The following is a 119,966-nucleotide window of genomic DNA, read 5'->3' as shown; positions in this document are numbered from 1 at the left end:
TAAACTGAGGATTAAGAACAAACTAGATGATAAAATTAGGAGTCAAAGTGATATGAGTTGACTAACATAATAGTTTAATACAGACAGATGTGAAATCCCATTCTTTGGGACCAAAAACCCATAATAAAAATACAAGGTCAGGCAGATGTCTGTTAAAATGCGTGAACACAGTACAGGTTTGGTTGACAGTGACAGTTATGCTCTAGAGTCAGACAAACCACACCCTGAATCCTTGCTCTGAGAAAAATATGAGAAGTTTGGAAAAAATACAATGAGGAATGATCCTTCAAAGAGTAAGGGACAAATTAAAGGTCGGTTTGAGCATCAGTGAGGAAAACCAAGAGATGAGTGTGAGAGGGGTCACCAGCAAGATTGTGAACATACGGGGAAGCTGAAGGCGTTCAGGATTAGGCACCAAGGTACTGAAATGCCAAGGAGGCAAAGCCATGTTGCTTCTCAGTCAGTGACAGAGCAGGAGTGAGGTAGCCAACAGGAAAATTAGTAGGCTAGGAAAGGCTGGGGGATGAGGAAGGAATCAACAGAGCAGCAGTTACTCATGCTTAGTATAAAGAATAAACTTAGCAGGTAAAGAGTAAGAAAAAAAATAGTTTGGAGAAGGTGCAGTTACTACATTAGCAACTGAACAGCTGAAAAATGACCACCTTCTATCCGAGAACACATTGCCGAATAACCAAGTGAAAACGTAGTACAGTGATTCATGTGGGAAACTGCATACAGGCTCAAGCAAATAAGGAAAATATCTAGCTGTGAGTTGACTGTAAAAATGATGCCAGGCTTGTGTTATGTGGATAAAGCATAGAGGTAAAACACATAAAAGAAATAAGGGGTCCACAGGACTTTTTAGTAACCCGAAGCTTCTAAAAGAAAGCTTTGGGCTTACAAAAGTAGCAGAAAAAGCTAATCTGGAATGGGATGCATCTGAAAAAGGCAATTGCTTCCTAACTAGTTCCCTAACTTCCCATCTCTCGCTCCCTTCTGAACAGCTAATGATCTTCTCAAGGTCACATTATGTTGCTGCTCACTCAGAACCCTCCACTGGCTTCCCATCTCACTCAGTGTGAGAGCCAAAGTTCTTGCCAAGGCTTCTACCTGTAAGATGGGGCAGAGCCTCCCATCACGTCTCTCAGCCTGTCTCCTGCCACTCTCCCATGGGTTCACTCCACTCAGGCACCACTTGCTGCTCCTCAAACTCACCACCTACTGGAACCTCTCCTTGGAAAGTTCCCAGACAACCAAGAATTCACTTCCGTCGGGTCTCTGCTTAAATGTCACCTCATCTGAGATGGCTTCCCTGACCACACCATGTAATATAACATCGTCCCCACCACCTGACACAGGTCTGTCTCTCCCACTGACTTCAACATAAACTCCTTGAAACCAAAGGTCTTGCTTAGTTCTCCCGAGTCTAGAAGGGTATGAGTTTCCCATGATGGGTACCAACAGCTGCAGAATGAATGAATGGAGACCAGATGTAGATGAAGTGAATGAAAGGAGTTGGCAGTTGGACCATTTTGAAGAGCAGGGGACAGGGGACAGACACCAGGAAGTTCTTAAGAAGTTGTTCTGAAGTTCTTAAGTGTTCTTAAGAAGTTGAGTCCCAGACTCAGAAAACTTGGTGTGGCTTTACTGTTACAATTCACTCTCTCCCCCACCACGCTTCAGGTATTGAGACCTACTTCCTACCATAAATCTGTAACAGTGAGAATGTGAAAGATTTAAAACACTACAGGTGACCCTTCTTGGAGGATTTAAAGCCAACTGAAACAACAGTCTTATGGTTATAAAGATATAGAATCTCAGATATAGCAAAAGCATCCTAAATTGAAGTTTCTAACCTCAGATAACACAGGTCTCCCTGAGCTCACATTTTAATAGTTTTGCATTTGTTTTCTGTCCACTAAGGTATGCCTTAGACCAAATATTTATGATTTCAAAAGCAGCCTTATAAAAGGAAGAGTCTTAAAATAGTTTATCTTCATTAAGATAAATGTTACTTAACGATTATAAAAATCAGCAAGCATCTCATTTTTACAGACTGAGACTATTCACAACTTATAAACAACATTAATACAAAATGGTATCAAAACAGTAGTGAAATAATGGCTGCAATTTTCTTATTTTAAAAATTGTTGAAGTCTAATGTGCAATAGTCACTCCCTTAGGCTAAATATTAAAGCATTAGGAATTTTCACCAAGGGAAATACAGCTGGAGGACAAAGTAATTCTTCAAAAAATGTAAAATACCCTATTCCTCAGCTTCACAAATTTCAAGAAAAAAAATGCTTATTATCTCATTAATATGATAAATTTTATTTTCATTATAAACTGTTTAGGAAATAAACCAATGACCTGTTAAATTAATACTATGAAACGTAGAATACACATACCTATCTTAAAAGTACTAAACCGTGAAAACCTTTAACCAAAGTATACTATTAAAAACACCATTCTACTGAACTTATCTTTAACTCTTCAGCTAGAGGTTTGATTTTAAGGAAAGCGATTATACACTTTAATCAGTGATTCTTTGCCTCAGTCTCTTGAGTTATCCTCCAGGAAGGTTATGAATGTTCTTCAAGATCATCTCTGAAGCGTTTGCTATCAGAAAAGAACAAAGGAACACGTAAAAATTAAGCTTTTAGGCACCAGGTCCTGACTCAGGTTACCTAACAACATGCTAGTACCGCAGTAGAAACCAATGGCTGCCGGCTCGTGCTCTTGAGAAGGTCTGCCTGAAGTGTGAACTGCAGCTCACCATGTGACCCCAGAGAAAGTCACTTAAATGCTCTAAGCCTCAGTTTCTCCCCATGTAAAATGGCAGCAGCAGTACACATGGTTATTGTTTAAAAAATCCACCTAAAGTGCTTAGCATTTATCAGGTACTCCACATATATGAATATATGTTGTGACAAGATTCTTTTTAACAGGTAAGGAAAGTATCAGTGTTTATATTTAATTATCTGAAAAGTAATTTGGAAATTATGTGGTCCTTGTAACTTATTTAATTAAGTGAACCCTAGGGAACTTACTGCACTGAACCCCCCACACCCAGATTTGTGAGATACTGATCTGGAAACTAGTTTTCCTAGGATATGGTGCTGGCTAGGATAAAGTTATGCCAAAGACATACTGTCTAAGCACATACGTACGTTTCTTCCATTAATTCCTTAACTCTGGAACCATTAATATTATAGTGTTCTATAATGACACTTCGAGTTCAGAGAACACAGATAAAACGTGCCTATATTTAGTATAGTCACCTGTAAGTGAAGTATTATTCTAACAAATAGGGAAAATGTTAAAGAAGTGGTTCTTAAGACAAAAAGCGTATAAATATAAATTCTCAGTTGAGGGTTTAAAGGACAAAAGTAACCATCTGTTGAAAGGAACCTACATTATAAGGATCCTCTCTTTTTTGACATGTACAGATCAGACAAGTACAAGAACACAACCACGACTCCCCTCACAGCATGAAGCGTTCTTTATGGTATTTTTATAAAGCTGATTCTAAAAAAAAGAAGATAACTTTTCAAGGATCTTTCAAAGATTGTTCTTAGTTAGGTGGTGTAATTAACAAAAGTTTTTTTGTTTACTTACAAATGAATGTGACACTAAATTAAAAAGATAAAGGTGAAATGGGGTTTGGGCATCAGAAAGCAAGCAGGCAGTTGTAACATGACAATAGACACAGGGAAGGAAAAATGTCAACAAGACTTAGAGAAACTTCCCTTTCTTCTTCAATTAATTTTACAAAGGGACTTAATTCAAAATTCAATCCTAAATACATAACATATACAAAATCTAATTTGATAAAATGGAAAACATATCCTGTCATAAATATGGTACTTACATATATACTCATTAATTGAATAATTTTTACTAATTCCAAAATACGGTATTCATAATCACTTAAAGTTTACTCAGTATTTCTACAAAGCATGCTAATTTATGTTTATAATTTATTATAAAAATCAGCTAAGGGCAATTTGATTAATTTTGTTACCATAAAGTTCAGATAACTGCTATTGACAAGTTTGGATTATTTAATGAAAAAATAAACTCTTACAGTTAATGTGAAAAGACTGATCTTTTCTAAAACCAAAACATTCCTCTCCCATGGATTGCAGAACTATCTATTGTGCTGCGAAGACTGAAGACAGTGGGCAGGAGAGTAAGGACAACATAGCCACTCTCCTCCTAGGAGCAAGATCACGCACATTAGAACACTGATTCACTGTAACACAACCATAACACTAAGTACATCACAGAATTTTCATACATGAGACTTTAAAAATTTCAAGTAGAAAAAAGGAATTTCAAAATACGATGCTCAGATCAATTTAAATATTCAAAAAGTTCAGTCCCCATTCAGAAACAGATAAACAGTATATTTATTAAATGAGTTAAGACAAATAAACTTTACAAATAGACAAATAATAAAAGGCTCAGTGGCTAAAATAGATGGTAAGCATCATTGAAAGAAATCAACACCATCACGGTATCTCAGTTGGCTGACACGTGTAGAAAGAAATTTTCAAAGAGCAGTTTCACAGAAATGAAGCCAGTTTTTCTTATAAACAAATCACCATTTCTTGGTTCAAAACTGACATCTGTTATGAAAATTACCATATCATATATTTATAAGATGACAAGGAGTAACTCATCTTCAAAGTGCAAGTTAAGTCTATTTACAATCACAGAAAAGGCAATGATGAGGAGAAAAGGATTTTTAAAAATATACAAAGATTAAAAACATTTGGGATGCAAAATTAAACAATTTCTTGGTTAGAGGATAAAAGAGAGGAAGTGATTGAATTACAGATGCTGATTTCAGCTATACATACTATATAATGGGATCCAAGATCTTTAACAGCTTGTCTGCAGTTTTTTTCTACTTACATAACGCTCTGGAAATTTCTGGTAGAAATTACAGTGTCTCAAAGAGAGAATACATACTAAGCATGTCCTGCTACTACTTCATGGATGTCAGAAGACCCGTTTATGGATTAGAGTTGGTGTAAAAAGCCATTGCCTTGAGTTGAAAAATGAATACTGTAAAAGCTCAATACAAATCCTCCAAAGCACATGCACTTCTAAATCATTTGTTAATTATATTCATATTTAAGCACAACCAAAAAAAAAAAAAAACTGAAAACATTTCCCTTTTCTCTATTCCCTATGCCTTATAGGCTTTCCAGTTGATAGAGTAAATTTTTAGAGTTGAAAGGGTTCTTCAAGATAGTCTAGTCCACCACCCTCATTTAGGGTAAATGATTTTCCCAAGGTCATGCAGCACGTTAATGGCAAAACCGAGACGAGAAACCAGGTCTTGACTCCCAGCCTCGTTTGCTTTCCAGCATATCATGCTACCTCTTTTTACAGTATGATTTGCTATAAATACCTGATGAATAATGTACAATTACAAATGCTGACAGAGCCAATGTTTTCTAAGACTTGCAGAGGATTACTGCAAAGGACTGATGGAGAGAAAAAGATTTTCCCCCACCCACCAAAAATATCAAGCACCATCAACTAAATGTTTCTTCGCTGGGTCAGCACTCTCAGATGTAGTAGTCCTCGTAAACTTTATGTCAGCCTGAGGATTGTTTATCTGGTGAAATCTGGGCCCTAACACAATGCCAGTTCCTAAAATGTAAAGACAGAGGGATAAAAGGGGAGAAGGTAGACAAGAGAAATAAAGATTTAATGAATCCAACTGGCTTAGAGATGGGCATTCCAGCATATGGTTAATTACTACATATACATATGTATTTTTAGGACCTTTCCTACCTTTTCATATAATCACATTTTACCTAATTTATTTGGCCACTTAAGAATGAAAACAAATGTATCAGAGACAATGGTGGTCATTATTTTTTTTTTAAACTGTGAGACTACTTTAGGCAAACTAAACTCTACGAAGAATATGTCAAATGGTAAAATTGCAATGATTTCTTTAATCTGGTTCTATTAGATTACCACCAAGGAATTAAAGCAGGTACTTCATGGGGCTGTTACCATCTTGAAACTTATTCCAATTGTGGTTAAGGAGAACGGACTGATGCACCAGATATGCAGAACTGAGTAAAGAAGCTGAAATTTGTTTTTAAAAGAACATTGCCATGTATTTATTTAATAAAAGGGCATATTTATTTATGTTTACAAACAAGTTTCAAAAACAAAAGGAAAACATGTATGCTTCTACTTATTAACCTTTTTCAAAATGCCAACAGCCCTCATGCTGTATGAAGGTTTCTAAAGATTTATTAGAAAAATCAATACAGTTCACTCACAGTTCACCAAGACATCACTGAGCTAACATGTTTAGACAAAAACAAAAGGACTAAAGTTCTCTTGTAGTTTGATAGTTTGATTTAATTTGATTTGCCTGAAATAACAAAAGCATTTCAAGCGTCTTTCATTATGTAGTTGATGTCCTGCATTAAACAATCTACTAAATTCTGAACAAAGGTTATTAGCAAGTTTTCAAAAATTTTAAAAATTAAACAGTTGTTTCAAAACCATTAAGTAGTAAATGTATTTAAGAAACTAATTAGGACAGATGCCATAACTTCATTAGAACACCACTGCTCATGTTTTTTTGTTTTGTTTTGTGGTTTTTTTTTTTTTAAACAAAGCATTAGTGTTATCTATTTGGCTATCAGTATTAGCAATTTATCTACAGTATTTAACAAGGTAAGTTGTAGGCAAAAATTTAGTACAGTTTCAATAGAAACACCCCTTTTTTTTCCTGAAAATACAGCAGTATTTGAAGGACTAATTTTTCTCTGCATCAGTTATAAGGAAGCTTCCCATCTATGAACAGGAACAAAAAAAGTATCTACAAACCTTGTAAACAGATCTGTATCATTTATAAACATAAATAATCCAAATTATTAACAGCCAACAGCAGAAATTAAAGCATCAATTCAATGATCCAGGGCTCTTCGCTTGCTTGCCCAGCTTTACTCCTCCCTCTCTCCCCTCAAGGATTGAGATCAACTAAAGCTTCGCTAATCACTGTTCAGGACCATTCTTAGGTTCTACTGATGATCCACAGGTCAACTTACGCTGAGTTACTGTTTATCTGTCAGTTCATTTCTCCCACCCCCCAAAAAGCACCCTCAGTCTGGCAGAAAGCTTTGCTTTTTTTTTTTTAAAAAAATAAATCTACATTCGTACAAGTGTGTCTTCTGTTGAAGTCCAAAGACAAGAATACTATCTTGTCCATCACAATATGTGAAAAGACCCAGTTTCAATTTGTTTCTTTACAATGCAGCTAGTGTGTTAACATTCAGCTTACAATCAGAGTGATGTTTCCAAACTATGTAGTGGGCTTCCTGGGGATGAAGAGGTAGCAGACTTGTTCATTTCTATTGTAAGGTAAATTCCGCTGTCAACAGCATTGTTATTTTTGTTGGGAGAGGGTGGAGGACTGGAGTTTCGTTTTGTAGGAGCATCATCTTCAGCATCAGTGTCATCAATAAGGGGGATATGAGGCTCTGAATCTTCTATCCTAAACTCAGGATGTGTCATAAAGTTGTGAATTGAACTTCTTGATTCCGGTTTTTCTAACCCTTCATATAAAGAACTACGAAATGCATTCACCACTCGAATCTGTAAATATCAGAAAACACAGAAAGATATCAGTAGGTTGTTAGCTTAATTTAAAAATGGTTCACTTATGAGTCTGAATCCACAAACAGCTAGGTATGAGTGAATCATATTTGCATGTAATGCAGTGGAACTTGCAATACACTGTAAAAAAAAATGAATATTTTAGTAGGACACTACAGAACAACAAAACCACATACTCTAAGAATTAAGAGGTATAGAATTCAAAGTAATACTATGAAAATCTCATTGTCACTGGCTAAGAATTTAATAGCCATTTTATAGGATTTTTTTTCCCCTAAGAAAACAAAATCAAACAGAAAACAAACATAAAATTAACCATACACAAGCTTTAGCTGATTTTTTTAAATGAAAGAAAAAACGTAATTTTTGAAAACAACTCAAATAAATTAAATAAAGTCAAGCACAGAGGGTTACTATTAATCATGCTAGGAATTAGGGTGTCACCGAGTATGAAAAAGCCAAGCAAATATACGCTGAATGCCACAATGAACTCACATCTACCCCACTATGCCCTTCATTAAAAAATAAAAATAAAGACAAAACCCAAATAAATTTCTATAAAATGCCATTAAACAGCTATAAATATTTGAGTATATGCCATTTTTCTGTAAAGTGTTAGTGTTTTTCTCGATAATATTAAAACTTAAATAAATTTATATACTATAGTTCAATGGAAAGAACGGATTTAAAATAAAACAAAAACCCTCTGGGATTCTTCTGTGAAAAATTTCCCAAGAAGACACAGTTTTCCAGTATTTTCACCCTTAAACATGTAGCCCCACAATTCAGCTTCCTTCTTAGAAGTCTGCCATATGGATGAAAAGAGGTTAACGGGTAATTAACTCAAATACACCACAGCACACACTGACATTAGGTCTCATTAACCCCAGTGTCATAAGCACTTCAAAAAAAAGACAAAATCCAAATAATTGAGCATCTACTACGTATCAAGTCAAATACAGTGCTTGCTTTTGATTCTAATGAATCCTGTTTAGCAATGAAGATGTCATTATGTTAAAAGAACTGACAGTGATATTTCAGGAAAAAAATCACTAAAATCATAAGACAATGATACTGGAAAAAATAAACTCCTCACATGGACATTTGAATTTTCTTTTTAAAAAGGTAAGTTTATGCCCACCTTTTTCTTGTATATATTTGAGGCATACAAGTCTATCTGATATTGTCCACATTGCAAAATAATCACAGCAAACAAGCTAACGTATCCATCCCCTCACACAGCTATCATTTGGGCATGTGTGTGTGGTGAGAACACTTGGGACTGCACCCTTCTAGTAAATCTGAAGTGTACAGTGCTGTTACCTGTAGTCACCATGCGACACATTAGATCTCCAGAACTATTCATCTTGCATAACTGAAACTTTGTACGCCTTGACTAACATCTGCCAAATCCCCCTTCCCCCAGACCCTGGTAACCACCATTCTACACTCACTCTCTGCTTCTATGAGTCTGACTATGCCCGATTCCCACTCCTGGGAATTTACCCAAAGGAACTGAAGTCAAGATCTCAGAGCAGTTCTTTCTCTCCTATGTTCACTGGCATCAGTGGCCAGTAGGCATAGTGAACACAAATTTGAGGACCAGTCCGCAAATCTGGTGGGTGATGTGAGCTCAAGATGACCTTGAAGTCTTTGCTTATTTGATTTGGTTGCTGGTATTGCTAACAGACCTAGAGAAACAGTTAAGATTTCTGTTTTGTTTTGACCAGTCTGGGTGGAGAAGAGGAGTGAAGAATCAAGGGAAAAATAAGTCAATTTTTGGAACATGTTAAATTGGGGAGCTGCATAACAGCCAAGTGAAAACATCCAGAGCTCAGGAGAGAGGTATGGGTTTAAGTGAGAGATGTGGGAGTTAGTAAAGCTCTAGGAGGGGCAGAAGGCAGTGAGTGTGTATACACACAATTACACACACATCTGTGGTAGGTGAAATTAGATTAGATTATTTTTTTAACCAAAGCTTCTCAATTTCGCTAAGAATTTTTTTTCTATCTGATAATAGAGTATCAGAGTTTGAAACGATATTCAAGATATTTTATCCCAACCAGTTTACAAATGATGAAACCAAGCACCTGAGGAAGGGTGGTTGTCTTGCGAAGTCACTACTAATTAGTGCCAGAATGTCTGAGAACCAAGGTTCCTGGACTCTTAATTCCAGGTTCTCTCCAGTCAATAAAAGAACATATGGACACTGACCTTGTAACTAACTCCACTAGAATAAAATACTTCCTAAAATGACGGTCAGCAAAGTACAAGAACAGTTTAGAAATGCTCTGAAGCAGTACAACTTTCAAAAAACCGTTCTCACATTAGGAATACACAATACAACCTAGATTAACCAGGGGCCGCTGAATCCGATTTGTTTTACTTTCTACTCATAAATAAGAAAGCACTTCCCATCTAAGGCATGACACTGAGCTAGTCTACACTTGCTCTGATCGCTATTACCATTTACATGTAAAATTCTCACAGTACAGTAGTAATTCTGAGTAATTAAAAACACAGCTGTGTGCACAATACTTCAGGTAGATAGAAAACTACTTTAATACCACAAAGCATTTAGTCTAAGCAGAAATATAAGTAACCCTAATTCTCCATTTTTGACAATCCAACACTTACTGTTTATTTTGTCTTTTAAAATCTACTGAGACCTACTATGTACAACATAATTACTGGCTCCTAAAATTATTAGAATTAAGAAAAACTCTAAAATTTCTATGTCAAGAAAAAAAATTTAAAGAGTAAATTATTCAGAGGAAGAAACTAGAGGAAAATATTGTATGAGGCATATATGTTAAAGAAAAATCAAAGTGATTATCATAATCATAATTTTAGTAAACAAAATAATTATCAAGGTAAACATTAAGTTTAAGTAACAAATCAAAATAAGATTATGTATCCTGCTAAATCACCCATTAAAAAATATATAATCCTTTTTGATAGCAGGAAAGGATATTACTGCTTAAAATGCAGTACACAACACAACAGCTCTAAACTATGAGACTATTTAATCAGTAGCTCATATATCTTACCTTCTACAACAGAGTGCCCATTTCTAAAATTTGTATTCATTACTTTTACTATGTACACTACAAATTAAAGAGTTTCTGGTAAAGTAAAAGATATTTTGCAATAGGAAAAGAAAATTCTAGGTTGTTTTTCAAAGTTGGGTATTTGCAATGTTCTCAAAGTGAGACCCACCTGTGTAATGTGTAGAGTTTTAATTATCTGGAATAGGGGTTGGCAAACATTTTCTGAAAAGGGCCAGATAGTATGTATTTTAGGTTTAGTGAGCCATGCCATCTCTGATGCAACTACTCAAGCCTGTCTTTGTAGTGCAAAACGACCAAAGATATTAAATTAATGAGCATGGCTATGTTCCAATAAAAAGTTATTTTCAAACAGGCAGCAGGCCAGATTTGGTCCATAGGCTATGGTTTACTGACCTTCCATCTGGAAGATCAAATTTTCTCTCAATTTCTCCTTTCCAGGAAGGTGTAACTACTGATTCAACAAAATAATGTGCTAAAGGTAAAGACTGATATTAGAAAGATACACTTTATAAAGAGAAATTACAGGTTTCTTTCTTGAGAACTTTGAAAGATCTGACTGGTAAATGAGGGGGTAAAATGACCTTTCCAGAGAGGTTTCAAGCCTAGTATATGACAAAGTTGAAATGGATTATAATTTCTTCCATTTGGCAAAGCCAAAACTCCAAATAAGAGTCAAAGAAGTTTAATGAACACAGATATTTCTAAGATTATTCTGTATTACAGTGAAGAAATGAAACCTTCCATTAAATCTTTTAACACTATCCCCTGGCCACATGTGCCCAGAAACTCAGAGTTGTACATCAGAAAAGAGCCTGGAGCAGGTGTGGGTGCGTATGCCTTAAAACAAGAGTTTCTGATTGATTTGCTATTGAATATAAAGTCTGGAAAACAATTATACAGAGAAATACAGTAAATATGATATACCTAGGTCACATGAACCTCTCCAAGTGAAAAAAGTCACTTATTAAAAATTTTGCTGAAATAAAAACAAACAGAATATATACCACCCAGGAAACAAACCTGTCAAAAAAGTTTAACATGAAGCTAATTACGAGAAAACAATCAAATCCCGAATGTAGGACACTTTACAAAACAAACGGCCTGGATTTTTCAAAAAAGTCAATGTTTTGAAAATTGTAGGTAGAGAAAACAGATCCTAGTCAAAGGAGACTAAAGAGTCATAACACACACTACTGATGGTCCTTCCTGGATGCTGGATCAAAAAAAGCTATAAAGGACATTTTGGGGGCAACTGGAGAAATCTGAATATGGACTGTACATTAGACAAAATGGTATCAAAGTTAGATTTCTTGGATGTGATCAGACAGTATGATTATACAGGAGAGTACAAACTGAAGTATTCACAGATGGAATTTATGGTATCTACCACTTACTTTCAAATGGCTCAGAAAAAGTATATATTAATATTATAAAGGTAAAGCAGATGTCATAAAATATCAAGGAGTGGTAAATCTACATGAAGGGTATTCACCTTTCAACTTGTCTGTTGGTTTGGAATTTTTCAAATTTAAAGTTCTGAAGGGAGGGAGTCTATCAGGATTAAGTCTCAGTTTGGCTCCTTCTTGTGGGATATAAATAGGCACCAACCTTCCATTCCAGCCGCATCAACTCCTTACATTTTATTACATTTTTAGTACCAAACTACGTCAGTTGAGGCCTGCCTCCCTCAATCAGTGAATTCTATCAAGGGGTCAGCTTGGGAGTCAGTTCCGTCAGGTAGTTTTTCCTGACTTCCAAGGGAAGGTTAAGGACCCTGTTACACATTCTCTGCTTCATATCCATGTCACAGTCCCCAGCTCCTTGTCTGCTTCCCTTACTAGACTGCAAGGTCGGGTGGTTCGAGTACAGCCCTGGCAGGTGGCAGGCCTTCCACAGTGGTTATGGAGTACAATGAAAGAAACACTAGTAAAAGGCAGTGAAGGGATGAGTGATAAAATGCCCTAGAGAGCCAGGAATCATGTGAAACCCCCAGGCAGAGGAAGAAAGGGATGCAGCTGACTTTAGCTGTCCCAGGCATAAGGCCAGACAATTTGCATAAACCACTTCATTAGGTAGGTAGCACCAGGGTCATTTTCAAAAGAAAGATTCCTATCTGTCCATGTGTGCAAATTTAACATCCTGCCTAACGTTACAGGGTCAGTTTGTCTTTACAGCACTTGTCTGCTCTTTGCTCTGCATCATGTTGTTCTGCTTATTAGTCACAGACAAGTTATTTTTCCAAATCAGTTTTCACACCTGTAAGATGGGAATAGTTTCTGTGCTGCCTGTTTTGGAAAATCGTCAAAAATAACAAATGAAAATTACTTAAGCAAGTAGTGAACAGGCCAGCATTGCTTTCTCCCTCAATTCATCCTCTCCCCAGCTACCCAAGGTTCTTCTAGTCCTTCACTGGCTGAAGACCAAGTGGAAAAGATAGGTCTCTGCCTAAACAAAAGATTACACTTAGGTGTCTCAGCTGATTTCAAGGGCAGGGATGAGGGGTGGGTGGGCTTGTATCTTTAGTGCCTCCAGTATACCATGGAATCCAAACTCAAGTTCAGAGTAGGGATGACAGAGGTTATAAGGCTTCTGAGGAGTTTACTGAAAACCTTTCACTAAAAGCCATCTGCTAAAAACCTGAAAGGAAATTTGTTATTCTAGTCAATTAATGAAAATTATGACATGCAATGTTTCAATAATTAATACATAAAAACCACATGATCACCTCTCCATAGATGCAGAAAAAGCACCTAACAAAATTCAACACAAATTTATGATTAAAAACTCTTCACAAAACGGGTATAGAGGGAACATACCTGAACATAATAAAGGCCATATATGATCCACCAACAGCTAACTTCATACTCAATGGTTAAAAGCCAAAAGCTTTTCCTCTAAGATCAGGAACAAGCCCCTCTATCAGTGAGGGCAGAAGTGGCCAACTGTGTAACTGACAGATTTTTTTTGCTACTTTTATTCAACATAGTATTGGGAGTCCTAACCAGAGCAATTGGGCAAGGAAAAGAAATAAAAGGCATCTGAATTGGAAAGAAAGAAGTAAACCCATCACTACCTGCAGATGATATTATATATAGAAAACCCTAAACACTCCATCAAAAAACTGTTAGAATAAACAAATTTGGTAAAGTTGCAGGATACAAAATCAATATGCAAAAATCTGCAGCATTTCTTTACACTAATAACAACCTATTAAAAAAGGGAAATTAAGAGATCAATCCCATTCACAACTGTATCAAAAAGAATACTTAGGAATAAATTTATCTATGGAGGTGAAAGCCCTGTATATTGAAAACTACAAGACATTAATGAATGAGACTGAAGATGACACAAATAAATGAAAAGATATTATGTGCTCATAGATTGGAAGAATTACTATTGTTAAAATGTCCATGCTACTCATAGCAGTACAGATTCAATAAAATCCCTATCAAAATTCCAATGGCATTTTTTACAGAAATAAAAACAATCCTAAAATCTGTAAGGAACCACATAAGCCTCTGAATAGCCAAAGAAATCTTGAGAAAGAAGAACAAAGCTGGAGTCACCATGCTCCCTGATGTCAACTATATTACTAAGCTATAGTAATTAGAACAGTATGGTGTTGGCATAAGTTTGCATAAAAACAGACATATAGATCAATGGAACAGGACAGAGAGCCCAGAAATAAATCAATATTCATGACAAAGGAGTCAAGAACATACAGTGGGGAAAGGACAATCTCTTCAATAAGTGGTGTTGGAAAGATTGGATAGCTACACACAAAAGAATGAAACTGGACCACTATCTTACACCATACACAAAAATCAACTCAAAATTGATTAAAGACTTGACCATAAGACTTGAAACCATAAAACTCCTAGAATAAAACATGGTGGTAAAATCGTAAGGCACTACAGAATTTAAAGAATCTATCATTAAAAAAAAAAGTTTTTAAAAAACAAACCAAAAAGCTCACATAGGAGGTAACTTCCTTGATATAGGTCATGGTGATGATTCTTTTGAATCAGATACCAAAAGCGAAAAAAGCAAAAACAAACAAGTGGGATTATATCAAACTGAAAAGGTTCTACACAGCAAAGGAAGTCATGAACAAAATGAAAATACAACCTAAAGAGTGGGAAAAAAATTTGCAAGTTACATATCAAATAAGGAGACAATAGCTAAAATATACAAAGAACTTGTACAACTTGATAACAAAAAAAAAACTGACTAAAAAATGGTCAAAAGATCTGAAAGGACATTTTGTCAAAGAAGACATACAAATGGACAAGAGGCACATTAAAAGATGCTCAACAACACTAATCATCAGGGAAACGCAAGTCAAAACCACAATGAGATATCACCTCAGACCTGTTAGAATGGCTATTATCAAAAAGACAAGAAATAACAAGTGTGGCAAAGATGCAGAGAAAAGGGAACCCTTGTGCACTATTGGTAGGAATGTAAATTGGTATAATCACTATGGAAACACTATGGAGGTTCCTCAAAAAATTAAAAACAGAACTACCAAATGATTGAGCAACCCCAATTCTACTTCTGAATATCTGAGGAAAACAAAAACACTAATTTGAAAAGATATTATGTACCCCAATGTTCATTGCAGCATTATTTACAATAGCACATACAGAAACAATCTAATTATCCACTGATGAATGAATGGCTAAAGAAATTATGGTGTATATACACCTCCCCCTACACTAGAATATTATTCAACCATAAAAAAGGAAACCTTGCTATTTGTGAAGAGAGAGGGAACTTGAGGGCATTATTATGCTAAGTGAGATAAGTCAGACAAAGAAAGACAACACTGTATGATCTCTCTTATATGTGGAATCTAAAAAAACAAAAACCTCAAACCAAGCTCACAGATACAAAAAACAGACTGGCTGCTGCAAGAGGTGGAAGGTGGTCAGGTAGTGGGAGAAATGAGTGAAATTAAAACAAACAAACAAACAAACAAACAAAAAAAAACAAACACTGAACAAAAAAATACACTTTCCCTACTTCTTTGGAAAACTTAGAACATTTTATCTAGGAAGCAATTGTAAATTAAGTTGATTACATACATGAAAAAAATAGTATAAGCACCAAAGAACTTTGAAGCTATTATTCAGGGACTCCCTCCTTAAAGAAAAAAAAAAAGCCAAAGCAACCTGGCTATATGCTGAGAACTTTTCTACAGGGTATTAACTTACTTTCCAAACTGAACTAGACATGAGTCAAAATGTTAAGTTCATTTTTAGCTTTAAAAATGCAATTTCTTGGTTATGTTAGATCAGTTTCAAATCACATGCATCTGGGAACCATGCAGTATGAACATGTTTAAAGGCATATACTCAAAAATTTATAGTAGTTTCACAAATTCTAAGCTACAATTTTACTCCCCATATTAACTCTCAGAGTTAGCGTAGAGACAAGCTCATGGATTTCGTGTCTAATCTTTGGTTGCAATTGTTCCACCTGTTATCTAGCCCTCTAAGAAATAAAACAACAACGACAACACTTTGAAGTCTCAATCCACTTTACGAAAAGAAAGCTTTATGAAAAGCCTGAACAATGAATTTAAACATTAAGGAGAAAATGAGAAACGTTAGGTGTGTGAAGTAGGAAATGTTAATTTCATGCACTTAGGAACACACACTCACACCCCACAGTAGTAGAAGCAGTAGAAGAGGAAAACACTACATGTGTAGGGGTAGAAATATTTGTTACATCATGATGCTGGCTGGCGATGGAGGGTTGCCGCCTTAGAGCCCCCTGAATGGAACTTCCACTCTGGAAAGCATTCACTACATCCATCTGCAAGGAATCAGAGATTGTGACAGCTTGCTCAGCAAGAGAAAGAGAGAACAAGAGAAAGGACCATTCCATCTATCAACATATAAAAAGTAAAGAAAAAAGGCACTTTTTACAGCGCAGATAAATAGGCAAGAGTAGCATTTGGAGATGAAGGGGGGAAAAAAAAGCTAGGAAAAAAGGAGCTTGGGGGCATATAGACACATTCTTTCATGATCAGTTAAAACTTTCATTCATTCCAGGCACCAGTATTATTTTTCAAAAGAGTAAGTTTTGTGGGTTGGGGAGGCTAGAAAGGAAGTGAAGGAGCACATTTAAACCTCCTCCCAGGTCCAAAAGCCCTCTGCTCCCACTCCCACTGTCTCTCCTACCTCTCTACCAGGCCCATACCTGCGTCTGGATTCTGTTCAGACCTCTAAACCACAAGATCTGGCCACGCCGCAACTCCCTTTCAGCGTGATCAATCTCTTCCACGTCCTCTGCTAACTCCTCCTCAGGTATTTCTTCCTTTTGTGTTCCGTGACCAGCTTCTTTTAGGAATTTTAAACGGCTAGTTGGAATTGTTGAAATAAGCTACAACATAGGGGAAAGAACTTAGAAACAAATCGCATCAAGATACAATTAAACCGATCAACTTCAACACAAAAAAGGTATGAAAAGTTGCAAGCACAGCCAACTATCTTTACCCATGAAGCAATGAGATCCTGTCCATCAGAGGCTTTCTTTCTCAGAACAAAAAATATTCTCTTAGCTACATAAAAGATTTAAGTCTGAAGGGTAAAAAGGTTTCCTGAATGGAAATAACCTGATTATATTTTCATATTTTATTTAGGACATTCAAGACAGTAAATTAACAACCATGCTTTTATATATATATATATATATATTTAAACTCATATTTATTTCAAATAAAATGAAAATAGGTTGATCTTCTTGGATGCAAAAGAAGTTCATATTTCATCAGTGCTTTAAGAGTTCAATGAGAAAAAAATACCAAAATTCAAAAAATCTTCAAGGCTAAACTGAAAATAGCTTTTGTTTATTAAATATATTTATTTTTATAAAATGTAACTACTTAAAATTGGATTAACACTGATTGAGAATGACACCAAACAGGAACAGATGCCCAGAAAACATGAAAGATACAAAAATGCCAATAAATACGTATTAACTTTTAAGTGTTAACAGCTATTCCTTAAGGAACTTGGCCATTCCTTAAGGAAGCTGGGAGAAACAGGCACGCTGTCAGAATCAGAAGTGCTCAGAGAACTTCTACCCCGACCACCTCATTTCAGAGATGAGCTCAGAGACAAGAGATGTGACTCGTTCTCTGAGTGACTAAGACCCTAGGTCTCCTGACTAACAAAATCAGTGTTTTCTCCCATGGCACACTAAAAATCAATAGATGACGTCAAACAAACACAGCTACTGATGCCTGTTGGGCATATATGCTGCATTGAACTTCCTCTTCCTGAAATTAGAGTTTTTTGGAGGTTGTGGGGTTCAGTTTTGCCTGTAAGGGAACATTATAAAATAACTAGAAAGGTAATCAAAACAGAAGAGTGGCCCAAATATGGATCCTACTTAAAAGAGGATCTCAATTAAAGAGATCTGCATAATGAGTAAGAAGAGAAAACTCAGAACCTAGAAACACAATTAAGAAAAAGGTAAGATAAAGGCAAATAAAGACTGAGTTAAGGTTAGGTAGAAGCTGGATTTCGGTTTGACTAACTTGTAGAATGATAAGAGTTATTAGCTCACACCAGTCACACACTGCTAAGTTTCACTTATGAAAATGTTAGTACAGATTCCTTATCAGTTCGTTTTACAGTGATGGTAACGGACTTGAAATGAACAACACATACACCGTTACCACTTATCTTTAAAAAAATAATGACATACACTTGCAAGTAAGCTACTTATAGTATAGATGAAAGATATCTCATTTTACAGGCATTGTAATTTTATACACACTGTTAAAGCCATTTGATCCAAATACTCTAAAATGTCATTTTGTGGCCATTTTCTCAGATACTACTATTTTCATGGAAACATTCCTCACATCAACTGAAACTCAAGATTTTTCTTAAGCTACATTTTTATTATACTACATAACAAAATGATGAAAAGTCAAATGTATATAATATTTTTATATTTTTGTTAAAATATTAATTCTGAAAATGCAAAAATAAGTCATAGAGCAAAAGATACAGATATTAGCATTCTAACCAGTTACAAATGAAACTTAGTGTCGTAAAACTTGTTAGAAAAAAAAAGTTAAAAAACCAAGAAATTAAAGTTGTGTTTTATTGTACAGCCATAATCACAGTAAACAGCAAGTGACATATTAGAACAAGTGTTATATAAAAAAAAAATCTCTGAATGCCCTTTCTTGACCCAGAGTAAGAACTGCTTAGAATTAAGTTATAGAACTGATTAAAGAACATACACATCCTGAAAGAAATTTTAAAAAATCACTTTAGATACCAAAAAAAAAAAAAAAAAAAAAAAAAAAAAAAAAAGAGAGAGAGAGAGAGAGAGATATTACCTGGCCCCAGAGTAACGTTCCCATCCCTAGGAATATTGACCATAGCCACTGTTCTATTGAAAGTTCTGAACAACTGAAAGGTTTTCCACCAAACTGCACAATTATTATCTGGAGGAATAATCAAGAGTACATTTATTTAGTGAAGTTGTTGACTTACATTCTGGCTTATGTTCCTTATCTCACTGTGGACTTGTAACAAACAGATCAGGGGCTGATCTGCTGGTCACACTTCAAGTATATTTATAAGTTATTGAAGAGTAACACCTCACTTCAACTGTTCTGGGTATATCAACCTATGTTGGGAACTAAATTTTATCACATTTATTTACAGAGAAATAAGCCGTTACAATTTTGCAATCCCCATATATTAAACGGATAAACCTAATTTTATAGTAAGTAAAAGCTAAAATTTTAGCATGTCATGAACAATGATTTTTTTTTATGAAATCTGTAAAATACTTCCAGAAACTACAGAACAAGAAAATAACATTTCTCCCAAAGTTAATTGAAACTGAAAGCTAAGACAGAAACAATTTTCACAGAAATAATTAAGTCTAGGATTTTGGATTCTGATATCACAGTACACAAGGTATAGACTATTTGAGTAAACTTCTCAAAATTTTTAGATCTTCATTTTGAAATAAGCACCATCACTATCTGACTCTATTTTGAAAGGCTCACTTTTTAATTTAATTTGAAATCTTATTGTGTTTAATGACTTCCGGGTGTAATCATGCACCATTCACTTACCTGTTTTGATTCCAGATTCTACTGTTAACAATCATTTGCATAGAAGAGTACCACAGAATCCAAGAGGATATAAAAACACAGGTATAATATATAGTTACATAAAAACCACCATATGTGAAGTGTATAGTTCTGTCCTCAGACTGACCTTTATTCAAATGGGAAAATTCAGTCCCTCACATTTCATCTCAACCCCATTCCTCACACTCCATTCTCCATTCCATTTCCTGCCTTGTTTTGACAATATCACAAAATGAAAAATGTGGCTCATACCACCTCAGGATGCAGACATTCAAAATTTTAAAACATTCATTTCAAAACATTTTATTATTTCACAATGAACTCAACTGTAGAAATAATTAACTGCTATTAATTGCTAGAAGCAATTAAGCGGCCACTCCAGCTATATTAAAAAGTGGTACACTGTAAGACTGGTCTTAAATAACATAAAAATTACAATAGTTTAAATAATAACAATGTAGAATGAATAATCAGAATATCCGAGTGTGAAGGATCACAGCCACAGAACCTGTAGTGCAGTTAAAGCAGTATGAGCTTAATACACTCATGCACATGTAGAATTTCAGGACAGGGCAAATTTTCACTTGAGTTATGATACTTAAAACTTTTTTTTTGATGTCTTCAAGGCAATACACAGAAAGCCCACACACTGCAGTCAAGTAATTTCTGGAACAAGCCACCTGTTTACCTAAGATCTCCACATAATAATCAAATTTGAAACTATCTTTTACAATTACCCACCTGTACCACAAAAGTGCCTAAAACAATTGTGCAGAAGATGGCATTATTAAAGATTCCTTCAAATACATTTCTTTCACCATGAATTTTCCGGGCATTTATTTCGTTGAAAAGTTGCATCAGTACAAAGGTATTAAAAACAATAGTATAATGTTCCGACGGAGGAGAGTGCAAAGGAGCATTTCTTCCACTATCAATATCAAAAAACTTTTCTCCTGAAAGAATAAAAAATTACTATTCTGTAATTGTCATACAAAATAATTTAACATTTCAAGGAAGTATGCAATAAGAAAATCTAGACAGACCTTTCTTTGCTCTCAAATGGCAGCAGAGAAAGAGTTGGAAGAGACGTGGGATTCTCTAGTGTGACTTTCTTATTCTGTAGAGGAGCAAATGGAAGCCCCCCAAACTATGGTGACATGTTCAAGATCTAATGTCTAAGTTAGTGGTAGAGCCAGGACAAGAAATTAGGACCCTCTTTACTTTTCTCCCCAGTATCTGTCACGCTGCCTCTCAAAATGTACTACGCATTCACTGATAAAGAGGAGAAATTAAAGACAAATGGGTTGCAGGGGTGGTCAGAAAAAGAGTAACAACTTATGTTCTTGAAAAATCTGTAGCATTAAGATATCTGGGATATGAGCTTGGAACAGAAACAACTGAAGCTTTACCAGGCATCAAATTCTTACCAGCAAATAAGAGTGTAAAGACTACTACAAGTTGGTAGAATGCATGACCCAAAATATTCTTCATCATTGTACGTGAGATGAGGGGCTTATTTCTACCATAAGGTTTCCGAAGCAGGAGAGACTCAGTGGGGGGTTCAGTCGCCAGAGCCAGGGAAGCGAGCGTATCCATTATGAGGTTTACCCACAGCATCTGTACAGCTTTAAGTGGAGAATCCTGGGAAAGACAGGTTTCTTAATAGACATTTACAGCTATTCAGGGACTCAGTAATTCTCAAGATGCCGTTTACATTCAAAAACTTAAAGAACGTAACATTTTTGCTCTAAAATAAACAAGTATTAATAAACAAACTGTCAACCTACTTGAGTAATACAGGCGCCTGTGAAGGCAACAATCACAGCTACTACGTTGACAGTGAGCTGGAACTGAAGAAACTTTGAGATGCTGTCATAGACATTGCGTCCCCACATAACTGCTTTAACAATGCTTGTAAAGTTGTCATCTGTGAGAATAATATCAGATGCTTCTTTAGCTACGTCAGTTCCAGCGATACCCTATTAAAAAAAAGTTCTGTGAATTAGACTAAATGTTTAAAACATAACTTTTAACTATTTGAAAGGCTAATATATATTTAATTAATAGAAATTTACCATTATATTTAATAGTTATTGACTAAAACTTATTGTGAAAGATGGTAGAAATTGAATATAATAAACGAGGCATTGAAAATAAAGTTTAAATTGGGTTTAAAAAAAAATAGGAATGGATACAGGCACTACCCAAAATTCCTTCCAATAGTCACATTATAAAAGATACATTGAAAAAAATAGAAACTCACAAAGACAAAAAGTTAGTGGGAAAGGAGATAGTTCAAAAAAACCGCAGGAGGCTGGAAAGCAGATGACCAGACAGTAAGAAACTCAGCAGACCCCAGAGAGCCAAACCCTAAGCTGACAGCAGGGAGAGCGGGGGAGCCTCTGTTGTACTGCGGGGCTCTGCTGCATAAGGCTCGGGACTTGGTAGCATCAGGTAGCACTGGAGGTGGGGGTGACGAAGGAAGTCTTCAAAGTCTTCCGAAGATGCTGAAGAAGTACTTAGAAGGTCCAAACTAAGAGCAACAATGTCCCTCAACAGTGGAATGGGATGCATTACATTAGCAGGCTGTAGATTAATAAAAATGAATGAACTAAACTATATACAACAATGCACATGAATCTCACAAAGACAACGATGAACAAAGGAAAATGGACTAAAAATAATACATAATATACGATTCTTATGTACAAAGTTCAAAAACAGTCAAAAGAAATCTTCGGAATACTGGCTGTCTCTGAAGAGAGACAGCAGTAACTATAAGGGAGTGTGACTCAGGCTTCCTAGGGTATAGGTTGTACTGCATTTCTTGCCTTGCATTATCTATTATCTACTCACTTGTGATAATCCATTCAGTGTGTACTTTTCTGTAGGTGTGTTACATATTCATAAAAAAACGAAAAGAAAAGGCAGCTAGAGCCTAAGAGCCCCCTCCCAAGTCCATGCAACCAGGCAGTTCGCCACTCCCTCTGACCTGGCAGAAGAGTGCCTGCTAATTTACTAAGAGGATACAACAGAATATTTAAACTGAAGGGTGGCACCAAGTACTGCTGGGTATGGGGTGCTATATTGAATATAAGCAAGCAGTTAAGAGTAACTCTGATGAATGCTAAGACGACCATCCTTCTTCTTTTACTTGTCTCCCAGAATACCAGGATTCAAGACTGCCCTCCAGTCAGCAGATTTGAAAATTCTTTTCTGGAAATCTGATCATCTGAAGTGAAGAGACCTAAAAATACTGAAAATTCAAAGTACCCTAAGAAGTGAAATGGCCAAGCCAGACCACTTTATTGAGTAGCTCTGGTCGACAAATCACACCTATAGGCTTAAGGCTTTCCAGCTTTTCAACTTCCTACTTGTAAATAAGGAGAGACAACTAAGAATCACTTGACATCTAAAGAAAGCACTAACTGGAAAGATAGAGACGACACCAAAAGGTATACAGAGATACAAAGAGACAAAAGCAGCTTGTTTTTAAAAAAATGAACTCCTTAGAAAAGCAAAAGGCACAGCAATGAAACAAGAACAAGATGTTAAAACAAAAACAAAAATTCAGAGATTAAAAAACAACTCTTGGAAATTAAATATATGATCACAGAAATGAAAGAACAACAGAGTCGAGGAAATATTCCTGTAAGATGACAAAGGTACGGTAAACAGAAGAAAGAGACAAGTTATCAGTATAAGAGTTCCAAAAATCAGGGGGACTATGCCATAAAGAAAAACAGTGGAGAAAAAACAAGGAGAGTATAAGAAAATGCCACAAAATTAAAGAAAACGAGTTTTCATAGTAAAAAGTTGCCCTAAGACAAACCATCATGACATTCAGAGGACTTGAGAACAAACGAAAGACTTAAATATCTCCAGAAAAGAAAAAAAGAAAGAAAGAAAAAGAGTTTCAAAATTCAAAATGGTATGTAATAACATTGGAGGTACAAATTCAAAATTCTGAGTGAAAATTACTTTCAACCTTGATTTTTAAAAACCAAGTCAGACTAAGAATCCAAGAAGAATTCTTTGAGGTGAGTATAGAGATTTCAGTCATAAAAGCTATGAAAAAGTTTAACTCTCATGAACCCTTTTTCTCAGGAATCTGTTGGAGATGGCTTTACTTAACTGAGAGAGTAAACCAAAAAAGATGATGACATCAAATCCAGGAAATTCAAAATCTTACGTCAGCGAATGGTTAAGGAAATTCTCAGATGGAGAAAGAAAAGTCAGCTGAGCAGCAGGCCTAGCAAACAGTCCAGATTATATAGCATGTCATACGGTCTGGGAGGTGTCTCTAAGCAGATAAAATCAGTGAAGCCATGTGATGCCTCTGACATAATCAAAGAAGAATTTGGTGATGAATTAATATTCAGTACATTAAAAAACAAAATAAGAAAATAATTAAATAGATAAATAAATCAATAATTTAAAGATTAAGAGAGTGAACTGAAAAAGACAATTTGTAGGGAATACAAAAAGTTGTGCAAGGAAGTAAAAGTCATTACAGTAGACCACATGGCTCAGCCTGGAACAGCATTTCCATCACAGTAAGTATGGTCTCTGGACGATCTTTAACTCTGATGGAAGAGTGACAGGACAGGTAGTGAGTATGAATGCACATAGGGGTAACTGTGTGTGTGTGCCTGTGAGAGTGCTAAATCCTTATCCTCCTTAATGAAAAGTCATTAACACATACTTTATATTAAAAAAATTAAAAACTCTTGTCATGTCATTTAGATATATGAAGGCAAATAACTAAGGAAAACAAACAGCTAAAATAGTTGGTTTCCTTCAGTCAAAAAATGAGCTGGAAGAAATGATAGTTGGTAGGGGACCTAGGTATCAAGTCTTACAGAACTGTTTGACTTTTCAAATGCTATGCAATATTGTTTTGATAAACACAAAAAACAAAGTCCAAGTCAAGCTTTTCTCAAAATATTCAATAAAGGAACAATCTTAATTTAAAATTTTAGCCTCTAACTCCTAACCTGAATATTTTAATGTGAAACATATCTAACACAACTAAACCAAACAGGTTTCCCTGCCTCTAATCATTGTCTTTTGCAAATGCAAATCTCATCACTCCCTTGTTCAAAATCCTTCAAAATTTAAAAAGTTACTGTAGATGTTAATTGGTATCCAAATAAAAACTAGTTTTACAGGTAAATAAGTGTGGGAAACTTTACACCAAAAAAAAATTAAACAGCTTTTTTTATGAGCTTCTCAGAGATGCATGCTAATGTCTCCAGATTTTTTTGCCTGCATCAGAAGACTGCTTGGGAAATGCTCCTCTGTCAGATAAAAGAACAAATCCCTCATCTCAGCCTTTAAGGCCCTCCTCAGGTAGCAAATCCTCCTTCTTCACATCCAGGACCCACCAAAACACCTTCTTCTAGTCTTGTTAAACTACTTGTCATTCTCTGACATCTCCTGGCAGGAGTTTTCTCCATCCCTCAGCTCAAATGGCACCTCTTTCAAATGCCTCTATGGCAGAGTCCCCGTGCTGTGTTTAGACCTTCACTGGCTGCCACTGTGCTTTGATGATTTATTTCCTTGTGTGCTGAACCTTTAGGAGGTAGCAACTACTCACCTCTAATGTTTCTGGACCAGAGTATTGAAAACAGATTCTTAATGTTTGAAGAAGAAACAAATTATTATTGATCCAAAATCTAAAAAGACTTTAAATTATGGTATTCACATTATCTTAGGGAAGTTTTTTCCTACCAGGGATGTATACTTGGTTACAGAAATACATCATAGTATTTAGTCTTTGATAACAGAAATATCTGTTCTTGTGTGGCTGACAGAAATTTGAATTTTGGTGGTAGAATAATAAAATATAATCTAAAATAATGTAATCATATTTTAAGCACGCTACGGAGGCTTGCTATCTAAAGGAATTCTAAAAGGAGCGGCTAAATAGGGCAAAATGCCAGACCCCTCCATAAGCTAATAACGTACTCACACTAGTTCCTTTATTTTATTGGTGTACATTTTATTTTAATGTTTAATTTGCTAAATATATAGTGTGTGTACATATACAGAGAGTGCACGAGAGAAAGGGAGTTTTAAAATGCTATTTCTGCTCGAAAAATAAGAAACAGGTTTTAGAAAGAACTAATCAATAGCAATTTCTTGTAGGTATCTAATAAAAGCCCCAAACAAATAATTTCACCTTTCAGTTTTAAAATATGAAACTGAAGAACTGAACAAAAACACAAAGTAAATTCAAGCTTGAGTCAGAATGCTTTCAAGTCCAAACCACTAAGTACTTATTCTTTCCCTGTATATTTAAAATAATTCAGATTTTTTTTGATGTGTTACCTTAAAAAAAGTGGTAAAATGGGCCTAAAACCTTCAAAAGGCTGAAAAATCAAACAGAGCAGCTGCTGCACTGTGTTTCTGTTTGCATTACTACATTTAACTGCATTTATTTAAAGCCTTTAGTATCTGCCTGAAATACTTAAGTTTTGGGAAGAAAGCTGTTTTATTTTAAAATGCATTGTACATAAATGCCTTCCTGGTGAGCAGTCCAGATGAAAGTAGCAGTAAGAATCCTGCTAAATGATCAAGAGCAGCAGTGAGTGACCCTGTTTCTAAAGTGAATGACCCTGTTTTGTCTACAAAGGAACAGCCCTTACATATTCTTTATCCCTTCAGCTACTTTTCACAAGTCTTCAGAAGTTCACACCAGTGTGCTGCTTACCACAATAAATTTGGAATAGGATGAGGTAGGAATCTTTGGGTGCACAGTTATTGGTCGAGGGGACTGGAACTATGTAATTTCCTTCTTCCATTTGCCTCACTCCTGTTGAAAGGCTGCCACTATGGTGGTGGCTCTGCTAAATCCCAAATACTTGAGCAGCAAAATATTAGGTGACAAATTATGCAAAAAAAGCCCACCACTGGTACACATAAATATTCTCTTATCTGAAACATTTGGAGCCAGATTGTGTCTCAGAATTCAAAGTCTCTCATTCTTTAGAAAGATAATGAGGTACATGCCTTCTATTACAAATTCTCCCAGAGGGTTAGCACCCCATAAAAACATATTAGTATCTCTACAAAGACTATGGATGTTCAAATTAAGTGGGACAAATAACATCCTCACATAAATTCAGAGTAAGTTGTGCAATCAAACAGTCTGTTGCAAATTTAGGAGAAAAATTAGTTTTTAGATTTTTGGATTTCAGAATTATGATTATGAACATATATTTTCCAAAATAAAATAAATCAAATTAAAATTAAATACTTAAATTTTCTATGGCACTGAAGGAACAAAGATTCATCCCAACACTGAAAAACTGGAAGGAATGGATTCAAAGATATAACAAGCTTTTTCACTCATTAAACGTTTATGTAGCATATGTATTTCGTGGTATCTATTCTACACTACTGGCTATACTATAAAAAAATAATAATGAAATGCTGAACTTGCCTACTACTTTTAATAATCAAATATGAACTGAGAATTTAGGTGGGGAAGCAGACTTTTTTAATTAAAAAAGATTACATCTATTATACATGAAATGACTACTCTTAAAAGACATTTTCAGTTGAGTGGAAGATTTTTAATTATATTCTTAATTTAAATACACATAACTGTTCTAAGCCTGTCTTTTACTTAAGAGGACTGTTGTAAGGGTCAGATGAGATGATAGACGTTTAAATATTTTAAAGTACAAGGTAAATGTATGATCTTACTATAACTGTTCAAAAGAAGTCATCTTCTAGCATCAAATAAAGGTGTATTATAAACTAATTTGGCTTATAAGCCATTTTAAGGCTTATAAATTATCCCTCAAACTATTCTCGAGGGATAGTGTATAAAAGCAATAGCAGTTTAGTAACAAACAAATGAAACAAACAAAAAACCCAGCAGGTAAATTACATCTGAATACTCGAATAGGTAAATTCCTACCATTGCAAATCCAACATCAGCTTTCTTTAATGCCGGGCCATCATTTGTACCATCACCCGTCACGGCTACAACCTGGCGTTGTTCTGAGACGGTGCTGTCAATTATACCTGAAATAAAAGTAAATATTTGTGCTGTAAAAACAATCCCTTTAATTAGTAAGGTGACTCTGCAGAATATTTTGGCTAGCTGGTTTTACAGATTCACGGTTAAAAATAAATAATCAAATGTAGAGAAATGAAACTGCTGAGATGCTGGGCAAGGACCAACTTCAGAAACTGTTTTATTAGGAGTGATATCCTGTTTTAATCCCTGAAGATAAACACAAGTCCCCCAAGGGAGCAGAAGAAATGTATGTAGATAGAGTTCATTAGAAAAGATGATATCCAGGATTCAATCCTATATTCAGTATCTATTACTATTTTAGGATGTAAAACTCATTTCTGTTATAAGAAATTGTGGAGTAATTTTAATATATACTCACCTTTAACCAGTGTATGTTTGTCAGTAGGAGATGATCTTGCAAGTACTCGAAGCTTTGGCCATATCTTGTCTATCCGCTCTTGCTCAATCTAGAAATTGTTGGCAAAGTTAAAATGTGCCCAAATCCTAGTTTCCTAATTCCAAAATCTAGCATATGAATCAGTGGTTCTCAAAGTGTGGTTAACAGACCAGCAGTATCAGCAATGCCTGGGAACTTGTTAGAAATGCAAATTGTTGAGCAATGCCCCAAGGCCTATCTTATCAAATACTCTGGGGTGGGGCCTAGTAATCAAAGTTTTAAAAAGCTCTCCAGGTCACTCTGATGCATACTCAAGTTTGAGAACCACTGCTATGTTTATAATTACAAGATCAAATTAAAAAAATCTCCCCACTGCCTATGAAAATGAAAACTTCTTAGCCTAAGAAGCCCAGAGAGTTTGAGGTCCCCCCTAAAATATGCTCCGTATCAACCTTTTCAAACTCATCTCCGGCTACTCGCTCACACCTTTGGTACTTCTTGGGCAGAGACTGAAAAGAAGCACTCACTCCCTTTAGGGTAAATTTCTTTATCGCCTGTTCTCTTTATCTTCTGAAGGGCTGCACTGATTCATGTGTGATTCCTAACACGTAGTACATATTCAAGATATATTTGTCGAGTGAAATTTCTAATACACTAAAAACGTATCAACTTAAAAAATAAGAAACGCTTACCTCTCCCTTTTCATTTCGTATTCTTCTGTTGAAATCTTTACCTTCCAGGCATAGGAAATCTTCCCCTGGATGTAAAATACCACATTTGGTAGCAATAGCTCGAGCAGTATTAATATTATCACCAGTGACCATCCGAACAGTAATTCCAGCCCTCTGACATTTCTTTATTGCGTCTGGTACCTGGTTTGGTGGGGGAAAATTCACATTACAAAGGTGGGTAAATCCCACTGAACAAATATCCATTGCCTCAAAGTCCCACAAGTGACAACTTTAATTTCATCTCAAGATACTGAATAGTTCTTGAAGTATTTCCCAACAAATTCTTCCTTCCTATTTCAGCGCCACAGTCCTAGCTCAGGCTTCATTTTCAGTCTGTTTGCATTATTTACTTGCCAGACTTTTTAAAGCAGCTTTTCCCCCTGGCAACCATTAGGCAATTCTTTCTGGTTTGGCATTCTACCTCTCTGGTTTACAGCCCAGACCACACTAGGGTAAATGTTGGTGTCCTTTGGGCTTATGGGTGGCTCACTTGTTTTGTTCCCCTTCCTTATCTTTTAAGGGTTATCTTACCTACTCTGGTGCTTCCAACTACCATCTATGTGCTAGTAACTTTCAAACCTATACATATTTTTCCCAGCTCACTGTGAGAGCTGGATTACTAGTTCCATCAGAAAAGTGGACATCAGGATTTGGGTGTCTGGGGGAGGGCAGAGCACATGCTTAGCATGCACAAGGTCCTGGGTTCAATCCGCAGTACCTCCTCTAAAAATAAATAAACCTAATTACCCCCAACACAAAAAAAGAATTTAGGTATCCAAAAGGGAAACCATGTTTTCTATCTAACAGAAACCCAAGGATTAGCTGACTTCTTCCATCACCCTTACCCTATACATCCTTAAAGGCCAATGAATCCTGCGGATTCTACCTCAAACTTCCAGCACCCTGTCTCCACTGCTTGCTGCCTCAGCTATTGTAATGGCTTCTTTTTTTTTTTTTTAATTGCTGTCCCTGTGTTTGTGTTTCTCCCCTCCTTTGAAATATCTGATATATTTGACAATAGAGTTCTTTTCCTAATACAATTTCTTAAAAATATATGATTCCCCAACTGTTATACAATAAGTCACAAAGTTCTCAGTATAACAGAGTATCACACTTGAGATTTAGAATAGTTTCCTATATTTATCTAACTTTTTTCTACTATACCCAGCTTGATAGATGAATAATCTCTGTATTATTTTTGTATCTTTACTTCTGTAGTTCCCTTTGCCTAGAAAATCCTTTTCCGCTCACCTCCTCTAACCAGAAAATCCATACTGATCCCACCAGAACAGAGGCAGCAAATGCAAATACCTACAGGGCCATGTAGGCAACAGAAATGAGGAAAACACGCTGAAAGTGACAAACCCAAGACAATACCTAAAGAAAGAGCACTCAGCTCTAGTCTATTTTGACCATGGTGGAAATGCTGACAAAATCTATACGTTCACGAGAAAGCAGAAATCCCGATTTATGTGCATATATGCAGTCTCTCAATACTTTTACACACACACACACACACACACACACACACACACACACAGACACCCCAGGTCCACAGATAACTTGACTAAATGCTAACTTTGGCCTACAAGCTGGTTGTGACTTCTTTTGTAAATACAGTGTAAATGTAACATCTCTGGGAGTTTTCATGGCCTCCCTAGACAGAATTCTGCCTTCACAAGCCTGTATTATTAAAAAAAAAGAAAAAAAACTTGATTTTGAAAACATTGATCTGCTGTATAAATGTAATATATATCTTGGTATCTCACTTGAGATAAAAATTAAAAGATACATATTTGTCCATTTAAGCACTCAATGATTAGGTGGTTCCCTGAGATCATTTGGAATAGGAAAACAATGAATGAGAGTGAGAAACTGGTCTTGGTTAAAACTATATGGCAAATTACATTTAAGAAAGTAAACTAAATTTATTAATGGCCCACTAACCATCAAATACTTCCATGTAAAACTCAAACTACCTCCACTTTGGTAAGTAAAAACACTGAAGAGAAGCCAAATATCTTGTTCTTCAAGTACACATGCTGGATTTATTCCAAATATCTAATCAAGACTCTCTACATCAGAACTGCACAGTCCAGATACCCATCTGAGAAAGCCATCTCACACTACACTGTCTCACGTTAGTACAAAAGGACCCATTTCATTTTGTGATACTGAAAAAAATGGCTACTTACGTGTTTAAAAAAACTGTCCAGACTCAAAGCCAAGAGCACAGTAACAGCAATACCCTTCCCAGAGGACAAAAACTGTAGACATCCTGATTTAGTATCATGCTTAGATAAGATTTAAGTCATAAATCAATGAAGAAAACTGAATGGTTTTCCCTTGACCAAAGCTTGGCAAACATTATCCACCTGGATATTTAATAAGCATTTGCAACTCCACAACCCAAAACTGAATTTATCTTGATTTTTAAACAGGCTGCTTCTGATTTTCTTATTACAATGCTTAATACAATCTACCAGCCACCCAGTTATGCAACTCAAGAGACTGGTTCCCACTTCTCTAGAAGATACCTAATTGTGGAGAAGATACCTCAGTCCTCAGCTTCTTCCCCTAGCTACACATTTTCCTTGAGAGTCCTCCCTCAGCCTCACATGTGAAATCTCTATCCTACACCACTTTCAGGCTCCTAGGTCCTATTGCCTACTTGACATATATTTGGATGTTTCAGACACCTCAACAATGTCAAAAAGAGTATATCCAAAGCCAGCATATTCATTCCTATTGGTTCTACTTCCATTTACTTTGAAATCATACCTTTCTTTCCATCTTCCCTGCCATAACTGCAGTGTTAAGCCACAGTCATCTCTTGCCGGGGATCGCTGCAGTCATCTTACAGGATTCCCTGCTTTTACTCCTCTTCCTAATTCATTTCTTACAAAGTATCCAAGATACTATTTTAACAACATGAATCATGTCACTTCCCAGCCTGAATTTCTTTAATTACTTCCCATTGAATTTCAGGATAAAATTCAGAGCCATTATTGCCTAGTAAGGCCAAAGATAATCTCGCCTGCCCCTTTTTGTCCAAACATACAGCCACACTGGCCTCCTTTTCATCTTTGAAATAGCTAAATACTTTCTCACATTCAGTCTCCCACATTTTTTGTCCCATTTCTTAGAACACTGTTCTGCAGCTATCAACACAGCTGGCTCACTTTTAGCCATTAGATCTCAGCTCCAATGTTATATCCTCAGAGATCCTTAACGTGGTCTCTCAGTCATCTCTATTTTATTACCCTGAGCCTATCCTTTATAGCCATTATCACACTTGTAATTGTCAGTTCCCACCCCCTAACCCTGTGCCTAACAGAATATAAGGGCAGGGATCTAGTCTCACTCCTCACAGAATGTATTTTCACTTGGCACAGCTGTCTGTGTATCTATCATTTTATCTTTTTATCGGTTGTGTTACTTCTCTAGAACATACATTTGATGACTATTGTTTACTGCAGTATTTCCAGTTCCTAGAAGAGTGCCTGGTACTACAGAGGGTGTTGGCTTAATTAGCTGATGATGGCCAGTGAACAAAAGCCGCTTTTGCCTTTGTGCCACTATTCATGTTGCTTCTTTGCTCGGCACATGCTTACTGTTCTCTCTCTCGGTCCAGCTAATATCGCCTCATCCTTGAAGACTCACATCAGGTAATTAACCTCTGGGAAGTCTTACCTGACTCCTCCAAAGGTTAATATTGCACAGTAGGCTTTTAAGCGCAAGTTTTTTTAGACAGAGCTTGGTTTGAACATACTAGCTCCATGGTCTAGAGCTAACCTCTACACATTTCAACTTTATTTTTTTATCTTTCAAAAATACTTATAACTCAAAGGTGAACGTTAAGTGAACTAATACATGTAAAGCACTAGGCATAGTATCTGGCACACAGAAAGAACTCAATAAATTAAGACGTTACTTTAGACTATGCTGGGGGCGCATGCTCTGTGCTCACAGAACATGCTCTGTATATGCATCTAACAATGTGCTAACATTTGGGTTACAATTATCATGTGTTTATCCACCCCCACCCAGGTCAGTGACATCTTTGAGGCCAGGAACCAGATCTCAAAAATCTTTATGTCTCTAGTATCCTGGAAGAGTGCCTGGCACACAGTAGTTGCTCAATAAACTTAAAAAAAGAGAAAAAAGATTGAAAGAAAAAAAGCAAAGTCTAGAGCTGCAGTCTGTCCAATATGGTAGCAAGATGTTTAAATTTAAATAAAAAAAATTTTTTTTTAGTTCAGTTTTTCAGTTGCACTAGCCACACCTCAGGAACTGAGCAGTCTCAAGTGGCTAGTGACTATTCTACTGAACAACACATAGAACAATTCTATCACCGCAGGAAGTCCTACTGGGCAGTGCTGGTCTAGACACCATGAAAAAGAAATAGCTTAATGGTATTTACTATGTAATTCAGTATAAATATGAGCTGAAAACCAACCCAGTTCAAGGCACTATGCTAGGTTATGGTGCTATAAACACATAGGATCCCCCCAAAAGTTATCTAATTAAAAACCATAAATAGGTAGCACTATTATTTCACTTATCCTGGATTCACATAGGAGAGAAGTAAAACCACAAAAACCAAGGATTCTACTAGAAAACTGTGTACAGCCAGTGCCTTCTGCACATGCAGAACATAGAACGTTTCACCACCTCAGGTCTCACAGGGTCTTCAATCCCCACAACAGCAATGCAGGTAAGGCCGGTGACAATATCATTTTCATTATCCCACTCTGGTTCTGGTTCTCCCGCTGGGAAATCTCTGAATGCAAGACATATGGTTCTCAAGCCTTCTGATGCCATCGGTTCAATCACAGTTTTTACAATATCATCACGGTCCCTCGGTCTGAATACTTTTGCCTCACCATTAGCACTCAAGATTTTGAAACACCTAAAAGGGAATGTAAAATTCAAACATCAGTCACTCACAAAAATAACAGGTAATATCATTTAAGTGAACTGGAAGGGCTAGAAATCATGGGATCTGATATCTGGAATTCAGAGAATTACGTATGTTGCCTTTTTACGGACTTAAATCATACTCACTTTTCACCCTGCCCTTTACAAAACACAGTTCTCTTTTTATGGTTCTCATTTGCTCTTTCTCCATTTAATCAGTTACTCTAGATATTCTCTAAACCTTCTCTTTTGGAAATGCAGAGCTTTAAAATTTTCACACACACAAAAACCTAGTGGCAGGAGATTAGACTATATACCCGTCTATTTTGGTACAGAATTAGACATTAATTTTAATTAACACAAAATTCCCAAATATCTTCTTCTCTTAAAGTAAAAAGCCAAGTTCAATCAACCCCTTACCTGAGATGTTGTTTCATCACCTATATTGTTTTAACCATGAAAGAAAAAAAATAACTTATTGTTAAAATAGGCATTCTATCAGAATGAGAGATAATGCCAAAATAGTTATATTTTTAGTGAAACTAACTACAACTTTTTAGCTAAGCAGTAAATAAAAGTTACACGATATACTTCCCTATCTGAAGTTTAATTGTTCACATTGCCTCTCTACACTCCTTCTCTCCCTTGGTGATGCCACTGCCTCTTGCTTCTAGGCAGGTGATTCCCAAATCCTCATCTTCTGTTCCCACTGTTTTCCAAAGCTTTAGATCCCTGTTGAAGAGTTCCACTCAGATGCTCTGCCAGCACCTTCAGTTGACTGCATGTAAGGCTAAAGACTGTCTTCTTGCTGCCCTAATAGGTATCAATGTTACTCCCAATAATTTCTACCTAAGTCCAAAATCTCACTTGAATGCTTCCTTTCTCCTCATCATCTGTATAGTATTAGCTCTTAAGTCCTATGTATTTGTCCTCTGAACAGTCTTCTGAATGTTTCCTCCCCACTCTACTCCCCCTGATACTCTACTGCTTTCTTCTGGCTCTTACTTCAAGCTGGAGCTATTGTAATAGACTTCTAATTGATATAAGTCTCCAGTCCATCCTTCCCACTGCCCTCCCCACCCCCAACTCACCTTATTCCCTGAAAAAAAAAATATCCTCAATGCCACAGGTTTGCTCAGTTCTACTACCTAACGGAAAAACGTCTGTTGCATCATCTGGCCTACTTGACTGTTTTAACTGTTTCGTCTAATGTTTGAGAGCGTCCAGGACAAACTGTACATTTCACTGTGGAAATGGTTACTGTACAGTTACTACATATCAGACTCCATGCTAGAGGTTTCACATGCATTATTTTGTCTCACTGACCCAGGGTTAGTGGTCATCACCCTCTTTCTCAGAGGAGAAAACTGGAACCTAGGGAAAATCCGCCCAACATCCCAAAGCTACTTGGGTGCAGAAGAGCCAAAGCTTAATTGGTTTTGATTTGAAAATCTCCCTTCTACCAAACTACTTGCTATCCAGCAAGCCAGGGGTGCAAGATTTCTAACATTTCACACTGAAATCAGATAACCAAGCTCACTGTGAAGGGAGGAAAGATGTCCCATGTACCACAGGAGCGCATCACTACTCAGCCAAACTGTATGACTACCTCGTCCCCCATACGACCTGCATATTCCTACCTACTTTCCTCTGATGTGACCTCCTTCACGTCATGTTCTTACTTCATACCAAACCTATCTTAAATGCTACATCCTTCATAGTATGATCACTCATCTTAAAACTTTGTGCATATTTGCCATATACTGCATTTTCACTTATTTATTTATATACTTGTCTGTTACACCCATTAGATTAAATCTGTCAAATGTTCATTAAGATAACACTGGATTATAATATAAGCAAGTTAAAATTAGAAATATTTTAAATATTACAATTTCAAATGAGTTCTAATGTTCCTAAAGCTCATAATTTTTTTTAAAGTTCTTTACTTCTCTAACTAGAATTAAAGAAATCAAAATAATTTCAACATCAGTAATAACAGATAGTGTTAGGGAAATTATACATAAACATGTAATGTCAAAATTAAAGTTACTGGTCTGTATGAGGACAGTGCAAAAGGAAGATTACTATTCAATATGACAGGAGATATTTAAATACAACACTGCAGCAGCATAAATATGATAAAACCACACTCTGATATAAAAAGAGGATTCTCAAGATCTAGTTTTAATGCTATGCTAGTCTAAAAACAACTCTGTAATTCACTCATTACTATCTACAAGGCAGTGCGGAAGACGTAAGTGTGAGGTTTTCTTCCCAGGAGGCTTTTATTTTTCACAATCCTACACAACAATGGAATCAACAAGTCCAGAACAAATACCAAGGTTTTCTTTATTAAAGCTACCAGAACGAATGTTAACAAGATTATTTTCCCTGTAGCAAAATACTAAGAAATAAAAGAAGCTCAAGTATGAAAATGGCAGAATACCCTGGACAAAGACCTGGATACCATTAAAATATACTAAGAAAACTCCCAAGGTCCTAGCAAATGCCTGATGTTCACAAAAATAAAACACCCACAACACAGGAGGTATTCCATAAAGCGACTACAGTTAGCAATTTATTCATCTAAGCATTTCACTCTTACTTTTTCAGAATTATTTCAGATGCACCCTTGCTGAATATTCGATAACTTCCATCTGAATTTTTCAGGACAGTACTCATGGACTTCCTAACAGAATTGAAGGTGTAGACTTTGTACAGTGCTTCTTCTGGTATTTCATTTCTAACATCCTGATAATCCCGTTTTAAATCCAAAAGAAGTCCCAACAAGGCACATTCAGTTTTATTACCAACATGACGAGGTAATCCACCCTCTTTCTCTGGTGGCTATAAGAGAAAAGAGGTTTAGAAGCCAGCATTATCATGTTTCTCTACAACAGTTTAATTTAAAATATAACACAGAATGAGACATACTAAAACAAAAAATAAAGGAAATTTCCAGAATCAGCATTTTCAAACAGGGACATAGAAAAGGTACGGTAGAAAGGTGCTCTGGGGTGACAATGACATGGATTCCAATCTCAGCCCTGCCAGTTACGAGCTACGTGAACTTTTGGCAAGTTACCCAACTGTTGTGGTCCTTGGCTTCAGCATCTGGAAAACAGGGGCACTTAGGATCCAATAATTAAATGAGATAGGACACATAAAATTTAAAGTTGGTTCCTGACACATAGTGGAGCTTACTAAATTTTAATTCCTTTTCACTTCCTGTTTTCACTGAATGACTATATTAAACAACTCAAAATTAAATCTACTTTGTCAATTTTTATGGCTTAAAATAAAAGTATATGCATTAAAATAAAGCACTGTTGCCTAATACATAAAAAAATTTACTTCCTTCATAGTATCTTCACAAATATATCCTTATGTACTCATCACAGTGGTATTAACGGCAGATGTGACCATCTCTACGTAATAATTGAACAAAATAAGGCTCAGACTTTCAGCTAGTAAAAGGCAAAGCTAGATCTAGAACCAAGATGCCATAACTCTCCAGTCCAATAATCCAATTCATGCAATATTAATTTTGTTTATGGTCTTCATCCATAAATCACTAGAACACATTGAGTTAGTCCCCAAAAGTTTAAGGAACACCTTGTAGGTAGGATCCACTGAGAAACCAAACAGAATATATACAAGCATACATAAAACATATTATTTTAAGTTGAAATCTGAAATTTTCTCTAGAATTGAAGGTTGACTTTGAACAGTGAGACAGACTGGTCTTTCACAAAATGAGCATGGTAAGAATTTAAAATTAAAGACTTCTTTTGGTCATAAGCCTCAGTTTTCAAACACAGGAAATTAAAAAATACAGGAGAAGAAAATACAAGTAAACAGAATGCATATGTTGATCAACACATCTTACTAGTAACATAAATTGTATCTGAAGAAACTCATATACAGTATATGAATATATGCCTTTAAAAAACTAACAGGATTTCATTCTTCAATTTATATATAGTAATGATAGGTCTAAAGTGCTATATACAGTCTAATCATTACAAACTAAAATTTTTTTTCACATATAAATTATTAAAGAAATCTTACCAATATTTTTGATGTATAAGCACAATTCACAGAAATTCCTGTTACAAGATAGGACAAAATATTCGGTGGAATAGCTTCTGGTTCAGGAATCTTTTTATAATGTTTTTCATTTATGTAAGCTTGAACAACTGTCATTCTGTTCATTGTCAATGTTCCTGTTTTATCTGAACAAATAGCTGTAGCATTTCCCATGGTTTCACAAGCATCCAGATGCCTTACTAAATTATTATCTTTCATCATTTTCTACAGTGACAAAAAAAAAATTCAGTTAAGCTACATCTAATACCAATCACCTTACATTAAAATGATTATAAACGGCTTTAAAATCAGAACTAAAGCTCCCAACTTTACATGGATACATAGCACAAAAGCACCAATTTAATACTGGAAGAATTTTAGCACATTTGACCTATTCAAATGAGCTAAAGAGAGTACTAGCTTTCTGCGGTTTCAATCACTTTCCTTCTACATAACGTAACTTAGTAAATTACTCTGTATCCACATGTAAATCGTGCTAACAATATGCCTCCAACAGCTTCTGCAAAGTGTCCTCAAATTACGAGGGCAATGACAATTTGTACTCTAAGTACAGAGGTACTTACAGCCATGTAAGAGTATGTTACATGTAAGGACTAAGTCTCCTTTTTATTAAGTAGAAAAAAAAATTCTTGTATCAATCACCAAGGAAAAAGTAGCTTTTATCAGTTAAAATATAGAGATTGTGGGCATGAAGTGGCCTGATTTTTTTTTTTTTCTTTTGGACTCCAATAGACGGAGATAACATATCAAAACCAGAAAGGGGCATTTTTTATCTTTTCCATATGTTTGTACACCCTTATAATCATTCCTTTCTCTTATTTACAAGAAAAAAAAAGGCAGTTTCTAGAGAAACAGGAGTTCTCACAGCAGCTCCAAGATGCATTTAAGTTAAAATGCTTGATAACTGATTCTCAAAACATATGTGGAATGGGTTAAAAACTGCATAGAGATATTTTAAAGTATGTTCTGTGACTACTAAGATGCAAGATACTGCCAAAAAAACCCTGGTTCCTTGAAGAAATAAATATGGAGAAGGAAAATTATAGTGACTTGCGTTAACACTAAAGACTAAAAGAAAGAAGTTCTATAGTAAAGAAAATGAGTTCAGTTTGCAAAACACAGGAGCCCTAAGGACTACACATCAGTGAAAAGAAAAGTAACTGGCAATATTTGGGCTAAATAAACATTAAGTAAAAGCTTTAAAAAACACTAGTTAAAATGGTCCTTCTCACTGTCTATCAAAAGAATGCAAATCAATCCTGCCTACATACTATTGATCAATTGAAAAATTAACATCCTTAATGACTATTCAAAGTGAATTAATGACAATATTGGTCAAATGACTGATCTGTCTAAAACTTAACATTTAGTCCGATTATTTCTAATTATTTTAAAGCATCACAAAAAGGGACAGATGATTATACTACACTTCATTATTACTTGATACATTTACTATTTTATTTTTGAAACAGAAAGATGTGAAATGCCTGAAAAGAAAATAAACTCAAACAGTAAAGGAAAAATATTCTAATCCAGACAGGTTTATTGAAAGTTCTTGGCAACACTGAAGATAAGAGTGCTAGAGCAGAAACTATGACCAATTATGCTGTATCGCTCTGTCAGCAATGCCACTTAAGGAGTAATACTAATTAACATTAGAAAATTGACAAGAGCAGCATTCTTCCACTAGGTATAATTCTATTTCTGAAGTCATTTTGAAAGAAAGATCAAAACTGTCCAAGCGAACTGCTTAATTCAATTCACCTTTTCCATATAAGATAGAAAACTGTTTAAAAATAAATTAATTATCCTCAAATATAATATTCCTTTAGGTAAACAGTAGTTATCAAAGCCATCGAAGTTCGTTTTACTTCGAAAACAGGAAGGACTGAGCTACTGCAGATGCTGTGGTCAGAGGAGGTGACATTAGAAGAGACCTGAATCAAGTTAGAGAGCTGACGACCCAAAGGAAAGAACACATGGGCCCTCAAGGGAGGACACAGCTGGCCTATGTGAGAACTAGCAGGAGGCTGGAGAGGCTGGACTGGAGGGAGGGAGAGGTGAGAGATGAGCACTGAGAGGGAAGCAAGGGCCAGACAGGGCAGCGCCCTGCGAGCCTCGGCAGAGCCTTGGATCTTACTCTAAGTCTGACAAGAAGCCAGGAGGTTTGGCACAAGGAAACAGTATGATCCGAATTATATTTTTAGAAACATGAGTCCACCTACTGTGTCAAGGCTAGACCATGGGGTCATGAAAGTATAAGCATGGAAACAAGGAGGCCTTAAATGCTCAGATCCAAATGCCCCACAGGTAAACGACAAACATGCTTATTTCAGTTTCACAGATGGAAACAGGAAGGGGTGTAACAACACAGTGATCATAGGAGGAAAATGAAGCTACAACTTTCCCCAGCAGTTACGCTCAGTTTTGTGTCAAGGCTGTCCTCCCAGCAATGTACGGGCCTCAACGCATCATCTTCAAACTGCGGGGACGGGGAGGGAATCAATGACAGCGTCTCTAAAGAAAACAGTGTAGATTTATGGAAATCTCTGACTTTCAGAACCCAAAAGAGAAGAACCAGGGGTGCATTTTCTATACCAGATGAAGCTTTACTCCCAGGCTACCTCCTTAACTGCTTCCCACTTACCTTGACTGAATAAGCCAGTGAGATAGTGACTGCAAGCGGCAGACCTTCTGGCACTGCTACCACCAAAACTGTGACTCCAATAATAAAGAACTTCACAAAGTATTGTATGTAAATTGGTGTGCATTCAGCAAGCCAAGGTCTCTTCTGAATCCAGAATGTATGAATTACAAAATATAATACGAGAATGATAACTGTGATGGCAGACATCAACAAACCTTTCAGGATACAGAAAGAAGGAAAATGTCATTATTAAAGAGTCCAGACTCCACTCATTGTCAGTTACCTATTAGCCACTGGAAGGATTACAACTACTTTGGTAATATTTATTTTAATTTCTCTGTGAAATTGTTACCTCCTTTTCTATACCCGTAACTCATCATTTGACATTGTCAGATTTAATTTCTGCTTCCAAGTATAGCCCTGTCCCCAGAAGAACTGGGAAAAACGCATTAATGATTCTCTTCTAGACTCAATTATATCTTCAGTCTTTCACTAACGCCAAGACAAAATAATAGGCAATGACAATGAAATACCAAAACCTTAGTATAAGCTGGTGCTTTACATGTCGGCAAGTTGCCTAATAATGAAAGAGAAATTGATAAGAATATGACCAATGGGGAGACCTGCAATTAAATATTCAATCCTATGTTTTTCATGAAAAAACAGATAATTGAAACTATTTCTTAATTTTATCCATCGATCCTTACTGCTTATTAAGTTAGGAAACAAGAGTTAATCTTGTATTACAAATTATTTGCCTTCCTGTTTTGTGGGATACTTAGCTCCTTATAAATGAGTACTACAAAATAAGGCAAGTCCACATGGTGGGTCTAATTACCCAATCTGATGTCTACTAAATACCATCACCATCTTAAATCCACCCATTTCCACAATACTATGAGTCAGCATTACTATCTGGCTATACATTACAAAAAGCAAGTATCTGCTATAAGACAATAAGCTATTTGAGGACAGAAGCAAAAACTGAACTTTTTCCAGTATACTCCTAGTAAGTACTAATAAAGTGATCCAATGTAAGTGACTTTAAGAACATAGGCTTATTCAGCCATACATGTTCTTTCACAAAAATGATACCCTGTTTTTAGCCAAAGCTCTGCTTTTTTTTTCTCCCTGAAGAGTGATTCTATTAACAGGTGTTTTATAGTGATGGTTGCATTTTATAACTTCAGCCTCACCAGGATGATGCTGTTTAACTAATCCATTCAATGTGAGTAAACTATAACTTTTAGAAAAACATGTGACTAATTTTTTTTTCATAGTCAGTAAAAAGATGAGAAAATGTATGTGAAATTTCTTTTTACTAAAATATACTTGGGTAATCTGTATGGAGTAACCTTACTGCCAGCCCTTCCTCTACTGCTCCCAGAAATTCAGAGATGAGCTCACGGGCTTGTGTACTGGGAAGGCTTGGGCGTTCACCCTGACCCGACCACTTATTTATCAGCTAGCTCACAGAAGACACTTCCTCTACGTAAAGTGAGGATAATAGTTCCCAAGCTGCAAAATATTATGAGGAGCTACAATAATTCAAAAGGCCTGGTACATAGGAGATAAAACTAAAAATATTTTTAACTCCTCTTCCACTCACAAAACAGCCTTAAGTGTGCCAAAAGACTTTTAAGCAGAAAGTTAGCATATTGTAAAACAAAACATGTTAGTTTCTTATATATATCATACCTGCTTTGCCAATCTGAACAGCTAGCTTTGTCAGTTTCCCTTGTAAAACGGATTTTTCCTTTTTTGGCAAATTCGCTTTCTTTTTGTCTTTTTCATCACCATCTCCACCTTCTTCACTCTTCAAAGGCTGCATTTCCATGGCTGCACCATCCTGGGCTTTTGCTACATTGAAGAGCAAATATAACCTCACCACATGTTAAAGGCATACGTATCTCCTAACATTTTCAAGTAATTTTTGAAAAAAAATCAATTTCTCATAGAAACATGAAAATATTTAAACATTCAGCTTTGTGTGTGCATGTCTGTGTGTTGGCGTCTGTGTCTACCCAGACAAAATAAGGTAATAGGATACTAGGTTTTGAAACTTTTTAGCAGATTTGAAAATGCTGTGCTAGGAAATAGGGATGAAGCATAAGAAGAAACACAGGGCCCTGAAAGTAAGAGCTAAATAACAAATCACTTCTCTTCCTGTGTGCTGTGTTGGATAATGAGACTCATTCCAAACACCAAAAATGCTTCCTATATAAGTTATGACCATGCTGTAGAACATTATGTATGACCACACATATAGAGAAATGTACATATGTTTACATTTTTAAGTAAATGCAGGAACATTTACATTATATATATTTGTTTCTTATGCATTTTTGCTAGCAATTATATAGTAACCAATGATAAAATACCCGAGCTTAAGTTTAAAATTGCCTACATCTGGGTTTTTCTAAGCTTACCACCACAAGTCATAATTAAAATCTTATTACCACTGTAAAGGCAGCATGAGCATGGCACTGATGGAAGAGATTCACCCAGGTAACATGGTTGCTCACCCACATGTGTCCTACTTTTGGATGAATACAGTGCACAGGAGATATAGCTTTGGATGTAATGAGAACAAGCTAAGTATATTTTTATCCTCCTGAATTTACCTTTGTTGCGATTCTCAATAGCTCCATCTTGTTTCTTATCTGTAGGAACAAAATGGGAATTAAAGCCTTCCAAAAGAAATGAATACAGCCATGCTAAATTATGCAAAGGTAGCTCACATTTCTATAAGAGAACTGTTACACAATCGGTGGTGTGTATGGGGGTGTGTGTGTGTGTATAGATTAGAAAGTATTTGTCCTATAATAACTCCCTGCATGTTAACCATGGGAGAATACTCCAAAATAACTTGGATCATCTATTCTTGTTTGATTTCTCCATAAGACTTTACTATTTTTTTATGCTGTAACATACCCAAATATGGTACAAGAGGTTTTAAAACTAAATACAGATACACAATCCTGTATCTGTAACAGAATGTAGAAAGGGGCAGGGGTAGAGAGGAAGGGAGGAATTTCTTAGGAAGACAACAGGTGCACAGAGGAGCTTTGATGGAAATGAGAATAAAACCGGTATGTGTAAAAAAGACAGGGGAGGCAAGCAAGTAAAACTAGAACACGAAGATACAAAAGAAGCCAATAAGACAACCAGTTAATTCCCAAATTAGCTTAGATTTAGAGAAAAAAGAAAGATAGGGATGTCTAAAGTAATAAATCAAGGAGTCTACTGTTTGGAGTAGACAGTGTAATATTAAAAATAACAAAGAGGAAGCAGAACCATCCAGTCTATTCTTCTTCCAACTTCTCTACCAAGGAGAGCTACCTTCAAGCTGGAGAATGTGGAATAAATATGGTCAAGGAAGAAGAGATGCTCCAGATAAGATGAGGAGACAGTATGAGAGTATCAAGCTACTTTGAATGAACTCAAGTTTGGAGAGAGACCAGACAGTCATATTCCAGACTATGAAGGGAATTGAGACAGATTACCCTGGAACATAGTCTATTAATACATAATATTCATATAGTCAAGGGAATGGGAAAAGAGCTGGAAGTCCACAGATGGAAAAGTGGTGTCTTCCATTCTAAAAACAACCCCAAGAATCAAAAATGGTGGGTAGTCAGATATTAATTCCTGGAAATGCTCTTGACTTGACTAACAAAAATAGGTACACAAGATCTTAGAAAAAAAAGAGTGCTTATTGGAAAAGAAAATGTGAGGTCAGTAAGAATAAAGCCATGATGCAAACATCCCTTTCTTTTTTTTAACAGGGTCTGCCGACTTGAGTCTCCTATCAGTTAGGATGCAACAGTGTATCGTTAAGACCACAGACTCTTGAGCCAGGTAAGTGGGTTTATCTAGATCTTTGTACTAGATAAACCCACTGTACTAGATCTTTGGCCTGGAGCAAGTTATACAACCTCCATAAGCCTCAGTTTACTCATCAGTAAAAAGATAAACAGTTACAACATATATAAAGCACTCAATAAATGGTATCATTAATACTGGTTTTCAAATTGCCTTTCATTCTTCCTTAAGACACCTAAGGTGACACACGGAGGGCTACTGTGAGGAGTGGGGTAGGGAAAACCTAGAGTTTGGGGCTTGCTACCCTTGCTTGCAGCCAGAGGTTTTCAAACATATTTCTGTTTGAAATAAAGATTTCACAGCTAAAGACAAAACCCAAAGAATGAAATAAAACACATAAATATTAAAAACACTCCTGTGGTCACTGCAAGCCAGATTTTAGCAAGGCGTTTATTTTAGAACTCAAAGTACCAATGTGTGGGAGAGAAATATGGGCTCACTAGTTTAAGTAAAATTAAATAAATCTAAGTGGTTAAACCACAGTAAACTGCTGTCAACTGAAAGGGAAAAAAACTCGAGCAGAGTGATCCCCAGTAGGAGTAAAGGGTGGTCCAGCAGATACTTAAAAGCAGAGTGGGAAAGGTTTTAAACAAAAGAGTGACGGAGCCACCAAGTGGTTCTGAACTGTTTGCCTACATATGACAGAGCTTCTTATAAGATCCCTGAGGAAAAACTGAAGTTATCAAGTTTGCTGACAACAGATCACTCGGAGCAACAGCAGACACAATGGGTCAAGATCAAAATGTAAAATCTTGGTATTGAATGATGGGCTGAATATAACAGGTGTCAAAGTGAAGTCTTGGCTTTATGGCTAAAAATCAACTACATAAATTTATACTGGGAAATGAGAAAAGCAGAAAACTTGAACAAAAGCCCAATGAGGCCAAAAAGTGCTATGTCTGACAGAGAAAGTTACTACTGAAGTATCAGAAGAAAAAAAAAAAATAGGAAGTGAGAATTTAATTCACTTTTCTGGTCAGATGACAGGGAGATTCTAAAACCAGAGAATAAACAGTGTAAAGCCAACAGAAACGTACAAGGAGATAGGGCTTCTGTCTGGCTATGGTGATGTGGTCACCACAGGCCCTGCCCAGACGACTATGCCTAAAAAAACCCCCGCCCCTCTGTCAATTCCACTACTTGAAAGTACTATACTGGGTAATTAACTTTTTGCAGAACGCATCATATCTAAATCTGATGAAATAAGTCTATTTTTGGTACCAGTTCTTAAAGTCTAGCTGCTGTTTCTAAACACCAATTCTTACAGCAACCTACTGTTCTTACTTTTCTTTTCCTTTTTCTTCTCATCTTTCTTCTCTTCCTCTTCACCTCCAGCTCCAAGTAAGGTAAAGATAATTCCAGTTTGAGAATTTACACCTACAGCAGTAACCACCATTCTTCCAGAGCCTTCCATTACATGAGTACCTACAACAACAGAAAACTTGTTTTTAAAATTCAATAAGATATTACATAAAACCTTGTGCTTAACTAACAAGTCATCTAAGTTCAAAGCTCACTCTACCACTCATTTATCATGTGATATTGGGCAAATTATAACATTGTAATTACTCATCCGTAAATGGGGATAACAGTACTTACACTTTATAAAAATGAGACTCAAATTACGTACCGAAGTGTGAAGTGTTTCGCACAGTGCCTGGAATTTGTAGGGGTTCAATGAATGTTCAATATTTAAATTATAACTGTATTATTATTAGAGTCATTTCTCTGAGAAAATATATTGCTTATAAAGAAACGTGCTTATAACCAAAAGGATTCCACAGCAACCACTGCCAGATTTCCCACCCCAATCCCACAACCTCTGCCTAACCCAGGCTTTACCCCAGCCCGTCTAGGCTACTGCTACAGCCTCCTAGCTAGTCTGTCCTTCCAGATCATCCTGAAATCAGTTTTAACTTTCCTAAAATGTGATTTTTATCATCAGCCTCTCATGGCTCAAAAACCTGACTATACACTGCCTACTGGACAAAGTCCAAAGTCTTCATTTTGAGACCCACTAACCTCCAATTTTTTCATCCACTTCTCTAACATAAAATTCCAGGAGAGAAAGCTGGGGAGCAGAGATGGGAACCCTGACTGAACTGACTGAATTCTGATTCTGTCCCTCACAACAATCTTGCAAGTTGGCAGCAGGCACTATTATTCTTATTTTCTAGAAACTTGCCCAAAGTTACACAACTAGTAGGTGACAAGGCAGACTCAACCCAGCTCTGTCAGAGGACAGAGAACATATTCTTCTTAAAATATAATGCAAGTAAGTTTGCTTACAGCTCACCAAATTGTATATCAACAACTCTGTATCTTCCCTTAACTCATTAAGAGGCCTCTCACCTCTCTATTCTAATGTTTTTGCGGATTTTAAGAAGCTTTCAAAACTTAACTCTTTTTTAAACACTCAATAAAGCCTAATTTATTTGATCTCCTAGTCTACAACCATCTGGGGGGCAGGGTCTGCAGCACCTACTACCATCCCTTCTACCAAATCAATGCTCAAGGGTTATCTGCAAAATAAGATCATAAAGCATCTTTACTTAATCCAGTAGTTAAGAATTTTTATTTGGCTATTAATTACTAATTTATCCAATATCATTTTTTAGGCCTTTGATTTTCTTGCTTTTAAAAATCTATATTCTAATTATTTCATTAATTATTAGTTTCTTAGCCAGTAAAAACGCAAGGGAAACAAGAAATGAAATTAAAAACAGTGAAATGGTATTTACTAAGCAAGGATTATATGTAAAAGACAGTTTTGTTTCTGTAAATAATTCTGGTTTTCTGCAAATTTCACTTATTTTAATGTCCTGCTCTTCTTTACCACAGGTAATCAAATATTGCAGTTAATAAGCTATGGCAAAGTAAATGGTTTTTGTTCTGGTTATATACTCACTACTAACTGAAAAACTGCTTTAAAACATCTAAATTTAAAAAGCCAAGAACAGCAGTGAGAGATGGCATCATGAGAATAAATTTAAAAATAAATGCATTTCATGTTTTTAGTACATTTTTGGAAGAGGGAAATAAATGCAGAAAAACTTTCCCACCCGTACTGTGATAAGGGACTCCAGAAAGTTATTTCAGTCTTTTCTTAAACATGGAAAATTTTATAGCATCCTCCTGGTATACCTGGTGTGTTAAGAACCTGAGTCTACAAAAACTTGCCACCCATCTCTGCTAAAACAGAAAAGGACCAAGGTTCAGTTAAGGGATGCCAACCTGAAGAGGTAAGCACTGTGTAAATAAGCTAGTTGTACACCAAAGCCCATGAAGTGTACGTGGCAGAAAGGAAGAGGAGATGATCTCAGTCTATGACACTTAGGTATGATCTGCTAGCTTTCCTTTCCTTTGGAAAGACCATAGATTTTAGCTGGTTAACATTAACCACAGTTTCTTAGAAGGATGGCAAGGAATAACTAAAGTAAGTATACATTAAACTTAAATACATTCTGTATCCAAGATATTTCTGTCTGTTTGGAATGAATTTCAAACATACCAATATAAACAAAAACCCAAATAGGGTATGAATGTTAGTAGTGTAGGATATTCAAGGTATATAAATCTCATGGTTTTTTTCCCAGGAGACATGTCTATATTACAACTTAAACTTTTCCCCTATTTATAATGGTGTTTATAAATGTATATAATATATGAAATCACTCTGACTTTTAGGGGTGGGATGTTTTGCAATCAGCCTTTTGGCATATATTTACAAATCTTAAAAAGGTAATAGTTAAACTTAGGTATGTGCCTGAAGTTTGATTTTAACTTAACTGACCCTTGTCACAGGTTTGACTTTGGTTTCAGTAAAACTATGTTCAACCAATTAAAATATAAAGTTCACAGAGAAGAACTGAAAAAGTATAGCTGCGAAGTTATTAAACGGTTAAATCAGCAGATATCTCCGTACAGTGTAGGAAACACTGGCATTTTATTAGTATCAGAAAATGATAATTAAAGGCAAAAAGGCAACAGTTTGCTTACTCCAAACGCTAGTATAATTCAATCTAACAAATATATTTAAAACAACTGTCTTACAAACAATTCATAAATTCTATAAAGACTACTAGAAAGTTAAGAGTTGGTAACTGGAAATCAAAGGTTAAAGAAATGGCACACTTCTGGAGTCAGGCTGTGGTACCCAGGCTTCCTTTCATGCAGTATTTTAGAAGAAAGGGTGTACTATTCTTCATCATCCTTTCCTTTTCATTTCCAGTTAGCCTAAGGTCTAGCTATCAACAGTCAGACCACCATCAGAGCCTCCCAGGTACATAACCACCTCCCCTGTTCAGACAGTACACTCCCCTATACAAATCCTTCCCTCTTCCATTCTCAGAACGTGTCTTAACCACATGCAAATTCAGTTCTGCTTGGTAGATGCAGCGCTACTCCTAGACCTGTTTATTAGTCATATCATCTTAGATAAATGCTAATGTCTCAGACTCATTCCTCAGTAGTTAAATGAGGAAGTGAGATTAGGTAAACTTCAAAGATTCTATCAGTTTTTTTTTAAACCCTGTCCTTTGTAGACCATCACAGAGAATTCATTAATTTGCTTTAAATACATAATCGTTCTTTAATTTTATCTTTCAGTAGTCCTTAAGAATAATTGTGATATGGAAAAACAGAACAATTCAACGAAGACCATTAGTGTAATGATAAAACTAAAAGGCTTAACATTAATTAAAACTGACTTTCAAATCTCTTCATTTTTCTGGACTCAGGTTCCTCATTTGTAACTCTAGATTTAAAGATCTCTAGCTTACAAAAAAAAGTCTGCTAGCTTACAAAAAAAAGTGTCTAAGGATTATAAGGGTAGAGGCTAACATAAAATACACAATCCTCTTCACATTATTGGCTCTTAGGGAAACTGTGTTTGCTGACAGTGGTATAAAGTTGTGGAGGAGGAAGAAGTTCAAAGTTATGAAAGAAATTCATACCTGATAAAAGTAAGGGATCCTTATCTAAAGACTTCTTAACATGATCAGATTCTCCAGTCAATGAGCTTTCATCAATTTTAAGATCATTTCCTTGAATAAGTATGCCATCAGCTGGAAGAAGATCACCTAAAACAAAACAATGATGCATTAAACCGTGAACAAGATTACAACAGTATTACATCCTGTGTAAGATGTACTGCCATTTTTTACTTACCATATTTCACCTGAGCAATATCTCCAACAGTAATGTCAGCTACAGGTATCTGAATGACCTGACCACCCCTGATGACTGTGAACTTCTGTTCTTGTTCAATTCGACTCTGCAAACCTCTGAATTGCTTTTCTTTACTCCAGTCATTGAAAGCTGTTACTAAGACCACACACACTACTGACAAGAGGATTGCAGCTCCTTCAATCCAACCAGTTTCACCTTCACCTTCTTCCTCTCCAGCAGAAGCCTGTCCACAAACTATTTGGAAAGAAAGAAAATGCTTATTAAAAAAGATTCTGCATTGATGGCAATAGATACGTAATTATGATGGCTATATATCCCGTTGATTTTACTTATAGCTCTGAACACCTTATTGACTCAAAGCATTCCATAAGGATGAGGATGCCTACCATGTCAAATTCAAATTCCCTGCCTCCGGAGATTTTCATCCTCAGGACAGGGAGGCAGTCTAGGGGACTAGTTCAGAGTAAGGACACTGGGGAAGATTAAATCTCAACCCTAAGGCAAGTTACTTACTTTTGGGACTCAGTTTCTTCATCTGTCAAATTAGGAGACCATCACCTACCACAGAGTTGTTGTGAGATTAAAAAATGAGAAGAAACTTGCAAAGTAGGTAGAGTAGTGACTGAGACATCCTTCACACTCAACCAATGATTAATGCTATTAATTACTACATATAGTTGGCAGGTCTTACATAGACAATTAAGTTTTATGTGTTACCCATGAATCATGCTTGTTTACTGCTTCAATATCAGTGGAGTGTGATAAAAGCCTGGCTTTCATAAGATAAAAATTCAAGCAAACTGCTAGTCTTTAATTCAACAATTTGGGCACCTACTCTAGGTTTCAGACACTGTTTTAGAAGCCAGGGATGTAACAGTGAATAAGACACATTAAGCTCCCACTCGTCAAGAAACCCAAACTCAGATGAGCAGGTATAGACGGTATATGAAGGATTCAGATAATAAAACACAAGTAATGAATTTCACATATCGTCAAGTGCCACGAAGAAAATATGGTAATGTGCTATCAAATGCAAAAAGCTGGGTGAACAGAGAAGGCCCCTCTGGATGTCCATGACATTTGAACTAGAAGCCAAAAGATACAAGGGAAATAGCCATACAGATTTAAGAGGAGAGGATTCCAGGGAGAGATTAAAGTCAGTGCAAAGGCTCTATGGCAGAAAAGAGTTTGGAGAAAGGCAGAGGAGGGAAAAAAGAAACCTCAAAACTGTAGGGTCAATAATGCTGAAGAAAGAACAAAGGAATAGTGCTTTTTGGACTTCGAGCTGAAATCTATTTGTGAGTCTAAAATCAATTCAGCAGCTCATGACCAGAATTTTGAAAAATGAAACAGAACAATACAGTAAGGATTTACATGCAGTAAAGGTAAGTATTGTTTTTTGAAAGCTTACTTTGGTTACTTATAAATTCACGTGAAGGAATATGGTCTTCTGCATTCCTAAGTAAGGATCTTTCTCACTGATAGTTAAGCTAAAATCTCTAAAAGTCAATGGTTCTTCTAGGACATGCAGAGCAGGAAAAGGATTATTCACAAGAAAAGAATGAGTAAATGATGACAGTAGAAATTATTAAAACATATTCCAGAATATAGTATCTATAGATATAACTCACATAATCAAAAGCTCTTTGGAGTCCTGAATACTTTGAGTGTAAAGGGCCCTGAGACCAAAGAGTTTGAGAGCCACTAGTTTTATACAGTGACTGCAGACTTACTGATGGTGTGAATTATAGTGCTTATTTTCACACCAAACAGTACCAGAAAGAAATTGCGATAATTTGAATTTCTATGACTGTTGAGTTACAATGAATGGATTTCCCTTTTAACAAATTACCACTTCTTAGTGTTCTATACAATATAATGAAAAGATAAATGAAATACACTAATAAAAGCTAAAAAAAAAGTACAAACACTAAATAACTTTTACCATGGAGCAAAAATATCTTTATATGGTTTATTACCTTCTGGTAGATCTCTTTAAAGGGTCTTAGGACACTAACAACTCTAGATTATCATCTCAGTTGGATCTAATACCAGTATCTCCTTAAGCAAATTTGAAAAAGGGCTTGTCACTACATCCTACAAATGAAGTACTCTGAATTCCAAAAAGATATGCCCAGATCTTGTTAGTAAAAACAAAACAAAACAAAACAAAACAAAAACTACACTCATTGAAAATATTTTCCTTCAGTTTTCTTAGTCTCGGGAAAAAATGTTAAAAGTAAGTTTTTAATCATTTTCTAACTCACTCAACTCTAGGACACCAATTCTCAGTATTCTACAATGACAATTGAGTAAACCAAACCAAATAATTTAGCTATATGTTGCTAAATATGGTACAACCTCCCTTTTAAGATAAAAGACACACTGACACATCCTCTCACCTACCCATGTGCGCACACATACACATACATGAGTGCACACACACACACATAAACATCTTAAAATCTCAGAGGATATATATCAAAATGGTATGCCAGTAATTTCTAAGAACTGAGATTTTCAGTGAATATGATTTCCTTTGAATTGTCATCCCCCCTCCAATTTTTCTACACTAAAATATGTATTATTTAGTAATATTTTAAAAAATAATTTGGCTCCATATTGACAAGAATATTGCCTAAATCCTTTCTTATCTATATTAGTGATTCTCAGCTACAGGCAATCCCCCCTCCCCCCTTCTAGGATACCTAGCACTGTCTGGAGACATTTTTACGTTTCCTCAACTCAGGAGGTGGTATAATGCAGAGGGCAACAAAAAATGTTCCAGCGCAGTGCCCCTTCTGAGAAACCTTGATCTACACTGACCGCAGACAAACTGGCTTATTCTGTGACCAACTACCTCCACTCCCATTCCCCTCCGAAAGTTCTCTCTCACATGAGCTCTAGGAAAACCTTTGAAAGAATTACTTCAAAATATTACTTAAGTCATCTTTTAGTTAGCAAATATTTATTAAACCCTCCATAACTTGAAGGGCAGGAGAACGAAGATTTACAAACAGAAATATTTTGGTGAATCACTCTTCTGATCTATAAAATATTACATTAAATGTAATGACCAAAACCCAAGCTAGATTTCCTAGTAGTTACAGAATGTACTGTCAGGAATATCTATTTGAAATAATTTTTTTAAAGGAGAAGAAGAAATTTAAAAGAGAAATGGGAAAGCCACAGAACAATAAAATCATTTGTAGCTGCAGGTTAAAGCAGAGCTACCACTCTACCACGGATTTTTCCACTGGGCAGAACACTGTGCAGCATAAAAATTTCTAAAATAGCAGGTAAATTACTCAAATCATGTATATAACAATTTTAAAAACCCCAAAATAAAAACCTGTTATTTCACAACAGTGTCCTAAACAACTTAAAAACCATGATGGCACATACTACATCATATGTATGGCTTAGCTCCTTGCCAGACAGAGTATGCGTTATATTGGCAGGTTATTTAACCTCTGTACCTCATTGTAAAATGAAGATACTACCTATCTCACAGGGTTACTGAGAAAATTATCTGAGGGGATATACTTAAAGAACTATTAAAAGCACTGTTAGAACAGTGCCTAGTACACAGCAAACAGTCAATAAATGCTGGCCTGCTACTGTTATTATATTAAGTAAGCCAATGAGCTGAACTCAAAAGTCATTTTTTTCCTCCCCAATTTACTTACGTGCATTATCCCCTTCTGGAGGTTGATAAAAAGAAAGGCCCAAAGATACTATGGCTGCAATTTCTAATATAATTAAAGTAACATCTTGTAATGCTTCCCATACTAACTGAAGAAAGGTTTTTGGCTTTTTAGGAGGTATAAAATTCTTTCCAAATACTGCTTCTCTTCTCTCTATATCTGCAGGGTTTCCACTTAAACCTAAAAAAAGAAACAAATTTCAGTGAACAATTTTACTACAAATGAAAATATTTTTTCAAAACACATTCATTTTTTACACTTTAGATTTACTACATTTAGATACAATTTGTAAGACCCTATCAAAGTGGTTTATTTTTGTGCCTAAACTAAGCGTACAGAACTTAAATCACTGAAAAACATGTGCAATGCTTTAAGAAAACATTTTAAGTAGATGCTGCAAGGTTAAATTAAGAACTTTCACTTTTCTAACTGCTGGTTTTTAATCATACTATCTTACACCATCTTTTAGAGACCAGAAGTGATATGAGTTTAATGGTTTTACTTAGAATTAAACATTTCTCTGACCTTTACTTATGGCATTTTTCCTCCGAAAGCAGGGAAATATATAAAGATATTTATTTGATTTACTTACTGCATCTTGGTTAACTTAATCGGTGAAAGTCTTTGATGTTCACTCTTCGCTGAAGAACAATGAAAAGTTCATCTATCACAAGCTCTAAAATTTTTCTTCTAAAAGGTCTGTTATACTTCACTGATAAAAGATTAGCAAGTCACACAAAAAAAGAAGACTTGGGATGACTTTTTTTTTTCTTCAAATTTTACTTTTAGGATTTATTTCCAATTGAAGAGGTAGGAAGTGCTATTGACTGACTGTACCTACGGTTACTGTAAAAAAAAAAAGGTACACTATAGGATGTGCTATTTATTGCCTGGAATGTGGAACTAGAAGGCTACAAGGGAAGAGGTTAAGAGAGAGTTGGATGAACATCAACTCTGCCTTTCCTTCATCCTACCAAGCAATTCCTCTCCTAATTTAATCCTGCTGATTCTGTCGAGCCTCAATAAATCCCAACCAGCTAGTGCAAACTATGTACACATTTACATTACTGTGGGGTACGAAAACATGGACAGCAGTGGCAAGCGACGTTTTTCCTTAGTTTAAAAATATACTGAAAAAGGGGACAGAGGTACCAGGATGACGTTTGATTTATCATTATAAATTTAAATTTATAATCATGTAACTTCAACTCTTTATTTTTTGGCAAGAGCTCATTCGAAGCGAACACCAAAGGAGGAAGACACGAAAACGGCAGATCACCGGAAGGCGCTCAGCTTTAAAGTGTTTTAGCTATTAATCTTGATGTGGAGGCAGGCAGAGTAGGAAACAGAGAACAAAGAAGTTCACTGTTAGAAAAAACAACAAAAAATAAATATACAGATTTTAAAGTAATTATTTTTTATTTATTATTCACTTACTTGTTAAAGGTATCAAAAAGCTTCCAGAGAATGTTTTCATTAGCAACTCTAACAAAGTCAGGTCCATCCTGGGCAGATTGAAAAGCATCTTAGATTTCTAATGACAAAAGTCATTAACTGAAAGCTTCCAAAGAGCTCCAAGCTTTGAGGCAGAGTCAACAGAAAGAAAGGCACTGAAGGACTGCCCTGGCTGTGATTGGGGAGAGAGGAAACCTGCGATTTTAACTTAGAATCCACACGCTGTTTCTTCAGACGACAGCAATGGCCCCCAACCTCCTGGCTGCAAACAGTTAACAACGGTCTGTAGTTTAATTGGAGTAGGAGATTCAATGTAGTGAGGTTTTCCACAAAACACAATGTATTTCATTTAAAGAACTGTACTTTTAGATGTTCTGGAATTATGCACTTTCTGCTTTTCAAATTAAGTATCCTTCCTTTTACAAAAGGACATTAGATGGTGGGTAGGCCTATTCTGCCTCATATTTCAATGCCCTTATAGCAAAAATAAAAGGTTGTTATCCTGCCCCGTGTCAGCCTTCAATTTTTTCCAAGAAATATTCTGAGATATTGGTTCTATCAGTTAATAGAGGCTATCATTAATTACATATTAACACCTAAGTTTTTAATATAACCACTGTAACTATACAATAATTCATTAAATCTTAAACTGTACTGGTTATAAACAGGCCAATATTGTATGTTAATGCTGAAAAGAACAGCCACAGAGCTAAGGACAGCTTAAAAATGCATCTTGGAGGGAATATGGGAAGTAAAAAAAGCAGCTTACCCAGAGATTATCATAATTCTTCTCTACAACCCACCACACACAGAAGTACACACCCAGGTCACTGCAACACTAAGGTTGTCTGGTTTTGGAATCAGAAGACCTAGGTGAATCCTGTGCAAATCACTTAATTCCTTTAGGGGTTAAGGAGAAGCACTAATATTTGTTGGTGTAACTTACAAGATTGTTTGGAAGGACCAAAAGAGAAAGCACAAAGGACACAAATCAAAAACTACAAGGTGATAGTTAATTAAGCTAAGGAAGGGGGAATACAAGTTACAAGCTGAACACTAGAGGTTTTAATTCCATATTGGGGGCAATTAATTTCTAATATAAAATAATAAACTTACATACTCTAAATATAACGAAGTTAAGAGGTTTACAACAATAGTCTTTTTGCCACCAGACATTTACTGAGTATCTGTTAATTCCAGGTACTGTTCTACTTGCTGAGGAGCCAGCGTAAATAAGACAAGTCCTATATTCAGCAAGCTTGTATTATACTGGAGGGAGACAAATAAAGAGACAACTAAAGTAATATGAAGAGAAGACTGGCGTTTATTCTAAGTGTAATGGAAACTACTAGAAGGTTTTATAGCAGGGTAGTGATAACTAATCTCATTTAAACTGTGTGAAGGATACACTGAAAAGTATGAGAGTGGAGGAAAAGACCAGTTGGGAGGCTGCTTCCATACAAAGTAAGAGAGGGTGGTGGTTTGCATCTGGGTTTTGGAAGTGGATGCAGAGTCACTGAATCTGCCACATATCTTGTAAGGAGATCAGACAGAACTTGCTGAAGAGTTGGATGTGGATGAAAGAAAAAGAAGAATAAAGAATGATACCTAAATTTTTTTTTCTTTGGTCCATGCATTTAAGTGGATGGATGATAGAGATATTTACCAAAACAGAACTGCAGAATTGGGTGGGAAAAGGGAGGCATGGAGTTAATGGCTCCACGTTAGAGACTTAAACATGAGAGGACCATTAAATAAACAAATGTAAATATCTAGTGAACAGCTGATTATTCATATTCAGAACTCAGGGAGAGACCTGAGCCAGACAATCCTCAATATACAGATGAGTCTAGAGCCAGGGACCTGATAAGAGCTCCTGTAAAGCTACAGCAAGTTGACAAGAAGAGAGTAGGGCTGAGGCGAGAGCCTTAGAGCACTCCAAATTGGATGGGCAGCTAGGGGTCTTTAAACGCCAAAGGCAACTGAGAAGAAATGGGGAAACACACATACACACAGCTTTGTGCAGTACTACAGAAAGGGAGAATCTGAAAAAAGATAATGTGACTGATTATATCAAATGGTGTTACAAAGGAGGAATAAAATGAAGACAGAGAATGGATAACTGGCTTTGCTAGATGGAGGTGGATGACCTTAATGAGGAATCTTCCAGTGAAGGTGTGGAAGAAAGTCTGATTAGAAGGAATCAGACAGAGAACGGGAATGAGTGGAAACAGTAAGGATAGATAACTTCTTCTTTGAGTGTGATGCAGTGGAGAGAAATAAAGCAGTTAATGGTCAATTAAAATGGCTAAATAAAACCCATTTTTTAAAAAAGTAATAGATAATAAGGCAAGTTATTTAGCAATGGAAACAAACAACTGGAGAAGACCACACTGGTGATACAGGACACACAGGCTAACTCATCCAAGTAAAGGCTTTGAAGAAGCCAGACGAAATGGAATCCAGGGTGTGGGTGTTAGCCTGTTACAGGTGTAGGAAGGGGCTTCCCCCTTGAGGAGGGGGAAAGCAAAGTTTGTGGGGAAGAGAAAGGTAAGCTGTTGGAGCTGGTAATGAAACTCCACGGTCCTAGTTTTAAAAATAGAGGAGATATCATATCAAATCGTTGAGAATAACTTATAAATAAATATGACGAGAAACCTTCTGCCTAGTCCTGAGGGCTCAGCTGACTGTGGGTGGCAGCAATGAGGCCAAGGGCATGCGTGGCATTGATCTCTTTATGGCCCAGTTGACTTCACACACACACACACACACACACACACACACACACACACACACAAACATATTCAAAAACCATCAAAAGCAGCCTCAGAAAAACATGCTTTTGGGGTCTGGAGCCACCATACTATGAAGAGCTAATAGCTCATGAGTATTGTCTTTACATTTGAAAGGGACAGATTATGGGATAAAATGCAAATTCTATTAATTGTGGGATGTTTTACCAAAAAAATGTAGGCATTCTAACTGCTGGGGCTAATAAGATCATGCATCCATTTAGAAAATGAAGAGGGGAGAGTACTGCAACACAGAAAGCAGGTGGATTTAACAGAAACTCATGGCTAAGTATACAGCACATCCCACAGTTTTATCAAACTCTATACCTGAAATCATGTCAGAGTGTGTGTGTGTGTGTGTGTGTGTGTGTGTGTTGTGTGCGCGCATGCATACGTGTGTGTGTGGGGGTAATGGTAGCAGCCAGACTGACTTCTCTAAGTGAGGGCCACAGGGAAACATGCAGATCACAAAGTATGTGAAAATTTATGTTTGTGTACATTCTTATTGAAAAATAGACTAATACTTTCATCAGCTTCTCAATTTCAAAAGAGGAGGAGAGAGAGGGAGACTCCTTTCAAATTTAAGAACTGCTGTCTAACGTCAAACGTAGGCCTTCATTCCTGAATGCCAACCATGGGCCGGATACTGTGACAGGCATAAATACACACAGAGAAATGAGTCTGACTGGATGCCTTTCTCTCGCACTTGCCTTCAAGGAACTCACAGTTTGGTGGGAAAGCCTGACAAGTAATCCGTTAATCACAACCCAGTGGTTAAGCATTATGATGGGGGTGGTGAGGATGTCAATGAAAGTCAACAAAGGGAACTGGAATCCAAATTTAGGGGGTTGGGGTAGATAAGGGAATTCTAAGACACCTAACTTTAGATCTTAAGAATGATTTAGAGATGCAGTCACAGGAAGGGTGAGGTAGAGTGTTTTAGGTGAAGACATCAGTATGTAATAGGACCAGAAACAAGAGTGAGCTTGGCACAACCATATATAAGAAAATAGAAAATTCTGCCATGCTTCAAACATTGAGGAGTACAGTTGGAAAGAAGAGATGAGATGAGAGAGGTGAGCCAGAGCTAGATCCCACAGAGATTTGTCAACCTAAGTGAGAGGTCTGAACTTCCTCCTGAGGGCAATGCGAAACCACTGTCAGCTTTAAGCAGGAAAGGGGCAGGCAGCATGAAGGGAGACAGGAAAAGACACCAGTTAGTATGTTGTTACCTGAATTATGTAAGAAAAACCCAGCGGCCTCAACCAGGGTGGTGAGGAGGCAGAGAAGCAGATTCCCTTGAGTGAAGAGACAGTGAAGAACTAGAATTTCCATGTCTTGTCGACCCAGTGAGTGAGAATAGGTGGAAGATTCCTTCCAGGTCAAGACTACCAGAAAGGTGGATGACAGTTTCATTGGAAAGAGGGAAAAAGGAAGTATGCTTTCAGAAAGGAAAGTTTGGAGAGGTTGAGAAAATGAAGATGTCTAAAAGCAATTGAGCTTTCAGGTCCAAAGTCTGGGAGAAAAACCTGGGCGGAAGCTATAGATGCTAGAGTCAGCTGTGAAGTCTTAGAAGTGGAGGGCATCACCCAGGGAGACGAAGAGGAGAGGGCACAGATGATCAGAAACCTGAGGCCAGCCAACATCCAAAGGAAAGCACAGGAGGCTGACAAATCTGGCAAGATAGGAAGAAAGAAAATCTTCAGAGCATAAAGTTATAAAAGCAGAGGAGAATACTTTGAGAAGGAAACATGTCTATTTTACTCAGAAAACTGAACTCAAAAAAACTAAAGACATGCTACTTCAGGCTCTACCAAGTACAGTTTTAAAAAATAATATATATTCTACAAAGTTTGAGAGGAAGTAGTCAGTGTTACAGTTATGTTAAAAAAAAAAAACTCATAAGCAATGAAAACTGGTGACCTGAGGAGGTAGTTAACTAAATGTTTAGTTCTCTATTTCAGCAGTAACAAATTTCTAGGACACGGTCACACAGGGTCATCAACAGAAAATGCTCATTAGTAACTCTATACAAGTATGAAAACACACGTGGCTGGCACACCATGGCTGTGCAAATCCTGCCAAATGTCTGAAAGGGCTGTGTCAAGCTGTATGACCAAACATATATGAGGGCATCACAACATTCTTGCAGCAGTGTATAAGTCACTAATGATTTATCCTGGGCAAAAGGCTGACTTCTTTGGAGTTAAAATGTATTTGCAGGTGTGAAAGTCAGTTTTATTATATTACACCACGAAGACAAGGTCAAAGCAGACTATTACTAACAGCCTTACTACTAGCAAATGCAAATGTAGACTGCCACCCGAAACATAATGAGACACCAGTCAGCCAGGGACAACTACTGTTGATTCTACCCTGCTTCCTACCACACATGACTTTTGTTTCTCTTTACCACTGTTTCCTTTTCTCATTTCCTTTTTTTCTTCTCTACCTAATTTTAGCAACTACCACTTAAAAAACTTGGTGTCTTATTTGCTTTCTTGCCCTTTACAAATCTACAAAGCCCTGCCTCTAACAGAGTATCACTTCATACCTGTGTTTAATTTTTATGAATTCATTTTATCCTTTGCTAAATACAGCAGTATGAATAAGAAACACAACACCAGGGGCTAGAGATCCATAGTCTATAATCTTATTATTAGTCTATTCTACCATCCAATATAAAATATAATATAGATAACATAGGAAAACACATTAAAATGGAAAAGATACCAAAAGCTAGTATAAAAATAAAAAAATCTAGAAATATGGTCTAGAATAGGAATAAGGAAGTTCACATATGAAAACAGTAATACAGAAGAAAAAAACTGTAATGGTAACTTTATGCAGTAAGGATATTATAAGGTTATTCTGGTATAAAAGTACATCTCGGATTCTGAGGACTGTAAGACAGGTGCTTGTTCACTAACAGATAAAACTAAAAATATGAAGCAACATGTCTCAATTCCAGTTAACCCTCAAATTTATACTTCTAATTCTTTTAAGAATAAAGATAATTAATCAGAACCACTAGGAAGTTGTTAATACGAAAATCACATCTGGCTCAAAACACTGCCTATTGATCAGTACATGTCCAGTATGCTTCAAATCAAGTTAAAGGCCTATTCTGCTAGAAAACAAGCAATAAATTAGCAGACCAAATGAGGAAGCACACAAACACAACTTCCTGAATAGGGCACATTTTAAACACCGACTGATAAACTGAACCTTAAATTCCAATTTTTTCATTATGTGATTTCCTGCCATCAGAAAGTACTACTGAGAAGAGAGAATACAGGTACTTCTTTCTCAATATTGCAAACTCTTTTGCAAGCTGGAGGAGATGAACTTTTACAACAGGCAGTCCACTACAGTAGTTAAAAGCATGCTCTCTGTTGCTAGAATGTCTAGGTTTGAATTCCTGCTCTGGGCTTAAGAGCTGTGAGACTTCAGCTAAGTTGCTTAACCTTTTTGTGCTGCGAGTTCTTTGGCTGTAAAATAGGATAAGACTGTTGTGAGGATAAAATAAGTTAGTATTTGTAAGTGCTAACAATCAATCTAGCACAGAAAGCATTATCTAAACCTTACCTATCATATTTGTTGTTGCTGCTCTTGAGAACCGTCTTAAATCATTTCTCCACACTTATGGAGCAATCTAACATCGACATCCCCAATATTTCTGATTTTCCTTCTCTTAGGCACGTATCACTAGCACACTATACACATTTCACTTATCTGTCTTGTGAACTTGTCTCCCCTATGTAAAAATAAGACGGGCAATTTTATTTATGAATGTATGCCTGGAGTCTAGAAAAGTGCCAACCAGATAGGAGATACTGGTGAATACAATATCCCAGCGATTTTAAAACATTCTTACATTTTATTAATATCTCTGAAATTGGAATGTAATTTAATTATACACTTACAATGTTCTTACAATTAAAACTGTCAATACTAATTCTGTTTTGGGGGGATATATAAAATATATGACAATTAACAACCTAGATCTAATGAAAGATTGTGTCAATGAATGAATGAATGAATGAATGAAAGAACTAAAAAGGGACAGATAAACTTCAATTTTACCAGCTAAAATTCATGTACTTTGAAGAATCATTTTAATCTCAGTTTTCCTGACTATATGCAGGTTATACTAACAAAAGACTACTTCTTGACTAGAATATTTTACTTGGGCATACAAACTCCTAGCTGCTTATCTCCAGTGATGAGTCATTTGTTATCATCTGCCTAGTTGATAAGGGACAAAACATTCATTAGCTTTCTGTGTGAAATACTGCTAAATTAAACTAACAGTATTCCTTTGGAAATAACATTCCTGTGAAGGCTGCTGTTTTTATTTATTCCTACAATAACCATAAATACAAACATAATGCTTAAAATGACTTTTTTACTTTTTTAAAAAGAATGTTTCAAAATGACAAACTGTTCATAAACAGTGAAGACAAAAGTTTGTACAAACTTTGACAAAAAATAAATTCACAACACTAGAAAGATAAGAATCTTTCAAGAATAAAAGAGGGGAAAAGATGCATACACTTATTTAGTAGCACAAAACAGCAATGATACACACAAAATTTTATGTGTTAAGTATTTCTAGAGATTATCCACAACTTCCACTTAGCGTAAAAGAGGTACCTAACCATCCCCTTCCCAAATTTTAAAAACTACTGGACTAGGTGCAAAATTTTCAATTAACTTAATAAACTTCACTAATCAAACCAAAATCAATGTAAGGAGTACTGCCCAAAATAACAGCACAAAAGAAATTGCAGGGCCAACTAAAGAGAAATCATATCTGTAAGAATGAGAACACACCCATGGAGAGGTTTTTAGCTACGAGAAGACAAAAATTCTCATTAACTAACAGCAAAGAAATACAAAGACATGGTCGGGGAAGCACAGTTTAAATAGAGATTTCAAAGTGAATTTCAATATCAAACAAACTATGTTATGTTGAAGGTTTTTTAATGTTGATGTTTTCCTATTATTTTGGTGATCATGAAACAGTCAACAATTAGGTTTTAGATTAAATGTAGTAAGTACAAATGGTTGAATTAATGAATCCACCTATTGGGAGCAGCATATTAATAAACAAATTTCTAACATTACATAAAGTTACCTAAAATCTTAAAGTAGATTTAACAAACAAGCTCCAGATCTTGTTAAATTACTACCTATTAAAGTCCATGGGTCTGTCCTGATTTCCTGAATTAAAACAGCAGGGATTTGGCTCTTAAAATGGTACAGTATATTGAAGGTGTAACTGAGTTCATGCTTCTAGTGGTTTTGACTTGTGGAAAAGATCCAGACAATCTGGAAGACTACAGAAAACAACATACTCCAAGAGGTCTGAGGAAGCCCTTTTAGGATATGTGTGAATACTGACACTGGTCGCCTCAAGATCATACTATCTTAGAAAAATTAAAGTAACCACCTACCATTAACATAGTGAGCAATTCACACAGAATTATATAAAGATCTTAAAGAATCTTTTAGTGTGATTTAAAATTCTTTAACAACTTTGGAAATAACCTTTTGCTATTACCTTAAAATTTATCACAAGTAGTGGCATGGCCTAAGATGTTTCAGGAAAAAATGTTAAAGAAAACACTGAAGCACAATTTCTCTCGAAGTAGCTTTGGAACATATACTAGTATCCTTTAAACTTTAACATTAATAATTTCACTTCCTTACTAAAACACACTGTAATCACCAAACATTCATCCTCACATATCCTTCCCTACTCTTTTGCAATTTGGAAATGCCTTCCCAAAACTTCCCAACTGAATGTTATATTCAGCATGATCAATGATAAATAAAAGGTTATCCTTTTAAACCATTTCAAAGACCATAATGCAATTAAATTATAATGAATTTTCCTTTCTTGAGCCTCAAAAAGAAATTTACTAAAAATTCCAAGAATTATGAAACCAAAAAATTCTCTAAACAGAGGGAAACTGAACATAATTCTAAGACTGAAAACTATTTTTAATCAAAGGCAATGTCTGCTAATCTAGACTATTCCATTTGGTTTGGTACCTTCTGAACTGATTGCTAACAGTTCAGGTTAAAAAAAAAAAAAAAACTTGGTCAGCTACTGGCAGCGAAAACTATTTTAAGCTGCCTGGCAAAATGAAGGGTAGTGAACAGAGTTTATTTCCACTGAATCTCTTGGGAACTACCAAGCCTGGTTCCACCCTCTACAGCTCAAGTGGGAAGAAAATCATGCTAATGTAAACAAGCAGCCATAATATGTACAAGAATATAAAATATTTCCTCCCACCAACTCAAAACATAAAAATAAATTTGCAAAACTATTTCTTGATCTAAGGTTACTGTGCACCAATCTGATAGTTGACTCATCTTTACTGCCACAAAAATCATGGCATAACCAAAAAATAGCCAAGATAACACAAGCATGCTTATTTATGAGCTAATTACAGTACGCACTGTACAAAGTACTAAAAATGAATGTAATAAAACTCACCTTCATTGGGAGATGTTTTTAACCTGGAGCAAATTCCATAGACGTCTCCATAGCTTTCCTGTATTTTTCGTAATGCGTCTGTAGACCTGAGCTCCATGAGAGCCCGCAGCTCTGCAAGTGTAATTCCAAAGTCTCCATCATGATTAGCTTCCTTCAAAGAGTTTTTCACTCCACTATATGCAACTGAGTTGTTTGCCATGTCGCCCATTACAAGTATAATTTATTAGGAGGAAAATGTTTCCCAGAAGACTCTAATTTTCACTTATTTCCAAGATGAAAATCTTTTAAATATGAAAATCTTTCTGAAACGAAACACTCATTGTATGACTTTGTTAAGGAGCATCAGCAGTATTTCCTGGGGAAGTATCTTGACCTTTGGCCCATGACTAGTTGCTTCATATCAGTCATGAGATGAACGTATCTGTAAGAAGGAAATACTTAAAGTTAGTAAAATCCATCTTAGAGTATTATGCATATAAGCATATTTTCTAAGTGTCATCAGGCAGCTGTTCAAAGCGTATCATTTAATTGCCAAAACATTTTTAACTGTAGTCTCATGCCCTTAAAATGTTTTGCATGATAAAAAGTCAGTGTAACCTCTAAAATAAAACTGTGTATCAAAAGACATTAGATTTCATCATTATTAAATGAAATGGTATTTCACATGACCCATCAGTATTATTAATAGTTATCATTAAGCACTTATGTTCCAAGCACTACACTAGCTGCTTTAAATTCATTCTCTCATTTAATCATCACAATTTAATCCCATGCAGTGTTATTACTACCGACTCTACTGAGAAGAATAAGCCTTAGAGAAACCGAGGAGTTTTTACACAGCTAACAAATGCCTGATATAAATGAGCTGGGATGTCTCCAAGCAGCCTGTGTTCCTTTGAATACACTATCATCTCTCTCCAAACCTTTCACACAGAATAGCCCCTGAAAGGGCAAAAAAACACAACAAACCTTCTCATTCGCTTTCCTGCAATTCTCCTTGGCCACTCTGATGCCAGCATCTTTTGGCGTCCCACAACTATCTTTCACCATGATTTCTGTCACATGTCACCACCTCAGGCCTTCCTTGACAAACTATCTAAAGAAATTATCCACCCTTGAGTCACTTTGTACTGTGACTCATTTTCTTTTCTTTGCCGGCTCTCAGTATTGTCTGAAATGACCTTGTTTATGTATTGATTTATTTGTTGTCTTCCTCCACCTACAATATTAGTTATAAAGACAGGGCGTGAGTTTGTCCATTTCTGTATCCTGAGAACCTAGAACTGTTCTAGGCCCACGGTAGACATTCAATTCGGGTTTCAGGAGTGAATGACTGCATTACTTTCATTTCCTTCAAAATACCAGCTGGTTGAATCTGGTGAATGTGGAACCTGCAGATAGAGGGACCAATTTAGGGACTTGAGCATCTGTGGATTTTGGTATCCTCAGGGGGTCCTGGAAACAATCCCCTGTGGATACCAAGGGACAAATGTACTTTCAAGCTCTCTTCATCTAAACTACCTAAAAATGAGCTTTCTTTTTTCTCCACGTATGTCTTTTAAACTATTACCTCAAAGTTAATACGCCCATAGATTCATCTTATTCCCTAATTAGAGAGCTCCCTTCCCCAACCATCATTATCTTAATCATCTGGGCTTGAGATCTTAAATCGTCTTTGATTTCATCTAACCTAGCTTCATTCAGTTAACTGAGTTCAGTTAATTGTTCCTTTGAAAAGCCTATTCTATATAACCACTTTTCTTCTTGATCTTTAAGTTCCTCTACACAAATTATAATCACTACCCCCCAGGTTCTCTCTCATTCTAGCGTCTCCTCCATCCAATCCTTGCTGCACTTTGCTGCTACATTTAGTTTTTTAAACAGGCATCATGCCACTACAGTGAAATCTATAGGATGGAAACACAGTCTTAATGTTCATGCCTGTTTGGCATTCAAGCTCAAGCTCTATTTCACCTATTCAACCTCTCTCCCTCCCCCAAATGCCCCATATTTAATAAATGTTTAATGATGAGGAACAAGAGCAGATTACTTGCAAGTACAATTAATCTTCAGCTATGAAATTGTCATGGGGATGTTTGCAAATTATAGTATACAGTTCTTATAGCTCAAGATGCATCAAAATCACTTAGAGGGCTTGCTTATATATAGATTGCTGGGCCCCACCTCTAGAGCTTCAGCAAAGCTATTATTAGGGTTTCTAACAAATTCTCAGGTGATGTTGATGCTGTTGGTTCAGAGAGCACAGTGTGAGAACCACTGGACAGAAGAACAGGCTAAAACCTTTGAATTTATACCAGCTGGTTGAGGATGGCTGGTGGAGGAAAAGTTTGCCTGCCTTGGTTTAAATTTGCAAGGATGTGATAGTTATGGATTCTGTAAGACATTTTCTTTCACTGCCTGCTTCCTCCCACATCACAAATCCTTATGCTTGCCCAATTATTACCAATTTTACTTACCTCCTGGGCAAAATGGGTTCCCTCCCACTCACACATCAATTATTATAAAAACCCAACTTCAAAAACTGGAGAGGATGGTTATTTGATAATCTCTCTGAATTTTCATACCCAAAATTTTTTAGGATCTGAACATCACACCAATTCAAAATAAATTATTATTTAAGAGAGATTAAAATAATTAAGATTCGTAAGTCTGTGTGTTGGGAGCATGTGTGTCATCATTCCTCTGGTTTCCACAAAGAAGAATTTTCCTCAACAAATTCTGGCCTCCTATTCCACCAATTAGCAACGAGGTGAAATGAGCTGCTGGACAGATTTTTGGAGAAATGGACAGATTTGCAGACATATGCAGCTTCTTTACCTGCCTGCCTTGTTTTGTGAGCCAAATGTCTGCAACTCATGCATTTGGGACTGAGTTATCAGGAGCCAGAACCCTAGATAAAAAAGACTACTGTTCAAAGTGCCTGGAGGGGGGGTAGGTAAATGTATAGTTCTGGGTTCATTATTAGAACCTCACTGTTACCTGTTAATAATAAAACTAGTATTTTTATTACTATGTGTCAATATTTGTCTTTTCTCTTGACAGAATTCAACCAGGAGAAAAGGGTTTTATTGGGTGTCCTTAAATTTCTCAACAATACGGGTACATTAACAGAGCTAGAACTTGAACCTCTATTTGTGACTCAAAGCTATGTTCCTTCTACTATACTATCCCCACTTTAAGTCTTCATGTTCATTAGGTTGAAATAGAAATATTCATATTTTTTTAAACAAACAGCACCAAACATACCAATTTATGTAATATAATCAGAATTCAATAGACATTCTAGTGGACATTTGTTAATTGCCACTTCAGCATCCTTTTCCCCCAGTTTTCAGCAATAGCCTGTTAAGGGGTCTGCCCTTTCCTAACTCTCAATTTAGTCTATCTCCATTATCCAGGCATTCCCCTGATCATAACGATGCCGGGATTAGGAAGGTGCATGTGACTCAACAAAGGCCAATAGGTGGCAATGAGGCATCTGCTGTGGCTCTGACTTGTTTCTTCTCAGAGAACTGAAATCTGAGATATGGAAAATCTCTGAAAATGGATCTAACACAGCAGGAGGAAGGAAATGTGCCTGTCAGTACTGGATCATTTGAGTCCTTTAGTTAGTCAATGCCTAAAGTCTGTCCTATCCATGATCTTTTCCGTAATTTGTCAATAAATTCCTTTTTGGGGGTTTCTATCACTTTGCAACCGACATGATTACCATTGATTTTCAGTTCCTCCACTGTTTAAAGAAAGGAAGCCCAGGGAAAAGCACCAAATGCAAATAAGCCACTTTCCGAAAGTGGAGTATCTGAATTGGCAATTACCTACAAATGGTGAATCAGGCTGCTGTCTATTTCTAGATCGTCTACAGCCTCTTCCACTATTTTCCTCTCTCTTTCACTATCTCTGCTCTTCACTCTTTCATTCATCTAACTGGTGGATTGACAGAAACACCAAAGACAACAAAAAAGTTTTGTTTTTCACTTGTTAGCTACAATATGACAATCAAGAGAGAGACACACCATTTGGGACTGAGATACTAACAGAAAGTAGAACATCTACTTGGCTTTTCTTTGTTCTCTAAGACTTTGATCTTTGATTTGAAGAGTTTAAAAAGAAATATTAAGTGGAAGCTGAAACTCCATAAAAGGGGAATTTTAAAGAAAACATACCTAGTCTTTGTAGGCCTCTTGGCGTCCGTAATCTAGCTCGGATCCACCACTGTTCATAGTCTTTGAGGGCTTATGTGAAAAGACAGAGGTGGTGGTTTAAGACTAGAACTGGGCAACAATAGTCACAGCCTTCAAAACGAAGAGTAAGATGGATTCCAACTGACACATAAACTTTACTGTGAATGAGCAGGGCCCCAAAAGAAAACCAAAGGATGACTATGAAGTCTCAGTAATGACTGAAACTCATAAATAGATTTTTAATAATGCAGTTTCAACTCTCTCTTTCACAAAGTCACCTGACTTATGTATGGATCGTGGAATGGTTGTACAGATATTATCTAGATTCAACAATGATAACAAGAGAAAAACCATGTAGAAAAAACTAAAAGAAATATAGCAGAATAGTTAAATTATGGGATAAAATATGGAGCTGGATGAAAGGTGGAGCTCTGACATTGATTACTACTTTATATAGTAACATGGATTCCTACAGGCTCAAGGCAGAAAATATAGGCTAATATAACTAAATGTATCAAAATAAGAGAACAACCCAAAAGATATTTTTAAGGCATTACTGGGTTCCTAATTCCTCACGGTTCTGAACTTTAGTCAGTGATGTGGAAACATAGAAATTACATTTCTCCAATCTGTAGATGACTTGAAGCTATAGGTAAATCAGCAAATATGTTAGATAACAGAATCAGGATCCAGAAAGACAGGTGGGAATGAGAAGCTAACTTTTAATTGGTATAAAAGTATGGTCTCCTATATTTAATTCCCAAAATATAACTGTACAAATATGATATGTGAGAAATATAACAGTATGTATTCAAAGACAAAGGTTCAGTTTACTCAAAGCTCCACATGCATTAATTTGATGTTAATTAACATGATGCAAGTGCTTTCCCCTCCCACCTCCAAGCTGTCTTAGGCGGCAATGACAGGAGTGTAAAAACAAAGGGAGTTAAGAGATCTATTCTATTTTGCCTTGGAAGAACACACCTATAATGTGACAGGATCCTCTGTAAAACACACAGTAACAGTACACACCTCGCTAAATGTGTGAATATATGTAAAACAATGTGAACTTAGTCTGGCACTCAGCGCATGGTTAAGTGCATGTTAGCTATTTTTATTAAGATTTCTAAACTTAGAGGAAAAACGAATCCTGATGGTTGTCTAATATAAGTGAAGCTCTGCTATACAGACGAAGCATATGATGACTGAAAACATCAAAGAGACTGATGAACAAAAGAGGGGCACTTTTATTTGTATTACAGACAACAGATCCACCAGATTTTGCATTGGTCAGGTCTGAGTTACCATGAACTACAGTGTGAAAAATTATTAATAATGTCAAAGAAGTCAGAAAACCAGTCCACTGAAGAAGTGGAGGGAAGTTAGTCTAGGGGAGGAATACCTCATGATAGCTAGCTTCACATGCCTGAACGTTTTACAGTGTAGAACAGTCACTAGGCATATTCTGTGGATTACTGGAAGGCACAACTGGAATGAAATGAAAGAAAGTTACCGAGAGGTAGACAGACTGCAGGCTAAGGAAGAACTTAGTGACAAGTTCTACCAAATTGGAATGGGTCTATAACAATTAAATTTATGTCAATGTGACTGGATCACAAGGTGCTCAGATATCTGACTGAATGTTATTTCCTGGTGAGCCTAAGAGGGCGTTTCTGGATGAGATGATCATTCGAATGGGTAGATTAAGTAAAGCAGATGGCCCTTCCCAATGTGGGTGTGCACCATCCAATACACTGAGGGCCTGAATACAGCAAGCAGTGAAGAAAGGGTAAGTCACACCTGCTCTCTGGCTGACTGCTGAGCTGAGACAACCGTCTTCTCCTGCCCTCTGACTCCAAATTACCCACTAACCTCCCAGGTTCTCAGGCCTTCAGACTCAGGCCAAACTAACCCATCAGCTTTCCTGGGTCTTCAGTTTGGAGACGGTGGAGGGTGGGACTTCTCAGTCTCCATAACTGCCTGAGCAAATTCCTCACAGTCAATCACTATATGTATAGATTTCCTATTGGTTCTGTTTCTCTGGAGAACTCTTACTAATAAAGGGTCCCTCAGTCAATGAGACTCCTTACTTTTGGAGTTGATGAAGCTGCACTAAAAGGATGTATGGAAGAGAGTTCAGTACCTGAAGACAGCTCATGCTCTTTTGCCTACAACTCTAATATTTAAAAATCCATTCCTGTTTTAAAAGGTTAACACCATCAGTTCTGATGCAGTAAGCATGCTTTAATACATGTACACAACTTCCTGTTCATCACTCCATTCCCCATTGGTCCTGTTTAGCTTTTAAAAATCAAGATTCTCTTTAGGCAAGATTACTTCAAAGAAAACATACCCCAGACAAGAAAAGGTATTCTTTTTTTGTATATACTGCATGAAGATCTGCTAATTTGAAGATCTGCTAATTATGGTCATAAGTTTAGGAAAGGTATTTGATTAATTTCAACTCTAAATTTACACAAACTGTTTATAAATCAAAAATAATTTATTTGCTAAAAACCAATCTTTTCATTTAAACTTCCATTGATCTCTTAAAATGTCCTTTGAGTCAACTAAAGATTTCCAAGCAATCTGGATTTTCTTCAGGTCACTCCCAATTCAAGATAAAATTTCAAAACTACTAGAAAAAGTTGCAGTTCTAAATCTTACTTTTTAATTTTCTAATTCTGTAGCTACTTCAGTGCATGAAGTTACTTCTGATTTCATATGTTCTTTCCCAAGAAAATTCAAACAGTTCTCTTAAGGTATCTACACTTCATTCAAATACTAAAATAATTTAAGTGTTAAGTCAAATTTCTATTTACTAAGTCTATCACATGTTTCAGTAAATGTTTAAAAATAAAAAATTAGTATTTACAAAGGTTCTTAATCTATGACTGGTTCAACAGGAATGCAAATTATGGGTCTGGGGTTTTGGGGGCTAAAAACCTCTGAAGATAAAGACAGTTTATTTTCATTCACCTAGTAAGAAAAAATTTGTTTAAAAGGGTTTCTAAATCAGAATAAAATACCAACAATAAACAAATTTTAAAAAGCTATCATTCTGCCCAAAAATGATTACAAAGGAATCATAGAATTTAACAGCTGAAAGGGATGTTGGAAATCAAATTCAACTGTTTATTTTATAGTCATTGAAACCAGACACTCTTAATCATCTACTTCCAAAAAGAAAAATAAAGATGTTTATAATTACAGAAAGCAAGCATTAAATGGTCACAAAATCATTTAAGAGTAAAAGATCAAAATTTAAATCATGGGATAAATCCAAACAACATATAGGTTTTAAGAAGGCTACTATCAGGGATATAACTGCACTGTACTTCAGAATGGATACTGACACTGTTAGACACACCATTTGATTGACAAAAAGCTAAAAAAGTTTTTGACTACAGCCTTTCAAAAAAGAACACTCAGGAAATCTCCATTTTCTTACTTTATTTTTTTTTAACATAAAAATTAATCAACTTCCTTTGTAGATAAGTGGCTGTGTGAAGAGGATAACATCTTTCACTGTGGCTGCTATAGGCATTTTATTGACAGTGAGCACTATCTCATAAACTGAGAAACCCAGCCTCACCCAGCCCCACCCCGCCCTACCTGACAAGATACTAGCAGTAATCCTCTGTCAGTGTGGGCCTGAAATTCTCCACCTTAAATGCTCCCTGGACTGTATAACTGCTATATAACTACCCCTAAATTAAGGCCTGTTATACTGAACATTTATTTGAAGGCAAAGACCACACTTGATTTATCTTTGATCTGTGTATCGTAAACAAGAGGCACTATGCTCTTTCAAATTTCTTATACAGTCACTTTCTGCAGAAAAAAAAATCTTATAATGGACTCATACCCTAAAATTTATTATTTCAACAGTTAAAATAATTTTTGATAAGAAATGATACAAATTTATTGTAAATTACTGAATATCAAAGTACTAGCATGTAATATGACTGTAATGGTGGAAAGAGCATATGGTCTAATATCATACATATTAAAGAGCAGACACTACAAGATTATGAGTGGTGTGGGAAGTTTCTCTTACAAAGTTTTGTTATGTTCAAATTATTCCATTAAAACACTCTGAAGAACCAAACGATTACTTAATTTTAATGTTACTCTGGATTCACATTATTCATGTTTTAAGTGGCTTAGAGAAAACATGCACACTTGCATAAAAGAGCATAAAGACTGTAAAGCTTGTTCAGAAAAGTAATTTATATCAGGTGAGTAAAAATGATACATACACCCAAGATTAAATCCACCAAAAAGGATTTGTTTTATAAACTGATAAGCAGAAAATAAGCACTGTCTACAATGCCTAATTTATTAGTCTCAAAAGATTCATAAACACCATCACTGCGTCTGTATAGACTACAATTATTCCCACTCCCTCAGTAAGTTACTTATCCACCAGACTCTTTTCAGATACAGAGACTAAGTACAGTACTTAGGCCAAGTTAGAGCTGCTGCTAGTAAAAAATTCAGCATGACCACTTTAGCAAATCTCTTAGGGTGGGAGGCAAGTAGACTGGAATAGTGGAGGCATTAATTTGTTCTTCTATTACAGCTTTTAACACAGAGCTGCAATGATCTGTTTATCTCTGTCTTCCCCAATGAACTGTGAACTCAAGGCAGGATTTGTGCCATTTATTTTTAACCTCCAGAATTGTCGGGAATATACTAGGTGCTCAATGTTTATTGAATTGAAACATTCCTGTTCGAAACTTAGCTAGAAATCAATTTGAAAAACAGGTTTTATGTTCGTAATCAATGCCAATTCAAACAGCAGAACAGAACAAAACCTCCTAATCCTGTGTTTAAAATCATATGCTAGGTTCCATGAGAGAAAGCTGTAGCATGCAAGGAGTTTTCAAACCACCTTGCAAGATACATAAACTTTCCTTCAAATTCTTTCAGATAATGGAAGTTAAAAGGAATTTCAGATTTTCCCAATGAATTACACAATGACTGCTATGTGGCAATGGGTTTTAACTGGGTCCTGGATCCTTGAGGCTATATGCAAAGCAGTAACGCTGAGTTTCAGTATTTCATAAAGCCTAGAAGAAGAGATGTATTTATTTGAGAAATAACTTGTTAGGGTTACTCATGCTGAAGTAAAATTATGCCAAATCAATGAGGTAATACATTTAACAATTAGATTTAAGGATTATAAAGAAATAAAAATCAGCCAGTAGAGGCCATTGGGTGAGAAAATCCTCAAAGCCACATCTAGCTATCACCCTCTCTGAAAGTTCCCATTTCTATTTTATCTCCGGCTCACAGATCACCGCATTTCAATCCAGCTGCTGCTTGTGTGCTGTACTGAAACTACTCTTCAAGATGACCCCTGACCACTCTTGTTCCTAAATTTAATGGACACATTTAGTCACTCTTATCTGACCTACTGGCCACCTTTGTTACTGTTAACCCCTGCCTCACTCTTGAAATGTTCTGCTGCCTTAATTTCTCAGATGCATAACTCTTGTTCCCACCACGATGCCATCTCTGGTTGCCTGTTCTCATTTTTCACTGCTTGTTCCTCTTCCTGAATAACTGTAAAGGGAGTCAGTGGGGAGCGGCTGGGTGGCACTGAAATTCTGACCACAATTGTTGCCATCTGTTTTTAAAAAGCAAGCACGAGATCAGTTTACAGACAACAGTAAAAGTTTATTTGCACGTGCATTTACAGGTTCATTTTTTTCTGTTCCTCTCATATTTCACAATTTCACTATTCAATTAAAATGATAAAACCACACTATAGTAGTCTGGCTTAGTTAAAGTGTGACTAAAACGATCCAGTTTCCTTAACTGAGCCCCAAACACAGCCATCCTCCCCACAGCCTTTATTTGAAAAAAATTTAAAACAACTTTATTGTGGTATAATTTCTGCACAGTAAACTACACACCCTTCAGATGTATAATCTGATGGATTTTGATGGATGTATACACCTATGAAACCACCACCACAATCAAGATACCTAACCTTTAGCTCATAAAGAATGTCAGCCCAAAGCAGAACAGGTTCCATAAATTGGTGATTCATCCCCCTCCCTGGGGCTGTAAGACAATTACTCTGGCTTTTGATAACTGTCATTTCCGGCACAGATTATTTGTTGATGCCAACAAAGGACTTAATTAAGGAGAGCATATGGTAAAATTTTAATGTGAATGATCCCAAACACTGATATCCTGAAGTTCACACTATGGACTTTGCAGTCAAGTCTGCTGGAATCATCTTGTCCCAAACACTGATGATGTGTATGTCTTGAAAGGCTGTCCTAACTATAGACCAGTGGTTCACAAACTTCAGCACACATCAGCATCACCTGCCGGGCTCCTTAAAACAAACTGCTGGTGATCTTTGATCTTCCAGAGTTTCAGTAGATCTGCGGTAGGAAACAAGAATTTAGGTTTCTAAAACCCTCAGGTGATGGTGCTGCTGCAGCTGCTGCCCTGGAGAACCACTACCATAGATAATAAGCGTGCCTGAAATCTGACTAAAGAACAAATTGCTGGATTATCTCCTTGACCCCAAATTCCCTGACAACAACAGAAGCAAATTACTCATGGTTCTTTATTATGCTGTTCTTAATTTGCATGAATATTTGAAAGCAGACCTTATTCTAAAAAATATGCTGTTACTTCTTGATTTTTAATACCAAGTATACTGATGGATTATACAAATACTGCAAATAATTTTCTTCTAACTAAGAAATGTGAAGACATCCTGCTTCATTCTGAACATATTTAAAATGATTCTGAACACCCAAAAGTACTAAATTTTAACAAATTTAACTGAGAACTACAATTTAGATACCCACTTTCCCTTGCTCTCCCCCCAAAAGGAACTTATCCTTTGTTTTCTATTTTATTGTTCTATTTAGTCATTTTAGGAACCTTCTTCCTAACAGTAATCATTTCCTTATAAAAGACAGGCCTTTGAAAAGCTCAGAAAGAAAGTTCATTTTATACAATCGAGTGCAGCTTACCAATAAGTATAAGAACACATTATATCCACAGTTAAACAGGAAAACAAAATGTTCTATCATTTTCTAGCCTCACTGATTTTTGAGAATTTCAGCTATAGTCAAGAAAGAGATTTCTAAATTAAAACTGTTTTTTTCCTTCTGTTCAGGAGCTAGAAGGCAATATGAACACTTGAATGTCACACCAGCTGCTCCATCAGCCTACTCATTCTTAAGAGCTTCTATCCTGTCAGTTCACAAGAACCTACACTTAAATGCTTAAGGAAACAGGATGCTCATTATGTCACCAAACGAGCTCACAAAAATAAAATTGGCAATATTTAGAGAGGCATAACTCTTATCTGTAAATTTAACACGAGCTTTCTGTTTCTTAACTAAAAACTCTAAATTTCAAGGATTTAAACAACTGAATACAGAACTGAGGGCAGAAGACCTTTTCCCATTTCTTTATCTCCTTTTTCTTTACTTATATCGTTTGATAGTTGACGGTCTTTTGCAATTTCCAGCAGTGGTTACCAAAGAACAGTTCAGTAAATCAATACTTACTTTTGCAACACATTCAAAGAATCTGCCTGAAAAATAAGGTAAGCTATATTTTTAAGAGGCTATTAGGCAAGGATCTCATTTATAGTTAACTCATCAAAGTGTAAAGAATATGGACATTAGGGATGTGCTGAACCATAACCACTCCATCACATCATGTTGATGATCCTTCAAACTCTCTCTCATCGTTCCTGACCTTTTATTTCAAGACTCTGATTTGTACTCTGTGAGTGCTATTCAAGGGTAGAGACACACATTAAAAGTCAAAGTCATCATCACTTGGAATTGTTCTATTTTCAAGACTTCCTCTCTGGTACAACTTCTCTTTATTTCTCTTCACTTACGCAGAATCTTGTGTATACATTCTGACCTTGAGGCTCAAAGGCAGTTGACATCCTTTCTGATCATACCTGCCTCCCAAAAAAAGCAAACTTCCAACAGTCTGCAACTCCATTCTTGCTCTTATGTCTCCCTGGCTTTTTCACGCTCTGTCTACACCCGGCCGGTTACCTGGCTACCCCTGAACAGACATTACATCTGGCCGAGCAATGCTGGTTCAAGTGTTAAAAGCTGAGTTCTTAGTTTCATGAGAAACTTGTTTTTCTCAGTCATATATGATCCACTGACACATCTCTATCTTCTGAGCATCTTCCTTTTTCTATTCCAAGTCTCCTACATCACTTCAGCTCTTACCTCCCCAGGCTAAGTCTACTCCAAGACCTTATTTCCCTGACTGCCACTGCAAGCCACGGATCCTACTTTGTCCTGGTTCCTTCAGCTTAACCTAACCATAAAGACTATTCCTTCCTCCTTCCCCAAAACAAGCCTGTCCTGGATTTTGTGAACCAAACAATTTAGCCTTTCCCTCCTCTCTTTACTACACATCTTAATAAGGTCTATCCTCAATGCTTCTTCCTGATCATCCACTGTCACCCTGACCTGGGAAACTGGATCCATCCTCAGACCCCTCTGTTGGCTGCTAGTGGTGATTAATGATCTCAGGTTTCTTCTCAGTCCTTATCCTCACAGGTACTTTTGAGTCATTTGACAGTATTCTTCCCTCCTACCCACCGTATTGCTTACTTAGTCTAGGACTCAAAGCAATTCTCCACAGCCCACAATTCCCTGGCTTTTAAAAATCTTTACCACTCCCTAAATGAGGCTGTCACTCAGCGAACTATCCACAGGCCTCTGAGAGCTACTAATACCACATCAACATCATGACCTATATACATCTAAGGCCTGGACCAAGCTCCAGGCCAATGTTTTCAACTGTTAACAGACACTTTCATTTGAGTTTCTTGCAGCAAATCAAACTCCATCACCAGTATTACGCTTATCCTCCCAAACGTGTGCTTCCTCTGAAGTTCCTATCAGTCCCAAACGTGTGTGAGTAAGCCCTATGTCCAAGGCTCTTTCTTCAAGGAGTGTACAGCCCAAATGGGGGGAAAACACAAGGATACCAGCAAACACATTAAGTGCTGTAGAGAGCATTGCAGAAGATTTGGTGAGCACACAAAGCATAACGTGTTGATGGGGATGTGTCTTTGAGAAAGACTTCACTGCCTAGCAGACACCTGGACTGAGGCAGGGTGGAGCAGGGGGATGAAGGCCCCAAAACACAGAGGTGTGACTGATAGCACAGGAGAGTAAGTGGGCAGCACAGAAAAGAGCTGGTATCATGATAAAAACAATACCTCCTTGTACCTCTGGAAGGTTTCTTAAAAGTTTATCTTCTCTCCTCAGATACAACTTAAGCTTCCTGAGGGAGTAGCCACAACTTGTGTTCCTCTTATAACTCTCACAATAAATTGCTTAACTGTTCACTAGAACAAAAATGAATAACTAAACTGTGGAAGATCAACACAATTAGAATCCTCAAGCTCCCCTAACAGAATATTTAAACAAACAGGCGCACACACAAAAAATAACCAAAACTTCAGGTGAGTATAGTACTGAGGGAAGGAAAAAAGCAGATTTCAAAAGCTCCTGACTTCCTGTTTCTTTATGATAATTTCTTATTATTGATTTTAAATGATCTAAATCATCTTAAGAGAGACTTGCATCACCTTTTGAGAAGGTCAGAACATGTTTGATTTCCTTTTGTAGTATCTGCAAAAAGTAAAATAAAGGAACCATAAAGAAGGCTGGAAGGAATGAGTATATTTAAGATGGTAACAGACACTACGCAACATCTAGTCCGTGAGCATCTCCCTTCTGTAGGTCTTCAATAAAACAGATGTGGGTATCGACAGCTTCAGCATGGGTGTGAGGTACCAAATCAGCATCCCTCCTCTCTTCCTTTCGTTTCAGTATTGCTCTCAGAATCCTCACTTCCTTTTTCTTTGGACAAGCTTGTTGTCATTTTCCTAAATGAAAGCTGGCCTATTCCCTTTGCCCTTCTAACTTCTTCAACAAACAGTTAACATGCCCCCTCTTCTCTGACCCCATGACATGACATGGAATTATACTAGTCTATTTCTCTCTGCTTCTGTAGTTTTTGAGCCACTATAACATTCAATACATAATTACTTGTGTACATGGCTTTCTTCTTGATTAACTGTAAAGTCTGAGAGCAGGTTGGTCTTGCTCATTTCTGAATCTCCTAGTGACCAGCTACAGCTACAACACCTTGCCCACAGAAATGACTCAATACAGGGTAATGGAACTCAACTGGAAAACACATGGCAATGTACTGAAGACAGTGGTCCTTCAGTAAGACCCACCTCAGGTGCCGGCAAATGAGACTGTCAATGCCAGAGAAGTAGATTCTTTCAGCACTCAAGAGGATACCTGGCCCAGCACGGAATCAGGACTATGATGATGGCAGGTGCCTAACTTTTTAGATTTTATTCCAGCACTTTCCTGTACTTGCTGGGTGACCTTGGGCAATTTACCCAGTGTTTTAGCTTTCTCACTTATAAAATGGGCTACCTTGTAATTCTGAAGAGGTTTAACTGAATTAATACATGAAATATCTCAAAATCATCCCCATATCTTAGTGTGTGATATTCAGAAGTACTCAAAAAAAAAAACAGCTATTTAATTGTTATAATTAGCAGTTAACACATTTTTAGTTAGTTTCCAATAAACTGTCCTATCCAGAGTATATTGTATAATACTTAAGTTAGCCTGTGGATATAAAGGCACATAATACATATTTATTAAATAAACAAAGACATTAAATGCAATATTTGAATGTGATATCCTTATATATAATGATATCTACCAGCATTTAAGAATTAAAAAGCAAGAGGGTTGTATCATATCCAGAATTTTATAAGAGCTGATCTACTGTTCAATTATCTATTTTAGAAAGAACAGTAAAGTGACACCTCATTGGGAGAAAAAGGTTTTCTTCCCACAATTAAAATTAAATATTAATTTAAAAAGATTCTTCAAAACTTTAATAATTAAGAAAACTAAACACCAACATGGAAAACTCTTAATTACAGAATATTCAGGGGAAAAACACAGACCTATATCTATACATCCAGTGATTATAATCATTTAGAATTCACATACTGTAAATGAACAAGAACCAGAAAACGTGTAGGTGAAATAGCTAATTTGTCAGAGTAGCCTACAGATTATTTTCTTCCCTAAATGCTGTAGGTGTTAGTTGAGCATTATGAGAGCGATTTATTTGCCTTCAATAATTAGGCATTCCGACTTTGATCTATGAGAATTACACTGAAATTCTAGTGCAACAAAAGAATCTGCCAACTCTGGTACTGATGCACAATATCCTTTCTAAAACTGTGAACATTTTAAAGTTAATCGCTACGATCTAGGATATCATGCACAGAATGTACACTGAGCAGCAAACACTGGTTTAATAAATAAAAAATGCACCATGTAAACTATCAATCAAGGAATTACAAATAGTCATTCATATGTTCAGCGCTGATCTGAGCAAGTAAGAGAGTACATGTAAAGAGAAGAGGAAAAATGGTATATTACACAAAGGACACAAGCAGACATGCAGCAGAAGAACCTTCTCAGAACCTGATCACAGGAAGAGAGGGATAATGGTACAGCCCTCTGCACTTAAAGAAAAGGCTTCAGGACTCATCAATAGACTTAGCTTCTCATAAAAGGAACTACGGGGACCACTTGGAAAGAATTGAATTTTACAATCAGTGTATTAGGTTAAACCATGTGACACTGCCATTTTTGCATGTGAAAATCAGTAAAATAGCAGCAATTTCATATGGTTCAACTAACATAATCGATTGAGCAGAGAATCCACACTGAGCATCCTAAGAAGATCAAAATGGATCCCAGGACCTACGATTGGGCATTAGGTAGACTGAATGAGTCAATTTAACTTACTGAGGAAAAAAAACATTTAACAGTCAGAAATGGGCTGGTCAATTATGAAAGCACAGGCAAAGGATAATTGTTAAAGCAGCAAAAGGAAACCTGGCCTTCTCATTCCAGCAGTGTTTAGGAGACGATTCTAAGCCACAAGGAGGTTCTGGAGTATCTGTATTCTAACTGGGAAGAACAAGAACACTGACAGAATCCCTGTGGCAGGGACTGTGCTAAACACTGCACACTACACTCTACCTAACGCTTCCAACACCCTATCAACAAGGCTCTGTTATTACCCATATTGCCAGAGAGGTAACTGGTCTCTGAGAGGTTAAGAAAAGCCCGACTCCATTACACATTCCACACATATTATGCCACTTGTTCTGCCTACATACCCACTAAGCAACCTTCTAATTATAATGTAGCTTCCCATGTGGCAAAAGCTATGGGGAAGAGAATGTGCCAGCTAGGACTTGAGAATCTGTTTCTCATGGTAGTAACTTTTTCCACTGTAAATTAATATATTAACATTTTGATTTTTATATCAATCTCATGAGGCTTTGATAATATGAGCCTGATCCAAAAAAAAAAACAAAAAAACAAAACCAATTATCAGAGTCTCAGACCCTTTACTATGGCAAACCTACTAAGGGATGCAATCCCTCTCCCTTAAGGGCCCCTTGGGGGACAGCCAATCCTCATTCTCCCAAGAGAGGGGATACCTCAACAGTCTCTTCCCTTTTGAAATCTCTGGAGTACAAACAGGTAACAATGAAGTGACCGGATTCCAATCCTGACTTTGCTGTGCTAATATTTAATCCTTGCTCTCAATTTTTTCATGGATAAATGGAGGAGCTGAGCCCAGTGATCTTATATCCCTTTCTTATCTAGTACTAATGTCTGCCTACCCCATGAAAGAGTCCTGCCTTGCCAACCATGCACACTTTCTAGTTTTTTATCTATTTCTCTTAACTTTCCTTCCGGTGTCCCTGACAGGCTCCCCCATGCACTTCCTGCCTTTACACCCATCCAGGTAAAGTCTGGGGTCCTCCACTCTTATGTCACCAGCACTCAACAGTCATGACTCTAGATTTGTCTTACAAACACTATCTGTGCTTCCCATTACCTGAGCTACTGTGGATTACATAGAGTCTAGCATGATCATTTATACATACTTAAGGTATTGAAAAGCTATGCCTTTATCTGAAGGACCCACATGCAATTCAATAGTCTTGGGTTCAGAATTATAACTGGATATTAGTATTTTCTTTTCCAGGTTCTGTCTCGCTTCCACTTAGTTTACCCACCAAACTATACTTTCAAGCTTCATTTCTCACTCATCTCCAAAACCCTGACAGCAATTTAATTTTCAGTTATAACTTCAAGCTCAAACCTCAAAACTCCATTCCTATTACCAATCCCCAAATTCCTCTAGAACAGACTTTTCCAAACTGGTGCCCTAGAGAAGGCTAATCTACCATATGTTAAGAGCTATGATGTGAAAAGGTCAGGAGGGTAAGTAGGTTTCTTTGGTCAGACTTTGCAGAATCTACAAAAGGGAAATATTATATGTAGTATTTCCTGAACTTATTTTTAACTACTGTTTTTTCCCTCCATGAGCACCTATTAATATCTCCTGCAACCACTATTTCACAGAATATTTTAGGAAACACTGTTCTGTTGTTTCATCCTTCAGTCAAAGTATTGACCACTTAAACTCAAAAGCACGTCTGATTTCTCATTCTCTCCCCAATATCCAGTAAGTAGCTAAATTCCTTTTCCTTCTTAACCGAATCATTTCCATCTTTTGTAGTCCCTTTAAAACACTGAATTTCAGACCCTGTCCTAAGAGCGACAGATCATGTCTACAAAATAAGTATTAGATATGATACTATCAACCCCTCAAGGCTGTCATGAGGATTAAAAGAGAATGAATAAGGTATCTTGCAGAATGTGTCTTTCAAAAACCAATCAACATTTCTCCCTGATAGCTGGAATCTGTTCTCTATTATGGCAAATTTTACCTCAAAGCTGAAGGATAGCCATATCTTCTTAATAAAGGCAGCACTGATCTTATACATATCAGTCCTGACTGGGGACTTTTAAATGAGGTAAATGAGAAATGCAGATAATATGAATATGGTGTGAGTAACAACAGTGGCAGGGTGGGCGTCACTCCTAGCACTGGGTCACTTCCCCTTCAAAATACAATCAGGAGTTATAGAACAGGTAACAACTTACAGCTTGTTTTCTCAAAAACTTATTCAAGCATTTTAAGTTGGGTTTCTCTAACTCTGTATCTGTAAACTGTGTACCTCCTCAGCTAGCCTGTAAGTTTCAGAAGAGGTGAAGACTGTCATTCATGGACTCCTTTACTGACATTAGCATGAAAAGAATAGGCATGTAAACATTTTTCCTCATTCAAGGTGTATTTGAGTGCTTGGTGTTGGAGACACAGTGGGAAACATGACAGAATCCTCCCTGTCTCCACACAACTTACATTCTTTTCTAGAATATATATCAAACTACTTACTAATTACACAATTATTTCATTACGATTGTGTTAGGTATACAGTGGCTGATTTCCTTTGAACCTTTGGTTATTCAAAGTTTGGAAGAAGAAGAGAAGTGGGCATTAAGCTCATAAGGGTTCAGAACAGTATGTTTCATTAGAGCCTTTTGGATTAGCTAGAAAATAAAAAATGAACACAGGGTATCTAGGGGAAGACAGGGATGGCTAAGTGGGGAAACCATTGGCCAAAATGTAGCATTAAAAGCAGATTCTTTGACATTGCACCTACGACAGCAAAAATACCTCAGAGTACTATCTCTGTGGCTTGTTGCCAAATGTAAAAGAAAAACCACCCAATTTTGAATGTCTCCTACACAGACAGCACTGTGCTATCATTTTACATGAAGATGAACGATGGTGATGATGGTAACGATACTGATAACTGACATTCCACAGTGTTTCATGGAACACCATGGCCCTATGAGATTGGTACTGTTACTTTCCACTTCACAGCTAAGGGAACTGAAGTGAGGTAGGGTAAGCAATTTGTCCAAGGTTATGACACTGTTAAGGGCAGAGCTGGGGTTCACACTCAGGCAGTGCAGTTTGGTCCCCACCACTTCTCCCTAATTGCCTTTGCATATATATATTCACATATATACTGAGGCATGGTACCAGACTTTTCTGAGATGTTCATCTATTCGGAAATTCAGCATATATAACTAAGCTGTCACTAAAATTCTCTGGGAATTTTAATTCTGAAGGATCATATATTGAAGAGATCAGGAATTTTCACTATTATCAATATTTACTGCAGCTCATTATGTGAAAAGCATTATACCACAATTATAAAAATACAAAGAGGCTATAAAAAGGAAAAGATGCTATCCAGTTTACAAACTAAGAGGAGAATTCTTCATTCAAAACAGTAAGAAAACCTCAATTTGTTCTACCAATTAAGCTTATGCTTTTCACAATTAGACATACATGTAACAGTATACAGGGAGTCATATTACATAAATGTCAGTGTATCTCTTTCAGGGTCAAAATACTGGTCTATTATGAAGGATGACATACTTGTATCTGAAGGCAGCATTACTACTCTTTTTTTAAAAGATACTATGCTGACTTTGAGAATATTTCTGTTCTTGTTATATTAACAGTGAGCCTAAGGAGAGCAGCTTTTACCCACATAGTGGAGTATATGGTACGGCACAAGGTAAGCACCTGAACATTTATTTGGTAAATGAACAAAAGGTTCTATTTAACTATAATGCTAGAAAAGCCATGCAAATGTAAAATCTGTACCCTCCCCAATACTGCTGTCATATAACCTACAACTGAAGCAATGAAGTGCTTTTACTACATTCCAGAAAAGTAGCTCCCCTCTACTCAAGTTCATAATCATGAAAATATTTCACATGATTCAACCATTAGTTACCACTATGATAAAACAAGTAAGAAAAGGGTCCTTCCCAGGCTGCCCCAGAATCTATTTCGGTTCTAGTGGTAAATGTGCTGTTATCTTTCTGGGGGAGATACTGTTTGTGTGTTTGTTTGTTTTAATCTTAAAGCCCTAACTAGCCAGAACTTATTTTTAGGTATGATTATTTAAAAAACAAATAGTAAAAGGCTCCAGGAGAACAGTGCTACTTCAAGAATACTTAACAAATCTATTTTGGCCGGAAGAATTGTTTTTACAACCTCAGAGATTTATTGTCATCAGAATGTTTCCTCACTGGAGGGAGAAGGTAATTAATAGAGAGGTGTTAGCTTTGAAGGCAGCTGAACCTGTTGCTTGCGGGTGTCCAGAATGTAAACCACAGACTCCAAGCTGAGGGTGGGCAGTGGGGCAGGGAAAGAACTGCAGGGATGGAGGACTCCCTGATCTCCTCTCCCACTGCAGGAGCTCTTGGGACTTTCTAGGAAGTACACATTAAAGGGCAAAAACCAAAGGTTTTTGATTTACTCTCAGCAATGTCTCCTGATTTCACCTTGGATGTACAGAACCATATAAGGCATTGCAAAAGAATTACAGACATGGTTTATACAGCTGATGGTTGGCAGAACTAAGGGTGATGTATTTTACTGACTTTTGTGGCAGCATCAGATATAACTGCATGTGACTCAGAACACTCTCTTAAAATTTTTAACATTCTCCTAGAAAAGATCTGAAAAATAACATTTACTATACTTCAATTTTTAAGTAAGAAAAGTGTTTCCACTATTGCTGTTTTTGCACATATTATTTACATTAAAAGGATAACAAAGTGGTATGCAAAGTCGGGGGAATACCAAGTCTTCTCTAAGTGAAGACATCATGTGTACTTATCTAAAGGTAGAAAAATTGCAAATAGTCGCAGCTTATTCGTTTTATAGCTGTTGCCACATTTTGCATAAAACAAAATTTCTGGCTCCCACACTCCTATAAAATAATTACCCTTCTAAACTCACATTTTAAAAACAATTAGAATTCCCAAATTTACAAGGCAGCCATTTATTATTACTACAGAACACAAACAAAAGAAAAATTATGCTTTAAAAAAAAGAAAACAGTTTCAAATCATGTTCTCCCCTTAGAAGAAATCTCCGTAGGAACTAGTATCCATTATGGATCAAAAATTTTTTTAGAAGTCTCTCTCAAAGACAAAAAAACAACTCCCCCACCGGAAAAAAAAAATCATAGAGCTTGTTGAAAAGTATTTCACAATTTTGACTATTAAAAATAGTTCATATATCCAACAGAGCCAAGAAAGCAACGCAAGGAGCTGCAGACAGCAGCCTTCTTTATCACTGCCAAATGATACTGAATACAGACCCTGCAGGATATTAAACACCTTGTATTTTTCATGGATCCAGGGCCCAGCTTTTGAGGTATTCCTATGCAGAGCCCAGCTGTTTTGAGTGATTTATCCACAGGAGTTTAATTTCAATTGTGTGCCGGTAAGTGGGAGGCAGTGATTATACCCTCCCCAAATCTTTCTAGCACACTAATGAACATTTTAAGGAACAGTTTCCAACTGAGATTAATGTGCCCTTCAAATATTCTCCTCCTAACTCACTAACGGCAATATCTGAATCAATATACTTTAAATGGAAGAATACAGGACCAAGTTATCATAAAACTTGTGCTTTATTCATCTGAAGACTGAAAATGACAGAGAACAAGTGTACTCTCTCTGCGTCCTCCCCTACTACCTTCACAGGGAAACTGTCCAGGAAGTAACACTACTTACACTTCCTTGAAAATGTATCAACACATTCCTTCACCTCTTTCTGCTCTATTTCTGGTACCAAACCACACCAGTGCTCATTTCTCCTTCTCTGTAGTACCAGCAAATCTTAAGTTCACCAGAGGCAGACTACAAGTTAAACTATACTTTCGTCCTGTCCATTGTTTTTCATCAAAAACCTCAATGTAGATTTAACAGACACACAATTTTCAAACGCCACAACTAGGGGACATCTCATATGTCAGATGGCACGCTGCATGTTCACTTAGTGGGACAAAAAAGGAACAAGATGAAATATAAATAGTAAACCCTGCATTCAGAATTTCTAAGGTGGGGGGAGCCATAAGTACACAGAAATTTCTAAAAAAACAAAAAAACTAGCAGTTTTTAGTTCACTACATATTCAACCTGAGCCTGCCCACATTAACATTACATGGAATAAGGAGGGAAGGCAGCAGTGATCTTCAAAGTTGCCGGAAGAAACTAATCCAGAAAAAGCATTATTTCCCTGAATAGGTCTTTGATACTGAGGAAACTTGGCCAGTTTTAGGAATACTTGATTATATATCGGCGGGGGGGGGGGTAGGTGCTGAGTGCAGGACTTGAAAGCACTGAGAAGAGCTCCCTTTTTGTGTGGGTCAATGGCTAAGGAACTTCAGGATGAAGTCACTTTCACAGAAATCTAAATTCAGGTGCCTTTATGGGAAAGCATAAAACCACCCTCCTATTTAAAAAAGAAAGACAAACAAAAAAGCCATCCTCCTGTTATTCTGGCAATCAAACAAAAGGACAGGTAAACACAACTCTCCACAACCTAATTCACAGAACTGAACACTGAAACTTTGCTTTAAAAACTGTTTATAGTTTTCCCAATTATGGTTACAGAGACACTGTTACGCGCTTACCCTTAATGCTGAAATGGTCTTTCCTTAGAGCATTTAAGAGGTACTCCCAGGTGCATTTCCAAGATCAGCTGAATTTGCCCATACCTTCCTCAAGAGGAGTGGAGTGGTGTGGCGGAGTTACATCATTGTTTATATTTTATCAGTAATGAAAGAGATTATAATTGAAATAAAAATCATACACATGGGCAGAAACTTCCATTCATTCCTCAAAATGTGACCTTTGTGTGCTAGGCTGTACTTGAGGGACCCAGAACTCAGTGGTGAACATGACTGCGTTCCTGTCCTAATGAACTTTGAATTCTACTAATTATGTGTCTCCTCCTTCTGTTTTATAAGAACGATAAATACACAAAAGAAGGACAGTGTGCAAGGGAGGGGCACTACTTTGGTGAGGATGAAAAGGAGTTCTTGAGAGTGTCCTCAATACTGACAAGGAAGAAGCCTCAAAATGTGGGGGAAGAGCATTCCTGCTGGAGGGAACATGAAGGTCCTAAGGCAGGAACAAGGTTGAAACATCCCAAGAGGCAGAAAGAAGGCCAATGTGGACAGTGCACAGTGCATGATGGGGCAGAGGCCACTGGGGGGTGAGCTGGCAGAGCTGGAAGGTAGGCCATGGTGGAGTTTTAACATTAATTACAGGGTGATATTGTCTGATTGGTGTTTTCAGCTTATTCCGGCTTCCATGAGAAATGGACCATGGTGCCAGGAAAGGGAATGAAACTGTAACTACTTCTGTCCATTTTTCTTGTTTAGGTAAGGAAATGAAAATCATAACAACTCCAGAACACTGGAGATGTCAAGGATACTGCATCAAGCAAAATCCCTAACCTTCTGACTGCCCCTTCATCTTGTACAAAGTAAAAGTCTGCATGAAAGACTTAAACACTGAGTCTAGCAGTGAATAATGATGATAAACAGGATTATCAAAAATAATGGTGACTAACATAGTGCCTTTTTTTTTAACCCCACGCTTCAGACCACAGTGATTCCACAATGGAAATCAATCTCTCTCTTCATGGATTACAAAAGGATTACACTATGTGACTCTAGAAGTTTCAAAGGGCTGTTTTTTTGTGTTTTTTGCAGTGGCCATTTGTCCTTCATTCATGTTTTCTTCTAGTAGGTGGACAGAGAAGAACCTGAATGGAATTCAGAGATGGCTAAAAAGACTAATAACGAGCCGGCTAGTCAAGCCTTGTTCCTTCTCATTCCACAGTGCTGCTGTTCATACTACTTAGCTTTCCAAAATGGTCTTTTCCTCCTCACCTGAGACTTTTGCTATAAAGCCAGCTTAAAACTACTGCTGGGGAATCAGAAGTGGTAAGAATGCTCATTCATACACAGTAAGGGTATCATGCATTTCTCCAATACACTTAGACAAAATAATAACAGCTTTAAGACGAAGAGCATGCCCTCTGGCCACAGGGAATAGGAAGCTATTTTGCGTCCATCTTACTAACACAAATCAAGAATTGCCTTCAGAAGCAACTGAACCCATATACTGCCAGGAAAGCTCAATATCAGCTGTGCAAAGAGTCAAAATAAATTTGGCATAAATTCTTAAAATTTAAACAAGTAATTTTAGAGGGATATTTGTAACTCTATGGGCTCCTCATTCACATATTCATAGACACTATGCTGGTCAATTTGCCAGGCATCCCTCAATACTCCGTGAAACAAGTGTTTTACAGGAATCATGTAAAGTTCTTCTGTTCTTAAAGTAGCTAACCAGTAATACCAACATCTTCATTTTCCACTTCACATTGTCACTTCTATGCTTTTTGGCTTGTACCTCAAACCATCTCTTGGTTTATATTCCTGAGATCTAAATCTGCTTAAGGCACTGAAAATAGTCCTTGTTTCAGGCTCTCAGAAAAAAGTGAACATTACATTGACTTTTAAGTCAAGTTCAGAAAAAGATATTGAAGACGTTCTACAGCAGGGGTTTGTGAAAATGGCCTACAGCTTGTTTTTGCAAGGTCTAAAGCTAAGAATGATTTTTAAAATCGTTTTAAAGGGTTAAAAAAAAATCCTATATGTAGCAAAGACTGCACATGTTCTTGAAAGCCTAAAATACTTAATGTCCGGCCCTTTATAGAAAAAGTTTGCTGATCCCTGGTCTAAGGCAACATTTCCCCAAACTAGCTTTGTATCCAAATAATCTAAGGGCTTTAAAAAACAAAAAAACACACAGTCTTATACCTCACTCCACACCAACAGAATCAGAGTCTCTAGGACCAGGATCTAAGAATCTTAATTTTAAAAAGCTTCTCTGGAACTTCTGGGTCAAGGGGATAATGGTAGTAGCCTGAATCCCAATCTCCTTCTCCAAAATATATAAAATCACAAAGAGTGCAAATAAAACCACACATGACCTCCAGTATTACTAAAGACAGAATACCACAAATTTCAAATTACCCACGAGAGGAGAAATCAACGCAAAAATCCAACAGTGCTTCCACTGCCTTTGCAAACCTGCTCCCAAAAGGGTACGCTTGAGAGACTCTGAAAAAGAGAAGAGATCAGGGGACCCAAACAAAGCACAGACAAAATCACCCACAGAAGAAGGAAGTCCAACACCAAATGTCAAAATGCTCAACACTGGAATTTGGTAGTTCACATCATCAGCTACACAGAAAGGGACTGAAGACAACAGTGACAAAAACGCAGGCTCAAGCAAGTAGTACTTCTGGGGAAGAAGATCAGTAGAGAAGGGTGGTGCCCCTTGGAGAGACAGCAACGAAAAAGAAAGAAAACTTAAGGATCCCTAAGAAACCAAAGAGAAAAAGACATACAAATTCCTCCCTAATTCCCTTCATACTGCCATCATTCATTAAAAAAAATATCCTTCGCTATTTTGACAGAAGGCATTTAGGAATGAAGAAACTTGTCTACCAAATGCTTAGGAATAGGGATGGAAATCAAACCAATTCCACAGAGAGCTACTGGAGGAAGAAAAAAAATGCAAATCACATTCCACCTAATGAACACTTCCCACAAAACAACAAACACAACACACACCCAAAACCATGAAACACTAGGAAACTGTAAAGCACTATTTCAAATTCAATTAAATATCCTCAAGTATTCAAAAATATTAAAAACAAAACCAAAAATCACCTAGAACCAAATACTCAAAAACTAAAAACAGAAATGAACAAAATTCCAGGAAGAAATGCAATGGGAATTGATCAATCTCAGAGAAGGAATGAAAGAAAAAAAGATAAAACCATTTCTGAAATCAAGAATAAATTACAAAATGCTCAAGAGAGAATGGATCTGAATGAAAATCTAATAAGGGACATTGAAGAAAAGGCAGAAAAATAAGAGAATGAAAATGAGATAAAGAAAGGAGTAAAAAGGGTCAGAAGAGAGTATGAAATTTAAGGCACACAAAAGATCCAACACTATGTAACTGGAGTCCTTTAAGAAAAGAAAAACAATGGAACAGAATATTGGAAACTATTGATCAAGATATAATCTTTCCAGAAATATAGGAAAATCTAAACCAACACCCTGGAAGGGTCCACTGTATATCCGGGAAAGCTAATCTACAACAATCTACTTCAAGACACATCTCAGTAAGAACACTGGAATTTAATAACAAAGGGGAAAATTCTCAGAGTAAAAAAATCAAATCACTTTTAAAATAAAATCAAAAGCCAAAAAAAAAAAAAAAAAGACAACAGTGGAGCAGAGCAGTATTTTCAAGAAATTTAAGAATGTGGAAGCCAAGCTCCCCTTAAAATATTAAGTCTACAGAAAGAAAACAGTTGTGAACACAAGAACTCAGAAATACAATATACACGGTGCCCTTCCTGAAGAATTTGCTAGAAGATGAACTTCATGCAACCAAGGGATCCTTGGGAATCTTCAGCAAAAAAACTAAGGGTGAGCATTTAATATATTTAACTACAGAACTAAGACAAAGGTGGGAACATGATTAAAAGAACAGAATGTTCATGTTATACATGCTGACAAAGTAGAAAGAATGCACAAATATACTAAAGTGAAATGACAGAGAGGAAATAACTATGCAGACGAAATTTCAAAAAAATAGACTGGTAACTTCTATGTAAATAAATCTTAGAGCTAGAAGAAATGGTTAATTTCTTAAGAAAATACAGCTTACCAAACCTGACCACAGCAGAGATAAACAGAAAACATTACCAAAGAAAAACCTCCACAAAAGAGCACCAGGTCTAGAGGGTTCCATGGAGGATTATACCAAAACTTTGGAGACCAGAGTTTCAATGCTCCATAAATTGTTTCAGGGAACAGGAAATAAAGAAAACTCACAAGTTTCTTATGAAGCAAGTATAACATTGATATCTAAACCTAATAAAGATAGAATAAAACTGCAGACTAGTATCACTTATGAAAACTGGTGCTAATATTTTATTTAGGATTTCTGTAGACTTCAACACCACATTAAAGAAAAAATAAAGTGATATTTATACCAGAAATGCACGGATACTCCAATATCAGAAAATCTATCAGTTAACATAAATAAATGCTTAACATAATAAATTTTATCTGTCTATATCTCAATTCTAAAGTCAGTTAATTAATGGGGAAACACTAGAGGCATGCAATATAAGGTCAAAAACAAGGACAGAATGCCCACCATGTCCACTACTATTTAACATCATTCTGAAAGTATTAGCCAATGGATCAGAAAAAAGAAAGCTACTGGAGTGATAAGAACTGGAAAAGAAAAATAAAACAATCTCTTTAGATCCCATGATAATATATCTGGAAGACCCTAAACTCTAGAACTAAGAGAATCAATGAAAACTAACTCAATATTGAACAACTGAGTAAGGCACAAGAGTTAAAATTAACATGGAAAAATCAATGGCCTTTCTACACACAGCCAATAATCAATTACAAGATATAATGGAAAACTCCATCACAATAACAACCAAAAAGATTAAAAACATTTATGAATAAACTTAACAAATGTTCAAAATCTATATTAAAAACCCCTGACACTCTTGAAAGACACATGCAGACTTGACCAAATGCAGACATTCTTTGTTCATGATTAGGACATCTCAACATCATCAAGCTGTTGGTGTTCCCTAAGTCAATTTGTAAATGTAATGCAATGCAAATAAAGACAAGTTTTTTTCTGGAACTAGACAAGTCAATGCTGAAGTTTATATGGAAAAATAAACACACAAGAATAGACAGGAAACCACAGCAACAGAAGAGATATGATGGGGAGACTAGCCCTATCAGATAATAAAACATACTGGAAAGTCCCTATGAATAAAAGAGTGTGGTATTGATACATGAACAGACCAATGGACTAGAATACAAAGACCAGAAATAAACTTAACTATATACTGAAAGTAGTATTTGATAATAGTGGTAACTCAAATTACTTGAGAGTAAGGAAAAGCAAAGATAAACTTTTTCATAAATTGTATTGGGACATATGATCAGTTATTTAGACAAAGATAAAATCAGATCTATACATTCCTTAGACCGTGTAAGAATAAACTCTAAACGGATCAAAGAAATGGAACTATGCAAAAACTAGAAGAAAAAACAATTGAATCCCTCTGAAACTGGAATGTAAGGAAAGGTTTTCTAATTATCAATTACAATTCAAAGGCATTAAATAAGATTGATAAATCTGACCACAAAATTAAACTTCTACGTGGTAAAACACAATGTAAGCAAAGTTAAGACATAAGTAACAAATATGGATAAAGTATTAGCAACATCACAGAAAAAGGGCTAATGTCCCTAATATATTGAAGACATAAAAAATGTTTTAATTAAGGTATAGTTGGTTTAAAATGTGTTAATTTCTGGTGTACAGCCTAGTGATTCAGCTATAGATATACTCCTTTTCAAATTCTTTTTCATTATAGGCTATCACAAGATATCAAATATGGTTTCTTGTGCTATATAGTAGGAACTTGTTATCTTTGAAGACTTTTTAAGTTAAGTGGGAAAACACCAAATATCTTACAGAAAAATGAGCAGAAGTCCCAGACAAGTCACAAAAATATAAAAATAGCCCTTAAAAACAGGGAAAGATGTTCACTGTTACTTTTAAGAAAAATGCAAATTAAATCTATGGTGAGACACCATCTCTTGTCAAACGTATTAACAAAAATTCACAAGCTGGAAAATGTACTGGTTAGTGAGGCTTTGGAGAAACAACTGATGCACCAGCAATGTATGCAAAATGTCATGTGGCAGTTTTAAAACAAAGTTGCAAAATATTTGACACTACTCCCATAGAGAGGTGAGGTCTGAATCCCCACCCCTGAATCTGGGTAGTCTTGTGACTACTTCCCCCAACAGAGTATCACAGAAGCAATATTATGTGACTTGAAACTAGGTCATACAAGGTGGTGTAGCTTCTGTCTGGTTGTCTTGGGGTGAATGCTCACTCTCCTGAAATGTATGCCTTCCTAGAACCCAGGATGCCAATTCTGTGAATAAGTCCATGCTCACTAAGAGTCCATGTGTACATATTCTGGCTGAGTCTGAACTGAGCCCAACTTCAGTCATCTCAGTACAGGCACCAGATATAAATAAAGAAGCTGTCATATAATTCCAGTCCCTAACTGTTCTAGTCACCTCATTGCCATCTGAGACTTCCTGATGGAAGCTCTGCACAGACAAGCCACTCCCATATCCCCTACCTTAATTTCTGACCTAGAATCTAGGAGCACAATAAAAGAAATTGTACACAATTAAGTTTGGGGTGGTATATTAAGCAGCCATACATGACTAGAGCATGGCATATCCCTAAACTGAAAATAGCTACTAACAGAAGTACTATTAATTGACCCTTCAACTCAGCAATCTCACAAGAATCTACTGTGAAAATACATGTTTACAATATGAAAATATATATGCAGTTATTCATTGTGGCATTATTTATAACTTCAAAATGCTGGAAACTACCTAAAACATCCAAACATAGGAGAGTGGTTGCAGAGCACATATGGCAGAATACCATGAAGTTATAAAAAAAGAGGAAGACGTCTACAAGCCAAATGGAGGGATGTGCAGGAAGTTATCGAGTAGGGGGAAAAGCTGAACACAAAGCATACACCACTCTCTGTGTAAGAAAAAAGAAGAAACCATACACAGTCTGTTTATTTCTGAAAGAAGAAACACAGGAAAAAAAAAGCCAGAAAACAAGAAAATTGGTTACCTGGCAAAAAAAAGGCAGGGATGAGTGGGTAGAAGGAAAAAGGAAAACGACTATTTTGAGTATACATTTTTTATGTGCAGTTTTGACTTCTGGCTTGTTTGTTTTATGAGGAGGAGGTAATTAGGTTTCTTCACTGATTTCCGATTGGAGGAGGTACTGGGGATTGAACCCCTGACCTCTTGGGTGCTGAGCATGTGCTCTGCCACTTGAGCTATTACCTTTCCCCTAGTTTTGACTTTTGAAAGCACATTAGTGTTCTACATATTCAAAATATAAAACTGAAACAAAATAGGTTGGGGGGGTAGTTAAAAGGGAATACAACTCAGTAAATGAACCCAACCAGATTTCAAATGAATAAAACAACTCAAGGGTCGGGGAGGGGGTGGAGAATCCAATGCAAGTTAACTTTCAGATACAGTATTATTTTTACTACACAGTCTTAGTCTAGGGGAAAAGAGAGTGTAAATAAGTCTTAAATTTCTCTTAGTACCTCTGTTTGTCACAGTGGCACAGACGTAGAAGTTCTCAAAGAAAGTGTTAATGTTGGGAGCTAAGGTACTCACTGCGGGAATAGAGGAAAAAAAAAGTAGAATAGGGGAGGCAAAGAAGAGCTCAGTGGGCTGGACTGGTATGGGAGCAATCAGTATGAATTCACAATTTCATGTAGTATATGAATCTTCTCAGTCTTTTAAAAGAGAAGTTGGGTTACTTTGGAGCATCTAATACAGAGTTTTATGTTCACCCTGTAAAACCTAATCTCTCTCGGTCCATCTGAGATTGGGTGGGGATAGGGAACTTGGCTTGGCTGCCCTCCCTCCTGCCTGCTACCTCGTATTAACGTATTGGGGACTCCCAGATCTCAGGCTAGTATAGTACTAGCGACTTACCTTCATTTTTGGATTTTGTTGACCAACTGTTTATAGTTCTATTTCTAAGAGAAAATTTGTTTCAAGTTCTGACTTACCTGCATTTTTGGATTCTGTTGACCAACTGTTACAGTTCTATTTGTATGAGAAAATTTGTTTCAAAAATGAACTTTTGGAGTACAAACCAATTTTACACACTGCCTACACTTCAACCAAAAAGTCTGTTTAAACTAAGTAAACATTAAATTCTAAGCTTCAGGCACTACTCTATCTAATTTATATTTTTCACTAGAGCACCTGCCTTGGCCCTCTGTTCTTGGGATAGTCTTTAAAGTCACAGATGCAATTTAATAGGATGGTCAGGGAATGCTTCACCAAGAGGGGGAGATTTCAGCAAAGATTTGAAGGATGTGATGAAGATTCTGGGAATTAAATTCCTTAATAACCAAGTCTTAGAGTCAATTTCCCACCCATAACAGACAACAGAAGTGCCTGCTTTTTCAACATCCAATCAAATGTTTCTTCAACTTACTGAGAGTAAACATGATGGCCAGTGAGCAGAACCAATATTTCTCAACATTTCTACTATGTCTTCTATGTCCCACTGCAGTCCATCTCATCACTCCCATCCCCAGGGAGAAAATTCCTGTATTTCAGAGGCATTCTTCAGCAACTTCCCTCAATCCAAATGGGAACTATAACATCAGTGATTCTCAAAGCATGGTCTACAGAGCAGCAACAGCAGCATATTTTGGAACTTGCTAGAAATGCAAATCCTCCCAACCACTCCAGACCTACTGAATCAGAAACTCTGTGGAGGGACCCAGCAAGGAGTTTTAACAAGCCTCTAGGTGATTCTCACGTATGCTAAAATTTCAGAACCATGTTCTAGTTGACTAAAATTACACTTCAGAGTGAATTTCTTTGCTTTCCCTGTTAGGGACTGAATTGTGTCTCCTCAAAATTCTTTGTGCAAATTCTAACTCGAAAGATGACTGTCACTGGAGATAGGGCTTTTTAAAGAGGTAACTGGGGTTAAATGAGGTCAGAAAGGTGGGGGCTCCAATCCAATAGAATTAGTGTCCTCATAAGAGAAAGAGACACGTCAGGCAGGTGCACAAAGAGAAAAGGCCAGATAAGGACACAAGGTAGCCATCTACAAGAAGAGAGGCCTAAGGAGAAAATTCGTCCTGCCAATCTTGATCTGTGACAAGTCAGCATCGAAAACTATGAGAAAATTAATTTCTCTTATTTAAACCACCCAGTCTGTGGTTATCTTGTTATGGTGGCCCTCAGAGACTAAGACCTTCCCTTTTACCTCAAGCAATACTTAATTTTGATGCTTTTTTTTTCTTTAGGTGTGACCTGAAAATGCTGGCCATTGTTAAAAGAAAACTGTCTGAAATTCCCTTGGGCATTTGTAAAACTCGTTCTTCAAGTCCCTCTTTCACTCTTTTTAGATGATAAAGGAAGGGTTATCTTATACCCTACTTCCCTAAGATAAACCAGAAGCATATGCAGCTTAACCTGTCAGAAGTCTATTTTCAAGTACAAAATGGTGCTGCTTCCAGTATCTACAATCCATCCTACTTTGACTTTGGTCTACTCTTTACCCTGTATAAGCAAAGACTAGACCCCTTTCTTGAATTCTTGTCCCCTACTCTCCCTTACTACAAGAATGTCAGATAGCTAATAGGCTTTTGTTTTTTTAAAGAGTTTTAATTAATTTATTTATTTTGTATTAAAGTACAGTCAGTTACAGTGTGTCAATTTCTGATGTACAGCACAATGTCCCAGTCATGCATATACATATATTCATTTTCATATTCTTTTTCATTAAAGGTCATTACCAAATATTGAATATAGTTCTCTGATAGGCTTTTGAGCACACTCACTTTTATTTCAGTTCATAGCTAAGTGTTTTTAAATCACAACTGTATTTTCCCCTCTATCCAGTTTACATAGAATGTGATATGGAGCATACCACAAAACCTAAAAAATCCAAAAGGAAACTTCAGCAGTAATATGTTACATTGAGTACACTCTTCATTAAGAAATACTAACAAGTAACAAGTGAATTTTGAATCAAGCAAACATATTCATAAACAACCTAACCAGCCCAAGAGCACCCTCCAGGCACAGGCCATTTCCCCAGGCATCACTATGCCTACATCAGTGCACAGCATATTTATGTTCAATAGCAACATGACACTACATGATTGGAAGTTTCACATTCCAAGTGGGGTGTCTGTGTGTGTGTGCGTGTGTGTTTGTGTGTGTGCACAGACACATGTAGCAAAGTTACTTAGCTAAACTGACAGTAAGTGCCACCACAGTGGCCACGTACATACTAAGAGAAAACAGCTGGGTATTAAGCCAAATAAAAATATGATCCTGTCTCTACCACATATCCATAATTAATTTAACATAATATCCTTATGCGGCTACTTACATTTTCTAGAAATACAAATGATTCATTTCTTTCAACTCACTAGTGAGTAAGGTCAAGAAAGTGGCCAATTTTGATATTTACACATGTTAGCCACTATATATAAAAATAGATTAAAAAATAAGTTTATTTTGTATAGCACAGGGAACTATGTTCAATATCTTGTAATAACCTTTAATGGAAAAAATATGAAAGTGAATATATGTATATATATGCATGACTGGGATATTGTGCTGTACACCAGATATAGACACACTGTAACTGACTGAACTTTCATTAAAAAAAAAAAAAGTGGCCAATCTAACCACCTAATCTCTTTCTCATTTAAATAATACTGACAGTATTATTTTCCCATAAAGATACTACCATACAGAACACCTTTTAAAAATGTATAAAACTCTTAATTAACTAGAATTTAACCCGAGTGGTTATTGATTAGAACATTTTTTCTCCAATTTAAAGAGGCAAGTTTATAAATGAGATCCATTTTAAAAACACATTCCAAATTTCATAGAAAAGTATACATTTGGATCATTATTCCTCTTACTATACATCATCTGCTGAAAAACTGATGGTAAAAATTACAAAACTGGGGCAACTGAATAAAATATTATTTTATCCTATATATTATACTTGCTAAAACAGAAAGAATATGAATTTGGAGGGGACAAGTTCAACAAGGGATTGAAATAAAAATTACTCACCCAGTGACATTAGTTGCTAGATTTTACAAGTTAGAATACTATTTACTTTTTCAGTGTTTACATGAAAGATCATCCTTTCCATCAATTTAGTCATATCCAGAAGAATACTAAGTCAGATGTTTAAAAAAAAAAAAAAAGCCCAAGAACATTTAATAACATTCTGCTCCAAGTGAGGAGAGAAAAACCAGGACTGTATTGCTGACCGCCTGAGAAGTCCTATATAAGCACCCAAAGGTACCCACCTTACAAATCAGACATCATTCTAGAACAAAGTCCTTAGTGAGCATCTAACCCAAGAAGATGATGAGGCTTTCAGCCAAGATTTTTGTCTGTTCAGTGTACCAGGGGATGGATTTAGAGCACTTTCTTTCATATAACCACTGAGGTCTCATTGATATTACTCTTGATTATTGAGGGTAACTGACTGAACTATAAAAGAACAGTTAACACTTATCAATTGAGCAGAGGTTTTAAATTATAAGATATTTGGAGACTCGCAAGAGTTTTGGCACAATTGTTACAAACTGCAGAACAGAGGGGTGAGCTACAGGGATCAGGCGTCAGAGTTCTACCACTGGTTTACACACGTTAATGAAACCATTTTTCCCTAAATAGTGTTCATTTAGCATCAAGTGCCTACAATAAATAAATAGAAAGACAATAAATTTTCATTTAAACAGGACAGAGACTGCCTGCTTTAACCAGTATCATTCCAGCACCTAGCAGAGTACCTTGAATTACAATGAACACACATAAAGCTGGCACTCAAAGTTTTCTGAATGGGTACTATTTCTGTCAGAGTTTAGGAAAGCCACCCACTGAACAGTGGAATGGGCACTAAAATGGGAGTCGTATCTGGGTTTTCATCCTCACTGTACAATCTTGGGCAAGCTGTGGGGTCCCCAGGTCTCAGTTTTCTCGTCTAAAAAAAGAGGACTGGACCAAGTTCTCTAAGATCTTTTTGAGCTCTAAAATTCTTTGCCCTCAAAATGCTGCCCCTTATTAGCTCTCCCAGTCCAAGTGTAAAAACATCAGTGCTCCCTTCCATGGATTTAGGGCTACTCTTACATTTTGGTTATAGTCTCTACCAGAAAAAAAAACAAACAAAAAACATAAGAAGCCTGAAGTTGAGCTACAATGTAGAGTCAATATCAAGTTCACTTTAATGGTTCAGAGCCTTGGTTCACTGTATTGACTTCAGTTGTTTAATCCAGAGTCTAAAAATCTCCTGTCTACTCTGACTGGCAATAAACAGATGCTCTTCAAACTTTGTTTTCAATACTGGCATTCTTTTAAAAACCTATGTATGGTCCATATTTCAACTTCCTGTTTTCCAACTTAGAGGAAAGATTCACACTGCTACTGCCTGTCTTGTCAGACCCTAACAGGGTTGTCGAGTGAAATATAGAACATCCAGTTAAATCTAAATTCAGACAATCAGTAAATACTTTTTTAGTATCAGTATGTCCGTCTAATGTGTGGGATACATTTATACTAAAAAAAATTAACTCATCTGAAATTAAATTTAACTGGGTGTCCTGTATTTTTACTTGCTAAACCTGGCAACTCTAATACCGATTTAATATTAGCAGTTTCCAAACAAATTTTAAAAAGTAGTTTAAACACTAAATGTAATCATTTTTCTTTGATTCAGAAGGAAATTAGGTCTTTCAATAGCTAAGCTTCACCTCACTCTGGTCTCCCAACTTACCACACGTACAAAACATTGGAAACGAATTGTCAAATAGCCTCTGCCAGTCATATGGCATGCCTTCCTGGCTGCAGACTAATAGAATAAATAACCTTCATGTTTCTAAGACAAAACTTAAAAACACCAAATTCCCAATCTACAGCTCAGAGGCTGCCTTATTTCACATGGCCCATATTCAGTATGTTTTTTCAATTGAGATATAACTGACATATAACATTATACTAGTTTCAGGTCTAGATACAATTATTCAATATTTGTTTACATTGCAAAATGATTACAAGTCTGCTTAACATTCATCACTATACACAATTACAATTTTTTTCTTGTGGTAAGAACTTTAAAAGATCTACTCTCTTAGCAACTTTCAACTATACAATACAGTATTATTAACTATAGTCACCGTGCTGTATATTACATTTTCAGGGCTTACTTATTTTATAACTAGAAGTGTGTACCTTTTGACCACCCCAACTCATTTGCACCCCCCCCAAACCTCCACAATCCAGTCTGTATGTTTGTTTTTCCAATTCCACATATAAGTGAGATAATACAGTATCTATCTTCCTACATCTAACATTTCATTTAGCATACTGCCCTCAAGGTTCAACCATGCTGTAACAAATGGCAAGATTTCCCTCTTTTTATGGCTGAATAATATTCCACTGTGTATATATACACACACATTTTATATAAACCATCAATATAGCTTCTTAATCCACACCTGTTCTTTAGTTTGCTATATAAATATTTATATTCATCTTTTTTACCCAATACATCATAACCAATCAGGGAGGCACTTCTTTTGTATCCTCACCTTCCATCTCCTACCTTACACCACACACATAGTACACAGTGTTCATATACAAAGTTTAGCAAGTGTTTTCTAAATTCTAAATGTCATTCTAGAATAGTATAAATACAGAAGCTATAATGGTCTGCACTGAATTTGCACTGATCCCATCATAAACCTGGAACTCACTTTTTGAATTAAATTCTTATCAACTGCTTGACTCTTAGTTTAAACATAGAATGTATAGAAATTCCAGTTAGGAACTTTCTGGATAGTTGGATTATTTCTAGTAAACATTTAGTAAGCATCTAACAAATCTAGACTCTGTCCTGGGTGCTGCTGACTACGACTATGCAGTATGATGATAAAGTAATAACTGATATGTCAAATATTTAACAGAAATACATAGCCTAAAATGCCCATTTTTATACTAAGTATAAATTACCTTAGCTCATCCTAATAAGGCTGTCATTGCTGAAAACATTTCAAGCACTCCTATTTTGAAATTTCCTTGAGTGTGAGGCACTTTTGAAAGAAAATATCCTCACAATGTTGGCAAATCTTCAATTTTTGGAAGATATATAATCAAAAATAATTTTGCACACAAATTTCATTAATAAGTGGATGGCTCACACACAGTTATAGGGACACTGGTGTAAAAAAAAAACTATCATAGAACCTGCTGTATATCAGAGGCAAGTGTTTATGAAAGGCAGTATTTCTTAACACAAAATCTCCTCACTCAATTCAGAATGTCAACATCCTAAGCCCCAATGAATTGTTCAATCTTGTGGAAGGGATTCAACAGAATTATGCTTTTTTAAAATTAATAAACATGTGTTTTACCATTTATTATTTATCACTTATTAATGTTGACAGGAATGCTTTCTTGAATCTCCAATGTTGTGTTTCTACTACAGACCTTAACTTTTTCCCCCCAGATATCATCAGACATCACACTTCATCAACAATTACTATTTCCTCCTAATATCTCTGGTTGTATAAATTCTCCTTTTAAGATCAAGATAATATCAAGTCTTCAGTGTCACTATAAATGTGTGGTACAATCTTCCCAGAATCTAAGCAGAAGCAGATTTAAATTTGGACTTCTACAATCAATATTTAGAGTCAATCAGATTAAGCCAAATCTCTAGCCTCCTGTACATTTTGTTTTCATAAAGCCTTAGGTAAACAGGTAAGCATTTAAAAAATCATCCAAGAGCATTTTAATCCTACAAAAAAACAAACAAAAAAAACTGGCCCTACATTACTTTAAACGTCTGGTAGCATGTCAGAGGCTCAACACTGTACAGCAGAAAGAGCAGCAGACAAGGGAGTTAAGAGGGCTGGGTCCCCAGGCCTTCTCTGCCACTGAGCATCCGGGCAGGTGAACTGACTCATTTCTCTACCTCCAAATAGAGGCCATTATCTTTTCTGGAGGGCTGCTAGACAGAATGCATGATACCAACTGTTACATGCAACATGTTCTGACACAATCAATCCTCTTCTGACTACCAAAGAGGATCTTTATCCTCATGACCTCAAATATTAAGGCCAGTAAGCCAAATCCATTTTCTTTACTAAAGCAGTGGTCTGAAGCCTGTGACTGTTCACTAGTGTAATACTCAGTCTTCATGTCAAAAGTACTTACTTAAAGGCAGAATTTGCTTGTGAGCTATTTATTCACTTTGCCATGAGATGAATTTTATCCTTATAAAGAAAGTATTTTATTTTAAATATTTTACACAAAAATCTTCCAAAAACATACTGCAAAATTATCTTGGACAATTTGAAAAAGCCAAACATAATTAAACCAGCAAGTAATCACCGAGGATTACTACTCTTTTTTTTAACTTTTGAATTTTTTTTTAAGACCTACAGTGTGCCAGGTACTATGCTAGGTCCAGGGGATATAAACTACCCCAATCTAGACTCCACTCTTAAAGAACTTTATTTATCTGACAGTAAAATGACAGATAAATATAAGATAACAAATAATATTTTAGAAGTACCATATTTCCCTGGATTAAATATATTTCAGAAATCATTCTTTCCACTTCCCAGCATTTTTAGCCCATAAAATTAGGAAATTCCACCCTTGTTGAATTGACGGGAATCTGAATTCCCCAATTTTTACGTAAAACAGCTTTCAGAAGTTTATAATTAAAGAAGTAACAGTGAAACCAAAAACGAGTTATACAGATTGCCTGTCACATACCAAGCAAAGCAATTAAAGGGAATAGAATTTGCTACCTCTCAGAAAAATCACAGAATTATCAAACTAAGGAAGGGCAGTGTTTCCTTTTTATGTATTAGCACTCAGAGTTACTATTACATTAAGGACAAAAAAATTAAAACATACAAAGAGAATTAAAAAAAACTTGAGTTTTAAACCAACAGGAAATGCCAACAAAACCTATATACTTACTAAGTTTCAAAATTACAGGTCAACTGTCAAGGTGAGGAGGTCAAGGAGGTTAAGGAGGTCAAGATCACAGAACATAGGTTATAAAAAGCAACATATTACCATGTTGTGATTCTTAATCAATGGCCAAAATGATTCAGATGACTTAAGACTCAGAAAACACTTTGACTCAGTTTTCTATATTGAGAAAGCAGAATATCACTATAATATGCTTCTGTTAGTAAAAGTATTTCTGTATGCATATGTAATTTTCCCTTTTACTCCCCACAACTATTATTAAATCAGTAATTTATTTCCTAATGGATGTTTCAGAATCAAGGAAACACTGACTTAATACAAAGCAATGGCAACACCTGCGTGGGGAAGGTGGGGAATTTAAGAGTGTGTGTCTTGAAGGTAGTATTTTGTAATATGAGGAACTAGGGCAAAGTACGATGTACAAAGTATGTCCCAGATTAACAAGCAGGCCAGCATATCTGTGACACAGTAAGAACTCCTGATGTGCCTGCAGGTCATCACTGTGACAGCAGAGATGGGGTCATACAGGGGAGGGGGCTCAGAGCCTAATGGACACATGAGAATTCAGTAAGTGCCTAGAGAGAAGCATTTCATTTTCTGGAGAGCTTGGGAGGCCTTCATGAAGGAGTTCCATCATGAGTCCTAAAAGACAGCTAGTCCAGATGAGGATAGCAGCACGGAGTTACTGTTTTTGAACCAAATTTTCCTTGACTATTAAATTTTGTGAATTCCTATTTTTAATTTTAAAAGCCTTTTTCACTATCAAGATACCAATTTTCAATTTTTTGGGGGGTACTTTTTGTGCTTGCTTCTGAACAACCTTCCCAGTTTCTACACATTTGTTCTCATCTGCAGTGAGCTGGGAAACCAGTGATCAAAATGCTATAAAAGTGTATTTAAAATACTAGTAAACACCGAAAGTGGAGTGAGGCACTGAGAGATTTGATGCTTGGACTCCTGGCTTCTAAGAGGGCCCGTCTGCCAATTTCCTGGTTCTCTACATGTTTTAGATGGTTCAGGAAGCTAGACAAATAATACCCTTCAGGCTAGGAAAGAAATTATCCCACACCTCTCCCCATTCTTCTGGTCTCCTTCCTCTTTCATTCCTTTCCTTTCAGAGGCATTTCAGATGGCCACTGGTCACTAAGTTGCATTCCATGACAAGAAGACTATTATTCAGACTTCAACATTAGAGGAATGTCATGATAGTTATTTTGGCACATTTTATGCTTTTACATCTTTAACTTTCTAAGCAATTAAGAGGCAGTACTTGACAAATAGAAGAAAAAAACACCTGCTCTGAATATTCAAATACATATATGCTAATGTCTATCGACAAACTGGATGCAAAAAAAATTACATTCAATCCCATAATCCTCCTATTCTCCCTCCCCCATCACATCCCACTTCTACAGCTGCTATCTTAAGGTCCTCAACACCACTACAATCTATTGACGTTTAATGACTCTAATCTCTTTGTGTACAATTGCAGCTTTAAACGAGAATCTCTCTAGACCCCCAAAACCATTCCAAATTTTTTCAACTCCCAGTTGCATCTGCTTTATAGGGCTACCTAGTATAGAATATACTGGAGGGGCACAGTCAAAGAAAATCCTCAAAAGGAGGAGTTTTCCCTCATTTTAGCACAGAGACCTTCACCCACACAGCCTCAGCTAGGGGAAACATTCAACTGGAATCTTTAGATACACATCAAGGAAGGACATGGTAGGGACAAGTCCAAGATTATGATGCAACTCAGAACTGACAGTCTGGCTCTCCACCTTGGCTGTCTGTGGAATACAAGCTGAGCTCAGTACAACTTAAAAAAAAAAAACCTTCAAAAGTAACAGTGACAGAAAGAGAGATCACTATCAAGAGTTCTAAGAATAGGATAGGATGGTAGCAAAACTATGGAGATTTGAAGGTTTGACAGCTGACTCCAAAATGTCTTTCTTCCTTGTCTAAGAATAGCTGGAAACGATATATCCCCATTCATTACAGGAAGAGATCAAAGACCAGGAAGGGGACATGTGCATATGTGCATATACTTAACACTGGTTCCTTGGAAGCATACAGCACCTGATGAATCACCGCACAAAAAAGGAAACCAAGGAGGAACACTGGACACACCAAGTGAGCTGGACTGAAAGTCCTGCATAACAGCCTCTCTTCTTGGCAGGTCACAGTTGTTACTGCCTAGCACAGCGATCACATAAATAACTTTTGAAGGAACTTTTATATCCAAAATATTAAATTTTCCAAAGTCTGAGGATTAAAAAAAAAAGTTCACATATAATGTCACAGGAAAAGCCTGCTAGGACACCTAACTAAAACTTTAAAATTCTACTTCATATACAAACACAGAACCTCTTTCCTGGATTAACCCAACATATATTTGCACTTAAATGCTTAAGGTCAAACTTTCGGAGAGTTTTCTTCTCTGGAAAAAAAAAAAAAAGATTTATCAATCTGTAACAAGTATTTTAGAAAGACTTTTTCTATTTATCTATTCATCTATATCATCAGCATTTTGAAATAAAAGTAACATCCACTTCCTTGGGCTGCTTCTTAGTATCCTACTCCACTTAGTAAAGTCTATCTTACCCGTTAAAAGCAGGCATAGTGGAACTATCTCAAAAAGAGTCAGTTATATAGCATGGTTATAACAAAATATTTCTCATCTTCAGTTGTGTGGTTCAGCTAACATATTATTCAGCTTAAGTTAAAAGAAACAGGGCTGTAGAACCAGAAGGAAAAAAAATCCTCCCTTCACCCTCTAAAAAAAAAAAAAAAAAAAAAAAAAGGAAAAAAAAAAAAAGAAACAGGGCCCTGTGATAAACAGTCACCACAAGTATATTACGGTTTCTAAAGAGAGACAAAACAAGCATTTTACTGGAGTCCAATGTCACTGGATTCAGGCTTAAGACTGGACACAAGATACTCATTCAAGAGTCATTAGGAATATCACAGGTAAAAAGTACTGTGCCAGAGGAGAGTAATTAACAGTCCCTGCTCTCAAACTGAACATCTCTTGGAAGTGTCAAACATGTAAACAACAACAAATTATGAATTTTTAAAAAGGCTATGGAGAATTTGAGGAAGTAAAGCAGAGAGCTAGAAGCTGAGTGGCATGAAATGTACAGACAGCAGAAAAAGACAAAGAATCCCAAATACCTAACCAGCCTCACAAGAGGCTGGCAGAAAAATTTAATCAAAAGACAACAAACTACCAAAGTCCTTTAAACTCAGTAATTACAAAGAAAACAATCACAAATGAAGATAAACATCTACAAAAAAAGATGTTCACTGGAGGATTATTTAACAAGAGAAAACCTCAAAACCCAAACATCCAGTAACAAGGGAAGAGCCGTGGGATGAAATATCACACCCACTACAATGATGCTAATGAAAAAAAATTTCATGACTTGAGAAAATTATACAAAGCTTTTTAAAATCATAGTTATACCTACATTATCTCAAGCATGTTAACAGGTATACAAATTTTTAAAAGATCAAAAATAAATCAAAATGTTAAAGCTATTTTTCAGAGGTAGTGATTCTGTTTCATTTTTACACTGTTCTGTATTTTCCAAAAATTTATACAAGCAGTGTTGCTACATTTCAAATTGGTAGAAAAGTTAGGTAAGTCACTGTATTCTAGGATTCCTCTTTAAAAACCACTAATAACTCTTCCCATCTTTTCCGGTAGAGAATCTCTCTCCCCTAAATTCCACAGAACCCACTAATATAAATAGGATAATATTTGTAAATTGCGTGCTAACAGTACCTGGCAGATAGAAAGTAATTACACAAAGTTCATTTTACTCAATATTTCTAAATCTCTTTATCTAGTCAAAATAACTAGTGTGTTTTAGAGCTGGTCTATTTTTCATGGCACCTTGACAAAAGAACCATGTTTTTTGTTTTTCTCTTCTGAATTCCAGCATCTCTTACGAGATGACTGCTATCTCCCTCTGAGATTCTTCTTTCAAAGGAAGAGCACAAGGAAGAAGTTCTGTCAAATATTAAGTTCTTCAAAGGGAAGACAGGAAATTAATGAAGGGGGTGAAATTTTAAAATATAATATAGTAAATTGTCAAGACACAACTACAAAAGGATACTCCTTAACATATTATATTTAAGAGTCTCTCAGAAGTCAACATTTGATGGGATTGATCTAAACACTAAGAAGAGTATATACTGATCCAGATGAAGAAATGGAGAAATCACATACCAGACTCCTATGAGGGACAGGGCTACATGCAATTCTTTGGAGAAAAAAAATCTTCATATATTCTTATGAGCTGCTTGGGGTGTGTGTGTACAGTAGTGGTGGTGGTGGTGTGATAGCAAAGGACATCCTAGGGGAAACTCAAGAAACCAAAGATGGCAACCACCTGTTCTATGTAATAAAGAAGTGAAAAATTTGAACTTGCAGAGTGGAGGAAGACTTGCGGGAGAAACTGAGGACCTTAAGTGGACTTAAGAGGACTGTCATCCCTAAACAAGTTTTTAATCAAGTCCACATTGCTCACTTTTGCTTTTGTAAAAATGGATTCTTTTATCCAAAGTACTACTGAATATTGCATCTAAGTTGTACACAGACAAGACTGCACACAGACACAAGAACTGAATGACAGGGGATGTATCTGGCTTATGCATACACACAAACTTACTCCATATATGCATTCATTTTTAGTTCAGACAAACTTATAAAAGTAAACAGTTTGTCTGCAGAAACAAATCCATAAGGCTTTAAAAAAATAAAACAGCAGTCTTTTTAGTCCCCTTACCCCACTTTCCATTCAGAGACAATGAGAAACAGGGGCCTTTCATTTTAGAATCTAACTGTTTTTACAATATTACTTGCAGTGCTCCTACTTGCTTTAAGTTTTTGTTGAAAGATTGATATATATCATTCTTTCCCCTCACCCCCAACACAAATGCTTCCCAAAGTACTTTTTATGTAGAGTATATAAAGAAACTATAATTTAATAATAAGACAAACAACCTAATGAAAATTGAACAAAAGATCTGAACAGACACTATATGTTATTGGACACCAAGATGTCCATCAATGGGCAAATGGATAAACAGACTGTGGTATATTCATGCAATGAAATACTAATCAGCAATAACAAGAATTGATCTATTAAATTTATGTAGAATAATTTCAAATAATTATGCTGAATGAAAGATGGACAAAAAGAGAACTCATAACTTATGATTCTATGTACCTAAAACTCTAGGAAGTTCAAATTACTTTATAATGACAGGAAGCAGATTAGTGGTTGCTTGAGGGAAGGAGATGGGAGAGAAGGGAGGGAAGAAGATTACAGAAAGGCACAAGGAAATTTTTAGGGAGATGGTTGCGTTCATGAACGTGATTATGGTGAGTTTCACTGCAGCATACATACATCAAGACTCAAGTTTTTCACTTTAAATATGTGCAGTGTATTATATGTCAATTCTGCTTTAATAAGGCTATAACTTTTTTTTTAATTATGAGAGAAAAAAATAGGACACAAATAAGCTGAAGAGGATTCTATGTAAGACTTTCTGACTTTAGAGTCCACTGTCAGGTGATCAGACTGGGACACTCTCTTTGGACATCCCCTCCGGCAAACACAGTGTCTGAACCTTTAGATCCTTTCCCTTGAGCTGGTCAGAGTCCTCAGAGGAGACACTTCAACTCTGGCCAGCATCCTGAAAGTGAGGTGAGGGAAGGCAGCTGGGGGTCTGAACATAAACACTGTAAACTCACACTCGCTCTCATTTTCGTATACTATGGCAGACAGCAGAGTCAAATGCCAGTGAAATGCCACTTCTTTAACTGGAAGTCTTAAACATATTTTTGAAAAGCTAAATTATCTTCCTGAATGAAACAGCATATCACCAATGAAACATGAAAAGATAAACTAGTTAAAAGGCAAAATTAGAAGGGAAGCCTAAACGATAAATTAAATGGTTGATAATTTGGGGTGAGGTGTGGGGAGAAGGCAACCTACTATGGACATACATATTGTCTTAAAAGTCAAAACTTCCAGGAAAGAAAATTAATAAAACTCCCTGATTCTATATTTTGTACTTTTGGGGGAGGAAACAAAGAAACCAAGGGATTTACCCAAGGTCACATGGCTTTTTAGTGGCAAAATTTATATCTGGAGAGATCTCAAGACAACATCAGAGTAAAAACCAAAATCTGAAGTTTTAGGTCTAGTCACACATAGGAATACCATCAAGATATATAGGCTCTGAGAAAGGCAGGCATTCCTAGCAAAAGGCATGAAGCAGCGAGAGGGTCCAGAGACAAAAGAGAATCAAGTAAGTTCCAGTGTTCAATAACATATATAAAAATATTGGAGTTCAAGCTTAAAGGCAGATGAATTTAAACTTTACCCTAAATCCACTCTGCATTCGGAGAAGGGTTGATTGGTTGATGGATGTTTGTTTTTCTGATACCTGACACTCAGAGTCTGATGCTAGAGATGAACTTTTCCTGGACTTCGCCATCCACTCTTTCCCATCTCACTGACTGACCTTCCTTGTTTTCAGCCGTCTATCTGCCTTTTAACTCAGTAGTTCTCCACCATAGTATTAGTTGTCAAGAGTATCCAAAGAAAAGGACCTGAAGTTTGTGACTCACTTTTTAAACAAACCAACAGCAATTAAAGCATCATTCACTTGATTTGGGTCATAAATAGAGAAAAGGACAGAATTATAGCACAGGAACTAAAAATTTTTCATAACTCTAGGTATAAGCAAGGGAGCATGGACTATATGCCAGTGTCACCCATGTGTGTCCTAAGAAGAAAAGATCCAAATCCAGTAGAAAAGATCATCCTCTAACCCATCTCATTTTTGCTGGATCCAATGATTTCTGCCTTCACAGATTTTTTTTTCTTTTCACTACCAAAACCATTCTACACTTCTCTTTTGATCAACAATTAAGTCCTTCTATAATATCTTAGCAAATATAAAAGGGTTGGGAGACTACTCAAGAGCGATGCACCTGTGCACTTTCAGCTGTGCTAATCACTGGGGAATGATCTCTAGAGAGCAACTTCTTTTGAGCATATTGAAATATAACAGTTTACATCCTAAATCTACAGAAAGCATTAATTGCTCAAATGTCTGAAATTATGACTCCATGAGCATTCAACAGAAATGATACAAATACAGGCTTTCCTTTCTTGACCTAAGTAAAGCAGTTAGAGGAATAACCACATTGCTATGCTTTAAACTTTCAAGAAAACCATACACCTAAACCCATTCCTGATGCCTACCATGATCCTGTTGGTCATGAGCCAACTGTTCACACTCATTTCATGGAAAAGAACTCTCAGAAAAATCAGAACCTGCAGCAAACAGATATTTAAAAACCTGGCTCCAACAGTTTTCCTGTTGATAAACAGTAACTACAAGGGTATCATATTTTAAATTTTAGGCCAGAATATATGCTTTAAATTATGGCATTTTACATTATACACAGTATGATAATGAATTAAAGATGTAACACACATATCTTAAGAACATCAATCCTGATGAAAGGAAAAGATGTCACAAGCTAAAGGAAAAGTGAAACTTGTCATTTTAAGATAAAAATTATAGCTACTATAATGACTAATTACAATTAGAATAAAATCTAAAATGGACCAGCTACTACACTGCAATTAAGAAATGGAAAACACTTTGTATATAGACGCCAAATTCTACTGTCCTAGCATTCTATGAAAAGTAGCTGCCCTCCAGAAATAAAACAGGCTGTCCTATGAATCCAACTGAGGAAAGTTAAAATTTCAAATGAAAAGAGGCTTTAGAAATTCTCTAAGAAAAATGCCTCCACTTTACCTGCTTTACCTTCATGCAAGCTATACAATGTCAAAATCTTAAGTCAATATGTTCAAAAAATACTGATTGAACGTCTGTGGGATAAAACTCTACATATCCTCAAAACCCATGTTCTTATCTGAACTCCTATATTATCCCCAAATGAAATTACTAAGACAAAAAGGATATATAATAGATGGGAAGTGCATGGCCCAACTATAAATGTAGAGTAATTCAGGCAAGGAAATTAATGAGTGATGACGGAGAAAGGTAGACTAATGTGGAGTTTTGGAGGATGGCCACCCTTGGATGGACAAGATCACGGGTCCTATCAGGTGAGAGGAAAAACATGAAGTCACAGCCAAAGATGTGAGAAGAGTGTAGGGAGAAGACTGTCAGACATGACTGTCATGCAGTGGGCAGTCAACAGTACTACAGTCCTGCACACTGCTCTCAACTCCAGGAAACATGATTTATATTGTGTTCTATGCGAACAGCACCTCCTGGAGGTGTGCAAAGTGGTGATCCTGGTTAAGTAATATACAAAGTAACAAGTGGATGCTTCACTAAAAGGAATTCTGTGAAATAAGGGACCAAAATGCTAAACACATTCAGATAGATTCAGTCCATGTTAGTATACCAAAGTATGGGAGAAGTCCCAAATAGGAAAACTGCATAAACCAGCATATTTTGGATCTGGGTTTTCTCCTTCTCCCCTCCATAAAACCCCTATTAATATTTCTTAGAATCAGGGTTCTAAAACACACTTTAGAAAATACTAAGCTAATTTTATAAAAGGTCTTCAAAGTCAAGTTGCATCTTGATAAAGAGAAAAATGAGGAACCACTGAAGCTTTTACTGAAGAAACGACAGCAGGAAAGTTATTTAAAAACAAAACAAAACAAAAATCTGGCACAAATATCAAAGGTAGATTAAAGCAGCAGATCTGAGAATTTTGAGAGTGAAACACTGCTTAACATCTTTCAGGGAGCAAACTTAGTTAATACAATGAACAATAAATTCACATTGTTAATAATGAAGTTATTTTAAAGGCACCTTTTAAACAAATTCTTTTTAAGAGCTACTTTTCAGAAAATACAACTTTCAGTCATAAATTTATCAGGTCTTCACAGTAGTCATACCAGTTTACAGTTAGAGGGTATAATCTCAGATTTCACAGTGTAAGCAAGCACTGGTCCATTCAAAACCATCCTTACACTTTCCTCCAAAGGCCCAGGTGACTTTAATATTAATACAAAACAGGTATCCTGAATTTTGAGATTCCACATTGTTGGAAGTTATTGTACTTAGAAATACCAAATAATATTCTTACCAAAGAGGTAACTAAAAACACTACATACTGTTTAGAATAATTAACAGTCCCAGTCCTGTTTTTATATATAAAATAGCTTTAAAAGAATATGGTGAAAAGTCTCTTACACAGTTTATCTGGATCTCTCTGCCAGAAATCTTTATTAATTTAGATTTCCACAAGCATTAGTAAATTATAACTAATGATTCCTAAATATATCCTAAAGCATAACCAACAAGCCTAAGTTTTTGGAAAAAATGAACAAAAAACTTCAGCACAGTCTTGAGATGGACTTGCTTTGAAATTAATTTCATCATAAAATGTACTTTAAATACACATGCAAGCTATTTACTACAGTGTCATAAGTAAAGCAAAAACAATTGCATTTTAAATCTGCTCTTAAGTAGAAAGAAATCCATATGGGGTACACAGCACTAAATAAAATGGTTAAAAAAGTCAGATCAGTTTACGTCAAATGGACCCTACAGTCCATTTGTACTGAACTACATAAACTGTTATTTAATATTTACATATAATAGCAGTTAACTTCTGTTTTCATGCACAGATGGTAAATTACCGATTAGTCTTATATCATTATCTTATATGTGAAAGGTCATTAAGGACAAACCTGCTGTTTTTGGAAATAACTACTTGTTAACTGAAATTAATAAGGTATACTACTTATCCATCAATTTATGTCTTTTTAATTTGAAGGAATATCCAAAGTCTTCCCTTCTTACAAAAAATAAGCGCTAGACTAAGGTATAAATGTACAGTACTGTACTGACACAGCATGCATTATGTTTACATTAATAAGCCTCCTGTTCAAGTCATTTTGAAATGGCAGACACTGGGGCACAAAAAAGAGAAGAACATTCTGTGTCTAGGACTTTATAGCACTTAATAACTAACTTAATAAATAACTGTAGATGGATCTTTTGAAAGACTGCACATAGATAAAAATATTTTCAATTTACCAGTTTTACAACTGTCATAAAAATCACCAAATCCCAAATCAAACTTGGCTACAACAGTCATATACTTGAAAACACTAACTCTGCCATGTTCAAAATCAAATACATCCATGTCATCCTTCCAATTTATAAAGGCATCTTTACTATGGAACGTAATCTTAACCTATAAATTCAGGGTCAGTGTTTCTCAAGATGCTGACTCCTCGGCCGCACCCCAAATCTGCTGAATCAGATTTGCAGGGGCAATGCCAGGGGAACCTGCACTTTCAGTAACTCCCCAAGGTGGTCCTCATGCACACATACAGGAGAACCACCACCTTCCCTGTGAGATTTATAACAAGGTTTTGGATTTTGAAAACTAAAATCTCATTTGGGACCTTTTAAAACTAAATTTCATTACATACCAAATTAATATTTTAAAAGACTTAGGTAAGAAATATGCAGAAAAACAAATGCATTAAAAAAAATCACAGCAGAAATTAAAAGAAGAAACTTTTAAGTATAGGCCACTTTATTTTTAACTCGTTAAAACATCCTCTAATCATTTCAAAGACCAACAGGTCTTTCAGGATAAAATTCTTAACTTAAAAATCATCCAATCCATCATATTAACAACATAGTATTTCAAATACGATCAAATTCATTTACTCGGCTGTTAACAAAATCAGGGTATGAACTGTTTACATTACACCAAATAGAGGCAATGATTAAATTTATAAATTTAAATTCAAACAAAACTGTTTATATTCTACTATTAAATTTACTCTGGTCAGAAACTGAGTTTTCATAAACTTATATAACTTTCATATACTTACATACACATGTGTAATGGAAAGAGCAATGGAGCAAAACCTAGAAGCCACCTAGAGTTCAGTTCTGGCTAATCCAGCTGCTGGCCAAATTCTACGACCTTAGGGCCTAGACAAATTACTTCACCTACCTAAGAAAAAGGAAGGCACAGCTATCTATTTTACTCACTTCACAGAAATATTTATTGTGAAAATCAAATGAGATAGTATTTAATACATTCTAAAACACTGTAAAGCATTTTTTAAATCAAAGGCATTATCATTAAAATTTAAGAGACATTGTCTTTAGGTGCCTGCTGTAAAACAGGCTACCACAGAAACAATGAACATAAAAATTGATCTTTCGGATGCAATTAGATATTGAACATTATTGTGTAAATCCTATAAATTACAAATATAAAACATAGGAATTCAATTCAATTATCTGCCCTATGTTCCCATTTATATAGACCTATTTCTTGTGTAAAAATAGAAGTGAAATTAGATGCACCATGAATTGTTAACTGTCAAAACTGGTCAGTAAGTATTATTCCCTCTACTTTGACATGTTGTACAATTTCCACAATAAAAAATTTTAACAAGGCAATGAATGATGTATGTGTGTGTACCTAAAACATTTATAAAAGCTAAAAAATAAATCTTTTAAAGTTTTTGGGGAAAATTTTTCCCTTAACTATTGAATCGTTTTCCTTCAACGTTACTTCAGATTCTATATATTCCAAAATAAGCTACTCTCACAGTGCCCTTCTATACATCATGATACTTACTAGAAAAGTTATTCCCTTTCAACTAGGCAATACTCTTACCCAAGCTGCAAAAATTTAATTCTTAAGTTTCTGCTTCCTGATCTCATTCATTACAAAATTCCAGACTTAAAAAGTGAAAATGACCAGTTTCAATCGTATGCATGTGTAAAAACGTAAGGAATAAAGGGACACTTTTCTGTTACCAACGACCACCAATGGTTTAATTAGCCATTCCTCTTAAAACTTGTTGACCTAAGCAATTCAATTCACATGGCAAGAGAATGTTTCATCCAAAACAAAGTTAACCTGTCAGAAGAAATTGGTAAAAATAACCCACAAAACAAAGATTCTATCAAAGTGTGCATAATGATATGTAATCACTCTGCATACATCAACCTAATTGCTCAAATAATGTCCTTTAACCTGGGACCATATTCTACAGACTGACGAGCATAAACCACCTTTCATCACAAGTGGATTTTTTAGCTTAATAAAACTATCTATAGCTCAAAAGCTTATGCTCACAAAAATCTATGTAAAAACTGCAAGTGCGGAATTAAAACTTAAATGCAGACAGAAACAGTACTATCTTGTGGTTTGTAATTAAAACTGTACTTGGGTAATATCCACACATTAATTTATTCATTACTTGAAAAGCTAAATCTTTTTTCTTTATGTTACACCTGCAGTCACAATCATCAAAAAGTACCCTGTGTCTAAAGAGATAGTGTACCTTAAATTTTTGATATGGGGGGAGGGGGGCAGGAGAGAACAAGTGGGCAAGGAAAGAAATCTCACCCATTCAGCTGTCACTACAGCATTTGTTTTCTAAGCATTAAAAACTCCATTTATTTTTATATGAGATACATTTGAGAAGAACCATACGCAGAAACCACTTTTTCAAATATGGTCTTCAACAACTTTGAGTGTAAGTGCTCCAGCTGGAAGTCCTCATTTGTATTATTTGAAAAAATCGTAAAACTCGCAAACCATAAAAGGAAAGCTGTCGGAAGATGAAAAGCAAAAAAAGAATTACTATACCTTATTCAAACAAGCTTAATTTTTTGCATGTTTACTTTAGAATCTGCTAATAGCACATGAAGCTAAAAACATTTATAAAACCACTATCATGCTGGTAGGTACCCTAACTTAGTGGCGATGGCTAGTTTTAAATAAACATCTATTTATGATGAAGCTATTACTTTCCTTATTTCTTTTCCTAAGTAGATCCACACGATCTTTGCACCCATTATTTTATTATAAGCACAAATCAAATCTAGTTTATTGCTTCATCTCAGAGTTCTAGATTAAATTCCAAGCTTCCATTAAAAAACCATGATTTCCCATACAAATGCAGAAATCCCACCTTCAGAGTGAGGAATTACAGAATACAAGAAAATGAAGACAATTTCATCATATGCATGTAAGTGAGGGTGCCAGTAAAGACAATTGCAACAAAAATCAAGAAGGCGTACTCTGAATTTTCATAAAAGAAAATGCCGAAATTTTAAAGGTGGCGCTCTGTCCTCAACTCACCCGATTGTGAGTCACTTTTGCAGACTATATAGTAGGAAACAACAGTTACTTTTCAAAGTTACACCCAAGCCAAAATCAAGAGAGATCCACCCTTAATTACAGCAATTTAACTGTCTCATGAAAAGTAAGGTAGAAACTACTAAAACATCCCCCTGAAATCACGGCCAAATCAAACCCATTTCATATACTAGTTTTTCAAATATGCCCTTTAAGGAAAATGTTTCATTTACTTCAAATCTGAACTCACCAGGACAAAAAAGAAGAAAAAAAAAAAAAAAAGAGGGAGAGGTAGATCCAAGTGAAACGCTCAAGTACAAAAGGCAGATTCTCCTCCAATCCCTCTAATTCCCCCAATCCGCCTCTGCCACACACAAGGACAGGGAGTCTGGGGAAGGCTGGCAGGAGGGCAAGCAGTGAAGGCCCTTCATTCACTCAGGTGGGCCACTATCCAAAGGGTTACACACCCTCTCCCCGAAGAAAGCCTCATACAAAGCAGATCCTTACAAGTACTTCTTATTATAAAATACACCCACGCTGAACAAGAGCTTTATTTTAAAATAAGACTGTCTTCAGGTGGGGGAGGTTAAACACAACAAAGGCTTCCATGTTGAAAGGCGGACGGTCCATATATATGCAGATATCCACACTCATTTGAACAAAAATCCATGTAACTAATTTATCATGAACAGCAGTCGATACCAACAGAAGCCATTAAATGATTAAGAAACCCAGAAAAGTAGCATGCACAGCTTATGCATAGCGAAAGGTGGCTGTCTGATGCGCTCTAACCCCAGGAAAGGCAAAAATACGCCTGCAGAGACTGGTCGACCCCTCCGCAGATTTAAAGACCCCCTCTGCACCTCTCGCCCTTCCTTCCGCGCCAAGCACCGATGCACCGCACAGGATGCGAGCACTCCCAGCGCTGCGAGTCCCGCAGAAAACTGGTGAATGAAATGCGCACAGAGACCAACCTGGCTAGTGACCGCGGCGCAGACCAGGGGTCGCTAACTAGCTCAGCCACCGGATTCTCTCGCAGGAAGGAATAAAGGGAGCACACCCCGCAAAACCGCAAATGGAATGCGGTTCTTTCTTACTGACCCTTCCCAAAAAGAAGTGGAGGACGCAGGGGTTTTTTCCTCCCTTTCTCTTAAACTAAGTCCAAAAGAGCGAATAGGAAGCAACCGTGAACATCCTGGGGGGCGAGACAGGAGACGCCGGGAGAACGGCGAGGCAATTCGCCAACTCCCGGGGAATCACCGTCCGGTGTGACACGCATCAATCAACCGGCCCGGGCCGGGGGCCAACGCGGGCCCCACTCTCCGCCTGCGGAGCGCCAGTGGGGCCGAAGCCGGGGATTAGAGGGGTGACCCTCCCGGGGCGCGGGGAAACAGCGCCGGGCACCGCTGCCCTCAAGGTCACCAGGCGCCGAGGCGGGGGCGACCGGCGGCAGGATGGGCTATGGCGCGGCCGAGAAGGCTGGGAGAAGCCAAAGAACTGCGGGTGCAGACGCGAAGTCCCACCACCGAGCCCCGTCCCTCGGGCCCTGGGCGGAGACTACTGGCCGGACCCAGCGCAGGGGCGCACGCCTAAGAACCCGCTCACCTTTACGGTTTCCCGGGGCAGGCACGGCCGGAGACCACCTGCGAGGGGCCCCCCGAACGCCCCCGCCAACTTCTTCGGAATCCGCGCAGTACGCGGAGCACCCAGCTGTCAGGACCCCCGTCGCGCCGCCCCGACCTCAGTGTTCCGCCCGGCCTCCCCCGCAGGTGACCTGCCCCGCCGCCCCCGCCGCGGGCGGGCGGCGGCCGCCACTCACCTCGCCCGGCAGCAGGAACCATTTTCTGAGGAGAAAAGAAGGGGAGGCTGCAGGAGGGTCGGGAGAGGGGGCGGTGAGGACAGCGGGAAGCGCAGAGAAGGGGGGCTCAGTCCTCTGCGCGTCGGAAGGAGGCTCGCAGGACTCCGGGTGCCACGCGGAGGTTCGGTTGCACCTCGAGGATGAGGCGGCCGTGGAGCCGAGAGGCTCGGCGTCCACCAGCCGGGGCTCCCAACTCACGCTGCACTGCGAGGAGGCGGCGGCGGCGGCGGCGGCGGAGGAGGAGGAGGCGGCGCCCGGCCTGGCCCCCGCCCAGAGCCCGGCAGCCGCCGAGTGGCCGCCCGCGTCCCCGCAGGACCCGCCTCCTAGGCTCCGCAGAGCGGCACACAGGGCGCGCCGCGCTCACCACGGGCAGCTCTGCCGGCCTCACGCCGCCGTCCGCAACAGCAGCAGCGGGCGGGGTGCAGCCCCTTCGTGAGCACCGCAGCCCGGTCCGCCCCAGGCGAGGCCCGCGGCCCCCGGGAAGCGGACGGTCGAGCACAAGGGGGCTTCGCGAAGCTTCGGGCAGGGGCCCCGTTTGCACCGGGTGGCCCGCAAGATTGCCGGGGAAGACAGGGGAGGAGAACTCTCACCCGTTCTGGTCTGGCGCTCCCTTTTCTCCACACCCTCACGCCTCCCGCTCCACGCTGGCGGCGCAGCAACTGCCACTGCCGCCGCCGCCGCCGAAGCTCGCGCCGCCGCCGCCGCCGCCTTGGCTAGGCGCGATCACGTGACGCGGCCCGCGGGGAGCCTGGGGGCGGGCAGGCACGCGCGCGCGGAGGAAGCGCGACTAGGACGGAGACTAGGAGCCGAGCGGCGCGGAGAGGACGTTTAAGGGGAGGACCCGGCGAGCGCGCCGCCGGCTGTCGAGCGCGCCCCCGGCGATTAGAACTTGCCGCTGGGTGGGGAAAGGGTGGCCCGAGTGAGGGGCGGGGGACTCGCGCCTCCGCGCGCCCCTCCCTCTCTTCCTTCGCCGAACGCCTCGGCCGGCCGCTGCCCCCGCCCCCTCCCGCTCGCTCCTTTCCTCCGGCCGCTGCCAGGGATTGGCTGAGAGGCTCTGACGTCCGTGTTTCCATGACGTATCGGGGCGGGGGGGGCGGCGGGGGAGGAGGGGGTGGCTCGGGCGCGCCGGGCGGTGACTTCGTCAGTCACAGCTGCTGTTTCGGTGCGGGTCCGGGCGGCTCCCGCGACTGTGGAGGCTGGAGAGCAATGACTGCCGCAGGCGAACTCGAGCGCCCTTCACCTGGGGCCCCGCCCGAGCCGCCCCCGGGCCTGCGCCCCTCCAGAGCACCGGAGCTGGGCGGGTGGACTCGGCGAGCGAGCACTCCTGGCGAGGACAGGTTAAGCTGACGCCCGCGTCTGCGGACATTTGAGCGGTTCCTCGCCGCGTCTCTGCTCCACTCCGTAAGGACTCGGTGCCTATCCTGGGCCCTGACCAGGCGCCGGACGACAGAAGTGCCTCCTTGGGGAGGACAGCCCTCACCCCCAACGGGCCCCTGCTCCCCATCTCAGTTCCTGCTAGTCGGCCTGTAGACTCCGGGGATCCCTGTTGCAGCGCCTAAAGGGTTAACGCAGGCGTTGGGCCGGTGCAGGCAGGCCCCTCAGGATCCGCGTTCACAGTCCCCGTGTTTTCGTTTTGAGTTTGCTTTTTCTACCTATGCCAAGCTGTTGGCTCTTTTAGTTCACGTGTAGCATCTCGAACCAGCACCTTTCCTGGGATGAAAAGAAAATGAAAACAAAACGAAACACAGGGTAACGTGCCGAGACTGATACGCTGAAAGGTGACCGGCTTTGCCCCAACC

The 119,966-nt window shown here is 37.0% G+C and overlaps 1 protein-coding gene across 6 annotated transcripts; it reads right to left on the bottom strand.

Annotated features, from left to right (window-relative positions):
- Nucleotides 1-4,388: 4,388 nt before the first annotated feature.
- On the bottom strand, nt 4,389-118,894 carry ATP2B1 (ATPase plasma membrane Ca2+ transporting 1). 6 transcript variants are annotated; one of them, XM_072973254.1, is made up of 22 exons: nt 118,758-118,894; nt 64,241-64,661; nt 53,468-53,665; nt 49,758-50,012; nt 49,544-49,669; nt 45,873-46,013; nt 43,328-43,366; nt 42,402-42,563; nt 40,704-40,918; nt 38,018-38,260; nt 36,552-36,793; nt 33,698-33,935; nt 28,985-29,164; nt 28,275-28,362; nt 27,794-27,900; nt 21,651-21,842; nt 21,291-21,504; nt 20,605-20,816; nt 19,096-19,203; nt 16,938-17,120; nt 16,437-16,550; nt 4,389-7,638 (listed from the first exon to the last, which is right to left on the bottom strand). In XM_072973254.1, exons 2-22 carry the CDS (start codon nt 64,446-64,448, stop codon nt 7,327-7,329), a joined length of 3,777 nt encoding a protein of 1,258 aa, XP_072829355.1. In that variant the 5' UTR covers nt 64,449-64,661; nt 118,758-118,894; the 3' UTR covers nt 4,389-7,326. The 6 variants fall into 6 exon arrangements, with proteins under 6 accessions (XP_072829355.1, XP_072829353.1, XP_072829352.1 ...); XM_072973252.1 differs by lacking the exon at nt 16,437-16,550 and adding an exon at nt 115,575-115,779 and having other exon boundaries at nt 118,758-118,863; XM_072973251.1 differs by lacking the exons at nt 16,437-16,550; nt 118,758-118,894 and adding exons at nt 115,575-115,779; nt 118,129-118,364.
- Nucleotides 118,895-119,966: the final 1,072 nt, after the last annotated feature.

Source organism: Vicugna pacos, chromosome 12, assembly GCF_048564905.1.
Source record: "Vicugna pacos chromosome 12, VicPac4, whole genome shotgun sequence".
Taxonomy (NCBI): Eukaryota; Metazoa; Chordata; class Mammalia; order Artiodactyla; family Camelidae; genus Vicugna; species Vicugna pacos.
The sequence above is the reverse complement of the archived record's forward strand: the minus strand, read 5'-3'. Positions and strand labels throughout refer to the sequence as shown.

Excerpts from the sequence above, each read along its gene's own strand:
- ATP2B1 (XM_072973254.1), bottom strand. The coding sequence starts at position 64,448 with ATGGGCGACATGGCAAACAACTCAGTTGCATATAGTGGAGTGAAAAAC. Across the intron at positions 43,367-45,872 it reads GAAGAAAAAGGAAAAGAAAA|ATAAGAAACAAGATGGAGCT; the intron begins GTAAGAACAGTA and ends TTGTTCCTACAG. Across the intron at positions 29,165-33,697 it reads AAGACCCTGTGAGACCTGAG|GTACCAGACGCAATAAAGAA; the intron begins GTGGTGAAACGT and ends CCACCAAACCAG.